The 138,586-nt window shown below is 38.5% G+C and overlaps 14 protein-coding genes and 1 pseudogene across 20 annotated transcripts; 10 read left to right on the forward strand and 5 right to left on the reverse strand.

Moving 5' to 3' along the window:
- Positions 1 to 31,177: 31,177 nt before the first annotated feature.
- On the reverse strand, positions 31,178 to 34,449 carry MEE62 (Leucine-rich repeat protein kinase family protein). Its single transcript, XM_089627179.1, has 2 exons — positions 32,646 to 34,449; positions 31,178 to 32,083 (listed from the first exon to the last, which is right to left on the reverse strand). Exons 1-2 carry the CDS (start codon positions 34,132 to 34,134, stop codon positions 31,431 to 31,433), a joined length of 2,142 nt encoding a protein of 713 aa, XP_089483305.1. The 5' UTR covers positions 34,135 to 34,449; the 3' UTR covers positions 31,178 to 31,430.
- A 17,023-nt stretch (positions 34,450 to 51,472) lies between these two features.
- Positions 51,473 to 53,271, forward strand: LOC149385089 (putative F-box protein At1g32420). The gene is made up of 2 exons (XM_089626867.1): positions 51,473 to 51,681; positions 52,020 to 53,271. The coding sequence occupies exon 2, from the start codon at positions 52,035 to 52,037 to the stop codon at positions 53,178 to 53,180; it is 1,146 nt and encodes a 381-aa protein (XP_089482993.1). The 5' UTR covers positions 51,473 to 51,681; positions 52,020 to 52,034; the 3' UTR covers positions 53,181 to 53,271.
- A 1,701-nt stretch (positions 53,272 to 54,972) lies between these two features.
- Positions 54,973 to 57,916, forward strand: ARP7 (actin-related protein 7). The gene is made up of 7 exons (XM_089627406.1): positions 54,973 to 55,276; positions 55,379 to 55,594; positions 55,674 to 55,815; positions 56,465 to 56,709; positions 56,810 to 56,993; positions 57,271 to 57,338; positions 57,566 to 57,916. The coding sequence occupies exons 1-7, from the start codon at positions 55,199 to 55,201 to the stop codon at positions 57,716 to 57,718; spliced, it is 1,086 nt and encodes a 361-aa protein (XP_089483532.1). The 5' UTR covers positions 54,973 to 55,198; the 3' UTR covers positions 57,719 to 57,916.
- A 412-nt stretch (positions 57,917 to 58,328) lies between these two features.
- Positions 58,329 to 61,998, forward strand: LOC149385091 (U2 small nuclear ribonucleoprotein auxiliary factor-like protein). The gene is made up of 7 exons (XM_089626812.1): positions 58,329 to 58,750; positions 58,840 to 58,954; positions 59,065 to 59,226; positions 59,310 to 59,356; positions 59,599 to 59,722; positions 61,646 to 61,712; positions 61,808 to 61,998. The coding sequence occupies exons 1-7, from the start codon at positions 58,550 to 58,552 to the stop codon at positions 61,866 to 61,868; spliced, it is 777 nt and encodes a 258-aa protein (XP_089482938.1). The 5' UTR covers positions 58,329 to 58,549; the 3' UTR covers positions 61,869 to 61,998.
- Positions 61,999 to 62,283: 285 nt separating this feature from the next.
- Positions 62,284 to 63,771, reverse strand: LOC149385092 (uncharacterized). Its single transcript, XM_089626813.1, has 2 exons — positions 62,851 to 63,771; positions 62,284 to 62,717 (listed from the first exon to the last, which is right to left on the reverse strand). The coding sequence occupies exons 1-2, from the start codon at positions 63,528 to 63,530 to the stop codon at positions 62,639 to 62,641; spliced, it is 759 nt and encodes a 252-aa protein (XP_089482939.1). The 5' UTR covers positions 63,531 to 63,771; the 3' UTR covers positions 62,284 to 62,638.
- Positions 63,772 to 67,248: 3,477 nt separating this feature from the next.
- Positions 67,249 to 67,665, forward strand: LOC149385093 (uncharacterized). The gene has a single exon (XM_089626239.1). It carries the CDS (start codon positions 67,249 to 67,251, stop codon positions 67,663 to 67,665), a length of 417 nt encoding a protein of 138 aa, XP_089482365.1.
- A 6,965-nt stretch (positions 67,666 to 74,630) lies between these two features.
- On the forward strand, positions 74,631 to 77,460 carry SLO2 (Pentatricopeptide repeat (PPR) superfamily protein). 2 transcript variants are annotated; one of them, XM_089627275.1, is made up of 3 exons: positions 74,631 to 74,749; positions 74,874 to 76,413; positions 76,756 to 77,460. In XM_089627275.1, the coding sequence occupies exons 2-3, from the start codon at positions 74,883 to 74,885 to the stop codon at positions 77,280 to 77,282; spliced, it is 2,058 nt and encodes a 685-aa protein (XP_089483401.1). In that variant the 5' UTR covers positions 74,631 to 74,749; positions 74,874 to 74,882; the 3' UTR covers positions 77,283 to 77,460. The 2 variants fall into 2 exon arrangements, with proteins under 2 accessions (XP_089483401.1, XP_089483400.1); XM_089627274.1 differs by having other exon boundaries at positions 74,631 to 76,413.
- Positions 77,461 to 81,025: 3,565 nt separating this feature from the next.
- On the reverse strand, positions 81,026 to 81,397 carry LOC149385095 (uncharacterized). Its single transcript, XM_089626241.1, has one exon. The coding sequence runs from the start codon at positions 81,395 to 81,397 to the stop codon at positions 81,026 to 81,028; it is 372 nt and encodes a 123-aa protein (XP_089482367.1).
- A 1,092-nt stretch (positions 81,398 to 82,489) lies between these two features.
- On the reverse strand, positions 82,490 to 83,230 carry LOC149385096 (uncharacterized). Its single transcript, XM_089626243.1, has 2 exons — positions 82,817 to 83,230; positions 82,490 to 82,729 (listed from the first exon to the last, which is right to left on the reverse strand). Exons 1-2 carry the CDS (start codon positions 83,228 to 83,230, stop codon positions 82,490 to 82,492), a joined length of 654 nt encoding a protein of 217 aa, XP_089482369.1.
- Positions 83,231 to 84,202: 972 nt separating this feature from the next.
- ABCG5 (ABC-2 type transporter family protein) lies at positions 84,203 to 86,324 on the reverse strand. Its single transcript, XM_089627392.1, has one exon. The coding sequence runs from the start codon at positions 86,232 to 86,234 to the stop codon at positions 84,360 to 84,362; it is 1,875 nt and encodes a 624-aa protein (XP_089483518.1). The 5' UTR covers positions 86,235 to 86,324; the 3' UTR covers positions 84,203 to 84,359.
- A 10,615-nt stretch (positions 86,325 to 96,939) lies between these two features.
- Positions 96,940 to 102,227, forward strand: HDA14 (histone deacetylase 14). 6 transcript variants are annotated; one of them, XM_089626980.1, is made up of 10 exons: positions 96,940 to 97,065; positions 97,569 to 97,807; positions 98,015 to 98,089; positions 98,515 to 98,616; positions 98,986 to 99,057; positions 99,597 to 99,653; positions 99,893 to 100,144; positions 100,403 to 100,584; positions 101,020 to 101,339; positions 101,962 to 102,227. In XM_089626980.1, the coding sequence occupies exons 1-9, from the start codon at positions 97,002 to 97,004 to the stop codon at positions 101,318 to 101,320; spliced, it is 1,344 nt and encodes a 447-aa protein (XP_089483106.1). In that variant the 5' UTR covers positions 96,940 to 97,001; the 3' UTR covers positions 101,321 to 101,339; positions 101,962 to 102,227. The 6 variants fall into 6 exon arrangements, with proteins under 6 accessions (XP_089483106.1, XP_089483111.1, XP_089483105.1 ...); XM_089626985.1 differs by lacking the exon at positions 101,962 to 102,227 and having other exon boundaries at positions 98,003 to 98,089; positions 101,020 to 101,571; XM_089626979.1 differs by lacking the exon at positions 101,962 to 102,227 and having other exon boundaries at positions 101,020 to 101,571.
- Positions 102,228 to 111,538: 9,311 nt separating this feature from the next.
- Positions 111,539 to 112,448, forward strand: LOC149385099 (uncharacterized protein At2g29880-like). The gene is made up of 2 exons (XM_089626244.1): positions 111,539 to 111,817; positions 111,924 to 112,448. Exons 1-2 carry the CDS (start codon positions 111,539 to 111,541, stop codon positions 112,446 to 112,448), a joined length of 804 nt encoding a protein of 267 aa, XP_089482370.1.
- Positions 112,449 to 119,005: 6,557 nt separating this feature from the next.
- LOC149385100 (RNA-binding (RRM/RBD/RNP motifs) family protein) lies at positions 119,006 to 120,860 on the forward strand. Its single transcript, XM_089626726.1, has 4 exons — positions 119,006 to 119,249; positions 120,251 to 120,319; positions 120,398 to 120,504; positions 120,598 to 120,860. The coding sequence occupies exons 1-4, from the start codon at positions 119,096 to 119,098 to the stop codon at positions 120,733 to 120,735; spliced, it is 468 nt and encodes a 155-aa protein (XP_089482852.1). The 5' UTR covers positions 119,006 to 119,095; the 3' UTR covers positions 120,736 to 120,860.
- A 10,096-nt stretch (positions 120,861 to 130,956) lies between these two features.
- LOC149385101 (choline-phosphate cytidylyltransferase 1 pseudogene) lies at positions 130,957 to 133,544 on the forward strand (annotated as a pseudogene).
- Positions 133,545 to 133,605: 61 nt separating this feature from the next.
- On the forward strand, positions 133,606 to 134,993 carry LOC149385102 (choline-phosphate cytidylyltransferase 1-like). Its single transcript, XM_089625946.1, has 5 exons — positions 133,606 to 133,648; positions 133,734 to 133,889; positions 133,962 to 134,042; positions 134,191 to 134,292; positions 134,379 to 134,993. Exons 2-5 carry the CDS (start codon positions 133,800 to 133,802, stop codon positions 134,487 to 134,489), a joined length of 384 nt encoding a protein of 127 aa, XP_089482072.1. The 5' UTR covers positions 133,606 to 133,648; positions 133,734 to 133,799; the 3' UTR covers positions 134,490 to 134,993.
- The last annotated feature ends 3,593 nt before the right edge of the window (positions 134,994 to 138,586 follow it).

Here is a 138,586-nt window from a genome sequence, read left to right on the forward strand (position 1 = left end):
AGTGATAGCCTCCTAGGATACAACGACTTCAGAGGCAAGCTTAGCACCAAAAGACTTGACTCGCGGCGAACTGGAACCTGTGCGAAAACTATCACCACGACAAAACAAAAGAAAATTTCTGGGAAGGAGAGATACTCGGGAACAGTGGGGAATAAGATGGATTTTTCTCCTCTTTTCTGAATGAGGGCTGAAGCCTCTTTATATAGGCCAAGGCAATGGTTTGAACTTCAAAAACGTCCAGCCATAAAGGCATTAACGCAGGCTATAAAACCCAGCCATTTAACACACCGTTTTGAATTCAAAACCATGCGAACAGTCCAACGTTTTCAGCCTTAATGGCATTATTACACAGCCATAATGCGCACTTAAAGCTCAAAAACCATTGAATTGAAGCATACAAACCATTGGCTTTAATTCTCAAACGTACACTTCATCACTTCGTCTGGTCGAGCTCGTCCAGTCGAGCTGGAATGACTTCGTCACTTCGTCCAGTCGACCTTGCCCAGTCGAGCTGGAATGACTTCGTCACTTCGTCCAGTCGACCTCGCCCAGTCGAGCTGGAATGACTTCGTCACTTCGTCCAGTCGACCTCGTCACTTCCTCATTCACCTTAGGTCCGATTTTGGCAAACAAATATTCAATTTTATAGCCCTCGTTACGAGGAATCCGTATCACTTGGAATTATTAAATTCCGATGAGTGGAGCCCACTCAAAATATTGCCACAAATCAGCCATACACATGTTTAATTCCAACAATCCCCCACATGAATGAAATAGAGACGACAATTATAAAGACACAACTCGATGTGGTGATAAATTCTACGGTCAATACCAGTATAGGATAGGTAGGCAGAGCCTTTGAACCTTCCCTCGGAAAGATATGCCATCTTTACTGACTACTCAGTAGACACGTTGTCCTTGAACTGCTAGTCGTTTTGTATAAACGATAAACATATCCCCTACTGATATCTCCCTGACACAGGTTCAGTTCTCATGGTTATGTTCATTTTGGCTCTGAACATCCGCCTGGTTCTGCAAGAGTTTCTAAAGAATTAAGCCCAATTAATTATCTTTCGAAGCGGCCCCACTTCTCTCTCACATAGGTGATTCTTTTATCAGGAGTAATCCCGCATTACTCATTCGGAATCTTAACAATCCGATTTCACAGAATCATTAAAAGCTCTAAGCTTAACCTCGTACGGGAGTCACTGTTTTAATATAGGAATAGGACTTGGGGTTTTTCCCCCACAGTGACCTCACATAGCCTTTGACAATTAGGTTGTCCCTTTGAACCAAGATCTTGGGATCTCCAGTCATCATGGTTGGGTTTCCTTTGCCTTGGCTTTATTTGCCATGGGCTTTAGCCCCATTCCTTTGGATGTCTTCTCTACTTGGTCCCTATTTAACCCTTTGGTTAGCGGATCCGCAATATTTTCTTTGGACCTAACATAGTCAATACTAATGACTCCAGATGAGAGAAGTTGTCTAATGGTATTATGTCGTCGTCGGATATGTCTAGACTTACCATTATACATCACATTATGTGCCCTACCAATAGCAGATTGGTTATCACAATATACACATATTGCAGGCATAGGTTTTGTCCAATTAGGAATATCCTCCACAAAGTTCCTTAGCCATTCAGCTTCTTCTCCACATTTATCCAATGCAACAAACTCAGATTCCATCGTGGATCTTGTTATCACAGTTTGTTTGGAGGATTTCCAAGATATGGCCGCACCTCCCAGAGTGAATACATAACCACTCGTGGCTTTTGAATCTTGAATATCAGATATCCAACTTGCATCAGTGTACCCTTCAATTACTTCAGGATATCTCGTGTAGTGTAGACCATAATCACGAGTGAATCGTAGATACCTTAATACTCTTACGATTGCTTTCCAGTGTTCAGCACTTGGATTACTCGTATATCGAGCTAGTCTACTCACAGTGTAGGCTAAATCCGGTCTCGTGCAACTCATCAAGTACATGAGACTGCCTATCACTCTAGCATATTCAATTTGAGAGATGCTTTCACCTTTATTCTTAGACAAGTGTTGATTAATGTCTATGGGAGTTCTTGAGACTCCAGAATCGTCTTTTCCAAACTTGTCTAGAATTTTATCAACATAGTGTGTTTGATCCAGTACAATCCCATTGGGTGTTTGGGTAATCTTGATCCCCAGAATTACATCAGCAATTCCCAGATCTTTCATATCAAACCTTGAGTTCAATATATCTTTTGTGGATTGGACTATACGATCATTACTCCCCACTATGAGCATGTCATCTACATATAAACACAGAATCACATATCCATGTTCAGTGGTTTTAATGTACACACATTTGTCACACTCGTTGATCTTAAATCCATTTGACATCATAACGTTGTCAAATTTTTCATGCCATTGCTTTGGGGCTTGTTTAAGGCCATAAAGCGACTTGACTAGTTTACAGACTTTCTTTTCTTGTCCAGGTGCAATACAACCCTCAGGTTGATTCATATAGATCTCTTCTTCGAGATCTCCATTAAGAAAGACTGTTTTTACATCCATTTGATGAATTTCAAGATTGCGTAATGCAGCAACTGCAATTATCAATCTAATAGAAGTTATTCTCGTCACAGGAGAATAAGTATCAAAGTAATCAACACCCTCTTGTTGTTTATACCCTTTGATTACCAGTCGTGCCTTATATTTATCAATTGAGCCATCGACTTTCATCTTCCTCGTAAAGATCCACTTAGATCCAAGTGTTTTACTTCCAGGAGGAAGATCAACCAACTCCCAAGTGTGGTTTTGCATGATAGAGTCTAGTTCACTTCTTATGGCTTCTTTCCATAACTGACCCTCGACAGAGTTCACTGCCTCTTTATAATTTAGAGGTGGAGCCTCCAACATATAGGTGAAAAAATCATAACCAAAAGATTTTTCTACCCTCGCTCGCTTGCTTCGTCTAAGTCCCTCGGACTCTATCTCTTCTTCGGACTCTTCATCATTATCTTGAGTTATTTCCTCAATATCCTCAAGAAATTGGTTTGATGAACTCAGCTCAGCTTCCTTAGACTTATAAGGAAATACATGTTCAAAGAACGAAGCATTTTTAGATTCCATAATCGAATCGTTGTGTATATCGGGGTTTTTCGAGTCATACACAAGGAATCTATATGCATTACTATGATGTGAGTACCCAATGAAGATACAATCTACAGTTTTTGGTCCTATCTTCATTTTCTTTGGAGCGGGAGCCATTACTTTCGCCAAGCACCCCCACATTCGCAAGTATTTATAGGAAGGTCTCTTTCCTATAAATAGCTCAGACGGAGACTTATCCTCCTTCTTTCGGGGTATCTTGTTCAGAAGATAATTTGCAGACAAGATCGCTTCCCCCCACATTTCTTGGGGTAACCTAGAACTCACCAACATCGCATTCATCATCTCCTTGAGAGTGCGATTCTTACGTTCGGCCACGCCGTTTGATTGAGGAGAATAAGGTGGAGTGACTTCGTGAATAATTCCATGTTGCGCACAAAAGGCACCAAATGGTTCAACATATTCACCTCCTCGATCACTTCGCACTTTCTTAATCTTCTTATTAAGTTGATTCTCAACTTCCAATTTGTATATGACAAATTTCTCAATTGCTTCATCTTTGCTTTTAAGCAAATATACGTAACAATATTTTGTACAATCATCAATAAAAGTCACAAAATATTTATTACCACCTCTCGTGGGCATGAACTTTAAATCACATAAATCAGTATGGATTAAGTCGAGAGATTCATTACTTCTTTCAACACTATGAAAGGATGTTCTCGTTAGTTTTGCTTCAACACAAATTTCACATTTATGATTTGAGTCAATATTAAACTTTGGAATACATTCCAAATTAATCAATTTTCTCAGTGTGTCATAATTTACATGACCTAGTCTACCATGCCATAGATTAGACGACTCAATCATATAAGCGGAAGAAGAAGTTTTATTCATTTCTTTTGCCTTGATGGCCATTACATTCATTTTGACCATGCCATTCTTGACATAGCCCTTGCCCACATACATACCATTTTTAGACAATACAAGTTTTTGAGACTTTAAAACCATCCTAAATCCATGGTTATCCAGCACAGTCCCAGAAATAAGATTCTTCCGCATATCAGGCACGTAGAGAACTTTGGTGAGCTTCATCTCCTTCCCAGAGGTCATCTTCAAAAAGACTTCACCTTCGCCCTTGACTTCAGAGGTGGCAGAGTTGCCCATGAACAACTTTTCTCCATCTCCTAGCAACTCAAGGGTGGAGAAGGAGTTCTTGTCAGCGCAGATGTGGTGGGTTGCTCCAGTGTCCAGCCACCACTCCTTCGAGTTCGAGTCAATCATGTTGACCTCGGAGACCACAGCGACGAGGAGGTCATTATCATCCTCCACGACATTGGCCTCCTTCTTCTTCTTTGGCTTTCTACAATCGGCAGCTCGGTGACCAACTTTGTCGCAATTGAAGCATTTACCAACAATCTTTTGTTGGTACTTCTTCTTGAACGTCCCTCCCTTGACTCCAAGCTTGTGGGCGTGCTTCTTCCCCTTCGAGTTCTCGCCATGTTCGACGACATTGGCTCGCTCGGAGACGGTTCTCATTCTTTTATTGGAGCCACGGTTGTCTTCCTCGATTCGGAGGCGAACAACCAAGTCTTCAAGACTCACCTTTCACTTGTGCTTGAGGTAGTTCTTGAACTCCTTCCACCCCGGTGGCAATTTCTCTATCACGGAGGCAACTTGGAAAGACTCGCTAATGGTAATTCCTTCGGCTTGAATCTCGTGGAAAATGAGTTGAAGCTCTTGCACTTGACTCACCACGGTCTTCGTGTCCACCATTTTGTACTCGAGGAAGCGACCCACAATGTACTTCTTAGAGCCCGCATCCTCGGTTTTGTACTTGCGATCCAACGAATCCCAAAGCTCTTTAGAAGAGACTTTAGAGCTATACACGTTGTATAAAGAGTCGGCGAGACAATTTAACACGTGGTTACGACAAAGGTAGTCGGATTCGTTCCACCCCACATAGGCCCGAAGCACTTGTGGGTCGGCTTCACCCTCACGAGGAGTGGCCGGAGGATCTTCGGTCAAAAACCGAGCAAGTCCTATGGTCATCAAGAAAAAGACCATCTTTTGTTGCCATCATTTGAAGTTGAGCCCGTCAAACTTCCCCGGTCTCTCGGCCGGCATCACCGTGGGAGGCCCTCGAGCCACACCCATGTTTGGAGCATCTAGGCCCAAACCCGCCATCGGTTGAACGAGACCCGCGGGTCCGTTCCCGGTCGTAGCCGCCATCGAGCCTTGTCCCAAAGCCATGGGGATTTGGCTAACGTTGATCACGTTCGTCGGGGAGTTCACCAAAGAGGGATTGTCATTGACGTTCCCTCCAACACTCACGTTCATCGAGTCGTTCACGTTAGTCATTTTTCTACAAAAGAAATCCATAAATTAGTAAACTTCAAAACAAATCCGGGAACAAAATAATGGAAAAATAAAATATTTTTCCTTCCTTGCAACCTGTCTTAGAAGGTAAAAAGTTTCAAGATTGTTAGCAATATTGTATTAATATTGATGTAAAATAAGACAAATTGCATGGAAAGAAAAACACATAAAACCAATTACATATAAACCGGAAAAACCAAAACGGAAAACTAGTCGAGGCCCGTTGGACGGTTTCCTTGAAGCTTTTTATCGCTCTCCCACGGATGCTGGACTAAACGAGCGATAGCCTCCCAGGATACAATGACTTCAGAGGCAAGCTTAGCACCAAAAGACTTGACTCGCGGCGAACTGGAACCTGTGCGAAAACTATCACCACGACAAAACAAAAGAAAATTTCTGGGAAGGAGAGATACTCGGGAACAGTGGGGAATAAGATGGATTTTTCTCCTCTTTTCTGAATGAGGGCTGAAGCCTCTTTATATAGGCCAAGGCAATGGTTTGAACTTCAAAAACGTCCAGCCATAAAGGCATTAACGCAGGCTATAAAACCCAGCCATTTAACACACCGTTTTGAATTCAAAACCATGCGAACAGTCCAACATTTTCAGCCTTAATGGCATTATTACACAGCCATAATGAGCACTTAAAGCTCAAAAACCATTGAATTGAAGCATACAAACCGCTGGCTTTAATTCTCAAACGTACACTTCGTCACTTCGTCCGGTCGAGCTCGTCCAGTCGAGCTGGAATGACTTCGTCACTTCGTCCAGTCGACCTTGCCCAGTCGAGCTGGAATGACTTCTTCACTTCGTCCAGTCGACCTCGCTCAGTCGAGCTGAAATGATTTCGTCACTTCGTCCAGTCGACCTCGTCACTTCCTCATTCACCTTAGGTCCGATTTTGGCAAACAAATATTCAATTTTATAGCCCTCGTTACGAGGAATCCGTTTCACTTGGAATTATTAAATTCCGATGAGTGGAGCTCACTCAAAATGTTGCCACAAATCAGCCATACACATGTTTAATTCCAACAGGGAATATAAGACAGATAGCAAATTCTATGAATAGAACATTTAATACTTGAGAATGAAAAATTGCTAAGTCCAAAATAAAAAGCCAATCGAAATAGAGAAACGCGAAATATCTGGGCCTATTTAAATAGTTCATCAAAAGTCATGCTGATTTCGTGCTGAAACGAAACCACATTATCATATTGAGATGTTGTGAAACTCTTCAAAATTATAGATGTCTGGATTTGAATCACACTTGAGATGCATTTTTTTTTACAATATCTTTAGCACCTCGAAAAAGTCTTAAGATCACAGACAAAAATAATGCAAAATACGACAAGCCGAAATTCGGTTGTACCAAGACGCAATGGAATCCGAACGTAGGCAAAACATATTTTTTTTTGAGAAAGTGTTTCAGAGAGGGAGAGAGATAGGTTCGAAAATCAAGTGACAAATTCCAAAAAACCAACGTGGTTTGTATAGGAATTCGTACCTGTTTGTGAAAGGTAACAATGAACAGTCTTCATGTTTGCTAGAACGACAGTTGTAGTCGCAAATAACACGACTGTTGGCCGAACAACCGTTCGTTTCTAAACGACACAACTGTTCGTTCAAACAGACACTAAAAAATAATCACCGTTCCAGAGGACGTGATCGTTGGTAAGGCAACCGCCATAGCGAGAATCAACGCAAGAGCGCCCGCGTACCGCACCGTTTCGCCACAATGCCTACATGCCATCATGCTGAATTGCCTAAGTGCGTCTATAAAGAGCCACTAAAGCCTTTACGCTCGGCATGACGCCGCGCTCGTTCTTGCTTGCCTAAGCAACGCGCGCGAGAGAGTGACAAGTGGCACTCTCTAGGATCAATAACATTTAATAAGGGTTGTTAATTAGAACAAATATAAGGAGCTCATATCTTTATTGTTTGTTTCGTGTGAGGCTCTTTCTCACACACACACATTCCCTCACTCACATCAACTTTTTTGTCATTTAGTGAACAACCAAGAAAACGCCAAAATTTATTAAATGAACAAATTCATTTAATGAATAGTTTTTCTAACAATCTCGCACTTGTTCAAAATAATAAACTAGAATCCAGATAGAAGCAAAGAGTGTTAGTACATATAAGTATATTTCGATTTGAACTTATCCTTAGTAAAAGTATTACAAAATTTTATCGGAATTTTAGGTAGCTAGGCTTTGAACCTATTAATCGTTGTGACAAATTCGGTGTTACCCTACAGACACCCTTTACGGTTATTTGCCTACATCACTCACTTAGCACCATTAATGTCCAGGTGCTCATCTTGTCTCGTGAATTTTTATGAGAGAAACTCCGACTCTCAATTTGGGATGCTACCATCCCAAAATTCACATAGGTGAAGTTCTTAAAAAATCTCTGTTATTTATAGATACTTGTCCTCATGACTAAATTTCAAACTCAACCTCTAATTGTAACAGCCAACATTATTGTATAATGTTGCAAATATCCTAATCAATGACTTGTTCTTACCCTTTCAACCTAATGTTAGTCATTTCCTAACGTTAGGTTGAGTTGCCATCATCGTCATCACAACTCAAAGATTTTAAGACTCATACCTCTCAAGGTTAATTTCACCAAATCTCTTGCAAGAGCTAGGGAACTGTCTGTATTGAAGGGCAATAGTCTTGGTCTTCAAAAGAAAACCAAGATTTCTTCCTATAGCCTTCCAATGCTCGGCGCTTAGATTGCTAGTAAATCTACTCTTTTACTAACAACAAATGCTATATATGGTCGAGTACATTGCATTAAGTACATAAGACATCCAACAACACTAGCATATTCCAATTGAGCCACAGCTCTTCCATCATTATTTTCAAGTTTTACACTTGGATCAAAAGGGTGTTCTCTTTATTGAATTTTAAATGTTTGAACTTGTCAAACACTTTCTCAACATAATGCGATAGACTAAGTTCATTACCCCCACTAATTCTATGTACCTTGATACCCAAAATAATATCAACTTGTCCAAGATCTTTCATTTTGAAAGTGGGAGATAAAAAGCTCTTCGTTTCTAATATTCCTTTCATCTCGTTGCCAATGATCAACATATCATCAAAATAGAGACATAAAAAAATTACAGTGTTACGGTGCACCTTTGTGTACAAACACTTATCACAAATGTTAGGAACAAATATATTAGAAAGTATTACCGAGTCAAACTTTTGATGCCATTTTTTGGGTGCTTGTTTTAATCCGTTTAAAGATTTGACAAGCTTACAAAGCTTTTGCATTACTCAGAAGCACAAACCTTCCGATTGTTCCATGTAAATTTCCTCGTCGAGATCTCCATTTAAGAATGCCGTTTTGACATCCATCTGATGAACATTTAGGTTATGCAAAGAAGCCAAGGCAAATAGCACCTTGATTGTTGTTGTCCTAGCTACTTGTGCATATGTGTCAAAATAATCAATTCCTTCCCGTTGTTGAAACAATATGGCTACCAATCTAACCTCGTAGGTGTTAAGATTATCATCAATATGATACTTCTTTCGAAACTCCCACTTACACCCAATAGGTCTCAGTCCTTTAGGTAAATCGCCCAAGTGTGGTATGACATAATAGAATCCATTTAGTCTTGGATAGCACCCTTCCAAAAGGCAGAGTCTCGAGAAGCTATGGCTTCCTTATAAATCTTAAGATCGTCTTCAATGAGAATAACAATAGGAATCTTTCGAGCAAAATTCTCTCTATTTCCCTTTACTAGGTAATAGGAAATAAGTTGAAAATCTATTTTGTCAGGTCCTAGATTTTTAGTCTTACAAACTCTCTTGGTTATCTGAAATTCGGGTTGTTCTAAAACCACCCTAGAAGAGCTCTCCTCTCGAGGTTCTTCACTCGTTGAATTTTGGATTCCTTTTCTTTTGAGTTGAGGTTCTCAAAGAATTCCACATCTTGATATTCTACTATGACATTAGACTCTAAGTTTAAAAGTCTATATGCCTTGCTATTCATAACATAGCCAACAAAAGCACTTCGTATCCCTCAAAGACCCAACTTGGTCCTTTTAGAATCCATGTTTTTGTAGTCAGCTAGGCACCCCAACACTTTAAAATACACAATATTTGGCTTTCGCCCTTTCCATACCTCGTACGGGGATACTTGGATTTTCTTTAAAGGAACTCGCTTTAAAATATGACCTGCAGAAAGTAAATCATCACTCGATAAACTAAAAAGCAATTCAAAATGCATTAACATAGCATTTATCATCTCTTCAAGTGTCCTATATTTTACGTTTAGCTAAACTATTTTGTTGTGGTGTACGTGGTGCAGCACATTCATGAGCAATACCCTTTTCTTCACAAAAAAACATTAAAATTACTAGGAAAATATTCACCACCCCTATCGTAGAAGTACTTTATTATTAATTCCTAATTGATTTTCTACTTCAGCCTTATATACTTTAAAACATTAAAAGCCTCATATGTATGTTTCAACAAATAACATATTTAAATATGATGCAATCATCAATAAAGGTAATAAAATACCTATTTCTCCCACAGGTTAACAAATTCACATATATATGAGTGTATAAGATCTAGCAGTTTAGAATTTATCTCTACAATAGAAAAAGGTTTTTTTTAATCATTTTAGATTTCACACAACAAACCACATTTAATTAATATTTTCATAGTGCTAATTTCAATATGTGGTAGTCTATTATGCCATAAAGAAACATAATCAATCATATAAGAAGAAGGGGAAATTTCATTAATAACATTGTCAATGATACAAAGTTTGATCATTCCTTCACTGGAATAGCCTTTGCCAACAAATACACCATTACGAGTGAAGATAAGCTTGCCCGACTCATACAGAGATTTGATCCCTGGTTTGCCTAATAGATAACCACTAACAAGGTTCCTACTTATTTCCGGGACATGGAGAACATTGGTTAAAGTGATCTTAAAGCGCTACTTGTTTTCCATCTGAACTTCTTATCAGTCATTCACTTCAGAACATGTGTTGAAGGCAGCCCTACAATAGGTAACGTGGACGGTAGCGCATGCCTCGTATCACCACCCTTGAACCTTGCCCTTGACCGCCATGAGCTCTCTCATCGTAGCGACTATGTCTCCGTCGGTCGTAGTGGCATCGACTTCTTTCTCAATTATCTTGCGGTGTCGACAATATCAAGCATAATGATTGGATTTTCCACACATGTAGCATCATGCTTTGGCCTCCTTGGACGCGCACTTGTTTCCAAACGCAGACTTGCCGAAATGCTTGAAATTTTTTCAAGTCCTTTTTGGAAGCCGAAGAACTTCATGTGTCATCCCACTTCATTTTGTCATTCGTGCTAACCGTTTTTTCCTTGGAAGTTCCGACATCTGTCGTTTTCTCTATCATCCTCGATTTCTCCTTGATTCGAAGATGTTTCTTTATTTGCACCAAAGAGAAGTCCTCACTGTTGTGAAGAAATATTTTCCGATAGTCTTTTCACGAATTGAGCAACTTCGAAATAATTGCGTCAACTTAGAAAGTCTCCATAATATCTATCTTCACACTCCTCAATTTGTTGACAATAACTTGAAATTCATGAACTTGAGAAAGTATAGGCTTATCATCAAACATCTTGAAACTAAAATAACTCAAGATAAGGAACTTTTTGGTACCTTCTTCCTCTGCTTTGAACTTGTACTCGAGCTTTTTCCAAATCTCTGCTGCTGTTGGATTGTCGTTGTAGAGATCATAGAGAAGGTCGGAGAGGGTGTTCGGGATATGGCCACGGAACAGCAAATTGTCCTCTTGACGCTTCTTCCAGTCCGCCTTGAGTTCTTCAGAATCTTTGTCCTCCAGCTTCGAGATGGGCTCCAATATCAGGTCCAGCACGTACAATATCTTCATGTCCATGAGGAAGAATCGCATCTTGTCTTGCCAGCGGGTAAAGTTGGTTCCATCAAAGGGGTCCAACTGGACTAGGTCCTGGTTCATCACTTTCAAGCTTGAAACAGATGCCTCGATCACCATCGCAAAAGGTACTATAAGATTGTTGTGAAACTCTTCAAAATTGTAGACTTCTGAGCTTGAATCATGCATGAGATTTGCTTTCCATATAGTATCTATTACACCTTGAAAAAGTCTTAAGGTCATAAACAAGAATACTGCAGGATATGACAAGCCTGAATTCGGACTGCACCGAGAAGTATGAAATCCAACGTAGGCAAGAAAGACTATTTGGAGAAAGTGTTTCAGAGAGGGAGAAAGATAGGTTCGAAAACTAAGTGATGAATCCCAGAAACTCAGCATGGTTTTATATAGGAATTTATACCTCCTCACAAAAGGTAACGGCGAACCGTACCTATTCGTTTGAATGCAAGTTATAGTCCCAAACGACATGACTATTGGTCAAATGACCGTTTGTTTCCATACGACACAACTGTTCATCCAAACAGACACTAAAAAATAACCACCATACCAGAGGATGTGGCCGTTGGTAAGGCAACTTCCATGGCGAGAATTGTTGCGACTGAGCCTAAGGAGCTCAAATCATTATTGTTTGTTCCATGTAGGGACTTTTTCCCACACACGCATTCTCTCTGTCACAACACATTATTTTGTCATTTAGTGAACAACCAACAAAAAGCCATCATTTATTAAAAGAATAAATTATGTTAATGAATAGCTTTTTCTAACATGAGAGAGGGATTTGATATGTGAAGGGAGAGTGAATGTCGAGAGGCTAAGGTTTGTATTGCGACGTCTAGAAAATAGTAAATAACTAAGACAAGTATAAAATGTTAAAACTAAAACGCCGTTATATAAAGTACATTATATTCTAATATATCACTCAAACTAAGATACATTAGTGTGAAGCATCGATATTTTACATTAAAAATGTAAAGTGTGGACTGGAATGGGCCTTCGTAAACACATCAATGATTTGCATGGTGGAAGTGATGAAAGACAACGTGATTGTCCCATTCTGACAATAGTGTGAATGAGATTACAATCGATCTCAATATTCTTCTTGTGCTCCTAAAGTACAGAGTTACGAGTAATCTAAATAGCACTAATTTTGATAATGCATATAAGTGGTATTCGAAAGAGAAATACCTATATTAGTTATTAATAGCCACAACAACGACACAATATCAGTAGTAGTAGAGGCCATGGAGCGATACTCTACTTTTGTAGATGATCGAGAAACTTTCTACTTCTTAATCTTCCAAGAAATAAGAGAGTCACCCAAAAAATCTAGTCGTAGACTTAGATCATAGGGATTGCCAGCCAAATCGGTATCCGAGGAAGCACGTAACTCGAGAAAATATGTAGATAAAAAAGAGAACAACTTTGAAACTGATTCCCCTAGAGATATCAAATAATACGAAGCACACTACCAATGAATCGTAGTCATAGATGCACAAACTGAAAAACAACATGGACGACATAAGAAATTTCTAGCCTAGTGATGCATGGTGAGATAAACAGATCAACCAACCAAAGTGTGATATGAAGTAGGATCTTATGGAGCAACACCAAGGTAGAACCCAGCATTAAGCTCGAGAGGGATATCCATGGTGCGAGAGTCAAAGGCAAGCCTGGTCAAAAGTATAAGCGATGTACTTATATTGAGAAAGAAGATAAGCTCGAGGAGAGTATGCTACTTATATTCCCAAAAAGTATCGCAGATAATTCAAATTCGTCATCTCAAATTCACGAGTCATATGAATTTTTAACTTCATGATGCAACCCACATCATTACATATGATAATCATATCATCAACATACAACGAGGGTAGCGTGCGACTGGAAGAGGTAAACGTGATAAAGAGGCCGAATCATGTGGATTATGATGAAATTCAGGGGAAGATATCATAATGGAGAACTTTTCAAAGGAGGCGAAGCTTGTTTAAGCCCATAAAGAGCTTTCTTCGATCTGCAAACTTTCCCTGAACTAAGAGGAACACCTGAAGAATGAACCATGTAATCTTTCTCATGATGATCTGCGTTCAAGAAAAGATTCTAAACATCCACTTTAGATATGTCCTGCTGATTAATAGACGCCACTGCAATGAAGGTGTTGTTAGAAATATTGCCCACTAGAAGATGATGATTATTTAATAAGATAAGAAGTTAGTTTACTAGTATAATATGATTAGTGGATTGAGGTCTGATAAAATTCAGAATCAATAACAACTATCATCCATAGTTTCCGTATCAAACTGAGTCGCATGTTGGGCATCCGAGTTCGGGCGGTGAACTAAAACAAGGTCGATGACTGATATGCGCTTGGAAAGCCTTATCTAAAGTCATATATGTAGAACATGAGTGAAGGTTGATCACTCGGTGGGAGCATTCTATATTTTTGGTAAGTATACGACCCGGACAGACTTTGGTTTGGATATAATGTGTCATTTAAAGACCGTTATGATGCACTAGCCGAGGTTGCTTATGATGGTCACAGTGACGCTTGATCTAAAACCTGAAGTAATTATGGAATTCTAGGTCATGTTATCGGGTTCTTTGTTTCACCACGTTAAACGTAATGAAATGCTGATTAAATATGTGTTTTGAGAAGTCGGAACATGATCGTTGAAGAAAGTGATTTACAAATACAAAATACAGCCTTCCTGAAAGAAGGTAAATGTTCTCTCACCTAAGGGTTGATTACAGAACCCATAGATTGCTAGCACTTCCGAAGTTAGCTTACGTTCGGAAGAATCTTTCGTGGGGAAGCAACTATGCTTAGGGTATATGTAACAAGAAAGGTATAATGGAACAAATTGACCTATCTCGATATGGGTTAAACCTAGAGGATCGTGATCACGTACTAACTAAATCAGTGGACACAATATAATTCTAGTATTATGTGAGAGTTCGGTCTTGGCTTACACGATGGAGTACTGACCAAGATTAGACAAAACGATACGTAAAAGAGAAAAGACTGTTTCGCATTTTGATCGAGTTTGTTAAGCTTCAAATACTAGGTCAATAGTCCCGATTCGGCTTCCATAAAGGCGGATAAGAACGTTAATATAATAATGGATTCATTATTATAGTCTCACTTGCTGTAATTGTAATTCTGAAAAATAGGTATTTGCATAATTAAATAACTATTTATAGTAGAATCGTTTGTTTATTGTTTGATCAAGTAAATAACCAATTAATAAGTTATTTATTTATTGTTGGATCAAGTAAATAAATAATTTTGCATTTTTTGGGTCATGTCTTGGGCTGAAGAAAAATTTCGCCATCTCCGTACCAGGAGGTCGGCGATTATTTATACTAATTTTATACCAGTTTCTTCTCTTTATTTGCTCCTAAAATAAATGAGAGAAAACATAGGAAATTAGTTATTCTCCTATATTCTCTCCTTATATTTAGGAGAAATATTTTCCTATATTCTCTCAACAAATAAAATATTTTATATTATCATCTAAAATAAAATCGTTGATACTGATCTGATGGATGAGAGAAAAAGTAGGATTCATGAGATGAGATCTAATGGCTGAGATTAAATCCACTAGTGTGAACACAATGAAATGAAATAATATATTCTAGAGTATTCTAGAATATCTCCTTTTAACTGCTATAAATATGGTGTTCATGATAAGCAAAAATATGAGTTTTTAGACCTAATTTTGCTACAGAAAGAATCGGCTAACCATCCCATCTTGGTGTGGCCGATCCTATTCCACTCGGAAATGCTTCAATTCCATTCTTAGAAATAAGAGAAAAAGATATGAAAAACATCGTTTCAAATCTAAGTGAGATCACGAATTGTTGCCCCCTCATTAGTCTTATCTTCCTCGAAGAGTACGTTTCAGAAGACTACGGTGTCATCAACACAACGAGAAGGAATTCGAGAGTTTCAGAGTCATCCCGAAGGTCTGATCGTGATGAGTCTTTTATAGACTGAAAACGAATTGTGAACGGTTGAAGGTTCGGTTCGTGAACCCAAATTTGTAAGTCTTCTGAACTTGTCATTAAATTTATCGGTTGCCTGACATATTGCGTTTACTCTCATTAGATAACATAAATCTAGATCTTGTTTAATTAATAATCATGTTTTAATTAGTCTATGATAGCGTAATTAATATTTTCCGCATTTAAATGGTTGTTTGAGGTGCAATAATCACCAGCAGGTGTAAATAGAGATGTGTTTGGAATCATAAATAAAGAAAGACAAATCGACACTAGAAGCTGACATATGTCAAGTGAAGATTACATCGCTTGGCTCAATAGCTTGGGACACTGCGTCTTTTAATTCCATTTGCTTGCATAAACTGCATTTGACATAGCTCGTCGTAGGTTGAGTCTTGTGTTTATTATCGGGTGTTGCAAATTGATTCTTGAAAGAAATTAGACAATTACGAGAAAATAAATTAAAAAGGAGACAACAAACAATAAAACATTTAGAATTTTTTGTTTTGACGAGTGGGTCTTGTTAATCACGTTTTTGGATTAGCATTCAGAACCGTCCGTGGTTCGATCTAGGGACGGACCCTATGACCGCACGTAGGTTAGGTGTGGTGAATTTCTTCTATTCTCGTCACTTTGCCAATAGTCGGCCTTCGTGTTCTTCGCGTTCTTTGCAATGTTACTGCGATTTCTCGGATAACATTTACGGGACACATGTCGGGGTGCGAGCTTGCGACGTGTCTCGATCTTTTGTTGTCAGGATCACGTTTCCTCGGCTCTCAAGAGGATTTGTGTTTTTTGAGGAGCGAGTAGGGTGAATGGGGGGTGTGACCGTGCTCTTCGTGAGCTGCCTACGTACCCGCTTTGCGGGATCATGTCATGACGTAGTTCAGGGCGAGTGTGTTTGCTATGTGAATGGATTCTTGGATTTTTTTTTCTTCCTCCCGTTGAGAGATGTCTCTCGGTCTTTGTTTATGATCCGAGATAATTTTGAAGTTAGGAGAGTATTTGGCTGAGAGAATTCTGGGGTTGAGAGAAAGACTGAAAGTTCAGAGGATTCTCAGTTGTGAATTCTGAGTTGAGAGTGAATTGAAAGTTCAGAGGATTCTCAGCTGTGAATTGAATTTTGATTTGTGTGAGTGAGCTATTTATAGGGAAAACATGCCGCTTGTCGCTTGTCGCAAATCCGCTTGTCGCTTGTCTCAAATTCGCTTGTCGCGTGTTACAGATTCGCTTGTCGCTTGTTGAAAATTCGCTTGTCGCTTGTCCCAAATTCGCTTATCGCTTGTCGCTTGTCCCAAATTCGCTTGTCGCGTGTTACAAATTCGCTTGTCGCTTGTTTCAAATTCGCTTGTCGCTTGTCGCTTGTCGCTTGTCTCAAATTCGCTTGTCGCTTGTCTGAAATTCGCTTGTCGCTTGTCTCAAATTCGCTTGTCGCGTGTTACAGATTCGCTTGTCGCTTGTCGCTTGTTGCAAATCCGCTTGTCGCTTGTCTGAAATTCGCTTGTCGCTTGTCGCTTGTCTCAAATTCGCTTGTCGCGTGTTACAGATTCGCTTGTCGCTTGTTAAAAATTCGCTTGTCGCTTGTCCCAAATTCGCTTGTCGCTTGTTGAAAATTCGCTTGTCGCTTGTCCCAAATTCGCTTGTCGCTTGGTTTAAGTCATGCGTATTTGTAGCCTTTGACTAAATTGTCCTTTTATATTGTAACGTCATTTTTGCAATTGAGGCGTCGTTTTTACCATAAGAAAAAAGACGGTATAACAGGTCTCACTATCATAGAACGGGTCATATTAAATCATTATGCCTATACCTCACATGTTTATTCCATACTTTTGAAGATTTAAAGATTTCAATGAGGAAAAGAAATCTGAATGAATAATAACGTGATAAGAAAATATAATAATATGAGAGCATATAACATTATAACCTAATACATAAAAAGGGGAAAAGACTAAAGTGCCTTTACAATAATAAGTATAATAATAATGCTACAATGCTAATAACCTTTACCATTGAATTAGCAAGTCATTTTTTATCGGGTTGTAAAAGAGAAATTTCATTTTATACACCTCAAAATTGAAAAAATATCAACAATAAACCTCTTAGTTGAAAATATCATAAATTTGATTTTTAACCCAAATTCGGACACACACACACACACACACACACACACACACACACACACACACACACACACACACACACACACACACACACACACACACACACACACACACACACACACACACACACACACACACACACACACACACACACACACACACACACACACACACACACAACTCTTTTAGCCAATTTAACCTCTAATTTGTGATAAATTTTAATAAATTCATCGAAACTCATCAGAATTAATCAGAAATTAGATGAGTTCCGATGATTTGGGCTAAATATAGAAAGAAAAAAAACGGGTATTTATATGTCACTCTATGATAAAACGATGTTAAATATTTGTAAAACATATAATATAAAGTTATAATTGATGTCACGTTTTTAAACAGTGACTTCGAACAGTAAATTTTGAATAAAAATTCAATACAAACATTAACTAAAAATTTTATTTCTCAAATAAAAAATCTTTAAACATCTACATTCATTATAAGTTTTAAATTATTAATATCATGAAAATAATAAAGTAGACACATTTTTATTAATAAAGTAGACACATTTTTATTCATAAAGTAGACACATTTTTATTATTTTCATGAAATTAGTAATTTGAAACTGATAATACTTATAACATTTTAAGGTTTACCCAAAATGTTATTAATTTTATAAGAAGGCTTTTTCATGAAATTAATAATTCAAAACTAATAATACTCTTTGTTATAATACATTTTTAGGTCTACCCAAAATCTTATTTATGTGCAATTATATATATGTATGATATATTATTACCTCCACAGATAATAATAATAGTAATGTCACACAAGAGGCATTTCTTATTAGAAAATAAAATATAAAAAGATATTTTAAACACCCTTTTTGGGTTTATAATTGGGATATATAGAAATATCTACAAGATATACATACATACATATATATATATATATATATATATATGTGTGTGTGTGTGTATATAGAAACATCCACAAGATAGCACCAAATGAAATCTTTTTCTAAAGAATATATATTTAATAATAACAAAAAGAGAGAAAAAAAAATAATAAGAGAGGAGCAAAACAATATTAATAAAGAAAAATATAGTGTGTGTAAATGAAAAGAAGATTTTTTTTTTTTTTTTTTTTTTTTTTTTGTAAAAGAATGTATCTTAGAAAAAACATATTTTGCATTTAAGTTGCTCTTGAATCCATAATATATAAGTAAAATTGACAAAAAGTTATAAATGTAATGTTAATAAAAAAAAATGTTAGTTAAATAATTTTTTTTCTTACTATTGCTCACGTTCTCCTAAATAGCCAATTAAAAATAGTAGATTTATACTTATTAATAAAAATATGTCTACTTTATTATTTTCATGAAATTAATAATTTAAAACTAATAATATTTATTTAAAACTATTTTAAAAAATGAATGTAGATGTATAAAGATTTTTTATTTGGAGAAATAAAATTTTTAGTTAATGTTTGTATTGAATTTTATTCATAATTGACTATTTAAAGTCACTATTAAAAAAAGTGACGTCAATTATAACATTATATTCTACGTTTTACAAAGATTTAACGTCGCTTTGTTATAGAGTGACGCCTAAAGACCCATTTTTTTAAGCTCAAATCATCGGAATTCATCTAATTTCCAATTAATTCCGATGAGTTCCAATGAATTTCGATGAATTTAGATGAAATTCATCGGAATTCAAATGCAATTAACGAAGAAAGGAATTCTCGTGATTTCGACTACTTTGCAAAGATTGAGGTGATTGTGGATTATATGTTCCTAGCTGGATATGATATCTGATGACCTAATCACATTAATTCTCATGGGATTATTATCCGAATATGATGTGATTGTGGCGATGATCAGGAATTAATAGACTTCAACATTGCGATCAAAATGTGTCAAAAGTTACAGATCAAGAAGTGCTCACTATGGCACTCTCACAAGAGACCATAATTGAACAACAAAATTCAATCCTTGATGTCAACATTCAAGGTGCAAATATCATCTACTCTGAGTCTCGCAGACGAGGATAATCCGGAAGAGGATGGGCTACAAGAGGACACGACTATGGTGCTCGAAGAAATTCCCGACCGACGTGTCAAATCTGCAACAAACAAGGACATATCCCCTCTTCTTTCTAGCACATCCTTAAAAAGTGCTATCAACCTTACTCTCTTACAACAACCCAATCAAAGGATGCTTCCTTTGCTGGAAGTGAAACGTTTATGGATCCAACTTGGTACATGGACACAAGAGCAACGAATCATGTCACTGCAGAGCTCGACAATCTCCAAATCAACTCCTCCTACAAAAGCAAAGGAAAAGCTGATGGTCAGAGATGGTAAGTGTCTCAATATAACTCATGTTGGTTATGCAACTCTATCAAATTCAAAAACCAAAATCCTTAGATGGAAAAACATCATTAGAGTACATGAAATAAAAAAGAATCTGATTAGTGTGTAAAAATTTACAATTGAAAATGATGTATGTGCTGAATTCTATTACTTTTTTGGTTAAGGATCTGAGACCATGTGTGGTTCTGCTTCAAGGAGCACTTGAAAATGGACTCTACATTTTAGCATAACCTGATGATGCTGATAAAGAGACCAATCACAAACTCTCTAATCCAAACACAATATTTTGTTGTCTGTAAAATCCATTCAAAACGATGTATTTAATTCATTTTCTGCGTCTCATTGTTTTCTGTCAAATTTGTCTAATTAGCTCCAATTATGGCATAGACGTCTGTGTCGTGCCTCAAGAAAAACTGGTGAGCATGTTATTGAGATAATTTTATATACCTATAAGAAATAAAAATGATTATTGTTTTGCTTGTTAATTTGGCAAAAGACACTCCTTACCTTTAATCTTTGAGTCTAATGCAAGAAAGCCCTTATTACTTGTTCACACTGATATATGGGGATCATCACATTTTTTTATCCTCACATAGTTTTCGTTATTACATCAGTTTTATGTAGGATTTTTCACGTTTTACGTGGATATATCCAATGAAACTCGAATATGAAGCTATAAGCATTTTCAAAAGCTTCAAAAAATTTGTGGATAAATATTAGTCTACTCAAATCTGTGAAGTGCAAAGTGATTGGGGTGTTGAGTTTCGTGTGTTCAAACTTTTCCTTCTAGAACAAGGCATACAATTTAGACACTCATGTCTTCACATTTATGCCCAAAATGGCAGAATTGAGCGCAAGCACAGACATATAGTTGAACTTTGTTTAGCTATGCTTGTACAAGCCACAATGCCTTTGTCTTTATGGTTTGATGTCTTTGCTCTGACTGTTTTGAAATTAACACTTTACCAACCCAAGCCTTACATGGTCCAGTCCCTATTAGAAACTTTACACCAAAACTCCTAATTTCTATTTTCTCAAATTTTTTGGTTGTACAGTTTTTCCTCACCTTAGGCCTTATAACATAAACAAACTACAGTTTAGGTCTTCCAAGTATTTTTTCATAGAGTATAGTCCACATCACAAGGGGTATAAATTTCTTCATGAAACGGGTAGAGTGTACATTACTAGAAATGTTGTTCAATGAACAACAATTTCCCTATCGTGATTTTTTTCAGAGTCAAAGTTACCAGAAATAGACATTAACCTCATTTCAATTTAGTCCATTAGTCTCTCAGCAGGCACGTGAATCATAGATGATATGTCCAGGTTCAAGTGATTCCTTTGTTGTAGGTCCCACACCAATGTAGGTCCCACCAGCAAAGCCATTGCCTAGGACCACATCTAACCCTAACACTACCATTTCTCCCACCAATGATAGTCCTTCACCACTCACACCAGTTCCAGCTGAGACTAGACAAAACCAAAATGATACCACATACTAGCCACTATCTTACCTTCTTCCACTCCAATGCATGCACAACCCTTACTTATTTAACCGCACATACGAGTCACAGTAAATGACCACCATATGACCACTAAATCCAAAATAGGCATTCACAAATATAAGCTTCTCACCATTACCAAACACCCTTTACGGATAGATGTTGGACCAACTGAGCTTGAAAATGTTACACAAGCTCTTCGAGACACTCAATGGATCTCAACGATGAAATTTGAGTTGCAAGCTCTACACACCAATGACACTTGGTCCCTTGTTCCATCTCCTCAATATTTCATCGGTAACAAATAGGTGTATAAGCTCAAATATAACCCTGATGGCTCTCTGCAATGGCATAAAGCAACGCTTATAGCACAAGGCTTTTCACAAACATCCGATGTGGACTTCTCGGAGACGTTTAGTCCAGCCATAAATCCATGCACTATCAAAGTTGTGCTCATCTTAGCCATGTATAGGGTTGGGACATAAAGCAATTTGACATGAACAACACCTTTCTCAATTGTGTGTTAACTGAAGATGTCTATATGCATAAACCAGTTGGGTTTGTTGATCCACAAGCCCCTAGCTATGTTTGTAGATTGAAAAAGGCATTGAATGGTCTTAAACAAGAACCAAGGGCTTAATTAGAGAGACTTTAAGTGGCCTTGATCAATTGGGGATTCATTAGATCCAAATCAGACTCGTCTCTCTTCATCTATGATGCTAGCTCTACCTAAATTTTACTCTTTGTTTATGTAAATGACATTCTACTAACTGGAAATGATGAAGGGATGATTGAAAAGCTCACAACTGATCTCAACTCCATCTTTGATCTGAAGCGCATCGGTTCTCTGTACTACTTACTTGGCATAGAAGCATACAGAGATCACACTGTAGTGTATCTCTCTCAAGCGAAGTACATAAGTGACTTGTTGCACAAGCTAAATATGAGTGGGGTCAAACCCTGCTATGGTCCAGTTGCTCCAAACTCCACTTTGTCCAAGGAATATGGGGGAGCCAATGGAGTGTCCTTACATGTACAGAAGTGTTATTGGAGCACTGCAGTATGTCACTATCACAAGGCCAAACATCGCTTACATAGTTAACAAACTGAGTCAATTTCTGCAGTGCCCAACTGAGACTCATTTGTTAGCTTGTAAGATAGTGGAGGTATTTGAAGGCACAATCACTCATGGCCTTACCTTCAAACCATCTAAGTAAGTCAACTTGGTCAGCTTTGCATATGCGGATTGGGAAAGTTGTCCAAATGATATATAGAAGGTCAACTAGTGCATATTATGTGTTCCTTGCCGGATGCTTAGTATCTCAGAGCTCAAGAAAACAATGAGTTGTAGCCAGGTCAAGAACCGAAGTCGAATACAGGGCTCTAGTACTTGTCTATGCAGAGTTGTTATGGATTCAGACATTGCTTAGCGAGTTGAAGATTACTCTACCACACCAACCAGTGATATGGTGTGATAATATTGGTGTTGTAACCATGACAGCTAACCCTGTGTTCCGCGCAAGAACAAAGCATGTGGAGATAGACTTGCACTTTGTCCGAGATCAAGTGATTCAGAAGAAGTTGGAGATTCGATATGTGTCTACCAAACTGCTGATGTATTGATTAAAAGGTTCTCAATGCGTCTCGTCCTTAAACTGAAGAGCAAGCTACACGTGGAAGAATCCGCATTCACTTTAGAAAGGTGTTAGAGCTTAGTCCATCTCAGCCGCCACGTCAACTAGTCAATGCTCTCAAGTGGGCCAATCAGTTGTAAAGCCGTTAGGATTGGTTGAGTGATCAGTAGCATAACGATTCAATGTAATGATATTTGTTAGCAATATTACAAATAATATTAATAGAAAATTAAAGACACATGCAAGAAAAAAAATAGAACATAAATCGGAAATGGAAAAGAACAGGAAGTTGGCAAGGAAAAAGTCGAGGCCCGTTTGACGGTACCTTTGAAACTTATTATCGTCCTCCCACGGGTACTGGATTTCGTGAGCAAAAGCCTCCCAGGATACAACGACTACTAAGACGAGCAATGCATCACAACACTCGGCTTCAGCGAACAAGAACCCGAGCGTCAGAAGCTATCACCGGACTACAAAAGACAAAACAATTTCAAAGAGAATGAGAGAGGAGTGTTGTTGTGTGTTCGAATGAGAAATCGGGCCTTGCTTTTATGGGCACAGTTCTGAACAGATTTGAACAAGAAAACGTTCCAGAATAATGGCACTTAATGCTCCAGAATAAATCCACGTGAATACTCGTCAGTTAAGAACGTGAGCAGCCTTGGAAGCTCGCTCAAACGTCTCCTTTACTCCATAATAAAGGCACTTAATGCATTAAACCCATGCAAACGTAATAAATTAATTCCCAACATAACACAGAAGTTATTTATGGAATTAAAACAAATCGTAAGTAAATTTTGTAATAAAAAGATAAGAATTGGCCCAAGGATCCCAAAGCCGAAGCCCGAGACCGAGACATTCCCGAAATCCGAAACCCGAAACCCGAGCCCGAGCCCGGCCCGACTCGGCTCGGCGGCGCGTGTGTGTGTGCGCGCGAGGGGTTAAGAGATAACCCACCCACACTCTCTTCTCTTGCACTTGCTTGACCACTAAAGAAAGAGGATAGTATATAAACACCACACAACATACTTACCCAACCCATGTGGGACTCTTGCAATTCACTTCATTTACACATAATAAATGTGTTATTTTAAGCATACTTTGAGCATCAATTTCTCATTCATTATAGTAATGATTTTTGCAAATAAATAATCAATTTTATACTTGTCGCAACGAGGAATAAGAATACGCAAAAATTAACAAACTCTGATGAGTGGACCCCACTCAAATATTAGCCAAAATCATCTATACACTTGTAAATAATACTCTTTATTTACAATCCTACCAACAATCCCCCACATGAATGAAATTGTGAGACAACAATTATAAAGACACGACACGACTCAAGGTGGTGATAGATTCTATGGTTAATACCAGTATAGGATAGGTAGGTAGAGCCTTTGAACCTTCCCTCGGAAAGATATGCCATCTTTACTGACTACTCAATAGACACGATGTCCTTGAACTGTTAGTTGTTTTGTATAAACGATAAACATATCCCCCACTGCTATCTCTTTGACACAGGTTCAGTTCCCATGGTTATGTTCAGTTTGGCCCTGAACATTCTCATGGTTCTGCAAGAGTTTCTAAATAATTAAGCCCAATTAATTCTCTTTCGAAGCGGCCCCACTTCTCTCTCACATAGGTGATTCTTTTATCACGAGTAGTCCCGCATTACTTATTCGGAATCTCAACAATCCGATTTCACAGAATCATTAAAAGCTCTAAGCTTAACCTCGTAGGGGAGTCACTGTTTTAATAGGAATAGGATCAGGGGTTAATCCCGCAGTGACCTTACTTAGCCATTGACAGTTAAGTTTTCCCTTTGAACCAAGATCTTGGGATCTCCAGTCATCATGGTTGGGTTTCTTTTGCCTTGGCTTTATTTTCCATGGGCTTCAGTCCCATTCCTTTAGATGTCTTCTCTACTAGGTCCCTATTTAACATTTTGGTTAGCGGATCCGTAATGTTCTCTTTGGACCTAACATAGTCAATACTTATGACTCCAGACGAGAGAAGTTGTCTAACGGTATTATGTCGTCGACAGATATGTCTAGACTTACCATTATACATCACACTATGTGTTCGACCAATAGCAGATTGGTTATCACAATATACACATATTGCAGGCACGGGTCTAGTCCAATCAGGAATATCTTCTACGAAGTTCCTAAGCCATTCAGCTTTTTCGCCACATTTATCCAACGCAACAAACTCAGATTCCATCGTGGATCTAGTTATCACAGTTTGTTTGGAGGATTTCCAAGATATAGCCGCACCTTCCAGAGTGAATACATATCCACTAGTGGCTTTAGAATCTTGAATATCAGATATCCTACTCGCATCAGTGTATCCTTCAATGACCTCAGGATATCTTGTATAGTGTAGACCGTAATCACGAGTGAATCATAGATACCTCAGTACCCTCACGATTGCTTTCCAGTGTTCAGCACTTGGATTACTCGTATATCGAGCTAGTCTACTAACTGTGTAGGCCAAATCAGGTCTCGTACAACTCATCAAGTACATGAGACTGCCTATCACTCTCGCATATTCAATTTGGGAGATGCATTCACCTTTATTCTTAGACAAGTGTTGACTAAAGTTAATAGGAGTTCTAGAGACTCCAGAATCGTTCTTTCCAAACTTGTCTAGAATCTTATCAACATAGTGTGATTGATCTAGGACAATTCAATTAACCGTACGACTAATCTTGATCCCTAAAATTACATCAGCAAGTCCTAAATCTTTCATATCGAATCTTGAGTTCAAGATATCTTTCGTGCACTGAACCATGTGATTATTGCTACCCACAATCAGCATGTCATCAACATATAAACATAAAATCACATAACCATGATAAGTGACTTTAATATACACACATTTACTCGTTGATTTTAAATCCATTTGACATCATCACAGTGTCAAATTTCTCATGTCCTTGCTTTGGGGCTTGTTTAAGGCCATAAAGCGACTTGACCAATTTACACACTTTCCTTTCTTGTCCACGAGCAATACAACCCTCGGGTTGAGTCATATAAATCTCTTCTTCAAGATTTCCATTAAGGAAAGCAGTTTTTACATCCATTTGATGAATTTCTAAATTTCGTAATGCAGCAAATGCAATTATCAATCTTATGGATGTTATTCTCGTCACGGGAGAATATGTATCAAAGTAGTCCAACCCTTCTTGTTGTCTATACCCTTTGGTTACAAGTCTTGCTTTGTACTTATCAATAGTACCATCGACTTTCATCTTCCTCGTGAAGATCCACTTTGAACCAAGTGTTTTACTTCTAGGAGGAAGATCAACTAACTCCCAAGTATGGTTTTGCAAGATAGAGTCTATCTCACTTCTTATGGCATCTTTCCATAAATGACCTTCAACGGAGTTTACAGCCTCCTTGTAGGTTTGAGGTGGAGCCTCTAGCATATAGGTTAGAAAATCATAACCAAATGATTTTTCTACCCTTGCTCGTTTGCTTCATCTAAGTCCCTCGGACTCTATCTCGTCCTCAGACTCGTCATCATTTTCTTGAGTTATTTCCTCAATATCGTCAAGAAATTGGTTTGATGAACTGGGTACATCTTCCTTAGACTTATAAGGAAACACGTGTTCAAAGAACAAAGCGGTTTTAGATTCCATAATTGAATCTTTGTGTATATCGGGGTTTTTCGAGTCATACACAAGGAATCTATATGCATTACTATGTTGTGCATATCTAATGAAGACATAATCTACAGTTTTTTGTCCTATCTTCATTTTCTTTGGAGGAGGAGCCATTACTTTGGCCAAGCTCCCCCACATTCGCAAATATTTATAGGAAGGTCTCTTTCCTTTAAATAACTCAGACGGAGACTTATCCTCCTTCTTTCGGGGTATCTTGTTCAAAAGGTAATTTGCAGATAAGATTGCTTCCCCCCACATTTCTTGGGGTAACCCAGAGCTCAACAACATCGCATTCATCATCTCCTTGAGTGTGTGATTCTTTCGTTCGGCAACGCCGTTTGATTGAGGAGAATAAGGAGGAGTGACTTCGTAAATACTACCATGTTGTGCACAAAATGCCCCAAAAGGCTCAATATATTCACCTCCTCGGTCACTTCGGACCTTTTTAATCTTCTTATTAAGTTGATTCTCAACTTCTAATTTGAACATGGTAAATTTCTCAATTGCCTCATCTTTGCTCTTAAGCAAGTAAATGTAACAATATTTTGTACAATCGTCAATAAAAGTCACAAAATATTTATTACCACCTCTTGTTGGCATGAACTTTAAATCACATAAATCGGTATGGATTAAGTCAAGAGATTCGTTACTTCTTTCAACGTTATGGAAAGATGTTCTCGTTAATTTTGTTTCAACACAAATTTCACATTTATGTTTTGAGTCAATATTAAACTTTGGAATGCAATCCAAGTTAATTAACTTTCTCAACGTGTCATAATTCACATGACCTAGTCTACCATGCCATAAATTAGATAACTCAATCATATAAGCGGAAGAATTGTTCTTATTAATTTCATTGGCCTTGATGGAAATTACATTCATCTTGAACATCCCATTCTTAATATAGCATTTGCCCACATACATCTCATTCTTAGATAGTACAATCTTTTGAGACTCTAAAACCATTCTAAACTCATGGTTGCACAACACAGTTCCAGAGATGAGATTCTTCCTTATATCGGGCACATAGAGCACGTTCGTGAGCTTCAACTCCTTCCCAGAGGTCATCTTCAGAAAGACGTCGCCTTTTCCCTTGACTTCAGAGGTGGCAGAGTTGCCCATGAACAGCTTCTCTCCATCTTCCATTGACTCGAAGGTAGAGAATGAGTTTCTATCAGAGCATATGTGGCGGGTTGCTCCAGAATCCAGCCATCATTCCTTGGGGTTCAAGTCCACCATGTTCACCTCGGAGACCACAGCGACGAGGAGTTCTTCATCGCCCTCCACGACATTGGCCTCCTTCTTCTTCTTTGGCTTCCTATAATCGGTAGCACGGTGACCTTCTTTGTCACAGTTGAAGCATTTGCCAACGAATCTTGGTTGATGCTTCTAATTCTTATTGAACGTCCCTCCCTTTGGCCCAAGCTTGTGGGCGGATTTCTTTCCCCTCGAGCACTCGCCATGTTCAACGACGTTGGCCTTCTCGGAGTGGGTCTTGAACCTCTTGTCGGAGCCACGGTTGTCTTCTTCAATTCGGAGACGAACAACCAAGTCTTCAAAATTCATCTCCTTCCGCTTGTGCTTGAGATAGTTCTTGAAGTCCTTCCACCCCGCGGGTAGTTTCTCGATGGCAGAGGCAACTTGGAATGACTTGCTAATGGTCATCCCCTCGGCATGAATCTCGTTAATGATAAGTTGCAGCTCTTGGACTTGACTCACCACGGTCTTCGAATCCACCATTTGAAAATCGAGGAAGCGGCCCACGATATACTTCTTAGAGCCCGTGTCTTCGATTTTGTATTTCCGATCCAATGATTCCCAAAGCTATTTGGAGTAGCGTTTGGAGCTATACACATTGTACAGCGAGTCGTTGAGACTATTCATCACGGAATTCCGACACAGGTAGTCGTAATCATTCAATGCGCTAAACGCCATTAGCACATCACGATCGGTTTCGTCCTCGCAAGGAGTCGGTGGATCTTCGGTCAGGAACCGTGCAAGATCGAGCGTTGTCAAGTAGAACAACATCTTTTGTTGCCAAAGTTTGAAGTTCAACCCCGTGAACTTCTCGGGCTTCTCGGCCGGTATGACGGCGGGCACGCGTGCCACGGAACCGCTCGAAACCGTTCATGGCCATCGAAACCATTGGTTGGACAAGACCCGCAGGTCCGTTCCCAGCCGTAGCCGCCATCGAGTCTTGACCCAATGTCAAAGGAATTTGACCAAACATCATGGTAGTCGGGGTGTTCACATGCAAGAAAAAAAAAATAGAACATAAACCGGAAATGGAAAAGAACAGTAAGTTGGCAAGGAAAAATTCGAGGCCCGTTTGACGGTTTCCTTAAAGCTTTTTAACGCCTTCCCACGGGTGCTAGATTTCGTGAGCGAAAGCCTCCCAAGATACAACGACTACTAAGACGAGCAATGCACCACAAGACTCGGCTTCGGCGAACAAGAACCCGAGCGTCAGAAGCTATCACCGGACTACAAAAGACAAAACAATTTCAAAGAAAGGGAGAGAGGAGTGTTGTTGTGTGTTCGAATGAGAACTCGGGCCTTGCTTTTATAGGCACAGTTCTGAACATATTTGAACAAGAAAACGTTCCAGAATAATGGCACTTAATGCTCCAGAATAAAGCCACTTGAATACTCGTCAGTTAAGAACGTGAGCAGCCTTGGAAGCTCGCTCAATTGTCTCCTTTACTCCAGAGTAAAGGCACTTAATGCATTAAACTCATGCAAACGTAATAAATTAATTCCCAACATAACACAGAAGTTATTTATGGAATTAAAACAAATCGTAAGTGAATTTTGCAAGGAGCCCAAGCCCGAGACCGAGACATTCCTGAAACCCGAGTCCGGCCCGGCTCGGCCACAGTGCGCGTGTGTGTGTGCGCACGAGGGGTTAAGAGATAACCCACCCACACTCTCCTCTATTGCACTTGCTTGACCACTAAAGAAAGAGGATAGTATATAAACATCACACAACACACTTACCCAACTGTGGGACTCTTGCAATTCACTTCATTTACACGTAACAAATGTGTTCTTTTAAGCATACTTTGAGCATTAATTTCTCATTCATTATATTAATGATTTTTACAAATAAATAATCAATCTTATACCCGTCGCAACGAGGAATAAGAATACGCAAGAATTAACAAAGTCCGATGAGTGGACCCCACTCAAATATTAGCCAAAAATCATCTATACACTTGTAAATAATACTCTTTATTTACAATCCTTCCAACAATATTTATATTGATGTAAGAATCAATGAACGTTCAAGGAGAATTCACAACAAATCAGTGAAGACTGTTCATCTCTCTAGTTTCTCATCACTGTAACATAACGTTTTACAATTTCCTTTTTTTAGCATTTTTAGATCAGAGATACCAACCTAAAACCGATCAATGTATAATTACAGCGAATGATAAAGCAGTCAATCATTTTATGACCGCACAATTAAGCATTGTTGTTTTTTTCTGTAGAGCTCCCGCAAACTGAAAATGAAATGGGTAAACGATAAAATTGAGGAAAATTTGCAAACATGGAATTTGATACGTTAATGCATACATCAACTGAAATTCCATGCAAATGGCACCCATGACATCACTTACAGTGACATTTTCTTAAAAAAAAAAAAAAAAAAAAAAAAAAAAAAAAAAAAAAAAAAAGAAGTCTAAACCAAATTGCGCTCACAAAATTGGACGCACACGCCAAATACCATACCACTAGGAGCCCCGAGAATGTTGACTATAACGGAATAGACAAATAACATGGGGCGTAAAATTGACGGCAACTCTATTAAGCATTACGTAATTTTGTGACCACAATCGCACCATAATAGTAAAACTTGTATCAATATGCCACGGAACCATTAGACCGGTGAAAAAGATTGAAAGAAAGAAAAAGGGTCTCATAGAACGCGGTCCCAATTTGAAGGTCCAATTATATAATGCGTAACCAGATATTAGATCAACTTGGGGAATACATATGCCTCTTTTTCCTTTCCAAATTTAAAAAGGAATATCCTTATGAAAAGCTTAAAGTAAAAGGAAAAAATAAATAAATCAAATGATTAAGGAATAAAGGTGCCCATGGAAACAAAACAAAACAAAAAAAAAAAACAAAAAAAAAAAAAAAAAAAGAAAGACCACACAAAGAGAAACGAGTAAAAGAAAATATAGTGAGGAAACTATAAAGTAAAAATCACATTAATAATATATATAATAATAGTAAAGATTGCATGATGATAATATAGTAATATACCATGTAGAAGAGCCAAACAATAGGTGGGATTCTTTGGTCCCTATGCTCGTCCAAACAAGAACATCTGTTCTACCTCCACGGCCACCCACAACCATTCCACATATACCCCACTAAATATATTATCTTCTTTTTTTTCCTTTTTTATCTACAATCTCTTGTCCGTTTACAACATAACTAATCAGACAAAAAAACATGGAAAATATAAATGCTATTTCAAATTAATTCCTCAACTGCTTCACTAACCAAATTATAAACCATGTAACTATGTTCTTGTTTTACATATATATTAGGCGGAAAAGAATCGGAGACACGAAATCAAGGAGCATATTTTTCTTCGAAAAAACAAATCCCAGGTAATAACAAAACAGAGAAACACATGGTTACTACTAGCTAGTTACTACTACAAAATAAGTGTATTAAATATGAATGTAAAATGTGCACGCGATGAGGCGGCGCGTGAAAAAAACGAACCTAGGAGAGTTCTAGGGTTGTATGTATGTCTTTGAGCAAACCAAGGACTTGTTGCATAGTGGGCCTTTTCCCAGGCGACTCGGCCGTACATAAATACCCGACCCGTAGAGACTCAACCATGTCGCGATCGGAGTCCGAGTCGCCACCGAGCCGGAGCCTGGAGTCGAGTGCGTTAACTCCGAGCCCTTCCCTGACTAGCCTCCGGACCCACACGACCGTCTCGGCCGTCCCGGGTCGACCCGTCAGGATCTCCATCAACACCACGCCGAAGCAGTAAACGTCAGTCTCGGGGCTACACCCGGGATCCATACGACCCGACCCGACACTTCGCAGCCCGAAATCCACGATGCGGGGCTCCAAACTCTCCGACAAAAGCACGTTCGTCGACACCATGTGGCCGTGAACCACCGGCCTCGACCCCGCGTGGTGGAGGTACGCGAGTCCACGCGCTATTCCCACCGCGATTCGGTGGCGCGTGACCCACCCCATCTTCTCAGGCGAGTACGCGTTGCTGCTGCTGCCGTAATTGGGACTTTCCTGCCACGTGTCGCCGCTCCAGTCCTCCACGTTGGGTTGGCCGGTGGGTAGTTCGTGGAGCCACCTTTGCAAGTCTCCGTTAGCCATAAATTCGCATAAAACCAGCTTCTCTTTTCCTGTTTACACACACAGATATAATTAATAAATATCTAGTACAGTCTCAAATTTTAAAAAAAGGATATCTGCTACTTATTTTAATAAATGATCTCTGCACATTTCAAAAGAAAAGGAAGAAAAAAAATAAAGGAAAAATAAATCGCACATACAGAAATGTGTCAGCATATATAAAATGACCGAGTTTGAAAATACGCTAGCGAAGAAGAGGAAAGGTCTATTAAAAATAAAAAAAAAAATAGGAAAAGAAGTGCACAGCGCACACAGGCCAAAAAATTACAAATTAAAAGACGAGGTTAACAAATTGATCACTTTCAAAAAAAGGACTCGAATCTCAATAGATTGCAAAATGTAATGATGATTGTCTGAACAGTTTCTGCGTACTTCAAATTTACGTGTGGAAGAAACAGAAAAAGGCATTGATTAGGGTTCAGTTCAATCCAAGGAAGTGCCAGATGGTAGGTTTAGGTTTCAGAAATAAAATAAAATAAAAACTAAAAAACAAAAACACAGAGTCCATAGAGATTAGAGAGTAGTACGGTACGGGAAGCAATGTAAATTTACCTGCAATGCAATAACCGGAGAGGGGCAAGAGGTTTGGGTGTTTGAGTCTGGAAAGCTCCTCGAACGCCAAAACGGCGTCGTCGCGAGGGACTGACCTCGCGCTCTCAAGGACCTTGATTGCCACGTGGATGTCGGAGCCGGGAAGCACAGCCGTGTAGACGGGCCCACATCGGCCCTCCGCCATCTGGCTCTCCTTCCCGAAGTGTGACGTGGCGGCCATCAGGTCCCTGAACGTCAGGTGCTTCATCAGCGGCTTCTCGAACATCACCACCGCCGCTGACGTGGCCTCCCTGATGTCCGCCGTCCACGACGCCCCCGACTCCGTCTCGAACGCGAACGGCCCTGATCTGATCTCCGCCGCTTTGAACGGCGCTGATTGCATCGCCATCGGCTTCGATATGGCCCACTTGTCCCTCCGCTTCCGCCTCTTGCACGCGCAAACGACGATGAAGGCCATCGATACGGCAACGATGAACGACGACGCACAGGACAAGCCAATGACCAGATGTTTCTTCTTCTTCTTCGCCTCCTTAGACTTGCTCTGTTTCAGATACGTCTTGTGTCTGTGTACGAGCTCGTGAACGTGGCGAGTGTGAAGCGACATCGCCGTTTTGTTCGACTTGCGACGCATTGTCGTTTTCGAGGCGTTGAGAGCGGAGCTGAAATTCCCGGCGGAGATGAAAGCCGATTTCCCGAACTTGGCGTAGTACGAGCTCTCGCGGCGAGACGATAAGACGGTGAAGTTGTTGAGAGAGAGGTTCAAGAACTTTAGCCCCTCTAGAGGAGGGAAATCGGAGGGGAAAGTGGCGTTGAAGGAATTTCTCGAGAGGTCGAGGTAGTCCAGCGAGCGGAGGGGCGAGATTTCGCCGCCCAGGCTCCCCGAGATATCGCATCCCGAGATATCGAGACGCGCTAGCTTCGTGAGGTTCCTCAGCCCATAGGGAAGAGCTCTCAAGCGGTGGTTTCCGGACAAGTTGAGGGTCGTGAGGTTTCGGAAACCGTAGAAGTGAGCCTGGTTGGTGAACCTGTTCCACGACAGGTCGAGGGACCGAACCGGAGAGGCTGAGCCGTTCGGTTCTATTCCGATTTTGCCCCCGAACCGGTTACGAGAGAGGTTCACCTCGAGGAGCGTTGGGATTGACGAGAAGAGCCAGCCCGGGACCGAGCCGGAGAGGGAGTTTCTGGAGAGATCCAGGGTTCGCAACCGAGACATGTTCTTCAGAAACGTCCAAGTCACCACTCCGGTGAGGTTTTTGCCGGAAAGGTTGAGGTCTGTGATTGGTCGGTCCGTGCAGTTCGGAGGGGATGAGGACACGTGGCCGAACCAGGAGAGGTCGAAGCCTGAGACGGACTCGAAGGCCCTCGAAAGCAGGACTCGGTCTGTTGTGTTGCATGAAGTATTGTCCTCCGATGACGGAACTGAATCTGCTCGTACTGATAGATAGGAAATCGTCAAGACGAAAAAGACCCAGCAATACAGGGTTTTCATTTTTGGTATTTCTGTGGGATGAGTTTAGTGTCCCAAAAAATATTCAAAAACTGCTTCTTTCTTTCGTCTCCATTTAAGAGAGGGAGAGAAACAGAGAGAGAGGTTTGAATGAACTTTGATGGGAGTGTTTTTAGTTTCTTCGTTTGGTTGTGGAGTGTTTGGTTTAATAATACTATTGGAGTAAGTAAGGATAAGTTAACGGCGTTACTATTGACGGTAATAGCTAACGACAAACGGAAAATTGGTGCTTGAAGTTGAACACTTGTGGTTGACTGATAATTTGTCAACAAGAGATCACTGACGAGTCATGATTTGATGGCCATAGTACACTAGTAACACTACACAAACAGCCAGCAAGGACTTAATAAATAATTACCTTCTATAATTGCGTAAATCTTCTTTTTTTTTTAATATTTGTGAACATTTAAATCCCATTCATTGTTTTCCGGTGAAATCCAAGGATTTTGTGATGGACTCGCTTTGTTTGTCTGCCTCGTGCTTCATCATCACCGATCATCATCAAATGAGTGATATTAAATCATAACGAAATTTCGTGAGAAAATGACAAACTAAGTTCATTCAGTGTACGAACATGTCTCATTACATGTGTTTGGAACTTTGGATATTATCATACGACCGTATATAAAATCGACGTGAAATATATTGATGCATTTAATTTTTTAGGGTAACAACCATTTCCGAGTTTAAAATTCAAAATATCTTCCTTTTAAAAAAAAAAATTAATAGATCATTATTTGACTTTAGACCTTATTACTAGGATCCTTCAAATTGGAGGCTTAATTTTCCGAAAATGATAAACATCAGCTCAGAGGACCGCTGATCTAAGAGAAGTGAGTCCAATTATTCTCTCACATGAGACCGTTGATGTTTATCAGTCATCTTAATTTTCACTCTATTTGACATATTATTAATGAGCGATTATCATTTAAATAAATAGATTAAATGATTTCATGTATTTTTTAGCAAAAAATTATAAAACATCCAATATTTCATTTGACCATTATTTTAATTCTACTATTTATGTGAATTAAACTCATTAAGAATATCCATTATTTAAGATACATTAGTTATATGTATTTAATCATATTAATAAAAAAAGAAGGTACTAAAATTACGTGAGCTTCAAATTAAATTATATAATTATATTTTATGATTAAATTTCTTATTTTATTGAAGAAAAATATTATAAATTATCATAATAATATGAAATAAATTATCAATAATACAAAATTATTTAATTTTCATTGTATTATTCAAAATATCACTAAATACATATTAATATTATTATTTAAATTGTGAAAGTATTGTCAAACATTGGCAAATATAAAGTTTAGTAATTTTGATTTATTTCAATTAATGAGGTATTGTATATTTTTAGTTATGATAATTTTAATTTATTTCAATTAATAACAAGGTAGCGTGGCTTAATATAACCAAAACACTTTGTACTTGATCTTTTTGAAAGATTTGGAAAAACACTCATTAACTAAAATTATTTATATAAAATGTACGAATATAACATTTCACACGTTACTTTATGTAAACAAGAAAAAAAAAAATTTATAGTAAACATTATTAGTACAATTTTTCTATTTTTTTTTTGTTTTTGAACCTAATTTATTTAAGTTAATTTATAAAGCTTTGTTTAATTTTGTTTATTGCTTTTAATTTGCACGTAAACGTGTATGGACGACAAAATCAGAATGAATAATTGATTATGAAATGTGCACAAATTTGGGTTAATTAAGAATAGTTGGGTATTTTAAAAATTTTAAATCTTAAACGGCTTATTACGAGTAATTTTTCTCAATGACCGGAGTTTTAATTTTTACGTCACTTACATCATATAATGTTTAGATGGGTATAATCGATCTAATTTATCAGTTATTTTTTATTTGAATTGCTTTTGTACATAACTTCCCGAGCGATATTTCAAATTGACAGTTCAAATAGCCAATTTGAATGTCCAGTTTTTAATGGAACAGTTTGGATGAGATGACCAATACAGATGGTGTATGCGCGAAACACATCTATCACGAAATTTGTCACAAAATTAAAGATATATCATGAAATTCTTCAATTTCGTGACATATTTCATTAAGGGTATTACAGTATTTTTTACATTCACTTTGTAATAAATATGTCAAATTTTCGTTTTTAGTTGATTTTTGATAAGTGACAGTCAAATATAAAATTGGTGTCAATATCCCTACTTTAAATTAACTGTTATCATTCAAGTTTTTTATTTAGTTTTTGCTTAGTAATTATCTTTTATGTTTGTTTAAGTAGTTTAACATATTTTAATATCTTATAAAAAAAAAAGTAGGAATTCTTCTTGAAATTTATTTGTAACGATCAATTATACAAAAAATTTGTTTGAACTTTGAAATCCTATAATTCTATATAGTTATATGTCTTAAATTTAAGTTTTTCCTGAATTTTAATTTTAGATGTACGTTCTAGATTTTATGATATTTTGTATTCAATTTGGAAAAGAATATTGTGGTCATGTATTATAGCAAAATTAGATTCTATAACATAGTGGGGATGGCCTAGAGTTATGAGATAAAGAAAAACCAAGCACTGTGGGAAGAAAAACTAAATGCAGTTTAATGGAGATCATGTAAACATAAAATTTGATTTAGTATCATCATTCATTTTCTGTAAAAAAAAAAAAAAAAAACAGTTTAAAATAATATGATGTCAATTTAAAAAACAAAGCCACAATATAAAATAAAATAAGTCAATTTGCAATTCTATTTCATATATAAAATCTGAGCTAAGTGCTAATAAATTATGCATCGTCCGATAAGAACAAAAACATCACAAAAACATAATATGATGGGAATTCGGTACATTTGAAATTTTAAATTTATATCTTGATTAAGAGCCTCACATTAAATTGAGAAATTTTTTTGACAACTTCTCATGCTAATTTGAATTGGGTTGGTAGGAAATTGAATATATTAAGTGTAGAGAATTGGGTATTCACAGAAGAACGGATTTATAAAGTTATTATTTTTCAGAATAAAATAAAATAGAATTCAAAATATTATCTTTTTTTAACAGATTTTAAGGGTATTTTATATTATTTTCCATAAGTTGCTTAGATTAACATTTTTTTTAGAAATAAAGTTCATAGAGCATTCTATAGAAGATTGATAAAATACTCGCAAATATATATTTAGAATCTCTTAATGTAAATTACAACATTGACCTAGATCGAAGTAGATCTAACTCTAAGTGCAGTTCATAGACTATTTTGTGCACAAGAAACTTTGAGCACATATCCGACCCTTTCAAAAGACCCTTCGTGATTGGTGGTGAGATCCAATCAATCGTGGTTCGTCGACCATGTTGAAGAATATTCTTCCGTCTGTTTAGACAAAAAAATGACATAATTTTCCAAGCGGAAAGATGGATGGCGGCTAATCCGTCTCCAATACAAATTAAAACAAGCATGATATAGAAACAACTAAGAGTTCCGACAACACATTGACAAACTAAACACCACAAAAAAATTACTTTTAATGCAACTAAACCATTTTGGCTAGATGCACATACCAATAACGCACCAATAAAAACCTATACGCCATCCTCAAGCCCAAATAGAACCGGTGATCCGAAGCCAGAAGTTAGGAGAGAGATTAACGGGAGGACTTCGATCTTAAATAATAAGGCCCCATGAGATCCGAAGCCATGGATGAGGATGAGCTTTGTTGGAGAGCTTCATTGAGGAGCGTCATAGAGTTGCGGCTACGTCAGTGAGGAGTTAGAGATCAGGGATGGTGGGATCTGATTAGCACACTCATAGATGTTATTAAAGAGTGACTAATTTATTTGCAAATTATAAATGTACATTGGACATTTTGTCGTGAGTTGGCCCTGAGATATTACTCAGAGGCTAGTCCCCGAGCTCTCGGTGAATGAAACCTAGCCATGAATTAAGATGTTACCACAGAAAGGCTTAAAACAAGGGCTCGTCCTATCATTTTTTTTAAAGAAAAATCTCGTTAACAAATAGAACTGACTTCAATCTTACAAAGATTCCAGACAGAGGCTGTACCTCACATAAATAATCAAATGGACATAAATGCTAATGAGAAGAAGAAAAAGAAGAAGACAAACCAGCTATAAACAAAGGAGCTATTTTACAAGCTAAATACACAATCGAAGAAATATGGGAGCAATGAAAACAGAGAAAGAGCTAACCGAAGACCATTGAAAAGAGAAAGAGATTCCCTTCCCCGTCTTGACCTCACCTCCAGATGGTGGAGCTCGTCCTATCCTTTTGATACCTTTGGTCAAGAATCTTGACCAAATGGTTGAAGGTTCATATTCGAAAATATTTCACGAGGCTCGATCTTTACTCGAGCTTATCTCAAAGTATTGGATTACGCACGGGATCTTTACTCGATGCTATCTTTTTTTCAATTATCTCAACGATCTCAAGATTGTGGCCAATTGACTACTACACCAACATTCTCTCTCTATCTCGAGTCAAACATTAAGTAAAATATAATTATCTTACCACCAAAATTTTAATACAGTTTTTCAAAGATGTGCAACAATTTTGTAACTAAAATGGTTAATATAATTGGCCAAACCCGATCAAACTCTACCGAATTTTCACTTTTGAAGAATGCCGATGACTTCTCATTTTTTGGTCTTTTGATACAACCTGTAGAAGCTCCTTAAAAAACCGTCCATGACACGGTGATTTTCAGGTTTATATTTTTCAAAAATCTCTTATTATCTCATCATCGGTTTCTCTATCAAGAGACTTATTCCTAGAATAAGTCTTCAATCTCATCACCAATATGTGGATTAGTAGATTTGATCTCCTTGCAAATCGGCAGATGTTTCAATCATATTTTGTATTATTGTTATACAATTGTATAAAAGTTTAGATTTCAAGTACATATAAATATATACATTTTCCAAAAAAAAAAGTACATATAATTATAAATAAATAAAAAAAAGCTATCAATTTGGAGTGTAGAAAAGTGGTGCAAAATTGTGTTAATGTTTAGATTTAAAATACATATAATTATTTATATAATTATCAAAAAGTGATATTGATTCCTTTAAAAAAAAAAAATTACTAATTAGGAGTGTGAAGTTGGATTTTGGCAAACAACTTGCTCCACATACTTCACCAACATGTGGTGATTTCAACTGCTTTGGCACATGACACTTTGCCTCGTAAATTTGTTGGAAAAACTTTTTTTTGGGGGTGATTAATTAAATGGATGGTATCACCTAATCCACAAACAGCCAAACCAAAAATTCCGTGGAATGACAACGAAGAAAAGTTGTAGAATATTAAACTCCTAAGTGGGATTAGTAGTTAATATTTAAAGCACACAAAAGTTACCGAATCCTTAGCTTCATCGTGAAGTTGTTCCAACACTTCAAACTCCTATGTATTTGGTGTTTGTTTACTAATCACTATGCTTGGTTTAGACGAAAAGAGAGACGCAGGCCTGATACACCTATTAATTTTATTTTTGTTTCGTATGTTCAATCAATTAAATATAATTTTAGCGTAAACATAGATGAAGTGGGTTTGCAGGCTCAATATTCTTCAAATTTATTATAATATTTACTTGGATGTGGACGATCCAATCTGAAATTTGATGCAGTGGGCTCTATCATTTCTTACGTATAATATATATTATATTTGTCAAAAGAAATTTGTATTGATTACATGTTTTTTTTATTAAGCAGAACCACCATTTCTGATTAACCAAATCAACCACAATGACCACCCGAACAGAGGTCGCAACCTCTTCAAGAGAACAAAAACCCGACAAGAAAGCGTAGCCCATTTACATACACGATGAGCTTCCGTGTTCCTTATTCTAGGCGTCCATTTAAAATACAATAGAGAGAAATTTGGAACGAGAGCTAATAGAAATCAAACAAAGGCGTCAATTGTCAATTCAGACAATATTTCCCACTAGCAAGACTATCAAGAATGCACTTGTTATAACCTTTAATACTTAGCTTTTGAACGTTCTTGAACTTGGCTAGAAGAAGCGCCACATGAATTTCCTGCAACTCTGATTCCAAAGGGTTCTGTGTGCTTCTACGACCTCGCCAGACCCACACCAACGTGCCATATTCACTATGCATAACAACCCCAGCCGCTACAACTCCATCTTTGAAGCTCGCATCCACATTAATTTTCAGTCTTCTGCGTTGAGGTCTCACCCATCCTCCCACCTCTGACGGTCTATCGCTCAAATCTGAAACGCCCGGAATTGGTAAGATCGACAGATATTCAGCAATTTTGGACTTTAACCTTACCATATGGCGATCTTCAAATTGAGTGGCTCCTCTGAATATCTTATTGTTGCGCCAGTTCCAGGTAGTCTCGATAATATTCCAAGCGTGGACCAGGAACTCACTCTTTTTGCCTCTGTTAGCTTCGAAGCTTCATTCGGCGATAAAATAACCGCATGCAGCTCTGCTCCTCTCGTCTCGTGCGCATATGTCCATTGTTTTCCTAAATCTTTTGAGAACCACAGTCTAGTCGCTGAATCACAAAGAAAAAATAAATGCACCAACGTCTCTAAGTTTTGACCACAATAGCGGCAAGAGTCGTCGTCATGGTTATTGATCACCCTCAGTTTGGCTGCAACCAGAAAGCAATTTGAACCGAGCCTCCAGAGGGTCATTTTGCCACTTTCATGAATTTTAGATTTCCACACTTTCTCCCACATTACCGCACTTGGATCGAATGGAGCTCGCCGGAGTAATTTCGTTGCTAAACTGATAGTCAATTTGGCCACCTCGTTTCTTGGCCAAATCAATCTATCATCTTTTGGAGCTTGCAAGATACGCACATTTCCCACATCCGCTCGTAACCCTGCTCCAAACATAGATTCGGTCTTCTTAAAATCCCATCGACGCGGATTCTCCACAATAAGCTCCGTAACTAGCATCTCTTCCAGCACCTTAGGTTGTTCTTCGGACATTGTCATGTCTTGAAAGAGCCATTTATCCTAAAAAAATACCCATCGCTCTTTCCACTACCTATTTGGAAACAAAAATGATGGTTGACAAAGTCACAAAGCCCATTAATATCTTTCTATCCTCCTGAGCAAGCTTTTGGATTCTTAATTTGGAGAAAGTCAAAGTATCTCCGCATAAGGACATTGACCCATAGTAAATAAGCCCGGCAAGCCACATTCCACGTCAGTTTTGCGAGCAAACACGATTTAGTATCTTTAAAGCGCTGAAAGCCAAGACCTCCCAAAGATTTTTGGCTCACATAGTTTATCCCATCAAACCATGGACAAATGCCTTTCCCGAGACTCGTTGCCAAGCCACCAAAAACGTCTCGCCATTTTTTTCTAACCTTGGCAAAAAGTCTTAGGGAGACGAAAGGTCGACATAACATATGTTGGTATACTTTGAATCACCGATTTAACCATCGCCGTTCTCCAGGCTTGTGACATGGCTTTCGCCATCCATCTTTCAAGGCGGTTTTGCACTTTACTTTTAAGGAACACAAAACTCTTGGTCCTACTTCTTCCAAGGAATAACGGACTTCTTATGTAGAGTAGCTCATTCTCGCATTCCTTCATATTGAGCCATCTACTAATACGCCTTTTGACTCTTCTCCGCCTATTCTTCGAGAACATGAGCCCAGACATAATGATATTTATCCTTTGCCTGGACAACTAATGAAACTTTTCAAGAACTCTTCAAACCTGTTTCTGTTAGGAATTCTTGCCCACGAGAAGATACTTATGTAAATTCTCGTTGAAATTATTAATAAAATAAAGTTTGACATTTATTATATATTTGAATTGAAAGCGTTATTTCTTATTTAATGAGATTTATTAAACATTCATTATTCCATAGCCTCCGTATCTAACTGAGTCACGTGCTGGGCACCTGAGTTCGGGCGGTGTGCTAAAACATGGTCGATGACTGATATATGTGGAACACATATGTTAAGGCTGATCACTATGTGGGAGCATTCTACACTTGTGGTAAGTGTACGACTTGGACAGGTCTTAGTGTAGATGTGTCGTTTAAGGACCGTTACAACACACTAACCGAGGCCACTATGATGGTCACGGTGAGACTTGATCTAAATCCTGAAGTGATCATGGACACTGGGTTATGTTACTGAGCTCTTTGACTCATTCGCTAAAAGGCTATTCATGCTAATCACAGCTTATGTCTTGGGAGTTTTCTCAGAGCATAATTCGAGTAGGAAATGATTTACAGATACGGAATCCAGCCTTCCTGAAAGAAGGTTAATGTTCTCTCACCTAAGGGTTGATTCCAGAACCGATAGATTGCACGCACTTTCGAAGTAAGTAACGTTCGAAAGAATATTTCGCTAAGGAAGCAACAATGCTTGTATCAAGGGAAGTATAACGGAATAAATTGACTTCTCTCGATACGGGTTGAACCTGGAGGATCTTGATCACGAACTAACTATATCAGTGGACACTCGTCACGATGAGTAAATATAATTCTAGTATAAAGGAGACTTCAGTCTTGGCTTACAAAGTGGAGTATTTGACCAAGATTAGACGAATCGATGAAAAAGGGAAAGGCCTATTTCGTCTTTTTCATCGGATTTGTTAAGCTTCTATTACTAGGTCCATAGTCCCCGATTCAGCTATGATAAAAGCGGATATATAAGAACTTTCGTATAATAATGTTTATCATTATTCATCTCACTTGCTGTAATTATGATTGACAGCATTAATTCTGGAAAACAGGTATTCGCAGAATTAAATAAATATTTATGGTATAATTGTTTATTTATTGTTTGATCAAGTAAATAAACAATTATTAATTATTTGTTTATTTTTTGACCAAGTAAATAAATGATTAATTGGGTTTTAAATAATTGGGCCTTGCACACATGGAAAAGTCGAATTAGGTTTTTGGCACTAGGAGTTGCGCAAATCACCTTGGCCGTGTGCCATCAAGTTCGAAAATTTCAAAATTGGTATTTACCAATATTTTCTCTTTAGTTGTTTAAATAAAGGAAAGAGAATAATATAATATATTCTCTTTTATTCTCTCCTTATTTAAAGGAAAGTATTTAGGAGAATATATGAGAATATATTTAAAGGGAAATAATATATTCTCCTTTATTATCTCACTAAATAAAATATTCTCTATTTAAATAGAGAATAATATCCCATAGATATTGATCTGATGGATGAGAGAAAAAGTAGGATTCACTTGTTGAGATCCGATGGCCTAGATTTAATCCACTAGTGTGAACACAATAAAAGGAAATAAAATATTCTGGAAGGTTCCATGAATATCTCATTTACTACTATAAATAGGGGTTCATGAGAAGGCAAAAAATAAGCAATTATTTTGAGAAAAATTCGTGCATTCTAGCCTCCCTTGGTCGTGCACTTTTGCCTCTCCTCCCCCTCGGAAATTCGTTTCCATTCTTAGTAAAATAAGAGCGAGATCTCGAAACACCTAGTTTCGTGATCTAGTGAGATAAAGACTGTGCCCACTCATCTTTCTTATTCGTCTCGGAGATTACGTTTCGGAAGACTAAGGTGTCATCCTCGAGTCTTTCATCAAGACGACGCAAGGAGTACGCGATTGGTTTAGAAGCGTTCTGTAGCTGAACCGAAAATCAATGTAAGTATTCATTTACTCTTAAATCAGTTGCTTGACATATATGCTCTCGTATTAATTAACGTAAATCTAGATCTTGTCATATAATCAATGAATTAATTAGCTCATTATTAGCGTAATTAATTACTTTTCCGCATTAATATGGTTATATGGGAGAATCATCCCCGACAGTTTCACCTTTTCAAATCGACCATGGCAAAAAAAGTAGCGTGTCATCCGCAAACATCAAATGGGAGATATCGGGAGACTCCCTTCTGATAGAAATTCTGTAGCTCCTCCCAGCCACTTGTTGTCAATGGTGCCCACAAGAAGAGTAGTAGTGTCTATTTATGTACATTTGATGTAATATAGTCTCGCGAAGACTCTTGCTTGTAATTGCTTATTTATTAATAAAAGTTGAAACGTTCATTCATTCTTCCTTGTCTGTTTGAAGCTTTATGATAAAACCTTAGTCTTTAGTCCATAAACAAACTTAACAACTTACGAAGAGACAAATGTAGATTTGCATGAACAAACTCTTCCTAGTTTGCTTAAAACGATATATTCGCAATCTAAGGGTCAAAGGACTATTGATCTCAGTACGATTGTTAGGAGAATCTATGATGTCTGGTTATGAGGCATTGAGAGTTGAAGACTCTATAATTCTTCTAGGTATCTTCCGAAGGTACTGAATTGACCAGTGCACTTCTAGAGACAGATAAGAACAAACCATTTAACCTCTTATGTCTTGAAGTCACTACGTATGAATTGCATCATGCTTACCTTAATCCTGAAATGAGACATGCCATTTCACATCTTACGTATTCTCATTTGAGAAAGTCAGAGTTCGGACTCACTATGTAATTCTGAACAAGACCTATTGGTGAAGTAATAAGTTGTGAAGATGTCAAGAGTAACTTTGTGAAGTTCTCATAGATATGGAATTCATGTACAAGATTGCTGGAATGCAATGTATATCACCTCATGCTTTGTTCCTTGGAATGTGAATAAATGAACTGACCAGTGTCCAAATTGAGTCTTGACTCTTTTGGATGAAACAATGTGACTTGTTAGCTCCTCGTCAATACATTGTTTCTAACTTATTCACAAGCGACAAATGAGTTGAGGAAATAACAGCTAGAAGGGTAAAATGGTAATTTTGTAAATCCCGACTAGCTGATGATATTCATGAAGGGTAAACATAGATAATATTCAGTGGATCCACTCATCACAATTAGTTGAATTCTTGAGTAGAAAATAAATTCATTTGAACCGAGAGATTTTCAGTGTCAACTCTTTAGTGGAGTCAGTTGACATTAAGCTAAACTTGGAAAAAGTTTGTGAACTTTTGAGTCTAAGTTTTTAGCTCAAGCTTTGTTCACTTGGATCATGAGGTCACTGTCACAAATCATATCGAGTAGGAATAGTTAAACTAGAAGCTAAGTTAAAACAAGAACGAGACAAGTTTTACGAAAATTGTCAAAAAGGTATATTTGTCTTTTTGGACATAAGATGAATGAATGTCAATAAATTTTTTGACAATGTCATATGATGACATATTAGTACTCGGCCATAACAAGTTAATTGGGCCTTGAGGATTAATTTTATTTCATAGAATTTTACTTGAAAATTCTTAATGAGCTTTTCTTATGTTGTCATGAACAAATGAAGAAAAATCTAGAAACACCTTCTAGAAGCCCTTTTGGCCGTCCAACCCAAGGGAAAGGTTGACAAAAATTCGTGCAACCCATAGTGTGAAAGAGAGATTATTTTGTGCAATAATGTATGAAGATACTTGCCAAAAGAAAAAGAGGAAACAAATTTCCTCCAAGAGGAAAAGGGAATTTCGGCCAAGGCAAGGAGAGAACAATAGAGGAAACAAATCCAACGCTTCTAGAAGCCCCTCTTGGCCGTGTGGAATAAAGGGAAGGAGAGCAAATTTTGCTCATGAATATGTGATATTCTATAGAAGAGGAAACTATCTTATTGAAGGTAAAACCTCTCCTATAAATACAGCCCTCATTCTTCACATTTGCTTCATCCCAAGTTTTAGAGATTGAGAGCTTATCTCTCTAGCTTGGCCGCCCACTTCTCTCTCTCTCTCTAAGTTCTTTTCGTTTTTGTTTTGGCATCTAGGTCCTCATTTAACCTAGCGTTTTTAGCTCTTCGACTTTGAGACTTGTTCTCGAGTCGTCGTGTTTAAAAATGCTCACTCACTAATTCCTTTTCTCTCGAGTGATTTTAGTGATAGAAACTGTCGTGGTTGCTCGAGTTGCCGAGGAAAGAAGAGAGACGTGCTGCGAGGGGAGACGTACATTACAACCTTCCGAATGGTTCTCAACGTTCAAGCTTCTCAAAGGTTAGTAAATAATTTATGCTCATAATAGTTTTTATTTACATGTACTTGCTCTTTGTCTAGGTTAGTAAAATCGTTTTACTCGTTTTAAAGAAAATTTTTAAATTCCACCGTTGCTCGATGCGTTAAACTTTTTCTTAACCCTAGATCAATTCCAACACCACTTCCTCTCGGATTAACAACCTACTAAAAACCTCCATACCAATGATGAACAAATACGGGGAAATAGAGTCGCCTTGCCGAAGATCTCTCCTAAGTTTGATTTTCCCAAGCATACTTCCATTGAGCAAAATTGCACTCGATGCCGATGTGATGCATGTTCCAATCAACTTCACCATCTTATCGGACATACCAAAGCGTTTAAGCACTTGAAGAAGGAAATCTCACTCCATCCTATCATATGTTGTCAATGGTGCTCACAAGAAGAGTAGTAGTCTTTACTTATGTACATTCGATGTAATAAAGTCTCACGAAGACTCTTCTTGTAACGGCTGAATCATTAATAAAAGTTGAAACATTCATTCATTCTTCCTTGTCTGTTTGAAGCTTTATGATAATCTATAGTCTTTAGTCCTTAAACAAACATAACAACATATGAAGAGACAAATGTAGATGTGCATGAACAAACTCTTCATGGTTTTCTTAAAAACAATATATTCGCAATCTAAGGATCAAAAGGACTATTGATCTCAGTACGATTGTTAGGAGAATCTATGATGTCTGGTTATGAGACCTTGAGAGTTAGAGACTCTATAGTTCTTCTAGGTATCTTCTGAATGTGCTAAATTGACCAGTGCATTTCTAGAAACAGAATAAGAACAAACCATTTAACCTCTTATGTCTCAAAATTACTACGTATGAATTGCATCATGCTTACCTTAATCCTTAAACTTAAAGTATATTATATATTATTATGCTCAATGTTCAAAATATCGATACCGATACCCATACAGAGGTTCTGATTTTACGGATATATCGAGTATCGACGGATATATCGACGGATATTCTATAACAATTTTAATACCGACTACCGATTATATCGGTGATATATCGATGATATATCGATTATCGACGGATATATCGACAAAAATCTTATAACAAAATATAATAAAATATGTACCACTATTTATATTTTTAAATTTCTAATAAAACAATCAAATTTAAAATATACCTATAAGCTATAACTTTTTTCTTATAGATATACATTATTAATATTTACATTACTTTCTCAATATTAAAAAATGTAATAAAATATTTTTTCAAAGAAATTGTAATATTTTTTCTACTACATTACAAATATTCTTTAAAAAAAAAAAAAAAAAAAGAATAGTATTATATATTTAATTATTTAGTCTATTAGTAATTTAGTATAGATATTATGTATATAGTACGTTATGTATCATACATATATTTATATGTATAATAAAATATAAATAAAGAAATATTGATAATATCATTATACTAAGTAAAATTAATAAGTAAAATGTATAAATAATAAGAAATAATAAATAAAAAATAAAATAAAAAAAAATAAAAATAAAACGATATTTTCAAATTTGGACGATATTTTGTCGATATTTGTCGATATTTTGAATTTTTTAACTAAACGATATTTTGTCGATATATCATCGATATTTTACCGATATTTATAAAACGATAACGATTACAACGGATATTTTACCGAGACTCTTCAAAAAACGATATATCGGCGATATATCACCGATATATCCCGATATTTTGAACATTGATTATGCTATTAGTTATCTTACTTTTTTTTAACGTGAGTACATTAGATAATATATATATATATATATATATATATATATATATATAAATATATATGTATCTTGATCTTTTTGTTTAAGAGTTAGATATTGTGTATTTCCGTATGATAGTTATATCATATATTTATTTTTTTTATATTTTTAAACGTGTTATTGCTATAATTTTGCTAGGGTTTTTTTTTCTAAGCCTTATAAATACACTAGACCTCTTTATTTTTTTGTTCTCTTTTATTTTCACATTGTTCTTCCTCTCAATTTTCTCTCCATATTCTTCTCCATCCTTTTATTTCCCAAAAATAAAAATAAAAACCCTAATCACCAAATAGTCAATTCATACTCTTCTTTAATTATTTTTTTTATGCTTTTATTTCATTTTTCATAAGAAAAATTAGGTTCAATATTTCCTGTTCAGAAATCAGTTTTAAGCAGTGTCAAAATCACACGTTTTAAAATAGCTACAAACGGTTTTTAAATCTATTTTTTTTACAGTGTATACTTTCATATGTTATTTAATTGTGGTTCAAATATTATTTTATGAATTTATTACGATCATTGCATAGACTTGTTTTTGCCCTGATTCTTTTTACAACAAAACGTCTTGTTTATATACCTACAAAATTATTTTTTAACTAATTTTTGTACACGACCTAGTTCTATAAGTTTTTGGTATCTAGTCCAAATTTTAGAATTTTCAGATGCACACAGAATATATTTGGAATAAATTACAAACAGTTGGCAGAATCGTTCAAAAACAGTGTTTGTTTTAAAAAAGATTCAATATTGCTTTCTTTTACTTTTGTTTTTTTATTCAATAATCTGAGCATATTTTATGTGTATCTTTGAAGTAAGAATTTTTCCAAATATTATTTTTCTATTACAGTAATTTTTATAGATTTATTTTTCAAATTTTAATTTTCTCGACCCTAAGGGTATTTTCGTAATTTTACAACTTCAGCCGAAATTCAGAAATTTCCAGAACCTGAGTTGTCTTTAGAGCTTCTTCAACATAAGCTTAATAATATTTTCCATCGATTAGGTTCCGAGCCGCGTAGCTTTTCCGACCCGTCTAGTTTTCCCGAGCCGTCCTCGACCAATGGTCGTAATTTCCGAAGCGAATGTGAGAATAATCTCACTGCAACACGGATTAGTTCAAAAATATATTAAGTATTATGTGATCTGAAGTATTTATGTGTTATGTGAATTTGTGTGTGTGTGATTGTTCGGAATGTGTTAGATATGATATGACATGACGATATGTGAGTTTATGTTATCTTATGATGTGTATTAGAATATCTATAACATGTCTTGTTTTTCTAGCTATGTTATCATGTATGCTTATATTGTATGCCGTTCATGCATTTAACATAATGAATATGAATTATAAGATAAGTAAGTAAGAGAGTCGTACCGCCTCGAGCTACAAATGTAATTAGAGGAATTTCTCGAGCTGAATTACGGCCTCACATAGAGAGTTCCTCATATGTTGTTTATGTTATATGACGAGGCGTTCTATAAGAGGTCGCAGCCCCATGGTTCAAATTGTACACTGAAATCGGCACAGCTACTCTAGAGGACCCCCGAATTAAAATACGATAGACTTTTAATAGAGTTTCTCATCTCATGGTTTAATTTAAAATACTAATAACTGGTTCATGCATTTTTATTTTACTGCTTATGTTTTGTGAGTTACAGCTATTCTCGCTGAGCGTTAGATCACTCAATGTATATACGTCCGTGTTGTAGGTAGCGAGAGGGTTGGGTTATGGTTGCCGTTTACGAAAAATAAAAGACTTCCGCTTTGCTTTCAGTTTTTTAAATAATCCAAACCAAAGGTTATATTTTTCATGGTTTTAAGTTACATATTTCAATTCCGTTAAATGTTATGATTTTATTTATGATATTATTTTCAATCATATTTTTGGTTTTAATTTCGATTATGCAACTTCGAATTTCTTTTTGGTTGTTTTCATTTATCGTTTTTAAATGAAAATTTATTTTTAGGTCATGAGTTTTCAAACTTTATAATCCAAGTTACGTTTAAAAAAAAAATTTCCTTAAATTCTCCAAAGGCTTAAAAAGTAAGATAAGTAATACGGTCCGAAAAGTCGGATCATCACAATGACCATTCCCGTAAAATAGATGAATATCTAGTCCTTAAAATGATCATTAATGTCCTTTAAGATAAACTAAACAAATTATTCGATTTGATTACATATCATTTATAAGATCATCTTCAATGTAGAACTCTAAAACTCTATAAATAAAATTAGAATTCTCCAATTAAAAAAAAAACCTCCAAAACTCTATATTTTATGTAATTTTAACACCAAATAAATATTATTACATCAAATTTAATATAACACTGTTCATTTAGTGGCAAATTACATCACATGTTTAATTATTATTTTAATTTAATTAATTCATGATTAAAAATACATATTTAGTTGATCTAAATTTAATTGATATTTTTAATTCTTTAGAATTTTATTCAAATTATTTCCTTCAATACAACTTAAATAATTAATATACTTATTTTTATAGTAATTATTTTATATATATATAGTAGTCAATGTAATTTGTAATAAGTAATTTTTATATTATGTTTTTAATGATATATTATTTATTTCCTAAAATAATATTGTACTATATGTGTAATGAAGTTTACTTATTTTTAATACATTTTTTTATTTTTAAATAATTTATTATTAATTTATACTAAATGTTACATAATTAATAAATAACATATAATTACGTTTTTATACATATAATTATGTAATTATATTTTAATTATTTAAATATGTAACATTTAGTATAAATTGATAATAAATTATTTAAAAGTACAACAATTAGGCCATTAGCTTAATAGTCTACCATCCTTATAAAATATAGTCTAAGTTTCATTTTATTAAAAAAAATAACCCACCAGACCGAAGTTAATCAGACTAGCTGTTTAATTAATTAAATTAATTTTTTATTTAATTAACTGTTTAGTTAATTAAATTAATTAACTTTGGTCTGGTTGGCGATTTCTGTAATAAAATGAATTTGGGTTAGATCATTAAATGAATGTAGATAATTGATTAGTTGCAACAAATATATGAACAATTAGGTCAATAGTCCAATAACTCACATTTTTTTTAAAAAAATAGTTCAAGTTTCATTATATTAATTTTTTTTTTTTACCAAACTGAAGTTAATTTAATTGATTTCGGTTTGATAGACTATTTGCTTAATAAAATAATTTATATCATGTATTTATTTATACCCATTTAACGAGGATCTGGCCTTTATTATTATTATTTTATATTTGTGAACAATTGTTTGTAGGGTTATTAAGTTATATAGTCACACGATTATAGTGAATTGCGATATAACTCACATTTGATTAATTTCTTGTAAATAGCCAAGTTAACTTATTAACAAATTAATAAAAGACTTATTTAACTCAACCAAACATGTAAAAAATGTAAAAAAATGTAATTAATAAGCTCCACGTATGCAAGTTGACTATTTACAAACTATTTATCAATTTTTTGTTGTTGTTAGTAGTATTAAGCGGAGTCGCGGACCAGGAGGCAAACCCGAGCTTCAAACCCAGTGCAATAGCCCGACCAAGCCGGAAGTTCAGATCCTAACCGAACCGCAACGCCCTAAGATCTTCTTCTTCATTCGATATAATTGTTATTTGATTTCGACCACACGCAAGACAAAACTCAAACAATTTCGAGTTCTTCTCTTCAAACGTACTCTCGGACTTCTCATTCCAAGGTTCGCGCTCTTGAGTTTTTAGCTTTTATTTTTATTTGATCAATGTGTAACCGTTTGTGTTCGTGAGTTTAAGCTTGAACTTTTGATTCGATCTATGTATAACTATTTGCGTTCTTGAGTTTTAGCTCTAACTTTTGATTCGATCAATGTATCACTGTTTGCGTTCTTGTTTTGTTTGTTTATATTTTTAGTTTTTTAACCCCCTGTATTCGAAGTGTTTGATGATTTGTTTTTCTCTGGTTGTTTGTTACCAATTTTTTTTTTTTTTTTTTTTAAATTTTATATCCTGTTTGATTTACGCAAGGCTAGTTTGTTAACTTGTGTGGGTTATTTACTAGAGATAATAGCACGGCATGGAAAAACTTTCCGATTTGCCCGACGACGTGATATCGAAAATCTTTGCGTTCTTACTGGCAAAGTCGGTACTAAGGCTAAAGAGCGTCCAAAAATCATGGAATATTCTGATCAAGGCTCTCGTGAAGTCTCCGAGTTTTGTGGCGGATCATCTGTACAACAGCACCAACAGGCCTACCTCATCGTCCTTCATCTTCAACTCATCCTATCGCAAGTCGGGCTCCAATAACAGCGACAAGAAGCTGACTTTGCTCACACTCCACCACCACAACAACGGCGGTGACGACGTGGAAGTAGAACTCAGCGAAATCCCCAACCAAGTGAACGCACTTGTAGAGCGAAAAGCTGTGATCTTCACCCACTGCGATGGCATGGTCTGCATGGTCGACCCGTACGCCACGTCCGTCGAGCTCCGAAACCCGGCCACCGGAGAACTCAAGCTCCTCCCGAGCCCGGGGTACAGCAACAAACCACCGGCGTGGATAACCGATCTCTTTGCTGGGTTTGGCTATGACGCGGTTTCCCGAACTTACAAACTTGTCGTGGCCTACGAACAGCTCGGAGCTAAATTCATAGCGAAAGTGTGTACTCTGGGAGAGGACACGTGGAGAGAAGTTGAGATATCCACACAGAAGGTCGTCGCGGCCGATGTTTTCACGGGGTCTGGTCTGTGCTGCGGAGGAGTTTGTTATTGGATAGCGACCGTCTGCTATAAAACAAAGCTTCTGTTCTTCGACATGCACAGCGAGAAATTCAACTCAGTGTCGCTGCCGCAAGTCTACCGACCCGGGGAAAACAGATGGGCGAGGCGGCTAAAGCTCTTAAGGCTGGGGGACTCGCTAGCACTGTACTGTGATCCTCCTACTAAGTGCAAAACCTCCCGCCCGGTGGTGTGTGTTTGGGTAATGTCGCACGAGGACAAGCGTTGGACAGAACGTCACATGTTGGCAAAGCTCGACCGTATTGGAAAGGTGAGAGGGTTTTCGAAGACCGGGCATGAGATAATTATGCTTGGTCGACCTCGAGCAGATCGCTGCTTGGTCGCCTACAACGTTGCCCAGAAAAAGCGTCGGCGTATCTGCGAAGTCAAAACAATTGACGAGGCTCACCTTATTCCTTATGTAGACAGTTTTCTTGCACTGTGAACCATGGTTTTTTTTTTCTTCAATGTTTAATTACTATGGTTATGTATAGTTAGTCAAGGAAATATAATGTTTTGAGAACATGTGTTAACTATTAGGATGCTTGTTCTTTCATTAATTGTTTTTTAGAAAACTATTTTTGCTCTTTTTGAAATTTTGTATTGCATACAAGAGTAATGAATTATATATGAATTTACTAGGGTTTTTTTTTTTTTTTTTTTTTTTTTTTTTTTTTTTTTTTTCAATTATGTTACGCCGTTTAAAATAGGGAAAAAAAATTCTACACCATATATTTTAATTCTTGTGAAAAGTACATAATTTTTTTTACACAAATATTTCTAAATTCATGTCATTTTACCAAAATTAATCAAAACTGGAAATTTGACAGTTTTATTATTAAATTACTAGTGCAAAGACTATAATACCTTTTAAAACTATGTGACAGATCTATCACGAAATACAACATTTTGTAACAATTTGGTTACAGACTTTAAAAGACTAGTGCAAAGACTATAATACCCTTTAAAACTCTGTGACAGATCTATCACGAAATATAACATTTTGTAACAATTTGATTACAGAATTTCGTGAACAATTTTAAACTTTTGTGATAGATTGGTCATGAAATACAGCATTGTAAACGATTTTAAATTTTCATAACAGTATCGGTCACAAAAAAAAAAGTCACGAAATAAAATATTTATGAGAAAATAACTCACTCTCTTTATGTTAATAATAAAGCTGTCAAATTTTAGTTTTGGTTGATTATGATAAAGTGACCTGAATTTAATAATATTTGTGTCAAAAACGTGAATTGCCACACCATAGGTGAAGTTGTAAAAAAAAGTCAAGTATTAGTCCAACCCATTTCCTAAAATCACTCGTGGCCCTAACCGTTTTGAGCCTGAGGAGTAAGACGGACATAGAAGCCCATGGCTCCGGGGGATGGGCTAGCCCCAATGGGCCTAACGAGTCAGAAATTTTTTATTATAGAATATTAAGGGCATATGGACAAAGTTATGAGTAAATTAAGAGCACCTTCTTTTTTCCTATAAAAAAAAAATCTTACATACCTAGCAGTAAATAGAGGAGAGATAATATAATTGAGCCTATTTTAATGGGTCAATTAGATATATAACCATATTTACATTTACTTTTGCCATTCGGTCGATATTTAGTAAGTTTTTGGTAAATATCCATGACTCGTCATTTACACATGTGAATTGAGAGAAAGAGAGAGTATGACATCGTACAGACCTATGAATTTCATCGTACGACATTATACGTTTCATTAAGTTCAATGTATCCTATCATATTTCATCTCCAATTTCAAAATCTTAACTTTCTAAATCCGACCAAAATCAGCCAAAATCAACACAAATCTTATAAATACTAACTCCTAATATCTATTCTAACTATATTCAATGAGATTTAACAAGAAAGTCATTGAGAAACTCACCTTTTTCATCGTTTTGAGAGCTCCGGATTTTGGGCCTCCACCACCGTCGGAATTCGAAGATGTTCCATCATACGCCATTGTATCATGTTGTATTCCGTTGTACAATATCGTATGGAATCATACGAAATTTTTTTGGGTTGAGAGAGAGAGAGAGAAATCGAATGAGAGAGAGTGAATAAGAGGGAGAGACCAAAATTTTCAAATATTGGTCAGAGGAGTATTTTTGTCTACTTTTAATCCAAAAGTCCATATTTGTATATTTTAAAAAATGAGGTCTAATCTTTATATTTATTTAATTTTTAGGTCCAATTAATGAAATCTCGTTACAATCGTCTTTTCTTTTATTTTTGTATAAATAAAAAATAGTCCCCAGAGCTGAGCATACACGCCTTCAGCGAATTGTCGAATCTTCAAAAACCAAAAATTTCGAGAGAAAGAAGCGCTTTAATGTCTGTATTGTGAATGTGTTATCTTGAAAACACAGAGTCGCTAGCTCAATTCCTCAATTAGCTTAAACCCTATAAAAACTAGGGTTTCTCCATCGGTATTCGACGCAATAGCCATGGAAGCTGCCGTGGTCGACGCTGGCTCCAAGCTCCTCAAAGCCGGTCCCGCCATTCCCGACCAAGCTCCTTCGATGGTGTTTATCCTTCAACTTACTCTTCTGTGTAATTCGATTCGATTACACGGTCAGTTTGATGAGAAAGTTGGGAAATTAATTCGTCTTTTGTAACTTGTTCAGATAATTCCCACGCAAATGAAGCGAGTGCCCGAAGATGGAATATTGAACGACAGTCCTTCCGCGGACGATTTCACAGTGGATCCCGTGTCGCGGGGTATTATTAAGGATTGGGACGCCATGGAAGACCTATTGCACCACGTGCTGTACACTGGCCTTGGATGGGAAATGGGCAACGAAGGACAGATTCTATTTACCGACCCTCTTTGCACCCCCAAGGTTAGTTGATATGGTTAAGTCACTCTTGTTTCTCAACATTTTACTTTAAAATGTAAGTGAGACGATTCTTTGTTTTCAGTCTGCCAGAGAACAGCTGGTGCAACTGATGTTTGAAACGTTTAACATATCGGGATTCTATGCGTCAGAGCAAGCGGTGCTGTCTCTCTATGCAGTGGGAAGAATATCTGGATGCACAGTTGACATTGGCCATGGAAAGATAGGTAAGAACAAACCATCCATTATCTTTGTCGTCATCAGTGTTATGATCTCTCTGAACCCCATGATACTGAAATTTTAACATAGGTTTAGTCAGGATTACTTGACACCTTCTGTGCTAATGAAAATCTAATTTTAAAGGGCATTTGATCTGTACATCTCGGCCATGAAAACACAGTGGATTTGGAGTGGTTGTGTCAGTACAGTTGAGAAATGAGTGAATTTCCCCTCAGGTTGTACGTCTCTGACGTAGAAGCTAATTCCATCTGATGGTGGTATAAAAATCTAAATGATTCAGTTCATATTAATCAGTATACTCGCAAAGTTTGTGTAGTTTTTTGATATATCGAAGACTTGCAGTCTTAATCTATTGATGGGTATTTCCCAATTTCTAACCAGAAATGTCTGTCTCTATGTTAGTTGATTCCATAGTCACAGAAATCTATTTATTGTTGCATGGTTAAATCTCACTGGCAGTCATAATCACCTAAAAGGTTTCCGAAATTTTGTGCTGCTGCCTATCTCCCATCTAAAAAAATTTCTGTTACTTTTGTTACTTAATCTCTTTTATAAACCTTGGGGAAAGCCAAAAAAAAAAAAAAAAAAATCCAAATTTGACCACTTCATTCTCTTCTCTCAACCACCTTTCTCCAGATATTGCACCTGTAATAGAAGGTGCTGTTCATCACATTGCCAGTAGAAGATTTGAAATGGGAGGGCTTGATTTGACAAAGTTACTTGCACAAGAGCTTGGAAAATCCAATCCACTTGTTAACATCAGTCTGTCGGATATCGAGAGAATTAAGGAGCTATATTCGTGTTGTGCCGATGACGATCTTGCGTACGAAAAGCTACAAAAATCGTGCCAGACAGAGACGCATACACTTCCTGATGGACAGGTCCATGTTTTACCATGGCCGCCAAGCTAAAAAGATTATCGATCTTATATTTCTTCTGTTTCCATATTAAAGTTGATTGCCGATTTTTTACTTTTTTCAGGTTATAACGATTGGAAAAGAAAGATATACGGTTGGTGAGGCTTTATTCCAACCATCTATATTGGGTTTAGAGGCCCATGGAATTGTTGAGCAGCTCGTTCGTAGTATTTCTGCAGTATCATCTGATAATCACCGACAGTTACTAGAAAACACAGTATTATGTGGGGGCACGGTATCCATGACTGGTGAGTTCATAAATTGGGTTTATGGCATGATGTTCATCTCTGCTATGCGTAGTAGATAAGTGCTAATCTTGTTATGTTGTTTGTTTTTATTTTTAGTTTTTAATAATAATAAAAAAAAATGGATGATTAACTTAGGTAGGTTTATATTATTTGTTAATACTAAACCAAAGATGAGGAGGGCACTGATTCGGACAAAGTTTCAGTATTTAGATTTATCTTTTTATTTATTCAGAAACCAAAACTGTATATCCAGGCACTCACTGGCATTTTGTTTTAGGTTTTGAGGAAAGGTTTCAGAAAGAAGCTGGTCTATGCTCATCTGCTGTTCGTCCTGCTCTAGTTAAGGTAAATATACAATCAAAATGCCATTTTTTCTTATCGTTAAATTCAATAAGTAAAAAGAGGGATCTATTCATGAACATATAGGCTCTGGCCAAACTCAAACTTCACATCCGTCTGATTGATTCACAAAAAATTTCACATTACTGAACTCCGTTAATCATATTCTTGGGGTGACGCGAAGAAAGAATAACCCGTCTGTTTTGAATATTTAATTATTTGTTGATGTCCAGGCTCCAGAATATATGCCGGAGAACTTGACGATGTACTCTGCATGGGTGGGTGGAGCAATACTTGCAAAAGTCGTGTTCCCGCAGAATCAACACGTCACTAAGGCTGACTACGACGAAACTGGACCTTCCATTGTGCACCGAAAATGTTTTTAGGAACACTTTTCCATACATTCTATAATATCTATTTCCTTTCTGGAAGTCTAACTGGATAGGTTCATAGACCATGGATGTAAGAAAGCTAATATTTATTTCTCCTTTTGATGTATTCTGGGCTTTTATGTACAATTATGTGATTTTGGTTGCTTTAATCTCAACTAAAAACTGGCTAGAGCTCCGAAAATTGACCCGGAATTGAAGGTTACAAGGCCTTGCTACTGGTACTTTTAAGTGTGGAAAAACCAGAGATTAGAAATTCATACTAATTGCGGCATAACAAAATAACGAAAATTATAGAGCACATCTCAAATTTGGGAAATGGGTAGTAATAATGTCAATTGTTTGTCACTTGCTAAAAATCAATAAAAACTCAAATATTGATATATTTAGTATGACAGAATCGAATTAATTAATTCGTGATCAATTTAGTATTAAATGTGTCAATATTTGGATTTTGGTTGATTTTTGGTAAGCTATTAATATCCCCTCAACTTTTGTTGCTTCACAATTACAAGTGAGAATTGCTTTCAATCAAAACATATAATCATGTCATTATTTTGAATCAAACATATACTAAAAAGTACGTATAAATTCAAAAAAAGAAGTAGTGGAAGGAAAAGAAGAATGAAGGTTTACAACAAACTTTTTTTCTTTCTTTTTGATTCAAGATAACACCAGACAATTAGAGCTGCTAGGGTGATTAAAGTTGGAATATAATATTAGATCTAAATCAAATAAAGAGGAGTGAGAGCAGTGAATCCATTCAATTATGTTTTGCACTTTTCATATAGAATTCCGTAGCTTGAGCTATCATAGTCAGTCATAGTCATGGGATCATTGGAAGAACTAGAGGAGATATTCGGCGAGGCAAGGGTGGAATATAGTGGAAACCATTCGGTTGGAGCAGAGCGACGTCGTTTCGTGTTCCACGTTCACGCCGTCGACTCTTCGCATCTCGCGATCCACGTCACCGATTTCCGCTCCAACACTTGGGAGTCCATTCGCTCTCTGCTTCACCTGGAAGACCTGGTCATAACTTCGTTCTTCTCATTTTGAAATATTTGTTTCTCTTCCATTTCGTTTCTGTTTGTTTATACGGCAATGTCCAAAATTTGCAGAGGGATGACATTGGAATTGGAGGCTCTTTCTACGAGTTCATGGAGTATTTTATGTCTTCCTTCAAGTCGCAAGATGTCAAGCTTGTTCTTCAAGGAGATTTGACCTCTGACTCTGGTTCTATTCACATTTCTTTGCTCTTAATTATGTAAATTCAGTTTCTTTTCAAGAGGGGCTTCTAAACAAGTTCTGACAAATTGAATGCCTTTGTTGTGGTTGTATATTAGGTGATGGGTGCGCGAGATTAGTTGCTCAGAAGAGAAAAGGAATGCCTGTAATATCAATTTCTCTGAAAAAACTTACAGCCTCCGCTGCCACTGAAGCCACCGCGAATTTGTCTCTTCAACTCTTCCAAGCATACAAAAACACTGATGAGTTACGTGTGAAAGGTAATTTTGTCTCTCTTAGTAAACGAAAATGACAACGATGTCTATGGGTTAAGTGGTTTAACTTCCATTTGTTGGGCGTCTAGATAGAGATTGCTCTGCTCGGTTGATGAATGAGAGATCTGACGAGCAGGTATGGCTTCTGCTATTTGCACTTTACACTTTGAGCTACTTATGTGATGCTATTGCTTTTGATTTAGTGTTATTAGGTGATAATTCCCTTTCGGTTTTGTAAAAACCCTGTTTTTTACCCATATATCTTTGTGCTTGTTCATTTGTAATCATGCATAGGATTGTTACCTAGAATTCAATTGGGTGAATTTGGGGGATTGATTACTTGGTTTGGTCAAAAGTTCACGTAAATTCCATGATCAGGAGATTAGTGAAAGCATTAAGAGCCAATCAGAGCAGTATTCAAAGAGAAAAAAGTTACAAGGTGCGAATACTTCCGATGATGCTGATGCTCACACCGTATCAAATAATGGCTTGCAATCCCCAGGTATGTAAATTCTTTTCATTTTGCTGGGGTCAACTTTTCTCATTGCCTTGAAAAGAGACTACTTCCGTTTTTGGTAATAGAAACGAAAAAGAGATACAAAGGAGAAGAAAAAGGAAAAAAGAAAAAAAAATGGAGGGGAGGATTACTCGTACAAAGCAAAAGTGAAATCCCTAAATAAATTCGAAAGAGCATAAAACTGGAAAACATTACAGCCCACGTGAAGCCACATGGCTATATCACGTTTAATCCTCTCCACGCCTGAGGTGGGGAAGTGTAGGGAAGGAGGGGAAGCGCTCAAGGATTGGAACATAGAACGTAAAAGAAAAGTCCTTTTCATCCTCAACCCAACACCTTCTATCCCAAAGCCTACCCGGTCTAACTTGCCTCACAGATACAGATTTCTTCTGATTCTCTATCGGTCAAGCTCTAGAGGAGATAGAAACTCCATGAAACCTTCACGAACACTGTCGATGGAGGCGAAAATATTGATGTGAGCGTTATGAAAATATCGAAGGCGCGCAAGATGAAGAAAAGCCTTCCTTCAGCCCCTGACCTACTTACAACACATCCTCCCAGAATCTAACCACAATGTCGTCCCGTACCTTCGACGAGACCTATTTATAACACAATCTAGCGGTTGAGAAAATAAATTTCCTTAAGCAATGATTCCTAAAATCACAGGGGTTCTCTTCTCCCAATAGAGTCCAACCCGTATAAGATTCCGCCCCGGGAGCCGCTGAGCTGGGTTTCCAAGAGGGGTGCGGGCCCCATGTCTCCTAGGCTCAGTCTATTTCTTGTGGGATCAAATTGGCGAATTCTCGGTAATCTTTATTAGAAATTACCTTGGTGTAAAGCCCTCAACAACCTGACAGCATCAGTGGCGGAAGCAAGCTTCATGCATGCCAAAAGGCGAGCACAGCCGAAGTGGGCTCGCTTGTCGCTCAAGTGGATATTATCGGTCTCCGGAGTTTGAGAGTGATGAAACACCTCTATAGAGAGCCCTTTCTAGGTTCAACCCAATTACTCATCCATCAGCTTTCTCCATCTCAGCTGATGAGGTCTTTCTGGCACGAAATCGCTTCTTCCATCCCCGTTAACCACCTTCATTACCTGAGACAACTCTCTCTATTTTTTTTACTAAGACGTTGACCAAGAGCACATGTTGAAGGACTTATCCTCAAAATGGTCAGCCAAGCGTACAATTGGACTCTTTCTATGCTTACACAGAACCTTTTCGATTCTGGCCAAATGCTAGCCTTTATATTATTAGCAATAAAATAAAAAAAAGGTTTACTTTGGCGCAGATTGTATTTGAACTTTTATGATTGTGCTGTTTAGCTCATTAATCTTCTTCTTCTTCTTCTTTTTATTTTTTATTTTTATTTTTTTTATTTTTTTTAAGTATTTTGGCTTCTTGGTCGTTCTTGAAAAAAATTAATTTGTTTCATAAAAAACTCAGTACGACTTAAAACACATGTATAAAGCAAAATAAGTTGTTATAATTTGATAAGTATCATTTTAACCAAATAATGCCCTAATAATCGAAAATTGCTCTGATGATGAAATAATGCTCTCATACAATTTAGTTACTTTCTTTGATAAAATGAACAAGATTATTTGGTTTGTGTATATGCTTAAAGTTGTTTAGGTATTGAATTTTATGGAAAAAAAAATTGATTTATTTTAGAAAAGGACAAAACAAGGACTATATCAATAGATCAATGCTCCAAAAAAGGGTTAAGGACTCAAATGACATAATCATAAAAATAAGCAAAAAACAAAACTAGAGTAAGAGGAGAGAGAACAGGGATAAACTTGTGATTCAATATAAAATGAGCAGGGTTAAGGATTTGTTTTATATATATATTTTTCAAAAGACACATGATGGTAAGAAAATATGTTGCTTACTATTTTGAACTTCAGAAAAACAAGCGCCGCGGGAAAATGCGTCAACAAAAGTTGCGAGTCGTGTTGTACCGGCATATCGAAGGTTGGGATACCTTTATGCATTGTACTTATTTATGTTTCAGAACCTATATCACCGACTGTAGTAATGAATAATTTCTTTTGACAACTGAATGATAGGGCGAGAGTTCGAGGAGCCCTTCTGCAGGATACTGAAGATACTGAAGATAAGAAGCAATGACATTAGTCTCTTTGAATAACTAATTCTCTAGATGAAACTAGGTTGAAAATGACAATATAATTTATAATCGCAAGGCTGGAGACATTATTACGCTTGTGAACGCTAATTATGCAAATGATTTTTTATGACACTAGTTGTTTACCTTGTAAGTAATAGCGCCTGTTATCGCAGGATATTTGAATTGAAGGTCGGTACATATTGTACGTGTTTAGAGAGAATGTAAAATGTTATCCATATGGGCAAATAAAAAATAAAAATAAACATAAATACACTGGTATGTGCTTTTTCCCCCGGAATATCATATTTCAAGTGTCTAGCTTATAGACCATAGGCAACAAGTTCTTGGTCTTTACTCGTGTCAAGAACATACTTGTTAAGAAAATACCTTAACCTGATTTGTGTTGTCAAAATTGGATCAAACTCCTAGGTTCATTACACATTCATTATGAACTGAATATTTAATATATCATCTTATGTAATCTTTGTTTGCGGAATTGGGTCAGGGATTCCCTAGAAGTGTGTTTATTACAGCCATACATATATATATATATATATATATATATATATATATATATTCTATAAAATTACAAGCATTATTGTTAATAGGAATAGACTATGCTTGAAGAATTTAAATAAAATAAAATAACACAAGTTATGCTCAGTGTATCTACATTAGGATTTATGTTGCAAGAATTATTAACTTCAAAGTCATCCTGATCAGAGATTATATCGTCTGAGATTGATTTCTCTCATTCAGCAGACAAATTTCCTCAATCCCTCATTATCTTGCTCTTCTTGCTTGGGAAGAAGGACCAACACCCAGGTATGGAATCAGCATCACTGCCATCTCTGCATCACGTAGGAAGAAAGAGAAAAAGAACCCAAGTTAGATTTTTCTGATGCATTGCTGGACTTTTATGATATTTTATAGGTTCCTTTTGACTTCAAAGCATTTTGCACCAATATTAAGCTAAATCTTTACCTTCTCGAGCTGTTGTTGCTACTTCCACTAGTGCTACTCCGAGAAATGCTTCTACTCTTCCCGGTGACAGGGAAGCACTTTACCCACCAGACTCTCTCTTTGCTGTTTCCAGGCCTGTCTGGTGATCTGAGGGGCGAGACTCTAGCACTGTTCCCTGGTTTCACTTTCTTCTTTGAACCCAACGATGTTGGAAAGAACATCTTGATGAGAAAAGCCTCGCTCTCCATGCTCGCCGTCCTTGCCAACGTACCTCGCTTCACTTTCCCCCCACCGTTCATCTCATGCTTCGTGGCTTTGATAACTCTACTCGCTGCCTCGTTTTCGTGAAAGCTCTGCGGCGCGTCGACGATATCTTTGAGAGAGAGCTCGTAGCTCGACTCGGCCATGTTTTCAATCATTCCCATGAGCTCTCTCCTTCCATCTACGATGGCCAGTCTTCTAGAAACAGGGGAGAGATTGCTGTAGTGATGGTTCCGGGGAAGCAAAGGAGAGGACTCACGGCTGGCGCTTCTCGAATGGTAAGACTTCCATAACGGAGGAGAGGAATAACCGAACCCATCTCCGGCTAGTGCTTCAGCTTTGAACTCTAGTTCGGTGTTGAAGCTAAAGTGATCCTCTACGTTCTCGTAGCCCCAGAAGCCGAGCTCTTTATCTCCGGTGCTATTTCGTTTGGCGTGCATTTTTGAGGTTGGGACTGTCGGAGAACAATGATTTTTCTGTGAAGTTCTGGTTCGGAAATCAAGTTCGGTCTGATTGAGACGAAAGTTGTGGAAGGGAAACAGCTATGGGATTTTTGGGTTCAGAGCAATGAATTTAGGAGATGCCAATGCAGGTGAGACATTTAGTCAATGTTGAAGGTAGTGTGTTTAAATAGAGAGCTCAAGTCTTTGCCGTCTACGAATGGGAGGGCTTGTCATTGTCACAATCTCTCTATTTTCAAATACTCTTCTTGGTCTATGTTTACCGAAAAGTACCTTTCAATGGAAAGAAAAAAGTTCACTAGAAAACAACTCGGGTGACTTTTTGGTACTTTTGTTTGATCTAAATTACTTTTGGAGAAGAAGGTTGAAGACTTGGGGCAAATGGAACTTTGGGGAAAAATTAATCGCTTAACCTTAAATTGAAAGGATACAAGTGAATTTCTGAGAATTCAATGTATAATCGGTGCATTTCAATATTACATGGGGTTAAAGTACATATTTTTCCTTGTATCACACTCCAAATAAAGTATTTTTTTTAGATAACTGTAGGACATAACATTAGATTTCCAGTGATGATTTATCACTATTTTTTAAGGCAATGATTAATCACTATTTAACGTGCCTCAAATGTAATTCAATTTGAATCTCGGGCAAGTTGTCAACATTCAATGCAAGTGAGTCGTGATTTTTTAATTCAAACCAAGGTCACGAGTTTCTTGGAAAATTTGAGTCACGATGTCATTTGTGATTTGTGTCAAAATTTTATTGATCCCGTATTGATGGGTGCCTTTTGACTGAGTTTTTATTTTTTTATTATTATTTTTTGTTTTTGTTTTTTTTTTTGTTTTTTGTAGCTTGGGCCACAAAAAGGGTTCTTATCAAGTTACATTCAAGGAAAATAATGCTTGAATAATGGCTTAGGTCTGTATTCAGCTGTTAACGGTCAACGCTAAGTCATGGCTCCAGCAATTTAGCCTAAGATATAAAGAAAAAGTTATGTCTCAAGCTTTCAAAGTAAAACCAAAACGCGTTCGAAAGAGTTTTTTTTTACAGGGTAAAGGTAAACTAAAAAAAAGTTAGGGTGTCTAGCTAAATAGCTATTAAAAATTAGTAAAATTATAAGATAATCAAAATTTGTGCAAAGCTAGCGAAATAGCTAAAAACTTAAAATTCGAAAATATCATTGTAATATTTTATATTCGAAAATTCGAAATAGCCAAGGGTTTGGAGAAAAGTATTTGGTTAGGTGGTGGAGACGGCTGGGGGGTCTTGGCCGAGTGAAGACGGCCGGGTGATCTTGGTCGAGTGAAGACGGTTGGACGGTCTTCTTTTTTGCCCAACCAGGTGGTCATTTTCTTTGGTCAGCCGGGTTGTCTTCATTTTTTGGCTGGTCGAGTGGTCATTTTCTTTGGTCATCCAGGTTGTCTTCTATTTTGGTTGGCCGAGTGGTCATTATCTTTGGCTGACCGGATGGTCATGTTTATGGTTTTGTCTTGAAGATTTGTCAAGGAGTCTAGTTTGAAAACGTGCTTTGAGAGTTTTTTTTAGAGCTCGTTTGAGAGATATCTTATGAGTGTTAATACGGAGTTTGGCGTGTAAATTTGCTTGTGGGCTTGACCTTGTGTATGAGCTTAATGTGTTATTTTTTGCTATCGGGATGTTATTTATACCTTGTGAAAATAACGCTATAACATATAGGTAATAGTATGTCACTGATGCAGCCCAACATGAAGACCCGGCCCAAGAGCACGCCCTAACCTTCCTTGAGCGGTTCGATCGGCTTTCCCGCAGCTCGCGCAGGGCCCATCTTTGAAAGACCATAACTTAAGCCTCAGGTATCGGATTGAAGCCCATAATATATCAAATCGAAGTCCAAGACGAAAACTACAGATACTCGCGAGTTACAGGCCCGAAATCGACTCTGAGACGGGATTCGACAGCTTCAAAAACTACTGCGTCGTTTTTTTAATTTTTGTTTCGTTTTTCCCTTTCGTTCATTTGTCGTTCTGTTGCAATTTTCGTTTTACTTTTAGGGTTTATTTTCAGCAGACTATATAAGCTTTCTTTTTCAAAGTTGTGGGCAGACAATGATATTTTGAAACACATTTATTTCCCAAAACAAAATTCTCTCTTTGAATTCTTTTGGAGCCCTAAACACTGGTATTCTGAGATTGAATCAACAGGTTTGGAAGAATCCGAGTCTACCGCTGCATCAGTTGGTATCGAAGCCAGAGTCGACCTTGAATCATGCCGCCACGAAGGAATCCTCAACGGCGACAACGTGTGAACGATGTTCTTGAGCGCGACGACAACCACCACCTCGAGGAGCGAGTTGGACGAATCTTTGACGACCGGATGGAGCAGATGATGGACCAAATTACCAATCGGGTGAACACCCTTTTGGACGAGCGCGAGAGGGAGTGCCGCTCGCGGAGCTCCGTGGCGGAGTCGATCGAAGGCGGGAGTGAGTACTCCGACGAGGCCCCTCCAGCCCAACGGCGACCCCCACCGGTTTATGAAGGCCAGCGAGCCTTCGGAGGAGACGACCGACAATGGGAATCGGGAATTCGGACCGATATCCCTGAGTTCCATGGTGGTTTGCAGGCTGAGGAATTCCTTGATTGGTTGGCCACGACCGAGGAGATTCTGGAGTTCCGAGGGGTTCCAGATGATCGACGGGTTGCGTTAGTCGCGACGAGGCTGCAAGGGCGCGCGACGGCGTGGTGGCAGCAGTCGAAACTCACCCGAACACAGATGGGAAAACCAAAGGTCAACACGTGGGAGAAGATGAAGAAGCACCTCCGTTCTGCGTTCCTACCGTACAACTATCAACGGGTCATGTACCAACGCTTGCAGAACCTGAAGCAAGGACTTCACACCTTGGACGAATACACTACGGAGTTCTACTAGCTGCTCACGAGGAACGAGGTCCAGGAGACGGAGGACCAGCTAACAGCTCGTTACATTGGCGGGCTGAAGTTTTAGATCCAAGAAACGGTCAATATGTTTGACCCGATATCTGTCTCTTCAGCCCACCAGCGAGCTCTTGCTGTGGAGAAGCAGTCCCGACGCTGCAACACACAACAATTCACCAATCCATTCAGCACCTCACGGACGACCGCGGGTGGCAGTAGCGCACCTCGTGTAGGGCCGACTACCGACCACAAAATGCCAACCCCTTCCTTTAATCGAGGAGCGACATGGGGTCTGAAGTGTTTCGCGTGCGGCGAACCGGGACATCGACAAGCTGATTGAAAGAAGAACGGGAAAAAGGGTTCTGTTCACTGGCGATGATGACGAAGACGTAGAACTCCGAAATAATCCCGTATACGATGAAGAAGAGCAGGAGTACGATGAGGAACTCGTCGAAGGCGACGTGGGCTTGAACCTCGTTGTGCGCAGGTCGTGTTTGACACCACGGGCGCCCGAAGATGATTGGTTGAGGAACAAGATCTTCCAGTCCACTTGCACAGTGCTCGGCAAGGTGTGTCGGTTCGTCATCGACGCATGAAGCTGCGAGAACATTGTCTCGGAAGACGCCGTGAAAAAGCTTAGCGTCAAAACCGAGCAACACCCTCGACCGTTCAAGCTCTCATGGCTGAAGCGAGGTGGAGAGGTAACAGTTTCGAAACGCGCCCTTATTTCTTTCTCTGTGGGTACAAAGTATCGTGACGAGGTTTGGTGCGATGTGGTGAACATGGATGCGTGTCACCTACTCCTTGGTAGACCCTGGCAGTTCGACCGCAAGGTTACACACGACGGCCGAGCAAACTCCTACATTTTTGTGTTCGATGGAGTAAAGATTGTGTTGGTACCCGGAAAACCATCTGAGAAGATCGTGTCAAGTAGGTCTGCCCCGGGCGGGTCAAACACCAACCTACTATCCTTGGCCCAATTTGACGATGAGATCCAAGACTCGAAGGTCGTCTACGTCCTGATCGGGAAGGAGATTGCTGAACTCGTAGATATTCCCATTGCCATCTCATCGTTGGTATCTGAGTTCCAAGACGTTTTCCTCGACGAGTTGCCTGACAGCTTGCCGCCTCTTCGTGACATCCAGTATCACATTGATCTGGAACCTGGGGCTGCCTTACCTCAACGACCTCACTACTGAATGAGCCCCAACGAGCATCAGGAGCTACGCAAGCAGGTGGAGGAGCTATTAGTGAAAGGCCACATTAGAGAGAGCATGAGTCCTTGCGCGGTTCCGACGTTGCTGGCACCGAAGAAGGACGGGTCTTGGCGTATCTGTGTGGATAGCCGAGCTGTCAACAAGATCACCGTTCGATACCGATTTCCGATCCCTCGGCTCGATGACTTGTTGGACCAGATCAACGGCGCCACTGTTTTCTCCCGCTTGGACCTGAAGAGTGGCTACTACCAAATTCGCATGAGGCCCGGTGACGAGTGGAAGACGGCGTTCAAGACACGCAAGGGGTTGTACGAGTGGTTGGTAATGCCTTTCGGACTATCCAACGCCCCTAGCACATTCATGCGTGCAATGAACCAGCTACTACGGCCATTCATCGACAAGTTTGTTGTGGTGTACTTTGACGATATCCTCATCTACAGTGCTGACCCCGACGCCCACCTTCAGCATGTCCGTGAAGTCTTAACAGTCCTTCGTCAAGAGCAGTTCTACGCAGCGAAAAAGAAGTGTGTCTTCATGACGCCGAAGGTTCTTTTCTTGGGATATGTCGTCTCGGGAGAGGGTCTTCATGTTGACGAAGCCAAGGTTGAGGCAGTGCAACAATGGCCTAGGCCGAAGACCATGACCGAGGTACGGAGTTTTCACGGCCTAGCCTCTTTTTATCGCCGTTTCATCCCTCATTTCAGCGGCATCACGACACCTATCACGGACTGCATGCGGGGCAGTCAGTTCGAGTGGACGGACGAGCCAGACTTAGCATTCCAAAACATCAAGCACCGACTCACCACCGCGCCGATACTGATCCTATCAGACTTCTCCCAGCCTTTTGAGCTACACACAGACGCCTCAAAGACAGGGATTGAGGGTGTCTTAAGCCAGAATGGAAGACCCGTGGCTTTCTTTAGCGAGAAGGTCTCGGGAGCTCGCCTCAACTACATCACCTACGACGTCGAGTTTTATGCGGTGGTGCAGGCTGTCAGACACTGGAGACACTATCTCTTTCACCGTGAGTTTGTCTTGTACACTGATCATGATTCACTGCGACACCTACACCGGCAGTACAAGGTTTCCTCTCGACACGCACGCTGGGTTGCGTTTTTGGAGGGGTTCACTTTCGTCGTTAAACATAAGTCAGGCATCACAAACCGCGTCGCCGACGCGCTGAGCCGCCGCACCAGCTTGCTCGTCACAATGAAGGTTGAGGTACCAGGTTTTGACTCTTTTCGTGACTTGTTTGCAACTGACCCCTACTTCTCTGCGGTTCTTTGAGACGTCCAAGCCGGCAAAAGATCGGATTTTTTGCTACACAATGGCTTCCTTTTTCGCGGGAATCAGTTGTGCATCCCTGCGTGTAGTCTTCGTCTTCAAATCATTCAGGACTACATGGCGAGGGCCACGTAGGGAGGGATCGAACCTTGCATCTCGTCCAGTCCTTCTACTTTTGGCCGGGGATGCGAACAGAGGTCGAGAGGTTCGTACAACGATGCCGAGTCTGCCAACTGTCAAAAGGCGGAGCCACCAACGCCGGACTCTACATGCCACTTCCTGTTCCATCAAAACCGTGGGTGGATATCAGCATGGACTTTGTGGTAGGGCTACCTCGTACACAGCGAGGAAACGACTCCATCTTTGTTGTGGTCGACCGTTTCTCTAAGATGGCGCACTTCATTCCGTGCAAGAAGATAACAGATGCTGTCAATGTGGCTCAACTCTTCTTTCGTGATGTGTATCAACTTCACGGCCTACCTACTTCTATCGTCTCCGATCGTGACACCAGGTTCCTCAGTCACTTCTGGCGGAGCCTATGGAGAATGGTGAACACCGAGCTCAACTTCAGTAGTGCCTATCATCCCCAGACCGATGGACAAACCGAGGTGGTCAACCGTTCCCTTGGCAACTTGTTGCGGTGCCTCGTTGGCGACCATGCCAAGAGTTGGGACCAGAAGTTGAGCCAGGCCGAGTTTTCCCACAATCACGCCACCAACCGGAGCACCGGTTTCAGTCCGTTTCAGGTCGTGTATTCTGCACAGCCACGGGGACCGCTTGATCTGATTCCACTCCCACAAAATGCCAAGGTACATTGTAAAGCTTCTGAGTTTGTTGACGGATTGCTTGAGGTTCACAAAGCAGTTTATGAGAACTTGTCCGCCGCAAACACTCGCTACAAAGCTCTAGCTGACCAACGTCGCCGACACGTGGAGTACGATGTTGGCGATTATGTGTGGGCAGTGTTGACTAAGGAACGCTTCTCCGTCGGTGAATACAACAAGCTTGCATCCAAGAAGGTTGGGCCCTTGGAGATCATCGAGAAGATCAACACCAACGCCTACCGCCTCAAACTTCCGAGCCACATCCGCACCGCCGACGTGTTCAATGTCAAACACCTCATTCCGTTCTATGGCAATTCATCAGACGACGACCCGGCCAATTCGAGGGCGAATTATTTCCACCCCGAAGGGAATGATGCAGCCCAACATGAAGACCCGGCCCAAGAGCACGCCCTAACCTTCCTTGAGCGTTTCGATCAGCTCTCCCGCAGCTCGCGCAGGGCCCAGCTTTGAAAGACCATAACTTAAGCCTCAGGTATCGGATTGAAGCCCATAATATATCAAATCGAAGCCCAAGACGAAAACTACAGATAATCGCGAGTTACATGCCCGAAATCGACTCTGAGACGGGATTCGACAGCTTCAAAAACTACTGCGTCGTTTTTTTAATTTTTGTTTCGTTTTTCCCTTTCGTTCATTTGTCGTTCTGTTGCAATTTTCGTTTTACTTTAAGGGTTTATTTTCAGCAGACTATATAAGCTTTCTTTTTCAAAGTTGTGGGCAGACAATGATATTTTGAAACACATTTATTTTCCAAAACGAAATTCTCTCTTTGAATTCTTTTGGAGCCCTAAACACTGGTATTCTGAGATTGAATCAACATGTTCGGAAGAATCCGAGTCTACCGCTGCATCAGTCACTAAAATAATTCCTTTGGTATTTTTGTGGTATCGATGTTTTCATTATCGCCAATTGTCATTAAGTAATGCAAAATATATATACGTTATTATTTATTTTAGTATTTTTTTCATCGGAGTGTAGCGGCTATAGCTTAAGTAATGCAAAATATATGTATGTATATATATATATATGCCGACATTTTCACAAGATAAAAATGATACCCCGAGAGCAAAAATGACAAGAATTGGCAAAGTTGAAGATCTAACTATCGGCGTGTTGAAACCATCGTTATGCAAACCATTGGTAAAGTTCAAGACTAAACTATCGGCGTCTCAAAGCCTTTGGCAAAGCAAGACTATCGGCAAAAGAGAAGAATCCTTGAACTATCGGCGGCCATACCATTGGTAAAGTTTGAGATCAAACTATCGGCGACCTAAAACCTTTGGCAAAGCAAGACTATCGGTGAAGTTCAACACCAAACTATCGGCGTCCTAAAATATTCGGCAAAGTAAGACTATCGGCAAAGACAAGAATCTTTGAACTATCGGCGGACAAGAATATCGGAACAAAACAATCGACGTTAGACCATCGGCGAACTTCATGGCCGAGACTATCGGCGAGTTTCATGGCCGAGACTATCAGCATGGAACTATCGGCGTGAAACTATCGGCGTGAAACTATCGGCATCCAAGGCACACCATCGGCCAAAAACGACCTCCAAGGCTCAATTGCCTCCAAAACCCATTCAAACTCCAAGATGAAAAACTATAAATACCCTTTCTCCATCCACTCTCAAGGTAAGTCTTTCTCGACTTAGAAAATCTCTGTTTCACTCCCGACTCACTATATTTTTCTCTCTTGACACTTGAGACGAGAGATAAGCCCCCTTCGACTAATGTTGAGTGTCGGAGCGCACGCCAGGGGAAACCCCTTTGCGTCCCTCTAGTCCACTTTTCTTGTCTTTTTCGGCGAAGAACACGACAAACACAAAGAACGCGAAGAACCCGAAGAACACGACTAACTAGAAGGATTCGACGAACACGAAGAACGTGAAGAACCCAACGAACTCGAAGAACACGATAGACTCGAAGGACTCGTCGAACACGAAGAACGCGAAGAACTCGACGAATCCGAAGATCGCGAAGAACCCGAAGAACACGACGAACTCGACGAATACGAAGGTGAACTAATCATGGAGTGACGGGAAATCGGAAACCTCTTTCCGGCGAGGCAAAGACGACGAGAAGAGAATATTTCTCCACAACCAATCTACTTGTGGTCATAGGGTCCGCCCCTAGACCGAACCACAGATTCACCCATAAACGGCGCTAACATTTTGGCGTTAGAAGGAGTGGACCCAAAAACAACCACGAGTTCCCACCGATAAATTCATTTCCTCCGGCGGAAGATCATCAATCCGATGAAGATTGAGCCCGAATCTCTCTTCAAAAGGGTTTCCAACCATGACCTTAGCCTTCACCTCCACATCTCTCGCCTCGGTGATCAATGGCCTCGCCTCAAAGATGGCCAAAATACTCCAAGTCAGAGGCGATCGAGAAGCCCCGGCAAGAGACGAAAACAATATCCCGGCGAGGGTACGACCAAGCCATCTAATCAGTCACAGAGTCGAAAAGCCAAAACGGAGAGACGCTCCGACCACCAAGTAGCTAAGGTGGAATATTCTCGGAGTAGCATAATGACTCCGAACCAATATGGCTTGAGTTAGTCTCAAGAAGGGTGAAGCCCCGACCCCAATGGGTACGAGCGAGACTAGTCCAAGAGGCATTAGCCTTGGCCATAAGTGGTTGAGTCGTCACGCTACTCAGGGTTCATTTTGCTTACTTCCGACTTCGGGAAATAGCCGGTCCTAAGAGAAATCCTTGCAAAATCTATATTGAGGAATGCAACGAATCATGCCACTAATGGCTCGAGTTAATCCCAAGCAAAGCCTGCCTTACGAGGCAAGGTCTCCTGAGACCCTGATCTTCCGAGATTCGGCACAGCCACAAAATGGACTTACTCAGCCATAAGAAGTTTGGGACGTTGCACCACTCAAAATAAATTTTGTTTGGGTCTCGCGATCTTCCGAGATCAAAGTCTTCTGAGACTCACGCCTTCCGAGGCACGATCTTCCAAGATCAAAGTCTACCAGAGTCACGCCTTCCGAGGCATGATCTTTCAAGATCAAAGTCTTCCGAGACTCAAGCCTTTAAAGGCACGATCTTCTGAGATCAAAGTCTTCTGAGACTCACGTCTTCCGAGGCACGATCTTCCGAGATCAAAGTCTTCTGAGACTCATGCCTTCCGAGGCACGATCTTTCGAGATAAAAGTCTTCTGAGACCCACACCTTCTGAGGCACGATCTTCCGAGATCAAAGTCTTTCGAGACTCACGCCTTCCAAGGCTCGATCTTTCGAGATCAAGGTCTTACGAGACTCACATTTTTCGAGACACGATATTTCGATATCAAAGTCTTCCTAGACTCATGCCTTTTGAGGCACGACTTTGTGTGATCAAACTCTTTCGTGACTCACTTATTACGATACCCAACCCCACGGGATCAACATTTTACATATCCGCACCCCACGAGGTGCGCCAGTATGAGATACGTCTCCAAGTCAGAAGATCAAAAGACGTTGACAACAAAGCTCTCAAGGAACACAAGACAAATTTCTCGCATGACAAATCGCACAAGAAGCTGGAGGGTTAATGTTATGCCGTCATTTTCACAAGATAAAAATGATACCCGGAGAGCAAAAATGACAAGAATTGGAAAAGTTGAAGATCTAAACCATTGTTATGCAAACCATCGGCAAAGTTAAAGACCAAACTATCGGCGTCTCAAAGCCTTTGGCAAAGCAAGACTATCGGCAAAGAGAAGAATCCTTGAACTATCGGCGGTCATACCATCGGCAAAGTTCGAGATCAAACTATCGGCGACCTAAAGCTTTTGGCAAAGCAAGACTATCGGCGAAGTTCAAGACCAAACTATTGGCGTCCTAAAATCTTCGGCAAAGTAAGACTATCGGCAAAGACAAGAATCTTTGAACTATCGGCGGACAAGACTATCGAAACAAAACAATCGGCGTTAGACCATCGGCGAACTTCATGGCCGAGACTATCGGCATAAAAATATCGGCGAGCTTCATGGCCGAGACTATCGGCATGGAACTATCGGCATAGAACTATCGGCGTGGAACTATCGGCATCCAAGGCACACCATCGGCAAAAAACGACCTCTAAGGCTCAATTGCCTCCAAAACCAACTCAAACTCCAATATGAAAAACTATAAATACCCCATCTCCATCCACTCTCAAGGTAAGTCTTTCTCGACTTAGAAAATCTCTGTTTCACTCCCGACTCACTATATTTTTCTCTCTCGACACTTGAGACGAGAGATAAGCCCCCCCACCTCGACTAATGTTGAGCGTCGGAACGCGCGGCAGGAGAACCCCCTCTGCGTCCCTCTAGTCCACGTTTCTTGTCTTTTCAGGCGAATGAACACGACGAACACGAAGAACGCGAAGAACCCGAAGAACACGACTAATTAGAAGGACTCGATGAACACGAAGAACGTGAAGAACCCAATGAACCCGAAGAACACGATAGACTCGAAGGACTGTCGAACACGAAGAACGCGAAGAACTCGACGAATCCGAAGATTGCGAAGAACCCGAAAAACACGACGAACTCGATGAACACGAAGGTGAACTAATCATGGAGTGACGGGGCAAAGACGAATCCGAAGATTGCGACGAACTCGAAAAACCGGAAACCTCTTTCCGACGAGGCAAAGACGACGAAAAGAGAAGATTTCACCACAACCAATCTACGTTCGGTTATAGGGTCCACCTCTAGACCGAACCACGGACGGTTCTAAGTGTTGACCAAAAAAGAGCGTTAACAATATATATATATATATATATATATATATATATATATATATATATAAAGTTTTCAAGTGGTGTAAAACTGCACTAGCTACATTGAACACAGCTCTGCGTGTGTAGTAAGCCGTCGGTTCAGAGCGAAGTCTAAGCTGTTTGATTACATCCATTTCTCGGAATGACATTTTAGTCAGTTTCATCTTTATATTCCAGTAAGTGGAGTTGCAGTACATAACTAGGACCCAGTAATTAATTCAGTTCCTAGTGAGAATATATATAATAATGCAGTCAAGGACTCGTAGTAATGCCACCACGAATGCTTATTACTGTCCATAGGATCATGGAATGGCAAGGCATTCACCGCTCAAAACACTCGTCGGAGACCTCTCGTTCCTGGACTCGACGCCCTTCTCGAAGCTTCTAGATTCCTGCGGGGTCGCCAAGTCTATACGCGACACATGTCGCGTTCACGCTCGTATTATCAAAACACATTTCTCGTCGGAGATTTTCATCCAGAACAGACTCATCGACGTGTACTCAAAATGCGGGTGTTTGGGCTCCGCTCGAAAGGTGTTCGACAAAATGCCCGAGAGAAATACTTTCTCTGGGAACTCCATCATCACCGCGCTAGCCAAGTCCGGTTTTCTCGACGAGGCTTTGATGGTATTCGGGTCGATGCCCGATCGTGACCAATGCACGTGGAATGCTTTGGTCTCAGGGTTTTCCCAGCATGGGCGTTTCGAAGAAGCCTTGAAATGCCTCGTTACCATGCACGCCGAGGACTTCGTGCTCAACAATTATTCGTTTGGCAGTGCTCTCTGTGCTTCCTCCGGGCTAAGGGACCTGAAAATGGGGATTCAGATTCACGCATTGTTATCAAAATCACATTGCTCCGAGGACGTTTACATGGGGTCCGCTCTGATTGACATGTACTCAAAGTGTGGCAGCGTAGGTTCTGCGCAGAGAGTGTTCGATCGAATGAAAGAGCGGAACAGAGTCTCATGGAACAGCCTGATAAGTTGCTACGAGCAGAACGGTCCGGCCATGGAAGCTCTGGATGTTTTGGCGAGGATGATGAAGTGTGGGCATGAACCGGACGAGGTCACGTTGGCCAGCGTTGTGAGTGCTTGCGCAGCCTCTATGGCGCTGAAAGAAGGTTCTCAAATACACGCGCGTGCAGTGAAAAGCGACCGGTTCAGAGACGATCTCGTACTAGGCAACGCTCTGGTCGACATGTACGCGAAATGTGGCAAAATAAAGCAAGCTCGACGGGTCTTCGACACAATGCCGGTCAGGAACGTGGTCTCGGAGACATCCATGGTCAGCGGGTACGCGAAAGCAGCGAGCTTCGATGATGCGAAGCGGTTATTTGGGAGAATGACGGAGCGGAACGTGATTTCTTGGAACGCGCTTATTTCCGGGTACACGCAGATCGGGGAGAACGAAGAGGCGGTCTCGCTGTTCCTCTGCTTGAAGAGAGAGTGTGTGTCTCCGACTCACTTCACTTTCGGGAATCTTCTGAATGCATGTGCAAACCTTGCGGACCTTCAGCTCGGAAAGCAGGCCCACACACACGTGGTGAAGCACGGGTTTCGGTTCCGATCGGGCGAGGAGACCGACATCTTCGTCGGAAACTCCCTGATCGACATGTACATGAAATGTGGGTCGGTTGGGGAAGGGCGTCGGGTTTTCTCTACCATGGCCGAGAGGGACCGTGTCTCCTGGAATGCTGTGATCGTCGGCTACGCCCAAAATGGTTTTGGGGATGAAGCCATCGGAACCTTCCGCGACATGCTGGCTTCGGGAGAGCGCCCCGACAATGTCACCATGATTGGCGTGCTTTCTGGTTGCAGCCACGCAGGGTTCGTCGAGCAAGGTTGTCACCATGGCCCTATTTTTTTTTTTTTTTTAAATTTTTTTAATAAAAAAAAATACCAAATGTATTAAAAATTTATGTAGTGTATTTCAGAATAATTTCTACAAAATAACTATTTGAAACTAATTATTCAGCAAAATAGTCAAAGTTTAGAACAGGGTCGTCCAATTTTTTTTTTTTTTTTACTATATCAATCGAAATAATAACCCCTGTTTTAATTGGCTAATTAAAATTTTGGCTATTCCTCAAAAGTTTTAATCGGCTATTTAGCTAGAACACCTTCTTTTTTTTTTTTTTTTGTTCCTCTAAATTTTATTTTGATATCTGGTTCTGTTCCCGAAGGTCGGCGATACTTTGCCACAATGACGGAGGAGCATGATCTGGTACCGGTGAAGGACCACTACACGTGTATGGTTGATCTTCTGGGGAGAGCCGGTCATCTCGAAGAAGCGCGGAACCTGATCGAGACAATGCCAATGCAGCCCGACGCCGTGATATGGGGCTCTCTTCTCGGAGCTTGCAAACTTCACCGCGATATCATATTGGGAGAGCATGTCGCGGAGAAGCTCATGGAGATAGAGCCCACGAACTCCGGGCCTTACGTCCTTCTCTCGAACATGTACGCCGAGCTCAGACGGTGGAGCGATGTTGTGAGAGTGCGGAGGTTAATGAAGCGCCGTGGCGTGACGAAGCAGCCTGGCTGCAGCTGGATCGAAGTGAAGGGTCGTGTTCATGTGTTCTTGGTGAAAGACAAGAGACATCCCAAAAGGAAACACTTGTTTTCGCTTTTGAAGTCTCTTTTGAAACAGATGAAGCTAGCCGGGTATGTCCCAAAACATGGTGATGAAGAGGCTTATGGTGAAGAATGATTCAGAATCAATTGATTCTTCTGTTTATTTTTCTGTCTTGGGATGTAAACGAGAAGAGACTTAAAGTAAGGTTTAAAACTCATGGATTTTGGCCGATACTCTGGCGACCAATGACGGAGGCAATGAAGGCCCAGCAGGGACTTAAACCCCACCTCAATTATTATTATTTATTTTTTTACACTTTTTTCTCAAATTTAATTATTTTCCTCATATTTTTACCTTGTAAATTTACAGATTAGCCCCCCCGAAATTTTTTTTCACTTTAGCGCCCCTTAATTTCAGACTCTAGCTCCGTCCCTACTGGTGACTAAACTCCCTGTGCTAATCTTGGGACAAAATTGTCCAGAATGAAATCCCTCTTCAAAATAAACCCAATGTGAAAAGTAACAAGTCAATCGACTTGGTCATGGCTCTCCGCTGAACAACAATAGCTTTACGGACAAAGAGTAAGCTCAAAATACTCCTGCACACAATTACTATAAAAAATAGAGAAGGAAGAGAGAGAATGTGGGGTTGAGAGAGACATGGAGAATGATGAGTGAGGGATAGGAATATAAATTAAAAAAAGGCAAAAAAATCTCAATTCCAAAAGGTTAATTTAGACTATAGAAATAAAAAAAAAAGGGTTTTATGATATATATATATATATATATATATATATATATATATATAATAAAATATAAATAACAATGAAGATTTATGATAAATTTTTTCATTTGCCACCAATTTTATAACATTTTTTTACTTTCCACCAAAAAACTAATTTAGCCCAAAATGCTATCGATATGTCAACAATATTGGCATCTATGTCAACAATGTTGACATCTCATAGTGAAAGACAAAAATAGATGTCAACATTGTTGACATAGATGGTGACATTTTGGGACAAATTAGTCTTTTGGTGAAAAATGAGAAAATGTTATGAAATTGGTGATAAATGGGACAATTTCTCCAGATTTATTGTTCATAAAAAACTAATCATATTGCCTTTCATTGCTTTTGTGGCCTACTACATGTAACTGATGTAAGCATGTGTCATTGCTACACCTAAATGAAGCTTACTAATACCATTGCTAGGGCCGGCCCAAGACTTATCGAGGTTTTAGACCAAAACAAATATTAGGCCTTAAAAATTTCACCATCGCTGCATTTGTTTACTTAGTATTCTATTTCTTACACTTTAGTCATGATAATTTTTACTCTTTTTTAAGAGTTAATCAATTCATCTTCTCTATTATCTATAATAAAGAGCACTTCCTCTCCCACTTTCATCCTAAAGCCGCCACGTGACTTCGCCAGATGGCGACACGTAGTGGCCTTTTTTTTTCTTCAGTTTTTTTTCTTCTGTTTTTTCACTTTCTTAAATTTAACTCTCTCTCTCTCTCTCTCTCTCTCTCTCTCTCTCTATAAACCATAATATATAAATAAATATAGAAAACAACGTTTGAGATTCTTCAAAAGTTCAAATCATTGAAATTCTTATTATAGGAAATGAAATAAAATCTTACAATAAATGGAGTTGGCATGAAACACTTTCGTTAATATATATATATATATATATATATATATATATATATATATATATATTGTTACTATATGTAATATTGTTAGATATATGTAAATTATAATAGTGATTAATATCAATATGTTTTCCTGTATCACATATACACAGTAGAACAGCATATATTTCTTTAATCAATATTAGTATACCTTATTATATATATACATATAGATTATAATAATAATTACCATAAATATATTTTACTATCACGTATCTGTATTATGTAAATACATTAGAATAACATATATATTATTTTAATCAATATTAGTTGTATATATTCTTGGAAAAAGTATGTGTAATATACATAGCCATAAAATGTAACTATTTGATATAGAATACATTTTTGAAATTTATACTATAACAAAATATTTTTCTTATATTATTAGTATAGATATAAGATACTTTCTTATTTTAAATTCAGTTTTTATTTAGTTGATAAATTTTAATCTATAATACTTTTAATAAATTTGGCATGATAGTATAACATATATATTATTTTAATCAATATTAGTTATTTATATTTTTTGGAAAAAGTATGTGTAATATACATATATATATATATATATATATATATATATATTAAATGTTACTATTTAATATAGAATACATTTTTCAAATTAAATATATTATAACAAAATATTTTTCTTATATTATTAGTATAAATATAAGATACTTTTTATTTTAAATTAAGTTTTTATTTAGTTGATAAAAATTTAGTCTATAATACTTTTAAAATTGTTAACATGATAAGAAAGCATGCAGTACACTTTAAAATCATTGAATCATCAAATATAAAATAGGTATTTTTTTCCACTTTTTTAAATTTTGTTATTTGTTAAAAATTATTGACAACAATTTTACTAATTTTAATTAATTGATGAAACACTTCAATATACTATTTTTTCCTATTTTTTACACTTTAATTGAAAAATAATAATAATTTTACTTACTAGCACGTTCTTGAAACTAGTTAATATAGAAAATCAACACATAAAAAATTTAACAAATGAATAATAATAATAATTTAAAATTTAAAGCTCAAATAATTGTTTTAGAAATATAAGTAGAAATTTGTATGCAAATTGTTTCAAGATTTCAAGAAAATTTATTTTCTATATTGTTTTTGATAGGGTTGTATAAAACATAACCGAAAATCGGATAAAACCGATATCCAAACCGAACCGAAACCGAAATCTGGAGTCACGTCAGATAACCGAAATTTGGATTCGGATAACCGATCGGTTTCAAAAACTGGACCGAATATCGGATTTGATTTTAGACAAATTTGGATATCGGTTATATAACCGAATTTTTTATTTAAAAAATTAAATTAACAATAATTAAATATAGGTCTTTCACAACCACCTAGACCATGATTTTGAAAGAAAAAAAAAAAAATCTTCACAACATTTTTTACCTAAATTTTTATTTTATTTTATTTTTTAGACTATGAATTATTATTATAGAGCTTTATTTGACTCGTTTTGTATTCGTATTTAAATCATTGTAATAATTTTAGAACTAGATATGTATTTTAAAACTGAATAGCACTCGCCCCCCCCGGTTCAAAATCTCAAGGCACTCCTTTCGAACCGCCGGGCCGACCACATCCCAATTTTTTTGAAAAAAAAGGGCATGGAAACCATCGGGGCCCGGGGCCTTCCGCGGTCCCATCGCCTTAAGAGCCCGATCAACGCCCTCACCCGAGAAATCCTCGTCCAACATCTCCCGGTACCCCTCTGGAAGGCGGGCCACGTCTCCCTCAGTAATCACCCGAAAATCCATCTGACGCGCCATTGGAAGAAAAAACTTCCTCAAAGTACTTCTCGAAAACAGCCCTCACTTCCCCCTCTGTGCTAACCCAAGCCACATAATCTGTGAAAATACCTTTCATATAATTCCGAATTTTCCTCCTCGAGGCTCTCCCATGGAAGTAGGCTGACTTTTTATCCCCGCCTTTGAGCCAGTCTACCCGGGCCCGCTGCTGCCAATAGTGCTCTTGAACGAGGATGAGAGACTCGAGATCTTTGCCAACTTTACTTGCCTCCCTGCAATTGTAGCTAGAACGTACCTCAGAATTGAGCTTTTCGAGCCGGCTAGAGAGCTCTCGGATTCGCTGCGCGCGGTGACCAAATGAGACCCGAGCCCAGTCACGCCGCACCGCCCGGCAATGGTTGAGCCCCTAAGTACACCTTCTACCTCCACTACCCGCACCGTGGCCCCAAGCGTTTTGGACCACCCACGCACACTCGGCGTTAGTGATCCAGCCCGGCTCGAACGCCCACCGTTTCCCGATCCTCGAGCTGGCAGCCGCCACCGGGACACGCTCCTCCGTATCGATGATGATCACCCGATGATCGGACCCATGGAAGTCAAGAACCTCCACAAAGGCTGCTGGGAACAACGTCCTCCACTCCGGGTTCGCGTAGGCTCGGTCAAGCCGACATTGAACATGCTTGGCGCCACTTTGCTTGTTGTCCCATGTCAATAACTCCTCTTGGAACCCCAGATCATGAAGGCCACAGTCCTCCAGCGCCTCTCCAAACCGTGCCATGTCACTTGCTCTTATCTTCGTATTGCTCACATGTTCGAAATCAAAGAGAACCTTGTTGAAATCCCCTGCACAAAGCCATGGCTCCGAGCCACTCCCATGGAGACGCCTGAGGAGTTCCCAAGACACATGTCACTTCAACTCGTCCGCTTCACCGTAGAAGCCAGAGACCTCCACCGAGCTCATTTCCCATCTCCAACCAACGCATCGATATGCCCTTTACTGTAGCTTCGAATGGTAACCGCCACTTCTTCCGCCCACAGCAAGTATAAACCCCCGCTTCGGCCCATCGTGTGCACATCAAACCCCTCCGTGTAACCCAGACTTTGCTTCAAACAATCAACCCTTACTCCTCTTAATTTCGTATCCAAAAGAAAGAAGAGGTCCGGGACCCGCTCACGGATAAGATTCTGTAAGCAGCCCATCGCCCGTGGGTTTCCCAACACCCGGGCGTTCCAACATATGATTTCATTGGGCCCGGTCAGCCTACCTCTGGCCGGCCGCCGATAATTCAGTGTTTGACAACACCATCTCTCCTCCATTAGTAGTCTCCGTGGACTCCACTGCCCCTACCTCATAGTTCGAGAGTGGCTCCCCCTAGGCCCAGGATGACGCTTCCACTACCTCTCCCTTCACCCCTTTCTCGCCGGCGTTTACTTCCACGGGTCGAAGCAGGAGATTCTCGTCCCTTCTTGACCGTTGGAGCAGTAGAGGTGCCTTTTGTTGGCGTAAAAGTCACACGAAGGGATTCACAAAGCTGTGCCACAAGCTTTGGGTCAGGCCCAACAATAAAGCTTCCGTCCCCTTGTACACCCCCCTCAAAATTGGGCTCTTGCCGCAGGCACTCCTCCAGCCCATAAGTGGATCTCGAAGCCCCAGGCGCCATATATGAAGTAGGGCCCATATAGGCCATCTCATTCCCTTTTGATGGCAAGTGGGCCGGGTTGATTGCTGGCTCCAGGCCCAACTCCTCATTCAAGCCCACACATTTACCAGCTTCCCTAGGCCTCTTTTGTCTGCACGTGCTTTATGCCTGACCCTCATCTCCGTGTCAGGTTTTTGGCTCAGACAGAAGGAATTCCCAGAAGGAGTCTCTTATAAAATCCCTTTTCCCCGCTTCAGAGGCCGATCTCCAGGGATATCCTGAGGAGGGAAAGGTGGAGCCTTTTCAGAGCCCAGAGTCCTCACGTCTTTGGCCACGTCTTGCGCCGCGGAATTGTCACCGCCTCGGTTGTCGCACACCACCTGCTCCAAACGCGATCTGCCGCGATTGGGCTCCATGCAGTTTGTCTCCTCAGGCCGAACATTGCCCTCCTTGTCATCCGGCCATGGCCTCTTCCCCAGGTTAGATTTCCGCTCAGCAAACTCAAAACAGCTCGACCACTAGGATTTGGCATCAAGCCATGGTCCAAACAGAGCGACCTCAGGAAAACCCTGGTTCCGAACAACCCGCGTCTCCTTAGCAGAGCACTCAGAACTTTCGTGCCCTAAGCATCCATATTTGAAGCACAACAATCCGAGGTTCTCATACCTCGCTTGGATCCACAAGGCACAGCTATCTTTCCTATCGATGAAGAACCCCAAGAAGAGAGGAGAAGTAACTGTCACCTCCACCTTAAGTCTCACAAAAGGACTAAAACGATTCAACTGGTTCAGGTTACTCTCAAGAAAAGCACTGAAAAGCCCAACAATTTTTTTGATACTTCGAGCATGGATGTAATCGGGGGGAAGCCCACACAATCTGACCCAAAACAGAGATTTGGAGAAGACAATCTCCTCGATGGGCAAGTTTTCCGGCCAAGAACGCACCACCATCTGCGCTCCCTCATCGTCCATGGCCGCCTTGCCAGGAAAGCCTCCCTGTCAGCGCTCAGGGCAAAGCGAAGCAGGAAAATTCCCGGCATAAGCTCCTTGGCCTACCACTTCCCTCTGATGTGCCACGCCTTCGAGAGGACAGCCACGAACGTTGTTTTCCTTAAAGGCTTCGTAGAAAGGACTTTGGCCATTAGAACCTCCGCACTAGGCCTAGGTTCATCCGAGCTCCGAGAAGACTCAACAAGAGACAATTTCGACGCAAGCAAGGTCAAGGTCTGGTCTTCATCAAGACCCACTACTTCCTCGTCCACTTGCGCACCTTGGGGAGACGGCGTAGACTTACTCATTGCGAGACGGAGGCTTGGTTGCAACGACCACCCTCCAGGGACCAAGGACTATTCTCGTAATTTTTGCATTTCACTTTGCTCAAAAAGTACCACGCTAAAAAAAAAACACATTGTTTTTGCTTCACTATGTTGCGCTACAAATAATTTTGTCACCTAAACAAACTTTGTGAAACATCAAGATATCCCACTAAAGTTTACTCTGTGGTACAAAACATTCTGTCATCTAAAGACTGTGTTAAATAAAAAAAAAAAATTATTTCATCCAGAGTCTAAATTAAAGAACGGGCACCCTCTTTCTCCTTTTGTTTCTCTTGGTTTCCTTCATCAAAATAAGTTGTCATCATTTTATTTAATTATTAATTTATATTTATTTAAATATAAATTAAAATAATTAAATTGGATTATTTTGATTGGAGGACACTGAAAAATACAGAGATCTGGATTCCAAAATTTGATAGTAGCTGTTAGCTCTCCTTCCAAGTTATTGCAGTTCCAAGTTATATTTTGAGAAAAAAGCGATAGCGTCTTGCGATAATAGAGATCCGGAATCAGACCGAATGGATTTGATATATATATATATATATATATATATATATGTATATATATATATATATATATATATATATATATATTTTAATAAAGGCAGGCCAAATGGAATATAGACAAACTATTTTTAAACATGCATGACGTTTATGTGGTAACTGATGCTATGGGACTAAATTCCAAAGCCCGTGAACCATGAAACACACTCGTGAGTGAGAGAGTGTTTCCACAATTAAAAATAAAATAAAGTAAAATAAAATTCACAGAAAGAGGCTCCTTAGTCCTCTCTGAGAGCATCTACATCTGAGGATGACGTAAGAAATGAACCTGTAAAGCAAAATGAAGCCAAGCATGACACCAACGTTCCTCCACCGGCTTTCCACTTCATAGCCTTCCTCTCGCAGAACATCTTCGCCGCTGACCATGCACTTCTCGAACAAGTACTCCAAGCACTTTCCCGAGTTCGAGAACTCGTTTATCAGAAACCCTTCAAACGGGTACTTGAACAACGACACGTAGTGCATGAAAATCCAGTAGCTCGGTATCTCATTCTTGGATATGAAGTATCCGGAGAAGAGGAAGAAAGAGCCCATGACACCCGCGATGACCGAGTTTCCGACGATGAAGTTGGGCACGAGCGCACTGAAGCACACCACCACCGAGTTGGCGGTGTACAAGACGAGCCATATGAGGAGCAAAAAGTGCAGAAAAGCCGATAGATTCGGGTTCAGGCCGACGAGCCAGTAGATGGTGGTGGAGAACAAGAGCGCGAGGATGAGCAGAAACGGGAGATAGACGAGACCGTTGGCAATGGCGTAGGACGAGACTCTGTAGCTCCCACACGAGGTCTCTTTCATCACAATGTCCCTCTCTTGCAGAAAGATGGGCAGAGCCTCTATGGTGGAAGACAGCAAGAAGGTGAGAATGAAAGCGAAGAGACCCACCCTCTCTTGAGCGCCGACCAAGTCGTCCTTGAGGTTGTGGAAGATCGACCCCAACACCAGCCCAGCCACAAGCATCTGAACAGTCCTGCACGCGAACAGCTCTTTGGTCCTGAATATGTTCTTCGAGAACCTGTGAGTGAGGACGACGGTCTCCGCGAGCCTCGAGTTCGCGAAATCCACCCTCGTAACTCCTTGATAGTACTGACGATCGTCGGCCTTACTACCGGACTGTTGGAAGAGCTGTTGGAGGGTGATCGAGGACTTTCCCGCTCCGGCCTTGCTCTCTTCGATGCTGTCGATGGAGTCGAGGGCGAACTCGACGACGTTGACGTGGAGAGGAAGCTCCAAGCCCATGAGCCTGAGGTTGAGCGCGAGCTGGTCCACGGTCCCGTGGTGGAGCACCGAGCCGTTGGCCAAGAACAAGAGCGAGTTGAAGGACTTGACGATGCGAAACCCCGGCTGGTGGACCGTGAGCACAACGGTCCTCCCTCGAGTCTCGGCCATGGTCTTCAACATGTCGACGACCTGGAGAGCCGACGAGCTGTCGAGCCCCGAGGTCGGCTCGTCGAGGATCAGCACCTTCGGGTCGTGGATCACGTCGACGCCGATCGAGACCCGCCTCCTCTCTCCTCCCGAGATCCCCCGGACCCGGTCGTCCCCGACGCGGGCCCCCGCCACGTGGCTCAGCCCCAGCTCCTCCAGCAGAGACTCAACCCTCGAGCCGAGCTCGGCCCGGGTCACCGCGGCTCCGAGCCTCAGCTTGGCGCTGAACGTTAGGGTTTCCTCGACGGTGAGCAGAGGGAACAGCATGTCGTTCTGCGTGACGTAGCCTGAGGTCTTCTTGAACTGGGCTCTGTCCATGGGCCTGCCGTTGACCGAGACCGAGCCCGTCTGCGGCGAGGCCTTCCCCGCCAGGATCTCGAGGAGGGACGACTTCCCGGCCCCGCTCGGGCCCACCACGGCCAGCACTTCCCACGGCTTCGCCACGCAGCTCACGTCCTTCAGCACTTGCCTCCTCGTCACTCCTTGTACCTCGACATCGTCGTGCGCTTCTTGTCTTTTGGAGGCGAAGATCTTGAAAGGGTTGTCTTTGGTTTTTGTGAGGATGGTGTAGTGTATGCCTATGGCCTCAATCTCACAACCTTGTTTCCGCATTAAACAACTCTTCTGATCACTACTATTTCCTTCCATTTGTGTTCTCTCTCTCTCTGTCTCTCTGAGCTAAGAAGCCCATTTATATACACACTACTCCCAAATCCAACCGCAAACTTTTCCTTTGTCATTATTATTATTATCATTGTGTTTTTTATATTTAAGGAAAAATAGTATAGTTGTTCAGATTTACTGCTGTCTGTATTTTTTATATTCTAATATATAGTTTTTATGTTTATCAAATTAATTCAAAATTTATTTATCTTAATTTACTTTGCGGAAATATTAGAACGTTATATTACTGAATTACAAAATTATAAAAAAAAACAAATTATCTAATTAAATTTTTTTTGTGAGACGCATGAAATTCATGATTTATTTAACAAATTTTTAGAGCGTTCTTAAAATTTGAAAATAATTGAATTCAAGAAATATGTGTAGCCTTAGTTTAGCAAATACAAAGCAAAGGTAATATTAAAAAATATGAAAAAAATAAATTTGACAAAATATTTAGTACCATATTACTAGTTAGTTTTTTTAGTTTTTAAAAGTTTTGAAATATCGCATTCCACCAGACTGTGTCGAGCCATGTCTAGCGATTGTAATTTATAATTATAAGTTGGGTTTCTAACTATTTGAAAATGATATCTCTTTTTATATTGAGCCTCTACTAGAGTTAATATATACAAAATGATGTCTCTTTCTATATTGAGTATCTATTTATAAGTATACGTACGTTCACGTGTAACCCTAGTACGTATTTTTTTTCCCTTGTGATACGTTTACAAGGACAGGCCAACTTCTTCCGTAACATATGTGAAATGTATATATGTTTTCAATTGCTACTTTTTCTGCTATCAATATATAGACATTAAAGTGGAATATGAATTTTGTTATTAGTCTTTACTAGAGAGGTATCGAGTTTGCATGGTTGTATCCACTAAACGAGTCTCTTTGTTTTATTTTATTGTATTTTATATCATTGTTTTAGAAACACTCTCTCACTCACGAGTGTGTTTCGTTGTTCACATGTTTTGGAATTTACTCGCATAGCCTTAGCTGCCACATAAATCTCGTATTTAAAAAAAGTTTCTCTAAATTCCATTTGGTCTACATAATGAGGCATGTCCATCATCGCGTAACTCTATATAAATTGGCTCAAAGTTATTAAAATATTATATTTTAACAAACTTTCGAGTCATCAATTTTAGCCTCTATCTCCTATGTGTGCAAAAGGTGAAAAAAAAAAACCAAATAAATAAACTGGTGGCACAGCTATATCAAAATAGTGGTAAATTTATAGCCACTAAAGGTGAAATGAAATATAAGCCACAAGTTCATAGAGTCAGTGTAGGTCCACACTCTTGATTTGTTGTTGCTTTCTTGTTTATCTTTCTGAAAACACTCTTGATATGTTTGTAATATCCATGCCAACATGCTACGGTTATATCATGCTTAACTGTGTATACGATAATGACATTATATTGTAGCGTCTTTGATCATGCCTGGCCATGCAAAGCTTCCGTTACCATCCTCAAAAGCCAAAAGTAGAAGTTGACGTAGCACGTCTAACGTCTTTATAATACTACAAGGTCATCTCACATACTTGATCGATACAGCCACGCAAATACATAAGACTTCTAAGACTGATGATCCACTATATATTGTAAAAGTCAACGTGGGGATTGCTAGCATTTTCTTTTGACAATAATGGAGCCACTACGAGAAAAATGCTATTTATTGACACTTGAAAAGTGGATTTTTGTTGAAAGAATTCCATTTATTATAACTTTTAGGAGTAATTATATAAAAACTGCCACTAAAACACAAACATACATACTAAATGGCATTCATAAAACAAACACTTCTAAATCTTCAATAACAATGGCACTCATAACCGTCGTCAAAATTATGTATTATTTATTTAATTTATTTATTAAAATACATTATATGATATTACGCAAAATATAAAAAATAAAAAAACTTATTGACGTGGTGCTCTCTCCCTCACTCTCCATGTAAATATTCGTGTGATTACATATAAAATAAAATAAAATCTTAAACGTACTCTTTTTTATTGGTTTAAAAAAAATAATGTTAATAAATAAATTTTTTTAAAGAAACTTATCATAATTCTAGTCGAACTAGGATATGGGTATTCAACTATGTATAGAGACGCTAATACCACAAAATTTTATTAAGAACCTATAGTCAGATTTCCTAAATTTTTTGAACTCTTGCAATCTTATATTCTTAGAGACAATATATTATTTCTTTTATCTTCTGAACCGTGAGTAAACCTGAGAGCAGCCCATAATGAGATATGTTTCAATAACTGGCAACTCTTACAATCCAAATGCAAAAAATGACATAAAACCAACACACCCTTCTCACCAAGGGACCTAAAACCGGAAGACCCTCCCGCCAAAGATCGATGAACCAGAGGATTCCTCCGCCAGAGAACTCACAAAACCGGAGGACCCCTCCGCCAGAATTTCCTAAACCGGAGGATCTCTCTCCGCCAGGACTCCCAAAACCAGAGGATTCCTCCGCCAAAACCCACAAAATCGGAGGACCCTTCCTCTAGGACCCTCAAAACTAGAGGATTCCTCCGCTTGAACCCACAAAACCAGAGGATACGTCCACAAAAATCCTCAAAACCAGAGGATCCCTCCGACCAAGTGGACTCCACATGCCCATGACTTTGAACACTCAAAATCCTATAAAGACCTCTCATTTTTCACCATTTTGGAAAAAAAATTGAAGAGAAAAAAGCTCTCGATTCTTTCAAAACATTCAAAATATCGAACAAAAATCAAGAAAAAGACAAAGACGAAGATAGAGAGAACATAAGAAGGAATCAAGATCAAGAGAAGAGAACGAAGAGAAGACGAAGAATCCGACGAGAAGACTAGAAGAACATAACACCAATCCGAATGACTCTTTAGAGGAATCAAGTCTTCACCACTCTTTCGAGATCCGAGGAAACGTGACCCCGCAACACGAGATCGAGACACGTTGCAAGCTCACACCCCGACGCGTGTCCCGTGAATGTTATCTGAGAAATCGCATTAACATCAGTTTTTTAGTCTTCAAAATAGCACCTCACTCTTCTATCGTAATTTTTATTTTTGTCTTCAAATTTTTGTTTACTCGACTAGGAAACGAATTACGATAAATGAGTGTAGTTATTGCTATTGGAATTTTTTTCATTTCGAGAAGGAAGTAGTGATATCCTCCCTGTCTTCCTCTTTCAAGAACGTAATATATTTATTTAGTCAATCAAATATATGTACGCATACAGCCTGAGTTCATATAAAAAAGGGCTCGGGTTTATAAAAAAACAAATATTATAAATGGTGGAATAGTATTTATACGAGGATTATGGTCTTATATCTCTGTGTTTCATTCATGATATTTCGCAATAAAATGACGTCCAATATCAAATATCTCTTATGTCTTCCCTCTTTTGCAATAAGTTTCGCTACAGCACCTGCTGCTCGAGCTAATTGTCCACCCTTTCCAAGTGTGATTTCTATGCATAAATAAAAAAGAAGTTGAAGTAGAAGAGCCCAGAGTCCAAATTGATGAAGGCGTGACTGAATTGATCCTAGTTACTCTTCGGAACGGAGTAGAAGGAGGGAAGAGGTTCTCGAACGAGGAAAACGATCTGGTATCAGAGCAGACCTTTTATTTGCATTTTTTATTTTCTTTTCATCTTCTTTTTTTTTTTAACGAACAGTGAGTCTACTTGCATTTTTTTTCCTACTATTTCTTTGTTATTATATCCCAGCAATGAATCAATACATGCGTTTTTATTATTCTCATTTGCAATTTTTTTTATAGTTCATCATGTCTGAGGAATTCAACCTTGAAGATGCCATTCCGGCCTTCAACACCACTTCACCAATGGCCACATCCAATTTTATGATGTCCATTATTAAGAAAGTTCATCTGTCCTTGTTAGGCCTCTACTTACATGTGTTAATTATGGTATGTGGAATCGAGCAATTGATCGACATGACCTTACGTGCTAAGAATAAACTTGACTTCATTGATGGAATCTTGCCGAAGGCTAATGCTCAATGCGATGTTCACTATTACAAATATGAGATTATACAACCGTTGTAAAAAAGTATACAATTTGAACTTTATACAACGGTACACTTTACCGTTGTAGAATGCAATGAGATGTCAATCGAGAGTTATGCAACAATATTGTTGTACCGTTGTACAACCTATAGTACTTTAGACATTTTTTTGCTTTAATATATTTGTTATTTCCTTCTCTCTCTCTCTCTCTCTCTTCGTTGTCATTCGTCACCTTCTTTTTCCTTCTCACGGCCAGCTCTTCTACAAAGAAAAAAACCTCGCCCTTCGACGTCGGAGGCATCGTCGGAGAGCAAAACAATTGCTGACGAGTCCATGTCCGACAAACCCACTGACGAGGACGTCTCTGTTGTGACTTGTCAGATTCCGACGACAAAACAATATCCGACTGTCGCCGGAGATCTTGGACTTTACCATGAAAGACCTCCACGGTGCGAGCCGCCCCCTCGGATGTCTTGCGCTCGGTAAACAACTCGTCTCTCAATCTCGTGATCTCTGACCTGGCGTATTGTCGCCGGCCACGAACGACTCTGAGTTTCATGCGAGTCTGCTAAAGATCGCCGTGAAGTTTCTTGAACTTCGCCTGAGAGTGGGAACCCCCCTCGGATTGAATCAGTTAAGACTTCGTGCGAGCCAACTCCTCCATGACCAAGCCAAATAGACAAATAAAGTCGAGAAGGATCTTCTCGCCTCGCATATTGCGACCGAGCACCTAAGGCGAAAAAGACACGAATTAGCAAAGGGTGACTTACGTAACAACTATGAGAAGAAAAGAGAAAGAGATTCACGTTCTCTGTATCGGCTATGCCATTATTAAAATACTCCGTGTCGCTGTCTGACACAACGTCCTTCCAGACCTTCAGAGGTGACTCTTGTAGGCCTTTAGAGCACTCTCATTTGAGTTCCATGGCCTCAAGATCGAGTGATCATGGAATGAGCCTGCTTCGATTCGGAAGGCGCATTCAAAAGTGCTGAAGTCAACGTCCTCTTTAGAGAAGTACGAGGGTCAGGCTCGATCGAGTGGCAGACCCCAGAACTTGCTCGGTTGGCATGCGTCGCAATCCAAGAATGAGTTGCTTCAAGGGCACTCGAATCTCGTATAGACTTTTAAGCCCGAGCCCTCTCTCTAGATGAAGAACCTGTGAAAACAACAAGGTCAGAACATCAAGTACAGACGCAAAGTCACACAACCAAACAACAAAGGCAAAGACTATCAGACAAGCCAAGACTCTGGGAAACGTTGTGGTGCGAATGACTCAATTCGCATACAGTTTAATCGAGCCACAAATCTTCTAAATATTCTCTATTAATATTGGTGCCCCCATTTCAAGCATGACAATCACATTAATGTTGAGCGTCGGAATGCGCGCCAGAAGCACAACCTCTGCACACTTCTAGCTTATTTTCTCTTTTTCTTATTCTCAAATATCTACAACGAACGACGAACGTTCTTGAGTTAGGAGAGTGATACTTGTGACTTACGATTTTCTCGTACTTGACTCGGGTACAACCACTTGATCCAACCTTGAGTCGAACAACCTGAAGTATTCAATCGTTGTCCAATTTATGGTGACAACACACACACACACACACACACACACACACACACACACACACACACACACACACACACACACACACACACACACACACACATATATATATATATATATATATATATCAAATAATTGGCTGCGTAGCCATCTTAAACAATAGCATTTTGGTTTTAGCCAACCTTTCGTTAATTTTCCGTAAATAGCCATCTTGTTTACGTGACAACTTATTAATTGAATTAGTTTTACACTTTTGCCCTTATTTAATTGGCTGCTATTTTAATTAGGTAGTTTTTTTTTATTTCGAATAAAATATTGAAACCGAATAGGGAAGTTTTCAAATTTGAAATTTGAATTTTCCAGCAGATTTTGAAAGTTCTCAACCCATTTATTGTTATGTATTTGGAAGTTTTCAGCGTTGACTTTAGGTAATTAGTTTCTATTTTCGTGGCAATTCATTATGGATAAAATCTGTAAATATATTCTTCATTTATTGATATTATTTTGTCTTCCATATATTCATAATTTTAGAAGGCCCAAAATATTTCCAGAATTTTTTTTAGTTTATTTACACGAATATACTGTAAATATGCTTTGTATTTACAGTGAATATACTGTAAATATGATTTTTATTTACAATGAATATATTGTAAATATGTTTTCTATTTACACGAACATACTGTAAATATGCTTTGTATTTACAAAAAGAAAAAAAATAAAAAAAGGAGAAGAACCGAATTCCTGAATCCAGTTCCAAAATGAGATCGAATGTCAATTTCTTAAACAAAAGTCTCAAATTCAAGAGATCCCAAACTGATAATATAATAACTTGATGGAAATACACACTTGGAAACAATTGTACCAATAAATCTGACAATTAGATCTCTACAACGAACATTACATATTGTTAAGTCGTTTTTTGGATTAACACTTACGGACACGTGACGTGAGCGGACTTGGCCACGTGTCTTCGAACCTGTGAGGTTAGTTATGGGATATTCCTCTTATCAAGTGAAGAACTTGAGAATTGGTTTCTCAAGATCTTGGACACTCTTGTAGAGGGAATATAATTTGGCTTGGAGCCTTGGGTTTAGAGAGAGAGTAAGCTTCCCTTCTCCCACTCTAGAGAGAATGGAAGTAGATTGTTCCTCTGTTTTTGTGTGAAAAAGAATGTATGAAGTGGCTTTGATCCTCTTTGTTCTTGATTTCGGTCCCAAATGTGTTTTTAGAGAGAGAAATAGCTGAGTAGAGAATTTGGTATAATCTCGTTAGAGAGAGAAAAAGCCAGCCCTTGATAAGTGTTTCTCTCAGGTATTTATAGTGAGGCGGCGAGATTTAGGGTAGGAGTGAAGGGATTCGGGCGAGGCCCACTTTCTGAAAAATGGAAAAGAGGGGGGTCGGGCGAGTCCCCTTTTGCGAAATGGAAAAGAGGGGGGTCGGGCGAGTCCCCCTTTGCGAAATGGAAAAGAGGGGGGTCGGGCGAGTCCCCCTTTGCGAAATGGAAAAGAGGGGGGTCGGGCGAGTCCCCCTTTGCGAAATGGAAAAGAGAGGGGTCGGGCGAGTCCCCCTTTGCGAAATGGAAAAGATGGGGGTCGGGCGAGTCCCCCTTTGCGAAATGGAAAAGAGGGGGTCAGGCGAGTCCCCCTTTGCGAAATGGAAAAGAGGGGGGTCGGGCGAGTCCCCCTTTGCGAAATGGAAAAGAGGGGGGTCGGGCGAGTCCCCCTTTGCGAAATGGAAAAGAGGGGGGTCGGGCGAGTCTCCCTTTGCGAAATGGAAAAAGAGGGGGTCGGGCGAGTCCCCCTTTGCGAAATGGAAAAGAGGGGGGGTCGGGCGAGTCCCCCTTTGCGAAATGGAAAAGAGGGGGTCGGGCGAGTCCCCCTTTGCGAAATGGAAAAGAGGGGGTCGGGCGAGTCCCCCTTTGCGAAATGGAAAAGAGGGGGGTCGGGCAAGTCCCCCTTTGCGAAATGGAAAAGAGGGGGGTCGGGCGCGCCTGGGGGTTGAGCTCGCCTGGGGGGTCGAGCTCGTCTGGAGGCCGAGCTCGCCTGGGGGGTTGAGCTCTCCTGGAGGTCGAGCTCGTCTGGGGTCGAGCTCGTCTGGAGGCCAAGCCTGCCTGGGGGCCGAGATCGCTTGGAGGCCGGGCTCGCCTGGGGGTCGAGATCGCTTGGAGGTCGAGCTCGCCTGAGGGGTCGAGCTCGCCTGGGGTCGAGCTCGTCTGGAGGCCAAGCCTGCCTGGAGGTCGAGCTCGTCTGGGGTCGAGCTCGTCTGGAGGCCGAGCTCGCCTGGGGGGTCGAGCTCGCCTTGAGGCCAAGCCTGCCTGAATGCCGAGCTCGCCTGGGGGGTCGGTCCGGCCTGGGTGTTTCCGCTCCGGCTTGGGTACTTCGAGATCGATCCAGCGTGGACGCTTCGGGGACGATCCGGCTTGGATGTTTCGAGATTGCTCCGGCCTGGGTACTTCGACATCGATCCAGCCTGGATATTTCGAGATTGACTCAGCTTGGGTACTTCGAGATTGACCCAGCCTGGGTACTTCGACATCGATCCAGCCTGGGTACTTCGAGATCGACCCAGTCTGGTACTTCGAGATTGACCCAGCCTGGGTGCTTCGACATCGATCCAACCTGAATGCTTCGGGCGAGCTCCACTTGTCGAGACGGGAGCGGGTTGCTTCGAGCGAGCCCCTAATCGAGACGGGAGCGGGTTGCTTCGAGCGGGCCGTTTGTCGAGGCGGAAGCGGGTTGCTTCGAGCGAGCCGCTTGTCGAGGCGGAAGCGAGGTGCTTCGAGCGAGCCGCTTGTCGAGACGAGAGCGGGGTGCTTTGAGCGAGCCATTTGTCGAGGCGGAAGCGGGTTGCTTCGAGCGAGCCATTTGTCGAGGCGGAAGCGGGTTGCTTCGAGCGAGCCGTTTGTCGAGGCGGAAGCGGGTTGCTTCGAGCAAGCCGCTTGTCGAGACGGGAGCGGGGTGGTTCGAGCGAGCCGCTTGTCGGGATAGAAGCGGATTGCTTCAAGCGAGCCCCGCTTGTTGAGATAAGAGCGGGTTGCTTCATGTCCTTTTGTCAAGTCTTCGAGTTTTCCGCTTTGTTTCTTGGACTGGGCTCACTGCGCTTTTTCGTTTTTGGGTTGGGCTTTCATGTTTTTTTGGACATGGAAAAATCTCGCATAACACATATGTTATCCCTAAATTAGCAAGTTGATTTTTTTCAACAAACAGAGGAAGATTAGGTGTATCATGTTTTACCGCGAAACTCAAAGACAATCACAGAAGATTTTTCCTTCGCAATCGGAAAATCATGAAGCTCACACCAGGAATGTCAGCTTTCGTCATCGGCGGTGCTTCTGGAATTGGTACGGTTCTATCTCTCTCTCTCTCTCTCTCATCCAGATAGGATTGGTGATTGTGAAATTCGGTGCTTGCTTGCAGGAAAAGCTCTGTGTTTGGCTCTGGCAGGCAAAAGAATATTCGTGACGGTGGTTGATTTCCCGGAAGAGAAAGGCGAGGAAGTAGCGAGTCTTGTCGAGAAGGAGAATTCGAAGTTCCACTCTGGTTTGGATTTCCCGTCTGCTTTGTTCGTCAAATGCGATGTTACCTCATTTCTCATTTAAGGGGATTTAATTTTCTTACCTCGAATAGCGGGAGCAGTTATTGACAAAATATTTGTCATTATTAATTAATATATAGTTCAATTTGGGCGGGATTCAAACTGAGGCTGGTTTGGTCTTTTTACATTTTGTAAATTGGTTGGTGTGGTTATTTACTAAAAATTAACAAAAGGTTGGCTAAATTTAATTAAATCCCCTATAGCAAAAATGGCTATACACCTATATAACCATATATATATACACACACACACACACATATATGATTTTATTAGTTTTATTTTTAAAAAAGATATATTTTCTTGGTAGGGTTAAATTTGATATAGAACTTTGTAGTTTGTAACTATATATATATATATATATATATATATATATATATATATATATATATATATATATTAAAATTGGATATTTTTAAAAATTTATTAAAACGGTGGTTATTTTGAAATTTCAACGTATAGATCTGGTGTATCTGATTTCTTCCCTATTTGCTTTTTATTCTTAAACTGCCATGTCTCTTGTCTTTCATGTTTAATCCATGGTTTGAAATTCCGGGGAAACCGGACGGAAACCAGTCCGAAAACCATTTTTTTTTCAAAGTCCCGGTACCAGTATGTACAAAACCGTTCACTTTTCGTTTTTTTTCTTGGATTCCGAGGAAACCGTCCACTTTCCGGTCGTCTCTAGGCAATTTTTACGCATTTCAACGGAAACTTACCGGTAAGTGGTCAAATACCGCTCAAATACCGACAATTCTTAAAATCTGATGATATTTAGTGTTCTTCACGAAATTTGTCGTTAGTTTTTGATGATTTAGTTCAAATTCTTAGTTTCTAACTTCATTATTGTGTTTAATTGGAGTTTGTATCCAATTTTTTTTTTTTCAATTTTTTGGTTACATTAGAAAATAGGATTTGGATTTGAATGTGTCTTCCAGTTACAACCAGGACTACTATCCACTAAGAACTCTAGCTCCCGACACGGTGCGACCAGTTCTAGGTTATCCCCTCCAGTCCATGTCTATTGCTGCAACTCAATATGAGTACGACTATCATTTGGTTTCGTGCACATTCTCATTACATGAGTTGGTATGATTACTGTATGACCGCTGCATACGGTCGCTATCCAGAGTAGTCTTTATATTTCTTTTATGTTGAATTTGAACTATGGTATTTGGTGGATTGTGTTTAACTTTATCATTTTGATTTGTACTTTACATTGAACTTAATTTTTATTGTGTTTGTAATTTGGTAATGTATTGAAACATTGTACACTATTTTTAATTTTATGAATTTTATCTTACGTACTTTGTATATTTTTTGTATATTTCTTTTCTGGATTCCTCTCGGTAAATACGATATTTAACAGTATTCCTCAACGGTATCGGTAAGTTCAACGGTACCGGTTTTTTTTTTTTTTTTTTCCTGCTTTCCCCGGTATTCCTTTACGATACCCCGGAATGGTAGCGGTAACTGTATTTAAATCCTTGGTTTAATTTGACCGCTCGGTTAATTCAAATGGCATGAATTTGTGGAGCAAGTGACTAGGTTGATGGTCTTATCATTTACACAACGAAATATGGACCTCCTCATTTCCCCTCCTACGGTTTTCTCTGGTATGTTTCGTCTTATTTTCAAAACATGATTCGTCGATTGTTCAAGTAATACTACTGTTGCCTCTTTATTTATTCCGAATTCAATTTTAAAAGAGCTTTCGATAGCTGTGAAGTTGTAGTACTGGTAGCTATCGATTTTTTTTTGCTTAGAAAGGCCTGATTTTGCTGCAATTTTTTAATTACTACGTCGACAAATTCTTCTGATTTTTTTTTTCTTGCCCAAACACTTACAAGGAGGATTGAAATCAGGCTGACATATCACTATATATATATATATATATATATATATATATATTTGGTGGGATAAATTGCACGATGTTGGTCTTTGCGACCTGTCTACGATATAAGCTGGTGAAACCTAAATTGAGTCATTGTAGAAGAAAAGGATGTGACATTTGGGTTTAATCATTACACTGTATCTTGACATTATATCTTTAATATAGGATATACTTGAGATATGGTAGCTGCATTACCTGCCAAGTGATCACATTTTTGTTTTTTAGGCAATTTGCTGCTGTTTCTGCTGCGGCGTCTTTGGAAGAAGAAGAGTCATATGACGTTTGACTTGAGTGTTAAAAGTTTTGGAAATTGTATTTCCTACGTGAACTCGGGAATACAAAGAAGAGGCTTTGCAAAGAGAAGAGGGAATTCCATTGCTTGTTCAGCTAGTATCGAGACAAAACATAAACTAACCGATGCGCGTATTATTTATGCTGTAGCTCCTGCAATGGGTCATAATCAGGTATATATAACGGATTTTACTATGTGTTTCACATCATAGTACTCGTGCCTTGTCTGAATTTCTATGTATCTGTTATCTTTTGGCTGAAATGCTTGAATAATATCTTAGAATAGAATAGCGCTGTTTTTCTAGTGTATATTTGATTATTATGTATATGTCATTGAAAAAATATTATGTAACTGTAATTGGTATTAGCGCTGTTAACAGGAATCTCATCCAGAATCTCATCTTAGAGTCCCTTCAATAGTGACTGCTCTTGAAACAATGGAGCTCACTCCAAAGGTATGAAATATAATGCGGAATTCATGACATCCTTTGATAGTATTACGTTATCCAACTAATTTGATTACTGCACATCTTGAAAATTGTGGAAATTTTTTAGCTTAAAGTCAAAGAAATCTGTAAGAATATGTTTTAATAGTACCTGGTTGTAGTTTAATTTACTTCCGTGAATCATGAATAACCTTGCTGCATCTGGAAATATTTCCTTAGAACACTGACACTGCGAATCCGCTTCTGAATCCTTTTGGAAAAATTACCTAAACCCGAGTCGTATCTTGAACTTAATTTCCCAGCACCAACAGAAACATGCATAGTCGAAAAATTATTAACAAATTCATCCTTTTAATTTAAAAAAAGAAAAAGAAAAAGAAGACACTTGCAGTGTTTCACTTTTTGCTTTTTAAATTTTTTTCTCTTGTATGCAGCTGCGTGGCTCAGAAATTATGGAAATCACCGACTTCAAGCCTGCTTTGATAGATGATATTACAAGTGTTCATACAAGAACATATGTAGCAGGTCTTGAGAAGGTGCTCGTAATTTTGTTGTACAATTTTTACTTCCTGCTACGTTGCCTGTTTTCTGTATATATTTCGCCACCCGTTTAATTATAGATACAAAAAGACTGCAGAACAATCAGAGTCAGCATAGAAAATAATAAACCTTTAATATAGAACTCACTCTCATACAACCGGCTTGCAAAGGGAGTGAACCCAGAGGAATATGAATGCAAGGTGAATTGAATCATCAAATGCCATGGTATATACCAAACAGAATTTGAATTATAAATTCCACGGTATATACCAAACAGAATTTGAATTATAAACTCTGAGTTGATTTATTCATGGTAAGTTTTCTTTATAATTTCTGCTGCAATCTTTTCGCGTTTGTTAATGCAGGCTATGGATCAGGCTTCACAGCAAGGCCTTATTTTTATTGAAGGATCTGGACCAACATATGCTACTGCAAATGTATGCATAACAATTAAGATCTGTCTTCTTCTTTTATCTCGTCATTTTTCATGGAGACTTGGCCTTTGTTTACAAAAAAATCAATTTTTTTTCCTCTCTCTGGTTATTTACACGCTTAGAAAGATGAATAGAATTTATTTATGGTAGAAGATAATGCTTAGTAAACTACAACGAAATTGTGTTTCACTGTATCATTTCTTAACAAACTTGGAGAAATACGCTAACTTGGAAGTTCTCATTAACAAATTGAATTGCAACACGGATACATAAACTACTACAATGATGCTAAGAATGGATTAGCGTTTTTTTTAATGGTTTGATTGACTTTAATATCCCGTGAAAGCTTTCGAGATTCTTGCTCACAAATCGGGGAAATGAAGTTAAATAACTTAGGACACCTATATTCTTTTTCGAAATCATTGTCTTGTGTTCTTGTAATAACCCTGAATTTGTGGTGGTTTATGATATAGTTCAGCTTCATAAGCGTCTAGTTTATCTTTCGTATGTTATCGTTGCTAATAATGGAGTTCGCACTGCAGACATTCCAGGATTCACTAAAAGCAGCTGGAGCCGGGCTTACCTTAGTTGATTCAGTGGTGATGCCTTAGTCAGTTTCTCAGTTGATGAATTTCTTCATCTGTTCATTTTCTCTGTTTACTAGTTTACCTATTTAAGCATTTCGACGGTTTTGGGTTTCATCGGTATTGAAGATCAATTGGGTCTGATTATCAGTTTTTTTTATTATTATGTTTTTCTTTTCAAGAAAAACAGGAAGAAAGGTCCTAAATGTGGACACTGGTCCTGAACTTAGTAAATATTATGCTTAATTTATCAGGTTGAAGCATCAAAGTTGAACCAAGGTCAGCTCACAGGTTTTGCTTTGATACGACCACCGGGACATCATGCTATACCCAAGGGTCCTATGGGGTTTTGTGTTTTTGGAAATGTGGCCATAGCAGCCCGTTATGCTCAACGAGTACACGGCTTGAAGCGTGTCTTCATCATTGATTTCGATGTGCATCACGGAAACGGAACAAATGATGCTTTCTACGAGGACCCAGATATTTTTTTCCTCTCAACTCACCAAGTCAGTAACTATATGATCTCTAGCAATCTTCTCTACTTCTTACCCTCTTTGTGCTCCTTTGATTATAGTTCCTTCTCTGATAAAAGCACAAAATTAAGAAAAAATATGAGTACTCCCATAGTGCATGGACTTATTCTGTAGTAGTGAGAAGATGGACTTATAAGTGCATCTAGATTTCATTAAAGCAGCAATTTGCAACATCTTCGCTCAGGAAAATAAACCAGCATATTTATTTTTTTGCGGATTTGCAACTATTAGGATGGAAGCTACCCGGGCACCGGTAAAGTTGATGAGATCGGTCGAGGAGATGGGGAAGGGACAACTCTAAATCTTCCTATACCGGGAGGCTCTGGTGATACCGCGATGAGAACTGTGTTCGATGAAGTTATTGTACCATGTGCTCAGAGATTCAGACCCGACATTATCCTCGTCTCTGCAGGGTGAGTTCTACACGACTCTTAATAGTTCTATGAATGTTATGATGTTGTAGTCTTGATACTTCAGCTGTTGCTTGGAACTTGGGTTTTTCTAAGGGAAATGAAAATTCGAAAGAAAATAAATAATGTGAGGAATAATTTGGACTGAAAATCAATTTCTTTATTGTATCCGGAAGTTATGGAAAATTTGAGAGAGAGCAAGTAAACTCCCTACTATTTTTTGTTTTTGTTCGGATGTGTTTACGACGTTTGAATAAGAAAAAAAGACTAAACTTTGAAAACTAGGGAAGAAAAAGGTAAAACACGTGCAAAATTAGGGAAAATGAAATTCAGCACACATTTGAATTCTCATTGGTTTAAATTCTAAATCCACTATACTTTCCCTCAATTTTTCCTCAATCCAAATATGGTAAAAGAATGCTATTAAATGATTTAAAGGTACGACGCTCATGTACTGGATCCACTAGCCAGCCTGCAATTCACAACAGGGACGTACTACATGCTTGCTTCTTATATTCGTCAGCTTTCCAGAGATTTATGTGGTGGTCGATGCGTCTTCTTTCTTGAAGGAGGCTACAATCTCAAGTCGCTCTCTTACTCAGTCGCAGACTCGTTCCGAGCCTTCCTTGGGGACCCGAGCTTGGCTTCGGAGTTTGATAACCCGGCTGTATTGTATGATGAGCCGTTGACCAAGGTCAAGAAAGCTATAGACAGAGTAAAGCATTTGCATGCCCTATGAGAGAAATCTCTACTTCCATGTAAAGTTTTTTTTTTCTTTATTTTTTTTTTCCTTGAGAAAACTTCCATGTAAAGTTAATTCTATACAGACTGGTATATAGGAATATAAAACACCTTTTCGAACTTTTTTATTTGATATTTTCAGGGAGATAAAAAATACTTGTAAAGTGCTTTTGTATCTAAAGTCTAAACACTGTACACTCAGAAAATCATTCATCATCTTAACAGTTAATGTCATTTTGTGTCTCTGTATATTAGTAATTCCAATAGATATAAGAGGACAAATAATATCACTGATTTATTCCTCTGAATTGTGTATGATTACAAATAAATCATAGCTCTACTTGTTTATATTTAAGCATATATGATTAATAGGTAAGTAACAAAACAAGAAAACTAATTAAAAAACACAGCAGATTCTTTCGCACTCCCATTCAAACTGAAAAGTGCAAGTTTTACATTCCAACTTTATCAACAAATTTCTCAAACAGTACTGGTTTGAACAATGCCTACGTGAGCACACCTATTGTTTGTTTTGAGGTTGGTATCAAAGCTATGAAAAGAATTCCTCTTTGATTTTCTCAAATGTCTATGATTTCTAGCAGTGAATTTGAAAGATTTGAGACTGTTTTGTTATGGCAGTGAATGGTGATAAGAAGTCGGGTCATCACTTGCGATTTCACTTTTAGCTGCATAGCGTAGATGTCTTGGCCTAATGCAAATGAGTTTTGCATTTGAGCTGATTCTTGCACCAATGGTTGTTTCTTACTCCTCAAGCTTACTGCGTTACTCATCAGAAATCAGCAATAGCCTGAAGTTTAGCGATCATCACTGGTATCCAACCCAGACAATGAAAAAAAAAAAAAAAATCTACATTGTTTTATGTTGAGGTGTGCCCACAAAGTACTTGTACTGATCAGCTTTTTATTGTAAACAGTTAATTTTGAGCATTGTAATATTTACTTAATATTTTATAACATATGGAATAATTTTCCGTAACTTAGTTCAAAACCTTCCATAAACTACTCTAGACAAAAGATGAATCAAGTACGAAAACAAACCCCCTCATAGTAGTTTAAAATATATAATTGATAATCTTTGTGAATGATTAAAGACTATTAGGTAGACCAACGAGTTCATATTTTTGTGACGTAAGAGTTGGACCCTACAATTTACCTATGCATGTTATTATTCACGTTGAATAAGACCACATAAATGTAGAGGACTCGAAGAAAAGACGTTTTCTTTAGTTAGAAGTCTTTTTTTACAGCTCAATGGTCTTTTGAAATTCATATTAGTCTTGAGGTGAATACTTGATTTCTTGTGACTTTTCATTAAGTTTAACTTTTAAACGAGTATGGTTTCATGCTACAAACCGTATATTACTGAACGGTTAGTATTACGGCTTACTATTCTGGGCCCTGAACTCAGGCTTGGCTCAGGTGTGAACTCACGTACTCACCATTGGAATATATTATGTGGATTTAAAAAAATATGGCGGAATAACAAATAATTTCCTATATTTAGGAGCACCAAAACAACTATAAGTGAAGAATCAACGAAATAAACTCAACAGATTTTTGTTGGAATTTAATTATTCTCAAGTGAGTTGGTGAACTAGAAATCAAATTTCCTAGCTGCAGAGCCCTAAGAGAGGCAGGACCAAAAATGAGAGAGTTGAAGATATATATATATATATATATATATATATATATATATATATATATATATACCCAAAATTATTGTTAGGATTGACTTCGGCACTTCGTCCAGGCGTCGTTGGATTTAGTTCGTCACTTCGCCCAAACAATTATTGGGTTTACTTCGTCAAACTCTTTTGTCAAAAAACAAACAAAATAAAATAAAAGAAGGGACACAAAAGATTTATAGTGGTTCACTTTCAATGAGAAAGTTACATCCACTTTGCCGCTGCAAAACAATAAACTCAATTGGGAAAGTTTACAAGTACAAGTGTTTCTTGTTTTGTATACAAAGGAATACAACACATAGCATCCTTTATATATACTAAGGAATGGTACAAAGTTACTCTCCCTAAACGATTTGGGACTTTTTCCAATTCCTCAAATTAGGCTCCACCATTAACAATCTCCCACTTGGAGACTAATCTCATCACGCGTCTCCATTCTGCAGCGGCGACTCAACTCATCAGACGAGGAGTCCAACTGAGGTCGAGCACAACCTCAGTTTGTCATACGGCACAGACTTCGTAAACATGTCGGCGGGATTCTGACTCCCTGCGATCTTCTCAAGTACCAATATACCATCTTCCAAAGCCGACCTGATGAAGTGGTATCTCAGCTGTATATGCTTCGTCCTCGCATGATACACTGGGTTCTTCGCCAACTGAATGGCGCTCTGGCTGTCACTATACAGCACACTCCCTTCATGGTCTTGATCGAGCTCGCCCAGAAAAGTCTGTAGCCATATCATCTCCTTTGTGGCCTCGGTGATGGCCACATACTCCGCCTCGCAGCTCGACAAAGGCAACGATCTTCTGCAACCTCGACACCCAACTGATAGCCGTCCCTCCGAATGTGTAGACATAACCGGTCGTGCTCTTTCTGCTGTCGATGTCGCCCTCATTGTCAGCATCGACGTAACCTTGGAGTCCTAGTTCGGACTTCCTGAATACCAATGCCGAGGTCGAGCTGCCTCTCAGATATCAGAGGATCCACTTCACAGCCTCCCAGTGCTCTCTCCCCGAGTTACTCATAAACCTGCTCACAACTCCCACTGCATGAGCAATGTCCGACCTCGTGCACACCATTGCGTACATCAAGCTTCCGATGGCCGAAGCATAGGGGATTTTGTCCATGTACGCCAATTCGTCCTCTGTTACTGGCGATTGTTGCTTGGACAATTTGAAGTGGTTGGCCAGCGGCGAGCTAACCGACCTCGCGTCCTCCATGTTGAAGCGTTGGAACACCTTCTTCACGTACTCCTCCTGTGAGAGCTCGATGCTTTCTGTCGTCCTCTTGATTCTCATCTCGAGAATCTGTTTCGCGGCTCCTAGATCCTTCATCGCGAACTCTTCGGACAATCTCTTCTTCAGCTCGTCGATCTCGTGCAGGTTGGCACCTACAATTATCATGTCGTCGACGTAGAGCAGAAGAATCACGTAGGAGTCTTCAAGTCTCTTGAAGTAGCAGCAGTGGTCGGCCTCACACTTGCCGAACTCAGCTCGCTTCATGAAGTTGTCAAACTTCTTGTACCACTGTCGTGGGGCTTGTTTCAGCCCGTAGAGACTCTTCTGAAGCTTGCACACGAGCTCCTCTCTTCCCTTCACCTCGAAGCCTTCGGGCTGCCTCATATAGATATCTTCGTCGAGATCACCGTGAAGAAATGTCGTCTTCACATCCATCTGTTGCAGATGCAGATTTTCCTTGGCAACCAACCCCAGCACGGTTCTGATCGTCACGAGCTTGACGACCGGAGAGAAGATTTCTGTGAAATCGATTCCCTCCTTCTGCTGGAAACCTTTCACCACCAGTCTTGCCTTGAACCGTTGGCTTCCATTGCTCTCCTTCTTTATCCGGTACACCCACTTGTTGTGCAGTGTTTTCTTCCCAGCTGGTAACTTTGCCAGCTCCCAAGTATGATTCATGATCAATGAATCCATCTCGTCCTTCATGCCGAGCTCCCACTTGGTCGAGGTGTCGACCTCCATAGCCTCTTCATAGCACTCCGGCTCTCCTCTGTCGGTAAGGAGGATGTAGTTGAGAGATAGAGAAAACTTGTGTACCGGTTTTCTGACTCTTGACGATCTCCACAGCTCGGTGATCGGAGTCCCCTGATTCACCTCGAGCTCGGTGTTTTCATCAGCTTCTTCTTCGATCTCGTGACCGCCATCAGCTCGACCTGATCTCACCTCGGTCATCGAAGTGTCTTCTTCTTCGATCTCGTGACCGCCATCAGCTCGGCCCGATCTCACCTCGGTCATCGAAGTGTCTTCTTCTTCCAGCTCGGTCGCCGAGAAGTCTTTCAGGTCGATCATTGACTTCTTGCCCTCAGGAGCTTTCCTCGTCGAGCTCCCCTTCAGCTCATCCTGGTACATCGTCTGCTCGTTGAAGACAACATTCCTGCTTCGGACTATCTTTCTTGCGTGGGCATCCCAGAAATGATAGCCGAGCTCAGTGTCACCATAACCAATGAAATAACACCTTTTAGATTTCGGATCGAGCTTACTTCGAACAGATTCATCAATATGAACATATGATAAACAACCGAACACTTTCAGATAAGAAAGGTTTACCTTCTTCCCATTCCACGCCTCTTCTGGAATTCTGAAATTCAAAGGGATGCTCGGTCCTCGATTTATCAAGAAGGTTGCCGTGTTGATTGCATCGGCCCAAAACGTCTTGGGCAGGCCGGAGTGAATCCGCATACTCCGAGCTCGTTCATTCAGCGTGCGATTCATTCGCTCCGCTACTTCGTTATGTTGGGGGGTTCCTGGGATCGTTCTCATCATCTTGATCCCGTTGTCAACACAATACCGCTTGAAGTCGGAGTCGACGTACTCTCCTTCATTGTCGGACTTCAAGCACTTCACTTTCGAGCTCGTCTCCAGCTCGACCATCGCCTTCCACTTTTTGAAGGTAGCGAACACGTCAGATTTATTTTTTCAGAAAATAAACTCATACCTTCCTCGTGGAATCGTCTATGAATGTCACATAGTAGCGAGATCCTCCAAGTGAAGGGACTGGAGCTGGTCCCCATACGTCGGTATGTACCAACTCGAGTTTCTCCGCCTTCAGCTCTCTGCTCGCATTCGTGAAGCTAACTCGCTTTTGCTCCCGAGAATGCAGCTCTCGCATTGGTGATGTTCCACCGTCTTCAGCTCCGGGATCATGCCGTCTTTCACTAGCATCTTCATCCCCTTCTCGCTTATGTGTCCGAGCCTGCAGTGCCACAGCTCGGTCCGCGCGGTGTTGTCGACCACGGCCACCATGTCTCTGCAGCTTGATGTCATGTAGAGCGTGCATGTCTTCTGTCCGCGAGCTACCACCATAGCTCCCTTTGAGACCTTCCACGAGTTATTCCCAAACGTCGTGGTGTAACCTTCATCATCGAGCTGACTCATCGAGATTAGGTTCCTAATCAACTTCGGCACGTTTCTGACTTTGTTGATCTTCCAGACTTGCCCGTTGCCCATCTTCAGCCTAACGTCGCCGACACCAGCAATGTCTAGAGATTCACCATCAGCTACATAGACCTTCCCGTGATTTCCTGCGACATAGTTCTCCAGAATGTCACTGTTTGGAGTGGTGTGGAAAGATGCTCCTGAGTCGAGCACCCAAGAGTCAATCGAGCTATCCACCGTTAGCAGTAACGCATCTGCTAAATCTTCAGTGACAGCATGGGCTCCGCCTTTCTCCTTGGTTGGCTTCTTGCAATACTTCCCGATGTGGCCGGACTCGCCACAGTTCCAACACGGAAAAGGTCGCCACGACCTAGACTGACCTCGCCCACTCCGTGACTTCGACCTGTCCTTCCCTCGGTTCTGATTACGGTTGTGGTTTCTTCCCCTGTTCTCCACATTCAAGGCTGAACTCGTCGAGACCTCGCCAGAATCAATCCTTCGCACCTCTTCGGCAAGGATGCGATCTCGCACGTCGTTAAATTTTAACTTCGCACTTCCAACCGAGTTGCTGACCGCGGCCCTCATCGGCTCCCAGCTGTTTGGTAAGGACGCGAGCAGGATCAGAGCTCGCACTTCGTCGTCGAACTCGATCTCAACCGATGACAGTTGGTTGACGATTGTATTGAACTCATTCACGTGAGTGGCTACCCCGGCTCCTTCATCCATCTTCAAGTGGAAAAGCCTTTTCATCAGAAACACTTTGTTGTTCACCGAGGGTTTCTCGTACATGTCCGTCAGGACCTTCATCATTCCCGCCGTGGTCTTTTTCTTCGCCACGTTGTGAGCTACGTTCTTCGACAGCGTCAGTCGAATAACTCCCAGAACCTGCCTGTCGAGGAGATTCCAATCTGCCTCGTCCATCTTCTCTGGTTTCTCGCTCAGCGGTTGATGAAGCTTTCTTCCATACATATAATCCTCGATCTGCATTCTCCAGAATGCATAGTCCGACCCGTCGAACTTCTCGATCCCGTGCATCATGCCTTCTTCGTCTCCCATTGTTTTCTACGTCACTTCTTCTCCACAAGCCGCACTCCTTTTCAATAAGAAACTGCAAACCTAGAAGCTCTGATACCAATTGTTAGGATTGACTTCGTCACTTCGTCCAGGCATCGTTGGATTTAGTTCGTCACTTTGCCCAAACAATTATTGGGTTTACTTCGTCAAACTCTTTTTTCAAAAAACAAACAAAATAAAATAAAAGAAGGGACACAAAAGATTTATAGTGGTTCACTTTCAATGAGAAAATTACATCCACTTTGCCGCTGCAAAACTATAAACTCAATTGGGAAAGTTTACAAGTACAAGTGTTTCTTGTTTTGAGTACAAAGGAATACAACACATAGCATCCTTTATATATACTAAGGAATGGTACAAAGTTACTCTCCCTAAGGCCTCGTTTGGAACCCGGAAAATACAAAGGAAATGAAAATGAGAATCCATTGCATTTTTTAGGTCTTGTTTGGATTGAGGAAAACAAGATGGAAAGTTTTTTTGATGGAAAATATGATGGAAATTGTATAACTAAAATATGGATTTCATTTTCCTTCACAAATTGGATAGAAAATGCAAATCCAACTTATTTCACACATGTGAAGTTTTCAATTCATTTTAACTTCACACGTGCCAACTTATTTCAAACCTAATTTCGTCTCTCTCTCATCACTCTCCCGAACTCTCTCTCTCTCTCTCATCACTCTCCCGATCTCTTTCTTTCTCATCTCTCTCTCTCTCATCTCTCTCTCTCATCACTCTCCCGATCTCTTTCTCTCTCATCTCTCTCTCTCTCTCATCACTCTCGATCTCGATCTCGACCTCGACCTCGAACATCTCTCTCGCGCTACTCTCTCTTTCTTTCAGCGCTACGCTTCAATCACTGTTTTCGTCGACGAAACCCTAACCTTCGAATGGGGAATTCGAATCCTAGAAGACTCGCCGATCAAATTCACAACTCAGACCAGGTATGTCGTTACTTATCCGTTGAATATTTGAGTTTAGGGTTACGAATTTGAATATTTGCAACGAACCTGCACCGGAACACTGTCAACTCTAATTCGGATTCGAGGGATTCGAATTTGGCGAAGTGGGTTTGTAAACAAGCTGGTTAGTTTATGTTGATATATTGATATTTTTGGTGGATTGTTGAGAGAAATTGGAGCTTGTAGATTCGGATTTATCTTGCTTCTATATGACAGATATGACGATTTGTTTTTCTTCGACGTAATTTATTTTTCTTCTATTATGAGTACAATACGAATCATTCAGGAATATTCAATGGGTTTGCCCTTTCTCTGTTTGGTTTTCAGGGTCGCCACAAACGGCAAAATCATTTTGATCGGCATGAATCGATGTCGCGATACAAGTCTGGAAACCAAGTTCCAAGCTCGGATCAAAGACCACCACAGCCACCGCCATCGTCAACGGTATATTTTTTGTGGGCTTATTACTTGAGTCTGTCTGTATTGTTGATTTTTGTGGAGCCTCAAGTGAAGAGCATAGAGCTATGAACTTGCTTCTTCTCATAATGCTATGAGCTAAGCTTGTTATTTTTTCTTTAATAAAATTGTGGCCATGTTCTTCATTTTATCTCAGTCAATAACAATGATTGCTGTGTTTCAAGACATTTTGCAACTTTACAGTGAATTAAAAGTCATTTCGTATTTAAATTACTTTGAAATAGTCGGAGTTTTTATTATTATTTTTAGTGAGAGCCAAGTGGAAAATAAACTTGCTAGGTCCTAGGATTCAAGATATTTTATCAGCTCCCATGATATTTGTAATACATGTATCAGTATATCATGTATGCTAATCCAATAATGTTGTGATATTCATTTAAACCATGGAAACCTGTTGGATAGTATGGTCTTGGATAGGAATCACAGAGAGGGAAAAAAATGGAAACTATTTGATTAAATAAATAAAAGAAGGTGGGTCTTTATGGTTTATCGTTGCTGATTAGTATTTTTTCTCCTCATGTATATGTGAGTTGAATTGAATATGGTGAACTCTTTGGTATGTCTCAATTTTGACGATTTAATATATTACTTCTTCATTTTTTTCTTTCTATCATTTTTCAGGCAGCTAGAGTAGGGTCTTTCTCTGCGCCTTTTGATCAAGATGATAGGGCAGGTTCTCAAGTGAACTGGGGACAAACTATTTCACAGGTACACTGATTTGTGATTGCTTTGCAACATTTTCTTTTTCGTTTATTTAGAATTGTGAGACTAGAATGCATATTTTACTTTTTTAGGAAGAAAGAGATAATGTGAGAAGGAAAGCAAGCAGTCTAGTTATCGCATATGCAGCACATGCTACGTCCTTAGTACTAACACGTAGTCGTTTCAATAGAGTACATCGGCCTATCGCTAATCATAGAGATTATGATAGAATTAAATTTATGAAACGACTAGAAAAGGATGATGATTGTCGCAACATGTTGAGGATGGGAATAGAAGCATTTAGAGCACTAGTACATCTACTCCGAGATACAAATCGCCTGCAAGATACTTGGTCTACTAGTGTTGAAGAACAAGTTGCCCAGTTTCTTTATCTAATTGGTCAGAATGCTAGGAATCGAAATGTCAAATTCACTTTCTTCCGGTCCGGTGAGACGATAAGTCGTCATTTCCATGAAGTTCTCAAGGCTATAATATCTTTGCATGAGATCTTCTTAAGGCCACCAGAGGGATCAGAATGTCCACCAGAAATTTTTAACAGTACAATATTCTTTCCATATTTTAAGGTACCTTATCTCGCAACTAATTTCTCACAAATAAAATACACATGATTTTTTTTTCTAGTTAAATTTAAGAGGTTTTACAGGATTGTATTGGTGCAATTGATGGTTCACACTTTCGAGTTAAAGTACCAGCCAATGTGGTAAAACGATATCGAGGTCGTAAGGACTTTCCGACCCAAAATGTTTTGGCTGCTTGCTCCTTCGATCTAAAATTCACATATGTGTTGCCTGGTTGGGAAGGTTCGGCGTCAGATGCTAGGATATTAAACGATGCATTAACAAGAGATTCTGATAGATTAGTTGTGCCTCGAGGTAAAACCATGATTTTTATATCGCTCACTAATATTCTAATTTTTATTAAAACAAAATGTAACTTTGAACTAACAATATAGGTAAATATTTCTTAGTGGATGCTGGGTTTCCATTAAGAATTGGTTTCCTTGCACCATATAGAAGCACAAGGTACCATCTTAAGGAATTTGATGTATCCGGGCCACAGAATCACCGAGAGTTGTTCAATCTTCGACATGCAAGGCTGCGCAATGCAATTGAGCGGTGTTTTGGTGTTCTTAAGAAGCGGTTTCCAATATTAGGGAGTGGAACCGAGCCGTATTATTCAGTTGATACGCAAAGTGATATTGTGCTTGCAAGGTGTATTTTGCACAATTATCTAATGGGTATAGATCCTAATGAGCGGCTTATTGATGAAGTCGATGCAGAGCTTAATTCAACACCGATTGAAAGCCAAGAAAATAGGTCTTCTACTCAATCGCAAGAATATAGAGATGGAGAGATTTTTAGAGAGAGAATAGCTATGTCTATGTGGAATGAATACTTTTAGTTATGTCCATGTGTTTTTTATTACATACATGTTTTTATAGAGTTTGGAATGAATACTTTTAGTTATGTCCATGTGTTTTTTATTACTTACATGTTTTTATATAGAGTTTGGAATGAATATTTTAGTTATGTCCATGTGTTTTTTTATTACTTACATGTTTTTATAGTGTGGAATGAATACTTTTAGTTATGTCCATGTGTTTTTTATTACTTACATGTTTTTATATAGAGTTTGGAATGAATATTTTAGTTATGTCCATGTGTTTTTTATTACTTACATGTTTTTATAGTGTGGAATGAATACTTTTAGTTATGTCCATGTATTTCTTATTGCATATATTTTTTAGTTATGTCCATGTTTTTATCCGATGCATATTATTTTTTCCATTTTTAGAATTAACTTTTATTATTGAGCAGGATGATTATATAGATAATGAAGGGCTCGGTTCAGTTTAAAAAAAAATGTCATTTGGACTGATGATATGGACGATACGCTAATCGAGTCGTTGTTGGAACAAATGCAAAAAGGGCTGAAAATAGATGGAACATTTGCTAGATCCGCATATGTTACGGTGGCTAATATACTCTCGGATAAGTTTTTGGGGAAAACAATCAACGCGGATCATGTCAAAAATAGGATAAAGACCTTGAAGGGTAATTTTGCCTCGGCCAAAGATGTCTTGAAGACAAGTGGATTCGGTTTCAACCATTCTACTCAAATGATTGAAGCTCCAACTGACGTATGGGAATCTTACATTAAGGTAATTTGTTGCATTTCTACTCAAAGATGTATTTAATATTACAATTATAGTGTTTAATTATATAGTATTACAATATAAATGGCTTTACAAATGTGATAAATTGTAGGTACACCCGGGTGCATCTAAGCTTCGGTACAAGTCTATTAGGCAATACGACAAGATGGACTTAGTTTTTGGAGCTGATCGAGCAACAGGGGGTAATTCAGCGGGACTGCGGAAACGATTACAATCGATGGAAACTGAAGAAGTTACACCTCTATTACACAACGTCAACAACACTGTCCATGAAGAACAGGAATCATCGTCGATAGCTGCTTCTTCATCCAAGAGAAGTTCCAAGAAGAAAAAAATGGAGAATGAAAGTGTGACCGACGAATTGAAGTTTATTAGAGATGGAATGGAAGCTGTAGCGGCAGCATTAGGCAAATCGAGCAGGCTAGACTTGGATATGGAGCAACTAATTCTTCAAGAGGTTGAAAAGATTGAAGGTATGAGCATGCGGTCACAAGTGAAAGTTTACAAAGAGCTCACCGAAAACGAGAAGATTGCTCGAGCTTTCCTCGCGATTACCGGAGAACGACGTCACATATGGATGGAGATGCAATTTGGATTGACGATATTTGATATTTGATAGATGTTATGACTTTCATTTAAATTTTAAACATGCGTCTGTGCTCTGTTTGATTTCTTCACAAGTTTCCTAGGTTGATTTGGTTAAGTTTTGTGGATCATTTTTCATCTGTTAGTTTTGTGGATCATTTTTCATCTTAACTGATCAACTCCTTTTTCTTGATGTCACAATGTTTTTTGGTCTGAAATTGTAATTACAACGGTTTGGAAGATGAAGAATATAGAAGAAGGGGAAAAAAAGCCATCAATAGCAAAAGATCTAAGAATATAGCAGAAATGATTTAGTTAATCTTGATATTTTGAGATTAAAATAATGAAATTTCTCATTTAAAAAGCCATGTATACATGTGTGTTGTATTTTATAGAAAATATAGAAAAAAAAGAACCCGAGAGTGATCTTATAGAATCTCCGGAGAAGATTGAATAGTTGGAGTCGGTTCTAAATTATAATCAGCAAGGATCTCCACATTATATAACGAAATTCCAAACCCTAGGAAATCAATTTTACACATTATATACTGAACCACAAGTGAGTCGGTCATATATGTGGGTCCAAGACCCATACCCGATCGTACCGTACGCTCCAACAAAAAATATTTTTCAGTTAAATTTTTTTTTATTTTTCCTTCCTATTTTCCATGTTTGCATTTTTAGCACATCCAAACAAGAATGAGAAAATACTATGGATTTCTATTTTTTTTCCTTCGTGTTTTCCACTGTTTCCAAACATGGCAAAGATTATTGAGTTTCTCATGCATTCTCCCTTTCGTTTTCATTTTCCTTTAAATTTTCACTTTCCTTTGTATTTTCCGGGTTCCAAACGGGGCCTAAACGATGTGGGACTTTTTCCAATTCCTCAAATTAGGCTCCACCATTAACAATTATGAGACTGATTTTCAATTGCTCTATCATTGTCTTTTATAGAAAAATGTATATTTAAAAAGTGCAAGGTGTTTTTTTATCCAACAATTTAGGATCACTATGAGATTATTGTGGCCTAGCCTTCTTCTTCAAACTTAGAATTCTTACCCTAGAACAATAATGGGCATGATCAGGTGCGACTTGTCGCCTAAAATGGTGATTGCAGTGAAGAACAAAGAGGGCTTCATTGACAGATCAATCCAAAGGTCGCCTAAAATGGACGTACAATCTCAAGAACAAGAATCAAGTCAACGCAGTTGAGCATAATCAAGAAGCACATGGATTTGCTACGACTCGCTGATTCTATATTAGTGCCACCAGCTCATGGAGATGCTTTCCAATCGCATCATCAACTCCAACAGGCATTCAAATTACAACTCCAGTGCCAAGATCAATCTTGCATCGTGCAGTGCAAGTGTTTGTTTTTTTTTTTTTTAAATAATAATGCCTATATTTTTTGTAAACATTCTTGGATACTTGATTTTGGTGCCTCTAGGCATATATGAAACCAATAATCCCTTTTTCTTAACTTAAAACCTTTGTGCAAATATTTTATTAAGTTGCCCGATCATTCTACTTATCCTGTCCATTAATGTGGTGACGTTATGATCGGTTCATCTTTCATTTTGATGAATGTTTTGTTTGCACCAACCTTCAAGTTCAAATTAATCTCTATCAGCTCTTTGCTAATATATTCATTAGTCAAAGTTACATTCACGTATGATTTTTGTGAGACTCGGGACAATTGTTCTTCGAAGATGATTGGCAGGGCTAGTATACGAAAAGGACTGTAAGTGTTGAGGAATGAAGACTGCTTTGATTATGTTTGTATTGCCAATCAGGTTTGATATGATATATGGCATAGTAGACTAGGACACTTATCTTACAAAAATTAGAATTACTGAAAAATATTTTAGATTTTCATTATGGCAATAATAATGAACCTTGTTGCATTTTCCCTTTGGCAAAACAGCATAGCCTTCCATTCATTGCACATAATAATCTCAGCGATAATCTTTTGGATATAATACATTGTAAGGGTGTCATCGGGTTAGGTTAGTCGGTTTCTTCATGTTCTATCAATCCGAACCGCTACAACTAATTTTTTAATTTTAAAACCCAAATCAACCCGATTGAAAGGTAAAACCAAACCAAACCAACCCGAAAATAATCGGGTTGGTTTGGGTTGGTTTTTTCGGATTATAATTCTCGACAAATAACTTTATAACTCAAATGAAAATCATGTACATATATTATATCTAGAACGTTTTGTCAAATAAAATCAAAATTTTACTTATCTTTAAAAAAATTATGTATTAAAATAACAATTGCGCATATTTTTAATTACAAAATTTTCATGTAGTCGCAAATAATAAAGTATACTACTGAGTATTTTTTATTTAATTATAATATTATTAAAAAATAATATTTTTTAACAATAGTACATATAAAATATTTGCAATCTTACAAAAATTAAAGAATTAACACTATCGGGTTGGTTTGGTTCAACCCAATCTCACGGCTATAAAAAACCAAACCAACCCGAAACAATTGCGGTTTGGGTTGGTTACAACCCAAACTTCATCGGATTTTAATGAGACGGTTTGAAAAAGAGTGCGGTTTGGTTTGGATGATCGGGTTGTTCGGTTTGGCGGTTTTGATGAACACCCGTAATACATTGTGATGTTTGGGGCCCTTTTCATTTGACTTCTTGTAATGGCTACAAATTTTTCCACTTTAGTGGATGATTGTTCACGTTTTACTTGGGCTTTCTTGATGAAGCGCAAATCTGATGTGCATCAAATTATTCCATACTTTATAGCCATGATAGAAAATCAATTGTCTAAGAAAAGCAAGACTTTCAGATTTGACACTGCAAAAGAATTGGTTTTTGGAGAATTCTTTTCTAAGAAAGGAATTCTACACCATTTCTCTTGTATTGAAACACCACAACAAAACTCTGTGGTGGAACGCAAACATTAACATGTTCTTAATGTCGCTAGAACTTTATTTTTTTTAGTCTAAAATTCCTTTGAAGTATTGGTCTGAGTGTGTGCTAACTGCTACTTTTCTCATTAATCGAACACCTGCTCATATTCTTCGGAATAGATCTCCTTATGCCATCCTCACACAAGAGATGTTGACTATGGTCATCTCAGAAAGTTTAGTTGCTAGTGTTTCAACTTTAAGGGCACACAGAAACACGTTTCAACCATGTGATCGAAAATGTGCCTTTATCGGATATCCACCTGGGTAAAAGGTTACAAGTTCCTAGATTTAGACAATCATAAATTTTGTATGTGTCTTGATGTGGTATTTCATGAGACTATATATCCTTTTCATTCTATCAATAGATCTAACTTTCATGTTGATGACTTTCATAATCTTGTTTTGCCTACTGTTACTAGCTCATACATTGTCCCATCTGAGAATGTCATGTCATATGACATACATAGTATCAGTTCAGACAGAGGATCATCCAAATGATGTACATGAATCTATTCAGGTTCATGAAAAAAGTGAACCATCTGAGCATGTTCCGCTTAGTCACATGATCATGAGCATGTTGACATTCAGCCACATGATCTCATCCAGAATACTGATCATATGGACAGTGATGATCCACTTGTAAGACGTTCCACAAGAGAAGTGAAAACTCCTACATTTCTAAAGGATTTTCACTCTGCCCTTGTGAGCAAACCAGTGGTCAATCACATTTCTCCACATGATTTGTCAAGGGTTTTGACTTATGAGCATTTGTCACATTCATATAGGTCATTTGCACTAGCTGTTAGGGCTGTGCACAGTCCAGTCCTGTCCAAAACCGGCCAAAAAACCAGACCGGACCGCTCAAAACGGTCCAAAAAAATTCAAACTGGTCCGTACCAAAAATCTGTGAAAATCGGACCGGACCGTTTTGAATCGTTTGGACCGTTTAGACTGGATCGTTCTTGACCGTTTTGAATCGTTTGGGTTGTTTTGAACCGTTTGTGCTATTTCAATCCGTTTTGCATAATTAAAAAGAAAAAAAAAACCATTAATTTTCCACAAAAACCAAAAACATATAATTATGTACGGGAGAGAAACGCATGTACAAATGCCTAATTTGACTAGTTGGACATTAATATTTTTTTTTAAAAAAAATAAGCCGGTCCAGTCCGGTTTAACCTAATTAAAAAAAACCGGACCAGACCGTTTGTAACGAGTAGACCGGACCGGATGAAAAAACCCGTTTTAAACTGGACCGACGGTCTAAAAATCACTGGTTCGTTCCGGTTTATGATTTTTACGGTGTTTTTGCGCCGGCCTACTAGTTGTATCAGTGGAATATGAGCCACACTACTATCACCAAGCATCAAAACACTCTCATTGGTGTGATGCAATGCAAGAGGAGTTAAATGCTATGCGTGAAAATAACAATTGGTCCATCATGACTCTTCCTCATGATAAAAGATCCATTGGCTGCAGATGGATTTATAAGAAAAAATTCTATGTTGATGGTCCTTTATCAAGAAGAAAAGCACATCTTGTAGGTAAATGTTATAATCAGCAAGAAGATCTAGACTATTTGGACACTTTCTCTCCTGTGGCATAGCTTGTCACAGTAAAGCTTTTATTAGCCCTGGCTGCTTCACAGGATTGACATCTAGAACAATTAGATGTCAATAATGCCTTTTAAATGGAGAGTTGACTGAAGAGGTATACATGAATATACCACTTGGTCTTCAATTTCAGGGGGAGTTGCCTAGAGAGAAGGCCGTGTGCAGATTGCATAAGTCAATATACGGCTTAAAACAAGCTTCACGTCAGTGGAACTTGAAATTCACACAAGTTTTGCTAAGCTATGGTTTAATACAATCCAAGGCGGACTACTCATTGTTCACAAAAGGATTTGGTTGTAATTTTGTTGCCATTTTGCTATATGTTGATGATATCATTGTTGCAGGTCCTAATATGATATTAACTTATGCAGTCAAAACTTTTCTACATTCTAATTTCAAGTTGAAAAGTCTTGGCCTATCAGGTACTTCTTGGGACTTGAGGTTGCAAGGTCTAAACTTAGGATCGTCGTTGCAAGGTCTACTCTACTTGACGATTTCTCGGCCAAACATCACGTTTAGTGTGCACAAACTTAGAAAATTTGGTTTTGCACCACGTGATTGTCATTTGTCAATTTGGTACTTCTTGGGACTTGAGGTTGCAAGATCTAAAGTTATGATCGTCGTTTCTCAGAGACCATATGCGTTGCAGCTACTTGATGACTTCGGATTTTTGGAGTCCAAGCCTGTGAAGACTCCTATGGATACAAGAAAGCCACTCAGTTAGGATGATGGATCTCTCATTGAAGATGCGACAGTCTATCGGAGGCTCGTTGGTTGTCTACTCTACTTGACGATTTCTCGGCCAGACATCACGTTTAGTGTGCGCAAACTTAGTCAATTTGTTCTACACCACATGATTGTCATTTGTCTGCTGCACATCATCTTCTTCGATACATCAAAAGCCATCCTGGTTGAGGATTGCTTTACTCCTGCACATCCTCTACACGTGCCTTCTCCGATGATGATTGGGCTACGTTGTGGATACTCGAAGATCGGTTACAGGGTTCTGCATATTTCTCGGTGATTCACTGGTGCCTCGAAGCTCAGCAGAGGCAGAGTATCTTGCTCTGGCTGCTGCCACGTCTGAAGTCTTATGGTTAAAAACAGTTGCTAGTTGATTTCTTAGATATTTCTACTATGCCAATTGTTTTATTCTGTGACAATCAGGTAGCAGTTCAAATTGCTTCGAACCCCTCTTTTCATGAGAGAACTAAACATACCGAGATTGATATGCACTTTGCTCGGGAGCATTTCAGCTAGCTGACGTCTTTACCAAGCCGCTTTCTGCTCTATTTCTTGAGAATTTGATCTCTAAGATGTCTCTCGAGGTTTGTATGATCCATCCCTAGGGAGAGTGTAGAGAAGCCTTGCTTAGTTTAGTATGTTTTCATGTTAGCGTGTTCATTAAGTTTCAGTTTGTCTATATTAGTGTATTAGTCAACTAGTCAAACTTTCATATTTTCTTTTATCGTGTGTGCTTATTACTTTGTGTAAATATCCTGCTTGAGTTGATTTTAAAACTCAAATCAATCGTTCAATACAATTTGATATATTTTCCTTTTCTTGTTCTCCGCTCTCGTCTTATCTTCTGCGTTACAATTTTTCCGTAATAACTCTTGCCTATTAATCGTCAATTGGAGAAAATTATTGGGCAAATTTGTCTGTTAATTGTTGTTAACAGAATTAGAGGTAAATTTACTATGATTAATTAAAACTGACTATTATGCAAATTTAAGATTTCTATACTACTATATAACTATATAAAAAGTATTGTATTGAATCAATTTTAAGTGTTAGTGGTATTTTAAATAGGGTGAGTTATATTCTTTTTTTCAAAATTCTAGCAAATTATGCAATAATTTTTTTTAAAAAAAATCTAATCCGTTAAATTGAGGATAATCGTCAAGGTATTCTAATCCGTCTGTACTTTTAAAAAAGTGCTTGATGAATTCATAATCAATTAAAATAATCATTTTTTTTTGCTAGCCAAGTAAATTTACAAGCTAATTCGTAGTATGATTACGTTTAGGGTACAAGTAGCAAAAAATAGTGTTGTTTTGCGATAAAAATTGTAAAAAACTTGCATTTGGTCTAGGAGAAAAAGGGGACGGCGAACTTGAGAGCAATGTGGACAGCAGCATCAAGAACAGCGGTGTCGTTTCCCTCAATCCCTTTTCGTCGCAACTGTCTGGGGAATCGTACGGAAGTCAAGTGTTTGAAGCTCAAAGCGACCAACTCTTTCTTCGACTATCCCCTCGCCAGCAGAGTCATTGTCTCAAGTACTTTACTCGCTCCCCTTTCTCTTTATACCTTGGATTGCTTTATCATACTCGTTTTTTACAAGTTTTAATCGTCATTTCATTACTTTTCCTTAGTAAATTTCCTAAATGTATAAGACATTTTTTTAGTTCATACACCGGCGAACGATATAATTTTTTTTTTTTAGTTTTTTGTGTTTTATAATAATTGGCTAATTCTCCGTTGTGGAAGAAAAAATGCTGTTATTTGGCATACTTGATATTTATACCAGTTAAGTAATTCCCAATTTGATAGTACAATCTATAGATACAAGTTGTTTCCTCGTGGATTAAGAAAATAATTTTTTTTTTCTTTTTCAGTTTGATCATGTCTGTTTGCGAATCACAAATAGGTTCCTTACATGTTTTGAATTTTGGATGAGTTTTATTCGTGTTTCTTTCAGGTACAATTTTCTGTGTAAGAACTGTTAAACTTTGACTTAACAAGAAGAAATATCATTTAAATCACCGGCGTGGTATTACTTTGTGTACCTAATGTTCCAATGAAGCATCAAAGTCTGTGTGATAAGATTATAATTATGTTTTGTCGCCGCCGGAGAAGTGAATAATGATTTTCTCATCGCTTTATTCAAACTATCATATCAGTGCTGAACATGATCCTATCACGAAATTGCTATCTGGGTCTGATTTGACTTGCCAGTTACTTGTGCCCTTTCATTTAACAAGACTTTTCGAAGCGAAAAATAGATATGTCGTGTCGGTAATCTTGAGGTAAAACTCCGTAGTTTCAGATGCATTAGTTTCAGGATTCTTGATCTGGTAACATTTTATTTTCCCTTGCATAGACCCGTGGATCAAGTAGATTACTGTAACTGTAAGGTAACACACATATACACAAACTTGATTTCCTCGTACACTTCTGGGCTTTGAGATGGAATATAGGACAACTCGCCAACATATAAGAGCCGAAAAAGTGGTTCGACTAATTTTGTGATCTTTAATGTATGTCGTCTGTCTTGCAGATCTACCATACTCTACCAGTGAAAAATGTTTGCTCGAGAATTTTTCCGATTTTGGCAACATTGCTGAAGGTAAACACCAAGTTGTTTGTCAATTCTCTCTCTCTCTCTCAATTTTACTAACCCCCTTTTTTTATTATTCTGTGTTAGTGAAACTTGTGAAAGACAACCAGACAAAAAGGTCTAAAGGATTTGCTTTTATCCAATTCACTAGCCAAGATGATGCCATGTATGCCATAGAAACTATGGATAATCAGGTTCTTCATTTGCACTTTCCTTTTTTTTCCTTTTTTTAAATCCGGGTGAATAAGATCAAACAAATAACATCACTGGTTGTTTCTTTTCATCAGAAACTCGATGGAAGGGTAATTAGTGTCGAAATCGCGAAACCTGGGAGAGCTGCTTTCAGAGGATCACCACGGACCTCTGGTCCTCCAATAAAGCAGCTAAGCGTACAGGAACCAGAAGACGTGGACTGTTGGTACTGAAGAATATTACCTTAGAGAACTCCTATATGAGAATAGACATTTGTTGTTGTAATATAAGTTTTTATTACTCTCATTCTTTTGATATACATATATGAAAAATGAGAAATGAGCATTGGTTCTTAGAATGGAAAGTAAAGAGAAAAATAGCATGGATGCCCAAGTGTGTCTTGTCGCAGCCATCACTTTTTCACTGACCTCTTCCACTAGCTTCACGGTGTAAGCCACATGTCAAAGGTCTCTAGTGTGTATTGTCTCCGGGGTAAGCCTTGATCGTTGAAGAGACCAAAAGCCATGACTAGCGTTGTCACCAAGAAACGACTTCACTTATCCCTGAAAGAAAAAGGAGCGACATAAGAAGAGAAACCTTGGTTGAAAAGGCTAGTGGACGATTCTGTAATGTTTATAGAAGAGAAAAGAGATTGATTATGGAATCTGGGACGAGACTTGCCTGGCTGTCAAAAGGTATCAACCTTGCAACGAACCCATCTTTTACGTTGAGAAGTATCCTTTAGGGACTCTACTCATTTTAAAAGGAGCTTATGTTGGGAAAATGGTCCGCATAAGATTATGATAGCAGTTGTCTTTGAATTTCTAGTCAGTAAAATAGGTTGACATATTATTTAATTATAATTATCATCTCAAAGCATGACATAATAACACTAATCAAATCATTGGCTTTACTCATAAACTAGATGTTTAAATCTGAGAAATATATATTCTTAAGTTTGAGTGTAATGCCTAAACTTAATTTGTTATTAATTTATGCACAAATGACTAGATTGGAAATCACAAATGTGAAACCAAAGGTGCAAGTGTACTGAGTGAGAAATCTCGCATCTCGCAATCATACCACACTTTAAATTTTGAGGGTATCTTGTCTCGTACCAGGGTATTCCACGGTATTTAACGAACGTTGAAGGTATCTCGTACCGCGTGGTAACTCGCATTCCTCGAGGTATACCGTAAAAAAAAGTATTCCGCGGGGTATTTGGACAACAAGTAATTTTTAAAAAAAATTACAATACATACATATGTGCAAGTGAAATTAATGGGTCTAGCATACTAATAAAAAATGTTTGATTTTCTCCTAATGAATTTTGATACTTCTAAATATTATTATTATGTTAAAAATCATTTAATATCATTTAAAACATATTACACTTAGGGTAATTTTGATATAAATTTGTAAATTAGAATTTTTAGAGTAATTATGATATTAATTTATAAATATTGTACTTTCACGAAATTAATTTTGATATTAATTTGCAAATTATATAAAAAAAAAATACAAATTACATTACCAAACATAGTACAAAGTACAAACCAAGACTATATAACATATGATAGAAGTTAAAATCTAATACATTACCATATACACTGCAACAATTTTTTTTTATTTTTATAAAAAAGTCAGGTATAGCAACGGTTTTTTGTACTAACAAGAACACATAGATTAAGGAAAGGTCACACCACCAAAATGAGGAGTTTCTTTCTTCACGCATGTGGACACCCAAAAAATCCGACATCGGTGAAGGACAAAGAGAGAAGTAATGTGGAGTTGGTATAAATAAGATGTGTGAGGGTGTGGGAAAAGCATCTTGTGCTTGTGGCAATGACACAACTAGGAGGTACAAAATGAGGCGCATCAATTGCTGTTTGAGTGGAACGCGTAAACTTAATTTGTTATTAATTTATGCACAAATGACTAGATTGGAAATCACAAATGTGAAACCAAAGGTCCAAGTGTACTAAGTGAGAGTATTCTACACACATAATTTTTGTACAGCTTGAAGAAGTTTCGTTAAGATGTATCGTTTAATTAAACATTGCAATACGCATATTGAAGTCACTTTGCTAGTCATATGAGAATCGATATTAATCCAATGTATTAATTAAATTATAGGTCATGTCATCAAGAACTTTAAGTCACTATAATTGTTTATTTAGTAGTATATAGAAGAATGTCCTTCTCTGAATGTGTTTTGGACCATGGACTATGTCGATGTTAGTGAATACCCAAAAGTCTTGTAGGCCTCATATCAGTGAGCGGGCAGGGCGGTGCGAATCCTCCGGATTGGACCTCCCCCCTTCCCCCAGGTTAAGAAGAATGTTGACACAATAGCGATGTAAGACTTGAGAAATGTGAGTTTTCGATTCGTGCTTAGAAATCAAATAAGCTTCTTAAATATGGAGTAACAGACATTGTGGAAGTGCTCACCATCGTTCAAAGAAGTTTGCCGACGCCATACTGTGGGATACACAAGATTAGTTTGGAATCGGACTACAAAAGGGTTATCAACAAGCTTTGAGAAATCCTCTTAACGTTGTTCCCTGCGAACTTTTTAAACTCATGCTAAGTATTGACTTGAATATTGTTTGGTGGCATGGAATTCCACTCAATATAGGGATCTTATTGTGGCGGAAGTTACTCATTAATAAATTTTAGGTATTGTTTTCACTCGAGAATTTTTTATTGGATTTTGCTTTTGAGTTACCAAAGGATTTTTATAAAAATAAAAAATTAGTTAATGTTATGAGGGATTTTTTCCTATTCGAAAAACATGAAAGGCCAAACCAAAAAATAAAGAAGCGTGGCGAGCCCAATCCAAGAAGCAAAGCAGAAAGCCCAAGGCTTGACCGAAGGGCAAGAGGCAACCCCCCTTCCATCTCAACAAGTGAGGCTCGCCTTTACCCCAGTAAGAGGAAACCCCGCTCCCATCTCAATAAGTGAGGCTCGCCTTTACCCCAGCAAGAGGCGACCCCGCTTCCTTCTCAACAAGTGAGGCTCGCCTTAACCCTAGCAAGAGGTGACCCCGCTTCCATCTCAACAAGTGAGGCTCGCCTTTACCCCAACAAGAGGCTAGCCCGCTTCCATCTCAAGAAGTGAAGCTCGCCTTTACCTAGCAAGAGGCAAACCCGCTTCCATCTCAACAAGTGAGCCTTGCCTCTACCCAGTAAAAGACACCCCCCTTTTTTCATCTCAACAAGTGACGCTTGCCTCTACTCAGTAAAAAGCAACCCCCCTATTTTCGTCTCAACTAGTAAGGCCTGTCTTTACCACAACAGGGCAGGGCCAGCCTCGACCCCAGACCCGGAAGGAGGACCCGAGTAAATGATGAATCTACCCCAACTCTCATCACCTCACTATAAAAGACATGAGACAAATACATGTCAATGGCTGACTTTTTCTCTCTCTAACCAGACTATGTCAAATTCTATACTCAACTATTTCTCTCACAAAAAACACTTTTGAGACTAAAATCAAGAGAAATCAAAGCCACTCCACTCATTCAATATCATACAGAAAAGATGAACAATCTACTTTTGTTCTCTCTAAAGTTGAGGAAGAAAAATTTACTCTCTCTCACAAACAAAGGCTACCAAGCCAAATAATATTCTCTCTATAAAGTGTCCAAGAGTTTAAAAAATCGATTCTCATATTCAACACTTGATAAGAGGAATATCTCATCACCAATCCCACGGATTCAAAGGCATGTGGCCAAGTCCACTCACGCCATGTGTTTGTAAGTATTAATCCAAAAAAACGGCTTAATAGTTACTCAAATTTCATGTGACTGAGTCTTTACTTTTGTTTGCTAATAGTAAAATTTAGTCGACCAAAGCTAAAGCCTCGCCAAATTTCTTTAAATATGTTCATCGAAAATAGACATTTAAAAAAAATGAATTGATGGTCAACGAAATTTGATTATCAATAATAATAATAATAAAAGAGTTGAGTCATATGAAATTGAGATTATACCACAAGTATGACATTCTCAATAATTTTACACCAAAATCCAATAAGTCTATTTTAATCCAAAAGTATAAATATTTATGTATTTTATGTTCTTACCCCTTTTCTTTTCTCTCTTTTTCCTCATTTATTTCACTTCATTCCTCTCTCTTTTTTGCCATGCCTGAAATTCTTTTCGGTCTCAACCATATAAAAATGACTCATCGAAGAAGTGGGTACGATGATGACGACGACGAGATGGATTGTCGAAGAATCATAGACGACTGCAATTTTTAGTTGGACGAGACCGACAACAAATTTCAGGTGTGGCGAGAGAGAGAGAGAGAGAGAGAGAGAGAGAGAGAGAGAGAGAGAGAGAGAGAGAGAGAGAGAGAGTAAAAAAAGTGAAATGAATGAGGAAAAAGAGAAAAAAAAGAAAATGGTTGAAAACATGAAGGATAATCATAATTTATTTTTTTATTAAAATAGATAATTACTGAGAAAATTATACTTGTGGTATAATCTCTATTAAATTTGGGTAACTTTTTTTATAAGATAAAAATAGGTTACTTCAGTTGATCAGTCGATAAAGCACTTCGGTCCTAAAAAAATAGATGAATTCGAGTTGATGCGAGCGTAATAATTAAATTTTAAAAAAACCTAATTATAAATTTTTATAAAAGGAAAAAAATAATGTATCCGTGGATGGATTTTTGGTTATTTTTTTCATTCTATAATTGGAATCAAATAGGAAAAATATCAATCAGTGTCCCTTGTGTTGAAATGCGCGATTTATCGTCTTAGTTTCCAGAATTATCAGAAATATTCATTCAATATAATATAAATAACACATACATTCCCTAAAAATATCGCAAGTACCATCATTTTTCGTTTATCTTTTACAAATATTTTTTTGGAATCCCCAAAATGTCCTTCATAAAATAAATTTTTGTTTACTATTTTATTGAAAAAAAAATCAAAACCTCTTTGTAAATAAACTCCTTAACTTTTTATAAAGAAAAAAATTGATTTTTTTTTAATATATAAAATAGAAAATATAGAGTTATTTCATTAAGGGTATTTTGAGGAGTTCATTTTTTATTTTTATTTTTGTAAAAAATAAACGAAAAAGGTAGTATTTGCGATATAACATATTTTTAGGGGAGATATGTTTCATTTATATTTTACTGAATGGAGATGTTTGATATATTTGGAAATCGAAGAGATAAATCGTGCATTTCGATTAAGATAGTGTTGATATTTTTCCAGTTAAATGTGGGATATTAGAGTGCTTTATCATTTATAATAATAGAGATTCTATTTCTAAAAAAACAGAAGAAGAATTTATTGCAACTAGCCAATCTCTTAAATTTTTCATTTTATTAAAAGAATTAGGCCTGTAACCCGAACCCGTCAACCCGAGGAAACCGGTCGTCCAATCCGCCCCACTGACCCGGCGGTGCCAACCCGAACAGACCCGACGAGTTTCGGGGTGCACCAAACCGAACCGCTGATCCTCGTCGGACGGTTTCGGTGGAACAACGGGTAGCACCGACCCAACCCGTCATCAAGAAGCCCTAAAATATTTGTTTTTCTCTTTCCGTTTTATCCCACTGCTTTGCTATACGATATTTTTCTTCTCCCACTTCTCTGATTTTGGACGCTGAAATTTCATTGCGCTTTCTCTTTGCTATCGTAAGTTAATCATCGATATTTTTTTTTCCAAGAGATTTGATGTTAAACGATGCCTTTCCTGTGTTGTGCTCATTGTGGACACGTTGTCTGTAACTTCGACCAACCAAAATCCATCGACGACTATCTCTGTAAGTAGAAAAAAAATGGGCTCCATATGTTTGATGTATTGACTCTTTATAAGTCTTCTTCATGTTTTGTTTTCTGAAGATAGTTTTTTTTTTCCTCTAGTGAGACGATTCTTCGATCCAAAGAAATTGAACACTATGTGTTCAATGAATTGACTCTTTGAATTTTTTATTTTATTTTATTTTATTTTTTTTAATGTTTTTTACAATTCCTCATGTTAATCATCATCAGAAGCACGTTGTCTACAACATTGAATTTTGCATGAATTAATGAACTCTAAGAGAAGATGTTTTTCTTAGGTTGTTAGGGTTTTCCTAGTTGCATTTTCGTTTTTCCTGTAACCGAATTCGGAATTCGTGTCCATAAAGAATTGATATAGAGAGAAAATAATTGATATTTTTTAACCCTAATTTATAAATAATGGAGCTAGTTTAATTGGATTTAGATTTCTTCAGAGATATTAGATTTAGGGTGTTCTTAAGGTGGATTGCCTATTGTAATAATTTGTTTTGAGTAATTTTAGCGAAATGTTGGATGTGCAAATGTAAATCTAATCCTTAACTATGCTCTTGTTGATTTTCTTTTTACCTGAATCTTCTGCTGATTGAATTTGTTGTGCAACCAGAGCCATCTTCGGCTATTTAGACCCAGGCGAATAAGGAGGAAGTAGATTCTCGGTTTGTGTTTGTGGGCGATGTGAGTCATCGTCTTATATAGTCTTATTCGATTATTTTTACCATATTCATTTTGTTAAAAGTTTTCATGCTTTCTTGCATGTGTGTGTCTTATATTGGGGTCATAGACAATTTATACAATGTCATTTTACTAGGCAGTATAAATAACGTAGTTCTGGAAGGTATCAGAAATGTATCACTGTATTGTGCGTGTTATTGTGTAGGTGCTTGCTTCTTTTATAAGAAAAAAAAATTGTCTCGTTGCAATTGAACTTTCCTCCTTTTGAGACCTGGTATAGTTGGTTGCTAAATGTCGGGAAAACTGAAGGTTTGTATAGGATGAAACAAATAGAGATGATTGAAATATTGGTTACCAGTGGATTAGACCATGCAAATATCTTGACGAAAGGGAGAGAATGAGTGACGAAAGGGAGAGAATGTGTCCCTTGGGAAGATTGTGTACGGAGACGAGAAGAAAGATTTGTATCTGTTCCTCAAAGACGAGAAATGTGTAGTGTGCAATGGCGAATTTTTTATAGGTGTAGTCATCTAATAGTCGGTAAGACTAATAGCCGTTGAGATACACCATTGTTTTGATAATAAGGAACATCATTAGATAGCCACGGAATGAACTCTAAATGATGTGGATAACTTGTGCGTGTGGAATTAAAGCTTTTTGTCCAAACAAAAATGTTAAGTTGTTTAGTATACATTGTGTAATTAACTTAATAATTTTTCATGAATAATTTAGAGTAACATTGAGAGCCATATGCTATGACCGTTTACACCAAGACCACTAATCATTGTTTCTTGTTATTTTTTATTTCTTAATACAGGCATTTGATTACAATGGATACTTTTTTGGAGCCAATTCCAATAAGCGATCATGATGAAGATGATGAAACTACAAACAACACTCAAAGTAGTCAAACAACTTTGGAGAAGAGAAAGTCTAAAAGAAGATCCAAGGTATGGAACCATTTTGTCAAAACTTCAAATGGTTTGAGGGCTATTTGTAATTATTGTCAAGAGGACTTTGCTTGTCATGGAAAGAAGCATGGTACGAGCACTTTGAATTCTCATATGGGAAGGTGTAAAAAATTCCCGGGAAGGCAAGAGAAAGAAGATCCCAAGCAAACAGTTTTGATACACAAAAATGAGAGTGGTGACGTGGTTAGTAATTTGACGATCGTTAACTTCACTAAGGAAAAAGGTAGGAGGGCTTGCGTTGAGTACATAGTTGGTGCCGAGTTACCTTTCAAGCCCATTGAGAATCGTTTTTCAAACAATTTTGCTTCACCATTCAGCCTAGACTTGCTCTTGTTTCTCGAGTTACAGTGGCTAGAGATGTGTATCAAACATATTTGGAAGAAAAAAAAAGTATGAAGACAATCTTGCAAAAGTATAGAGGTCTCTAACTACAGATACATGGAGGTCTATTCAGAATCTAAATTATATGTGTGTAACCGCTCACTTTATAGATAACAACTGGAAGTTGCATAAGAGAATCGTCAATTTTTTCCTTGTTCCCAACCACAAAGGAGATACTATTGGAAAGGAGCTCGAGACATGTATCCGCGAATGGGGAATTACAAAATTAGTTTTAGTCACAGTCGATAATACTTCCTCAAATGAATACAGCTTTGACTTACCAGCAAAGAAGACTACTAGACATCCCCGGTTGTGTTCTTCTGGATGGTAAGTCTTTGCATATTCATTGTTGCGCTCACATAGTGAATTTGATTGTGACTGAAGGTTTGAAGGAAATCGATGATTCTGTTGAGATGATCATAAATGCAGTGAAGTTTGTTCGGTCTTCTACAACAAGTGCAAAGAAGTTTGATGAATACGTTGTTGAAGAAAAAATCGACTCTAAGGCTGGTTTATGCTTAGATGTTCCCACCCGATGTAACTCGACATATCTTATGCTAGAGACAACAGTAAAATACCAAAAGGCATTTGATATGATGGTTGTTGACGGAAATTACGAGAACTATTTTAGAGAGAATGAAGATGGGAAACAACGGAAAAGGCCTCCAACTGATATCGATCAGGAGAAAGCAAAAGAGTACGTTACTTTTTTGAATACATTCTACGAGGTAACATTGAAGTTCAGCGGGACACACTACACGACGGCGAATCTGTTCTTCCGTGAAATCTATGAAGTTAGGCTGTTGTTAACAATACTAAAGTCAACACAAAGAAGTATTTTAAGAAACATGGCTTTCAATATGAAGGCTAAGTTTGATAAGTATTGGGGTGATGCAGACAAAATCAATGACATGTTGATTATTGCCGCTGTTCTCGACCCTCGATACAAGATGGGACTTGTGAAGGTTTGTATCGAAATAGCAACCGGTGTAACGATGGAGGCTGATGTGGTGTGCTTTCGAGTTAAAGAGAAGTTGCAAGACTTGTTGAAGTTTTACAATGAGAACCATACATCTACCAAAGAAAAACAAGTGCCTCAATCATAGCCTGTTCCTCAAAGCAAGAGTTGTACTTCGGCCATCTTGAGTAGACTTATGGAAACTTGTGATTACAGTCATGGTGCTAGATATGAAATTGATGCATTCTTGATGGAATCGCACGAGCCGCTTGTTTTTTCTGTTAAATTTGATATACTTTCTTGGTGGAAGTTGAATAACTCAAAGTATCCAACTTTATCATCCATTGCTCGAGACATCTTAGCAGCTCAAGCTTCAACTGTTGCTTCTGAATCAGCATTCTCTACAGGTGGTAGAGTTCTTGATAAATTTCGAAGTTCTTTGCACCAAAGAATAGTAGAAGCTTTGATTTGTTTGAGGGATTGGTTGATTGGCGATGTTATGTCAAATTGTGGAAAAACTTAAAGAAGAAGTAGAAAATCTACAATCTTTGCAATCGATCGTGAAAATAGGTAATTTATACCTCATTCCAATATTAGAAGCCCAAAAAATTGTTCAAAAAAATTATCAATAACATTTTATTCCAATATTCTTGTGTACTTTTGTAATTGCAGAGATATTAGCAGGGTCTCTTAATTTCGAATCAGGAGAGTCGTGCTCTTTTTTTGGCTCTGGCTCTGGGTCTTATTTTTAAACAAAATATATTGTCATTTGTCAAGGTAAAAATAAAACATATATGATATATGATTCATGATCTCACTACGAGAATTCGAATTAATTCATTATTAATTATTTGTTTTGTAGGTATTCGTCATCGTGAACTTTAGCAAAGAGCAACAGACTTGAGTTCCTTTTTATTTTATTTTTTTGCATAAGACTTGAGTTTTTCTTGATCAAGAGAAAAAAAAAATATATATATATATATTTTTTTTTATTTTAGATTATGGCGATTTTCTAGTTTCTATGATTTTTTTCTTTTGGATTTTTTTTTATAGATTTGCTTTAAATATTTCTATTGATTTTTGCTGAATGTTTTACACTTATTTACATTAATAAATTACGATGAACCCGAACAAACCGACTCAAACCGTCCCAAACAAACCGACTCAAACTGTCCCAATCTTTTTTTGTTCGGGTTGGTTTGGTTCACATACGATAAGCGGTTCGGCTTGGGTTTTCAAATTGACAAATCGAATGCTTCGGGTTGGGTTCGTCAAAAGTATAAAATCGAATAACCCAACCCGATGTACATGCCTAAAGAGAATAGTCAATCAGACCGAAATAAATTCAATTAATTATTTTAGTTAATTTATTTACTTCGGTCTGATCAGAAGTAAATTCAATTAACTGTTTTATTTAATTTAATTTACTTTATCTTGGTGGACTATTTTTTTAAATATAATGAAATTTTAACTATTTTTTAAAATTACGGTGAATTATTAACTTATTGGCCTAATTGTCCCAAAAAAAAAATATGGGCTATTAGACCTAAGTGTTCTGTTTCGGGAAACTAAAAACTTAAAACTAGTTTAATATAGGCGTACGGAAAAAAGGGTAGATAGTCGTAGAGCGGGTACGTGTCCCTTCCCTCACGGCCAAGCAAACAATGGAATGTCAACAGAGAGTTGATGGAGACAAACCGGTCAGAGTCTACGCAGATGGAATATATGATCTTTTTCACTTCGGCCATGCCCGTTCTCTCGAGCAAGCCAAGAAACTGTAATTACTAATCCTCTATAATTCTCTGCCTTTTTTTTTCCCATTTTAATTAGGCTTCATTGCTAACAAGCAAACGCCACAGTTTGATGCTCAATTTTTCCCTTCTTACTGAGATTTTTGGCGGCTTGTGGAATCAATTTGCTTATTGTGTTCAGATTTTGTTTACATTTGACATAAATTATGAAATATTGGTTTTCAATAATTGTTGGATATCTGCAACATGGTCGTGAAGTCAAGCTCTTGCGTGATTTTCTGTTGGCTTTCCTCCAAAATTAGGTGCGAAAGTTATAATCGGAATCTTCAAACAAAAGAAACGAGACTTATAGGTTTGATATTGCAGTAGCTTTTTGTTATATTCTTACTTTCACATGCACTTCAATCGCTGCATTGTGATGTTGACTTGGTCCTCAACAGTCATTGTATTTCTCTCACTTTTTTCTTTATTTTTTTAAATTTTTTTTAATAGCAATTGTGACTATTTACGTCCAATTTTGTTTCTCAAAATCAGTAAGCCCATAGATCGTTTTTGGGATTCGAATACCATTGCTGGTTTGAGTTAATCTTAATTAAATGAGAAAACAACTTCGTGTACAGTAAAAAGTTTCTTCAGTTCATCATCATTTTGGATCCACTTTATCAGTCTTTTGCGTTTTTCATCCCCATATTTTAGGATTGATAAATTGACCTGAGTTTTTTTTTATAAAATCATGAATTTTGTGTTTTTGATGCACTTTAGGTTCCCATGAACTTACCTGCTTGTTGGATGCTGCAATGATGAAGTTACTAATAAGTATAAGGGCAAAACTGTTCTTAATGAGAAAGAGCGTTATGAGTCGTTGCGCCATTGCAGGTTGGTATATGCATTGGTATGTTTGATGTGATTTTTTTTCCTCCTCTTACCGCTATGCAAATGACACAAGAAGCTTAGAAAACAAGTCAAATGCTAGTGTTGGTATGGTTTCTTACTTAGCATGTTGTGTTATAGGAAGATCTTTTCTCCCATAGTTTATTGTTGCAGTTTATAAAAATTGATGATTCCTGGGATTTATTGTCCCCTTGCTCTAGGATTTCTAATTTTCTATGGTGTAGTCGGTTATTTTCATTCCATGTTGTAGGGTATCCTCAGTTACCCAAATTTCATTCAAGATTTAATTTTTTTTTTTAAGGAGAGAAAGATGTTATTGACTAAAAAAAAGAGCACTTACAATAATCGACGAATTACAAGTGAAAAGAAAATTGATACAAGACCTATGGCACTAAGAATGAGTAGGTTTTACTTTAAGCATAAATCCATAAAGCAATCTATCGATTAATCCTCTCCCACTAATTACCAAGAGAGGTTCTTCATAGTCGTCAAAGATTCTCCCGTTTCTTTCTGTCCTGATTCCCCAAAAGATCTGCCGAAATTTTGCATTTTGCAGCTACTTCTTCCATTTGGGATTTTGATAACTTCAAGAAAATATCGTTAATATTATCTAAGCAATTACTAAAGACACATAATATACAGATTTCATAACAGAAGATCATCTGTATTGGCAAGAATTTAACCAAAGATTGAAACTTTCGATGACTTCCCAGACACCAGATATTCACTAATTAGGGAAATGCATTGTGAACGTTGCTGGAACCAGTGTGTGAGTCATATGTTCCACCAAGACCTCCTTGATATAGTATTGTCGAGCTACATTCTATGCTCTTGGGTGCCTGGCCTGAATTGGATACTTTCTAGAGATTTTATAAGATCAGTTACTTCGTTAACCTGGTGAAATATCAGATTGCTTGGATGATTGAAAGTCCACACAATCGGCCCAAAATACCGACATCTAGTGGATAGGCATTGCCGTTAGAACCTATTGGATCAGTGTAAGTGTTCCTCCTTTGCTTTGGAACTGTATTCTTCTATCCATTTGACCTTTCTTAGCCATGGATTTTCTTACTGCCCAATATAAACCCTCGTGACCTGACCAAAAATCCCACCAATCCCGTCCTCATTATTAAAGATCTCTGAACTGTGAAGTTTGACTGAAGAACAAACTGTTTGTGAATCGGAATTCTTGAAGTTTCATTACCCAGTTTGCCAATATTATTGCATTTTCTTTTGTGATTTTAGTTGTACTACGTTGCCTTTTACTGTGATGCAGATGGGTGGATGAAGTAATTCCTGATGCACCGTGGGTGGTTACAAAAGAGTTTCTTGACAAACATCGGATCGACTGTGTAGCACATGATTATCTTCCGTAAGTTTAACTAAATTCTCCAAGGAACTCAAAAGTTGAGAAGAGAAAATTTGTGTTTTCTGTCGGCTTTATATGCATTCTTTGAGGTGTGTTAACTCTATTTTTTATATCTCTTCTGTCTAGTTATTGTGATGCAAGTGGGGCTGGAAAGGATGTCTATGAGTTTGTAAGTATAACTGGGAATAGCTTGCTATCTTTTGCTTTCGGTGTTATAAAAAAATTTGTCATCTACAACTAGATATTAGATGCTTTTTACCATTCTTTTCTCGACCCAACTCTTTTTTTTTTTTTTTTTTTTTTTTTTTTTTTCACTTATATTTTATTATCCTGCTTTTTAATCAGGTAATGTTGTTTTCCCTCTCTTTAGCAATAACTGTACCTCCACATTTTCATTAGCTCTCATCCTTTTTTATAATCTATGTGCTAGGTCAAAGCAATTGGGAAATTCAAAGAAACGAAGCGCACTGAAGGAATATCAACTTCGGATCTGATAATGAGGATTGTTAAGGATTACAATCAATATATTATGCGTAATTTGGACCGCGGCTATACAAGAAAAGAGCTTGGCGTGAGCTACGTAAAGGTACTTCCATATCTTGCTATCAAAATTTCTAATGGGAAAAAGCTTGCCGACTTTCTTGTTGGTGTCTGTTAGGAGAAACGACTGAGGGTTGATATGGGATTGAAAAGATTGCGTGAAAGAGTTAAGATACACCAAGAGAAAGTAGGAGAGAAGGTATGCACAATGTAATCTCGGTCGATTCCAACATTTTTTTAATCTTAGCACACTTTCAGCCCTGTATTCTAATGAAACAAAAAAGACTTATTTGCTTTTGTGACTCGTTATTTTTCATTTTTCTGATTTTTGTGATTTGTCCTTGCAGATACAAATCGTGGCGAAAATGCGCAGAGATGAATGGGTAGAGAATGCTGATCGGCTGGTAGCGGGGTTTCTTGAGATGTTCGAAGAACGGTGTCATAAAATGGTTGGTTACACAATGATACGTAAAGCTTTTCCAACAGATTTCTATGAAAACATACTGTAGTCTCATTTCTATCATGAATGTACCAGGGAACAGCCATCAGAGAAGGAATACAAGAGCACTTAAGTGTAAATCAGTTCAAGGGACTTCTGTATCTTGACGACGACGATGAGTTATACAATGTTTCTGATGAATACTAGCTTACTAGTAGTAACATTAGTTATTATTATTCACACGCATTAGATTAGTCTAGGCACTTAGAGGAAGAAAAATAGATGAGTCAGACCACACCCAAAGAATAAAAAATTTAGTTAATTTTAAGAATTCGGAACGTTTTAGAGCTTCAACTAAACCCGACCATGTGTACATGAGTTCGACATTTGGTAGGTGGTGGTGTGTTGGTTTCGTTTCTTCAAGCTTTGCTCGTTAGTGAGTTTGCTGTTATTTGGTTGCGCACCTGGAATATGGCTAGAGTCGAATTCTTTTTTCTATAACTAATTTATTTATTTAATTTTTTTTTTACTTGAAGTTTTCGTTCGGACAGCCCCACCCCAACAGCAAAGAAACCGGAATTTTGGGATTGGGCCGCCCACTTACAAACATTGAGAGCTGGGAATTCGACATCTGCAGAATACAATTAAAATTAGACTTGACAAAAACCTTCTCCAAGCCTAAAACTTAAGGTACGAAGTAAACAACTCCCAATTTAACCTTCACCGACCCCACTCTGAAATCCGACAATCAACCGTTCTCACGCGAGGACTCTCCTTTCCAGGAATCTCACCTATATCCCATCGACGTCCATTAGCAGCAGCAAGCCAGAGTCTGCGTGCCGCTGCCCAGTGAAGAAATAGGTGCCCCAGGGATTCAGATTCCGCCTCTCCTCAGTGAAGCAGAAGTTCGCTGCCAATCTTCAAAGTAGAAATCGGTGTCGCTCGTGGATCTTTAGCTTCTAGATCTTCTGTTCCCCAAGGATTTTCTCCTTATCACAGCAGTGATCTTCAGAAAAACGCGCTCCCCTTCCACTTCCCAACACAAAATCTCAATGCATATCAAGCATGCATTGATACGTATAAAATCTCGGGTAGTAAGAATATCTTTCTACCCCCTGGGATCACTAGTTTTTTCCTTAAAAAAACCTTGGTAAGCACAATATTTCTTGCTATGAAGATCAACCCAAACAGATTTGGCTTGGCCGCAAAATGCCACCCGAGTTTTGCAAAGAGCGCCAAACTGATATCTTCAAATTTTCCGCAACCAATCTCACCACACTCCTATGGTGAGATATTTTATCCAATCGCTGAAAGCCAAAAATTTCCAGTACCACTCCTTCCACCACCAAAATTTCCAGGACATTTTATCAAGCTTGAAAAAAAGATTCGGGAAGCTTGAAAGTTTCCAAGACATAGGCTGCAATATTTTGCACCACCGATTTTATTAAGACGAATTGCCATAACTACCACCAACTCAATAACAATTTCCAATAATCCACCAAACAATAATTTTGGCCAAATATACCACTTGCTTCTATGTGTAAAACCCTAAATACCCTTAAAAAAATTATTATTTACATTTTATCATTTAATTCTTTCTCCCTCTCTCCCTAACGTCTGATACATCTCCAAAATCTCGTCACTCAAACTCACCCAAAATCAAAACCTTTCTTCTTCTTTGAACCACGATCGAAATCCTTGCCCAAACATTTCAGCGAACGAAACCCTTTTTCTTATCCAAGAATCTCTTCTCCTTCTCCACGAATCTCCTCTCCTTGCCCGGATTCTACTTGGTTAGTTTCAGCGAATCTCTTTGCCAAAGACTCTCCTTTGTTAGTTTTAATGTTTTTTCTTACCATTTATTTTGTTTTTGTGTATGTTTATTCTGGGTATGTTTAAATTTGGGGCAAAAATAAGGTTTTCGTGATTCTGGGTAATTTTTGAAGTTGTTCAGCGAAGTTCGTAAATTTCGTCAGATGTCAACAGTTGACGTCAACAATTGACGTCAACAGTTGACATCAATTGTTGACATCTTATGTCAACAGTTGATGTCATCTGTTGACATATATTGTTGATGTATAGTGTCTACAGTTGACATCAACTGTTGACGTCAACTGTTGACATCTGATGTCAACTGTTGACATCAGATGTCAACAATTATTAACTTTGGATTTCTTCTTGATTTGTATGCAGTGATGGCGGAAATTTATTTATTATTCAAGGAAAGTGGTACTTGGGTTGAATCTGGCACGGGGCAGTGAAGTTAGTGACCCATGTTGGATCGGACATGGAGGTTTATGACAATTAGGAAACAATGTAAATAATAGATAGCAATGTGTTTCACGTACTACTTTTATCTTAATCTTTTGGTATGCTTTTGATAGCAGTGTTGTTCACGTACTACTCATATCTTAATCTTTTGGTATGCTTTTGATAGCATGTTTAATGAATATCAACAATATATCAATTATCAATCTGTAGTTGTTTTTTTAATGGTTTTGACGTCAATTGTTGACATCAATCTCAACAGTTGACGTTAATTGTTGACATCTGTGATTTATGAGCTCTCTGTTTATTAACATTGATGTCAACAATTGACGTCAACTGTTGACATTGATATCAACAGTTGACGTCAATTGTTGACGTTGATGCTGTTGACATTGATGTCAATTGTTGACATTGATGCTGTTGACATTGATGTCAACAGTTGACGTCAATTGTTGACATCAAGAGTTGAGGTCAACAAATAGTCTGTACAAAAGAGATTCTCTTTAACAAAAATAGTTTGAACAAAAAGCATAATGAATTATATAAATAGACTCTTAAACAAAAGTAGTATGAACAAAACATAATAAATTTTTTAAAAAAAAAGTAGTCTGAACAAAGTATAAAAAAGTAGTCATCCAATCCTAATGTAGAACGAATTGCCGATTCATGAGTTGGGACCGAATCACACCCCTCCTCGAGTATTGATGGCATAAGGGGATTCGATGGCATAAGGGTATTGAACAAAGCTAGCGAAGTTCACTTCAAACGGCACCATAATTCCGAAAGATCATTTCTCATGATACCGACCAGATTCAACCCAAGTACCACTTTGCTTGAATAATAAATAAATTTCATTCATCACTGTACAATCAGGAAGAAATTCAAAGTTAGTAATTGTTGACATTAGATGTCAACAGTTGACATCAACTGTTGACATAAGATGTCAGCAATTGATGTCAACTGTTGACGTCAACTGTTGACATCTGACGAAACTTACGAACTTCGCTGAACAACTTCAAAAATTACCCAGAATCACGAAAACCTTATTTTTGCCACAAATTTAAACATACCCATAATAAACATACACAAAAAACGAAATAAATGGTAAGAAAAAACATTAAAACTAACCAAGTAGAGTCTTTGGCAAAGAGATTCGCTGAAACTAACCAAGTAGAATTCGGGCAAGGAGAGGAGATTCGTGGAGAAGGAGAAGGGATTCGTGGAGAAGAAAAAGGGTTTCGTTCGCTGAAATGTTTGGGCAAGGATTTCGATTGTTGTTCAAAGAAGAAGAAGGGTTTTGATTTTGGGTGAGTTTGAGTGATGAGATTTTGGAGAGGTATCAGACGTTAGGGAGAGAGAGAGAATGAATTAAATGATAAAATGTAAAGAGTAATTTTTTTTAAGGGTATTTAGGGTTTTACACATAGAGGCAAGTGGTATATTTGGCCAAAATTATTATTTGGTGGATTATTGGAAATTGTTATTGAGTTGGTGGTAGTTATGGCAATTCCTCTTTTATTAATATCTCCCAGCTTTGGAAATACAATTTACCATCCAACCTTCAAGCTGAGACTATGAACTTTTTTTCTTCTTCTTCTGGTAATCAAACGACTTAGTCTGGTTCCGCTCCGAAATCCCAAGATAATGAAGCTCAATATGACCTGTTGCGAATAAATCACACACGCAAGCACACGTATCACCCAAGTAATATAGTGTACGTGAAAAACGAGTACTGATGCCATGAGGACTAGCAATGCTAACGATTTCTTTAGTTTGATGCGAATTGAAACGATTGCACTATCGCCTAGTGTTTTCTACTAACCTAGCTCAATCATGAAGATTATAGCAAAAGCATGATAAATTCTCTCTCTCTCTCTCTCTCTCGTAGCAAATAAATCTTATAGAATAATTCAAAGGTAGCTAATCAATAAACTAAGAACAAACATGACTAATAATCAAGCAAACAAAATTGGAACGAGCAGTAGAAAAAATTAGAGCATCATCAACACATTGAGTATCAGTTTGGGCTACATCGC

The sequence above is a fragment of the Urtica dioica genome, chromosome 9 (genome assembly GCF_054948205.1).
Source record: "Urtica dioica subsp. dioica isolate 48M chromosome 9, U.dioica_male_clone48M_v1_H2, whole genome shotgun sequence".
Lineage (NCBI taxonomy): Eukaryota > Viridiplantae > Streptophyta > Magnoliopsida > Rosales > Urticaceae > Urtica > Urtica dioica.

Bases quoted from the DNA above. Each gene is read 5' to 3' on its own strand.
- LOC149385092 (XM_089626813.1), bottom strand. From the start codon at position 63,530: ATGCACGCCAAACGAAATAGCACCGGAGATAAAGAGCTCGGCTTCTGG. The intron at 62,718-62,850 runs GTAAAGATTTAG...TACGTGATGCAG, and splicing joins AGCAACAACAGCTCGAGAAG to AGATGGCAGTGATGCTGATT.
- LOC149385095 (XM_089626241.1), bottom strand. From the start codon at position 81,397: ATGGCACGGTTTGGAGAGGCGCTGGAGGACTGTGGCCTTCATGATCTG.
- ABCG5 (XM_089627392.1), bottom strand. From the start codon at position 86,234: ATGGAAGGAAATAGTAGTGATCAGAAGAGTTGTTTAATGCGGAAACAA.
- LOC149385096 (XM_089626243.1), bottom strand. From the start codon at position 83,230: ATGGACGATGAGGGAGCGCAGATGGTGGTGCGTTCTTGGCCGGAAAAC. The intron at 82,730-82,816 runs GTCGCTCTGTTT...AACCTGGGGAAG, and splicing joins GGAACCAGGGTTTTCCTGAG to AGGCCATGGCCGGATGACAA.
- HDA14 (XM_089626980.1), top strand. From the start codon at position 97,002: ATGGTCTTATCATTTACACAACGAAATATGGACCTCCTCATTTCCCCT. The intron at 98,617-98,985 runs GTGCTCGTAATT...TTGTTAATGCAG, and splicing joins ATGTAGCAGGTCTTGAGAAG to GCTATGGATCAGGCTTCACA. The intron at 99,058-99,596 runs GTATGCATAACA...TTCGCACTGCAG, and splicing joins CAACATATGCTACTGCAAAT to ACATTCCAGGATTCACTAAA.
- LOC149385089 (XM_089626867.1), top strand. From the start codon at position 52,035: ATGGAAAAACTTTCCGATTTGCCCGACGACGTGATATCGAAAATCTTT.
- LOC149385091 (XM_089626812.1), top strand. From the start codon at position 58,550: ATGGGATCATTGGAAGAACTAGAGGAGATATTCGGCGAGGCAAGGGTG. The intron at 58,955-59,064 runs GTTCTATTCACA...GTTGTATATTAG, and splicing joins AGATTTGACCTCTGACTCTG to GTGATGGGTGCGCGAGATTA. The intron at 59,227-59,309 runs GTAATTTTGTCT...TTGGGCGTCTAG, and splicing joins TGATGAGTTACGTGTGAAAG to ATAGAGATTGCTCTGCTCGG.
- LOC149385093 (XM_089626239.1), top strand. From the start codon at position 67,249: ATGGATGCGTGTCACCTACTCCTTGGTAGACCCTGGCAGTTCGACCGC.
- LOC149385100 (XM_089626726.1), top strand. From the start codon at position 119,096: ATGTGGACAGCAGCATCAAGAACAGCGGTGTCGTTTCCCTCAATCCCT. The intron at 119,250-120,250 runs GTACTTTACTCG...TCTGTCTTGCAG, and splicing joins CAGCAGAGTCATTGTCTCAA to ATCTACCATACTCTACCAGT. The intron at 120,505-120,597 runs GTTCTTCATTTG...TCTTTTCATCAG, and splicing joins TAGAAACTATGGATAATCAG to AAACTCGATGGAAGGGTAAT.
- SLO2 (XM_089627274.1), top strand. From the start codon at position 74,883: ATGGCAAGGCATTCACCGCTCAAAACACTCGTCGGAGACCTCTCGTTC. The intron at 76,414-76,755 runs GTTGTCACCATG...CTGTTCCCGAAG, and splicing joins CGCAGGGTTCGTCGAGCAAG to GTCGGCGATACTTTGCCACA.
- LOC149385099 (XM_089626244.1), top strand. From the start codon at position 111,539: ATGGACGATACGCTAATCGAGTCGTTGTTGGAACAAATGCAAAAAGGG. The intron at 111,818-111,923 runs GTAATTTGTTGC...GATAAATTGTAG, and splicing joins TATGGGAATCTTACATTAAG to GTACACCCGGGTGCATCTAA.
- MEE62 (XM_089627179.1), bottom strand. From the start codon at position 34,134: ATGAAAACCCTGTATTGCTGGGTCTTTTTCGTCTTGACGATTTCCTAT. The intron at 32,084-32,645 runs GTAAATTTACAT...GTGTGTAAACAG, and splicing joins CTCCGGTTATTGCATTGCAG to GAAAAGAGAAGCTGGTTTTA.
- ARP7 (XM_089627406.1), top strand. From the start codon at position 55,199: ATGGAAGCTGCCGTGGTCGACGCTGGCTCCAAGCTCCTCAAAGCCGGT. The intron at 55,277-55,378 runs GTGTTTATCCTT...TAACTTGTTCAG, and splicing joins CCGACCAAGCTCCTTCGATG to ATAATTCCCACGCAAATGAA. The intron at 56,710-56,809 runs GTCCATGTTTTA...TACTTTTTTCAG, and splicing joins ATACACTTCCTGATGGACAG to GTTATAACGATTGGAAAAGA.
- LOC149385102 (XM_089625946.1), top strand. From the start codon at position 133,800: ATGAGGATTGTTAAGGATTACAATCAATATATTATGCGTAATTTGGAC. The intron at 134,043-134,190 runs GTATGCACAATG...TTGTCCTTGCAG, and splicing joins AAGAGAAAGTAGGAGAGAAG to ATACAAATCGTGGCGAAAAT. The intron at 134,293-134,378 runs GTTGGTTACACA...TGAATGTACCAG, and splicing joins AAGAACGGTGTCATAAAATG to GGAACAGCCATCAGAGAAGG.